This window comes from Populus trichocarpa, chromosome 12 (assembly GCF_000002775.5).
Source record: "Populus trichocarpa isolate Nisqually-1 chromosome 12, P.trichocarpa_v4.1, whole genome shotgun sequence".
Lineage (NCBI taxonomy): Eukaryota > Viridiplantae > Streptophyta > Magnoliopsida > Malpighiales > Salicaceae > Populus > Populus trichocarpa.
This window is the reverse complement of record NC_037296.2, coordinates 10,075,732-10,186,179: the sequence shown is the minus strand read 5'-3', so window position 1 is coordinate 10,186,179 and position 110,448 is coordinate 10,075,732. Positions and strand designations below refer to the sequence as shown.

Genomic DNA, 110,448 nt, shown 5'->3' with positions numbered 1-110,448 from the left:
TAAAATGAATGTTTTAACAAAACTTTCAACTTGCCCCCTATATTAAGTGAGATTCTCACTTCAGTTCATTAGCTTTTAATTCAACCATTTATCCTAAAATAATATGTAATTAGGGGTTAACTTGGGCTCAAAAGGGCCAAATCACCCAAAATAAAAGTGCGAGAACCAAAGTGAAAATTACCAAAAAATATACTGCTCTAATCCACAGTGTATCGTGAGAGAATGCACAGTAATTCCAGCATAGTAAAAGGTTGATGCCTTTTAGCTATAGTTAATGTTAGATTTGATCTTTATTATTTTAATTATTATTATTTTTGCCCTGATTCCATTTTTGAATTTCTCTTTTTGAATTTCATCTTTCAATATTTAATTTGTTTATAATTTAGCTTCCTTAATTTTTCTAGTGTAGTAATCTCGATCTTATGACCCAAGCCACGTGTATGGAATTTTAACCCATATTAATATCGGTCTTTTTTATGTTTTTTTTTTCACCGATTCTATTTTTCAATTTCATCATTAAACATTAGGTTTATTGAAGATTAAAGTTCTTTATTTTTTTTTCTCAGTTTACTTTCTATGACGATAACCCGATCTCACGGTCCGGGTCATACATTTTCCATGCTAACTTGGATTGACTTGTGGATTTTATATTATTTTTTTTATTTTTATGTCAAATTTATTTCTCATTCTTTTAATTGTTTTTATCCTTTTATAAAATTAATTTTCAGCCTTTAGCATTTGATTATTGAGGATTGAGCTTCGTTATTTTTTGATGTGGTTATCCCTGTCTCACGACTCGGGGCCATGAGTATGAGATGTTAGCTTGGGTTGATATCAATTTTTTTTTTAATCTTTTTTATAGTTATTTTTTTTCTCGATTGAATTTATTAAATATTTTGTATCGATCTTACAATTCAGTTCATAAATTTATCATGTTAACTCAGGTTAAGTAAAGATTTTTTTTTATTTTTAAAATTCTTATATTTTCATCTTTTAATATTAAAGTTAATAACTCAAGTCACATAATTTTTTTTTATTTAAAATATACCAACAATACTTTAATATTATTTTTCTAGATTACATAAAAAAAAAAAAACAATAAAATCGACTCTGACTCGCGTCAAAGTGTAGCGCAGGGGGTTTGATAAGATTTTTTTAAAACCGTGCTTCACTAGTCAAGAGGTCCAACAGACCTTTTTAGAGGTCATGCCTGTAGATCATCCCAGGCTACCTTGGAAGCTGAGCATCTTGGTTTGGGCTTGAGGTGAGAGGGTCTTTATTTATTGATGGAGACGATGGTTTCTGTTTTGAGCCAACTAATGGGATTTACTCCAGGCTTATCTTCCATAATTTCCAGCTTCAAAAAGGCATTGCAGGTCCTGGCTCGTCAAGAATGATATATACTCATGGGCATGTGTTTTGAGGTCTGCAAGTGATGCCTTCTGGCAACAATGTGGCCAAATTTAATGCAAATGCAACACCTTTGAGACAAAAAAGAAATAGCAAAAGGGAAAGATCATTCTTAGAAGCCAAGCATATGCAGCAGGCTATGATTTGCTTTTCGAAACAGTGCTTAAATTTCCCCTTATGAGTAATCATATCTTTCTGCACTTTGCGGGATATGTTACTTAATCTTTACTTATTCCTGTGCCCTCTTGGATTCTGCAGTATTTTTCTGTTTGTCTTGCTTTTACTGCCTTTTGGTATCAACTTTCTAGCTACTAATTGAATTGCCATGTAGCCTCTCCTCCTTTTCTTCCCCTTTCGTTGCATCTCTCTCTCACTCTCTCTCCTTTCCCCTTCCTAATGTGCTTATCTCTCTAGTTTCATTCAACTACAAGCACCATATTTTGCAGGTAAAATCCGCAACAAACCATGGTGGTTTGTCTTCACTAGAAATTATTTCTCTCCTGTAATCATGATGGATCAGCCAATGGGGCAAGGATTGATCATGTCACTGATGTGTTGGACAGATTATATAAATATACCATTTGTCAAAGAAAAAGAACAGAGTAATATTAAAATATAGAAAATAAAATCCTAGAAAAGAAGAAGAAGAAGAAAGTATTAAAATAGAAGCAAGAATAAAATAAAGTAAACACCCTAAAGAAAAGAAAAAGAAAAGGCAAAGAGAAAGGATTTTAACAGTGATGGCAAGTGAATGAGTGAGAATCATGTGATCCACCTCCACTACCTCTTAACTTTGAATCAAAAGAAGCCATGACAAAAATGCTCATAAATTATTCCACCTACAGCAAACCACCCTCTTCTACTCTTTCGTCCTTTTCTGTCTTTCATTTTCACTTTCACTACTCTCTACTTCAACTGCTAATATTTCTTCTCTCTTTGTTTGTATACATCAATGGCTTCTAGCGCTTCAAGGTTTATCAAGTGTGTTACTGTGGGAGATGGGGCTGTGGGCAAGACCTGTATGCTTATTTGTTACACAAGTAACAAGTTCCCTACTGTATGTTAAATGACCCATCTAACTACATCACCTCTGCTTCATAATTTGTGGGTTTTTTGGGTGTTTTTCCATCTGGGTTTTGCTGCTTTTATTTATTTTTGTTTCTTACCTCAATCTTTAATTTTGTCTCAGTATCTCACAAATCCTTTAGCTTACGGGTTTTGCTACTTGGATAAAGTGTGTTTTTTTTTAGTTTCTATTTTCAGATAATGATCTTGTGCTTGGCTTTATTTTTACTTTTCTAGGCATAATTTATTTTATCTCCATTCGAAAGTTTCTTGCTTTCTGCTGTTGTTTTTAATCCTTCATGCAAATGAACAAAAAATAAATAAATGTTATTTTTGTTTTGGGTTGGCTAGGATTATATACCAACGGTGTTTGATAACTTCAGTGCAAATGTGGTAGTTGAAGGAACCACTGTAAACTTAGGCCTCTGGGACACAGCTGGTATGATTATTTGGACCACTGCATATTTTCTTTTTAATCTTTATTTACATATTCGTGCCTTATTTTTTTCCCTGAAAACATGTTTGCATGACTGGGAATCTTTTATGATTCATTTGTTTCATTGACTTCCATAGGGCAAGAGGATTACAATAGATTAAGGCCCTTGAGCTACAGAGGGGCAGATGTCTTCGTCTTAGCTTACTCACTTGTTAGTCGAGCGAGCTACGAAAATGTACTTAAAAAGGTGCAGCTTTTTTCCAATTTGTTATCTTCTTACCTTTCTGATTCTTTTTTCTGTTATATTTCTTGTTTATCAGTTTCAAATATGAGATTGTTTGTTCAGTGGATTCCAGAGCTTCAGCATTATGCCCCTGGCATTCCAATAGTACTGGTTGGTGCCAAATTGGGTAAGTCTACTAGCAACCATCATATTTTTCCTGTCTGATTCAATGCTGTTTATGATTTTATTTTTCTTGGTATTTGGCTATGTGATCCTGTCGGTGCTGTTTTGTCTAGGTTATACTGGTTAGTATTTGCTTCACTGTTGTTGTTACATATTGTTTAATAGGAGAATGATATATCTAATCCAGAACTTGGTGAACTTACTGAAGGCAATTCTGACATGTAAATATTATATAATTTTGTCAGGCTCATTTGCATCCACTTGATGATATAAGTACAGGGGTGAGACCAGGGTAGGCTAAAATAAGGACATGTTCATAATTCAAAACTTATATCTATCCCAAAGTCAAAATTTCTTGGAATTGATGCCATTGGTACGTTTTCATTGATTAAGAAGTTTAAAGTAAATGATGACTTTCCTTGTTACTTTTTAGTTTTAATTGATGTAGTTTATGCACTCTAGAGAAAATTAATGTGGCTTTGCTGCGGCCTATGATTTCTAAAACTTTTTCACCATTCAACCTTGAGCTTCAATGGATGAATCATGTAACAGTCACAAATTTTGAGCAGACTTTCTATACACGTATATATATCAACAACACCCTTCCAATGGAAGGTAATGTACTACTTTTCAGATTTTGATTTTCAAATTCTTGAGTATTAGCAAGTAGGAGATAAAGTTTTAGGAAAGAAATTATATGTAGATCAATGGTGTGTAGCTTAAAGATGCTTGTTCAAAGCTAGAGGTCTCAAGTTTTTTATTGGTAATCTTTAAAAAAAATTAAGAAAGAAAGAAGGAAAGGAAGGAAGAGGAAAAGGAGAAGTTTAGGAAACTACTGAAATCAATGGTCTAGGCATATAAAGGTTATTTTTGCTATTAATATTTGGATTTTGTATGAGGACATCCTTGAAAAACCTGAATCCCAACTGATATTTCTGCCATGTTCAACCATTTGCCTTCTTAAAATCAGTCCTTGTTCTTCAGCTTTGATAATTCTTCCCAAGAAACTAAGTGAATTTTTCCTTCCCTCGGTTGCTCCCCAAATGAATGCCTGTGTTTTTTCAATTCTTCACAAACTGACACTGACACACACATTGTTTGCATTGAGTATGATGGAATAGCCGAAAGAAATGATGTTTATAATTACAGGTGGACAGAACAATACTGAGATGGTTCTTTCTAATATTGTATATTAATGGAGTAGCAACCCAAATAAAATGATTTTCAAGCTGGTGATGAAGCTAATGGTGTTACTGGAAAAATTACTAGCTACCTGGCAAAAACTTTTACCAATTGAATGTTGGTAAAAGAATGCGGAGTTGATTGTTGCATGCAACTGCATGAAAGGTGGTGTTTGAAAAGGTCAGGTCAGTTTGAGGAAATATTGTCTAGTTATGGTTCAACATATACCGTATGGAGGGGTACACTTTAAGAGGAATGTTCAAAGCACTGGCCTGGTTATGAGAATTGAAGAGGTTTTGTTTTGTCAACCTGGTTAGTAGCATTAGATGTTTGATTGAGATGGATTTTGAGGACTGAGGATTTGTTGTGTGATCATAAAATTGTTAAGCCAGTTCTCAAGGTTCGAATACTTTAGCAAATTAAAAAACTTAGGAAATCAATCCATTATTTGTTAATTATTGTTCTATCAACTTCCCTGCAGATAGGCTGCAATGTGCATTCTCTAGTCTATTCATTCTTTATGCTATTCCATAACATTTTATCATCTGAGAGGGACTTGTTCAACCATCATATTAGATTGCAGAAGGCACGAGTGTTGGTAAATCCTTTTTTTTTTTTGGAATCTTATCTGGAAAAAATGAATAAGAAAAAGAAAGAAATACCAATCACTCTTGCAAATAAGGACTTCTTTCTTTTTTTGGCGGGCCAAACTAATGGTGGTCATTGCATTTCTGAAAAAAAAAATGAATAAGAAAAGGAAAAAAAATATTGATCATTCATGCCAATAACGACATTTTCTTGTGCCAAATTAATGGTGATCATTGTTTTTCTGGAAAAAAAGGTATGTGAAAAGGAAAAAAAAATCAATCATTCTTTCAAATAAGGATTATGTTTATGCCTTGAGGGTGCTTAAAAAATGAGTTTGGTTGTTACCAATTTAATGTTTCCTTCGGGATAAATGAAGGATTTATAGATTATTTCTCTCTCATTTTATTCTGTACAAAATTGAGAAATGTTCTCTCCTTTTGACATTTCATGTGATAGACCTAGCTGGAATTGAATTTTGTGGGACAAGATTACTGCTCATATCAAGTCAAGGGAATGTCAATTACTTTTTGTTCTTACTTCTCCTTCCCTCTCCTTGTTCTTACTGTTTTCTCACTGACTTTCATGTGAAAGATTGTCGCATGAATAACGTGATCTATTTTTTTTTTACGAAAAGTTGCTTATGATTCCATACTATGTGGCTTCTATTTACAACTCAATTGTATAATTATATCATGGTCCTTTGCACCAGCACCAACTATTTTATTAATTTCACTTATGAAAAACATAATTCTTTCATACTGTCATGAAGCCTATCAGTCCAAGTTTCTTGACCAAATGAGAACTCCTGCCTCTTTGATGTCAAGTGAAATAGCATTGCCTCTCATGTCCTTGAAAGTACTAGATTATGAGCAAACTGATTGACATGAGCTGAGCCATTCATACTGCTTGTCCCAATCCATGATATTTCATGGATTGACATTTAACCTTTATATTGTGGTGGTTAGCTATGTGAATCACTGTAGATGTGAATCTAATGCATCATTTAAAATGGACATGTAGATCTTCGTGAGGATAAGCATTATTTGGCTGATCACCCTGGATTGGTGCCTGTGACCACTGCACAGGTGCAGTTTCTAGTCAATGGTTGTTTATAAATTTTTTTGTTGGTTGTCATGCGACCAGCGTTTTTAATGATATGGGTTATTATGATCAGGGAGAGGAACTCCGAAAACAGATTGGTGCAGCATATTACGTCGAGTGTAGTTCAAAAACTCAACAGGTATGCCATGATTTGGCAATATGTTGAACTTTATGAGAAGTACCACGTATACTATCCATGATAACTGACTTGCCCTGCTAATAATTTTCTGGGTGAATTGCTCATATAAAGTTAAGTCTCCTAGAGGAAAGCAGATAGAAAAAACTACCAAAAATTTTACATCTGCAAGTGCATGCAGTATCTGTGGTGTCATTCTCCTGATTTAATGTTATTGTGCTTTTCTGGTTTACCTCTCGCCACAAATGCTTGGCAAAATTGATATTCTAGTTATGAAAATTTTGTACAGGGGCACTGTGTTATTTATTTGTCATGCATCCTGACCATGTGACAGTCCCAAAATAACAAATTGCAGGCTGACATGTACTAATAATTTTGATATCATGTTATTATTATCATACATGAATCTTGCCCTTCTACTATTGTGCCAATGATGATCTTTTCTAACTTTTCCTTCCAGGCATTAGATTACTTTATTATCATGTTGTAAATGACATTTTTCATGTTATTGCAGAATGTCAAAGCAGTTTTTGATGCTGCAATAAAGGTAGTTATCAAACCAGCACAGAAACCAAAGGAGAGGAAGAAAAAGCCACGCCGAGGATGCCTGTTGTCAGTACCATCATTTCTCTTACTTTTAATGAGTTTATAATTTTTTGATATAGATATGCAAAGTTTTCTGTTCTCGTATTCTCTCAACACATGGATCTTGTGTATCTTGATGTCAGTTATTTTGTGTTTTATAAATGTCTTCATTGGCATTTCTGAAGTTGCTTTTTTTTCTCAATCCCTTTTGCTTGAGTCACTGCCACCACTTGAGTAATCATATCAAACCAAATGGAAACTTTTAATAATTTTTAGACTAGTAGTATATAGGCTCCAGCGGTCGTTTCTAACAAATGTAATTGGCATTCCTTTTACTTGTACAAGATTAAGCGGTTGGCATCTCAGTTGTATTGGCAATGTCTTACTTTAAAACAGTGGAGAAGGAGGGCAGGGACATGATTTTTGTGGATGCATGGGAATGTCCTAGGCCCGTGTCCCTTCAGTTGCTAAAAGCGACCATCTAAATTACACATCCATGAGAAGATAGCGTTGGAAGAATGAATTCAAACTGTAAAGTCCCGTGGATGTTCACTGGTGATTGTCAATACGTGGGTTCAAATAAGTATATATTGGAATGAAAAATGAGATCGAGAGTTGGAGAGAAGTCTTGTGGAGATAAGAGTTTGAAGAATAGTTTTAAAATAATGGAGTCTCATAGATATAATATTTATTCATTATGCAACCTGAGGTTCAAATGGTTGTATTGAGATTTTTATGGATGAGACATTGATTAAGAAGTCTCATGGATATTTACTGGTTCGTTGTGCAATATAAGGGTTCTAATAGGTGTATCGAGATCGAGAACGCTGAGGGCTGTATGGGAAGAGATATTTTTCATTAATTTTGATGGAATGCATGGATATTCATTTCGTAATTGAATCATACTGCTTATGAAATTTCTAGTTAACTTACCCTTGATGCCTCTGTGTTAGAAACATCAATTGGTTTCTGAGAGCATGAGCTATAAGGTATTGACACCAGGTATATAGGCATTCAGCCCTCACCAATATGATACAAGGCAGCAGTTACTAACTGTTTCTGTGAGCAGTGCTCTTTTGTCATGTGTATACTGGCTGTCATAGAGGGAGCATTAAGAATGAGCAGATCTGGTTATGTTGCATATATTAGAGATGACCTGATGTCCTGCTTACTGCTAGCTGTATGTCTTTCGTGATTGAGTTTGCCATTGTCACAATAGCCAGCTATTTCTCCTCAGAATGCATGCACGTCGCAAGGGAATTGTTAGAATGATTTCCGTCTCAGTGTCATTAACAAGTCCTCGTGTCTATGATGATATTTGATAGGCACTTCTGTCTCAGTGTCATTGACAAGTCCTCATGTCTATGATGATATTTGATAGGCACCCGTGCAGAGATAGCTCTCGTATCACCCCTTCATGGTTGTATTTTGTGCGCACAGAATGTTATGTTGTTTCTTCCCTTTGCATTGATAAAACTCGCTTCCCATTTTTGCCAATTTGTGTATCTATTGTCTGCTTCCACTCTAATCTTCTATATTTTGCTTGCGTGTGATATTCAGAATCTGAGCTGCTACTTTTCTTTTGCATGATTTCATGTGAAATTCAGAAATGTCTTTTGCGGGAGGAGGCTTGTGTGTCTCAAATGAAGTACCCCTCGTCTCCAAAAGGTGACTACTCTTTGGCATCACTGCGGTGCTACACTGCCAAGATATTGGGTCCTGGGAGCTTGGATTTGAATGCACTATATTTTGATTGCGGCATGGCTCCTTGCTAAACGTCACTCTCTAATTTTGTCCTAATTTCAGTGGAAAAGATATTTTCATCCAGTAACTCCTTGCATATATATATATATTGTAACTCATTGTAAAAGGTGGAGTTCAGCTAGGTTTGTTGCAAGTTTTTATTCTTCATGGCATCTTTCCTGACCTTTTGGCTTTGACACTAGCGAGAAATGATGATTTGCTTCTTGCTTCTACTAAGCTGATTGTCGGTTACTTTTTTGCCGCACCATTAAGTTTTACAAACCTGATAGTTATGAAAACAAAGAAAACACTCTTTCCGGGCCTCGTTGTTGCTTCTTCTTCGATCCCTATATTCGAAGATAAGGTTGATATTTGAGTGATACGGAGGGTGATGTTGTTGTACACAGGAAAGAGAAAAGAAAGCCTCCCACCCACGGCAGACGTTATAGAAGCAACAGCCCAATACTAGTGGTTTACTATGTCGTCGCTACTTGAGCATCTGCGCCATTCTGATGGCCATCAAACCAATTCTGGTTTCCTATATTATTCAAATTCAGCGACTGTGAGGGGCATCAACAACGTTACCTGCTGGGCGTTTTAGACCCCACCCCCAAGAAATTAAAAAATAAATATTATTATAGCAAATATAGAGCAGTGAAAAAGCCAGCCTAACCCGTCACCATCAAATTAAGTACCCATACAATACAGCAACAGTAAGCAAGAGAGACTTGGCAAACGTGATTTCATAAAGTCAAGGCCCGTATAATGAATGTTTCTTCCTAGAGATGACAAACCCCTAACCTAAGATTTTCGAGACTAATAATGGTGGTTCAACAATTTTCATTCGAATCTCAAACCTAAAAGGAACCTCAGCAAAAATACAAATACAATTCCCACAATGAACCACCCTTGCGAGCTTTCAACCAAATTCTATACAATAAACATACAGGGCACCGAGAAAAATTGAACTGCAACTATAGCTATCTGCGGAAAGGATCCCTATCCTCCGAAGCCAATTCCAACACCAAACACAGTGATGGCGCGGAGGCCACCTTTAAAAGACGATAGCAGGCGTTATATCGTTGGTCAAATATAGGACAGAAATGGTAAAATATCATATACAACACTAGATTAGCTTTAGAGTTAAGATACCCTTGCGAGAAGATACGAGGAAAAGCTGGGTAGAACTGGGTGTCTACACCAGGTTAATAAATAGAATAAATTAAAAGGAATACAGCATCCAACCATAGCAACTAAACCATATGCCAGAGCAAGAAAAGCTTGAGCACCAAAATTCACTGACCACTCTGATTATATGTACGTGATTAAAAGTGAGAATGAAAAGATAAATGAAGAAAAATGGCTTAAAAACAAAGCACATACAGAAGGGCTTCTGCTTAAAGCAGTTTACTAATCCAATCACCATTCATTCTCAGAATGATTGGAAAAGAAAGGGTGATTTTGCCTCCAACAGTATAAATTGTCGATGCACTGCACAACAGTATGGACACCAATTTCAAATGTCTGGGCAACAGTCACAGAATGCACGCTTTCCATTGGTTAAAATATCTACAAAGGGTAAAGTAAACTGCAGCTACCCAGTACAAATTCAAGGAAATGACAGCTCAAACGACCCGGACAGATTCCTTTTAAGGTACAATCTGTCCTTTTAACATACAATGGGTACACTGACAGGGTGGAGGTTGGAGGCTGAAGATCAAATAACTCACTTACCACCCATCCTTGAGAACACATGTTAGATGATCTTTTGGAGTTAGCCAACATCAATCCAGGAGAACTGTAATTGAAAACGCAAAGAAAGCAGAAACACAATTACTTGACCTGTGAGCAAGAACTTAAGTGCAACCCATGCCCAAAAGAATGCAAGTTTGAGAAGGTTTCCCCCAACCTCTTATAAAATAAATAAATAAATAAAGGCAAAACATGCAACCTTACAGATAATTCATACAATGGAGGCCAAGGTGAAACACAGAGTAGAACATATATTTACAAAACATGACAAACTTACTGGTGGATCACTGGATTGTGTCATTATTCATCCCTACTGCCATGAGGATTGCTTATAACCTTCCCATTCACCCTCTGGCTCCTTCCTCTTCAGAGCACCTCCGCCAGTCACTTGATACATCCTCGATTGCTCCTCTGCAAGGGCCGGTGAACTGGCAACTGACAGTTGCCTTGATGCAAGAGCTGAAGTCTCAACTCTACCTTCAATGTCTGGGCCTAGAGGCCCTGCATTGAGGTCGAGACCCTGCCTTACCCATTTCCTACTGCTCTCTGCAGCACCATTATTGTTAATGTCTGGGAAGTTAACAGCATAAGAAGGCCTTGGATAATGAGATGAGACTGCACCTACCGGTGCTGCTAATACTTGAGAGGGTACTGTGGGAAAGCAAAGCCTCCCACCAGATGATGAATCCACATACGATGCTGAACCACCTGAAAAAGTTGCAGAGGGCAGAGGGAAGCTGTTCCCAAAAGGAAAGACAGGATACTGAAATGGAGTAGATGGAAACGGCACTGCTGGAGAAGATGACAACACTGCTCCCCTGTAGATATCAGAATTAAATGGGTTGTTGCCAGTAGAGGGAGCCAACATCCTCCGAGGCCCACCAGTTGCAACTATAGGGAAAGGCTGCTCTCTTCTATCATGCAAGATAGATTGGATTGTGGCAGCAGGATATGGATTCCCTTGAGGAAACCAGGAGGGCAAGCTTCCTGTTTCGGAACTGTTGATCCTAAGGCTAGAAATAGATGGCTGGGATGGCACAATGTTTCGGGCATGTTGGCTATGTGGTGATGGTTCGGCACTCACCTCATCAACAAGAGGGCCATCATTTAAATCAAAGTCCCTGCGACTGCTGACCTCTCCATTTAGAAGACCACCTGATGACAATTTGGCAGGAAGTAGTGGGGCATCCAGCCTCCGACCAATGCTTGTCAGGTGATTACCCATATCACTAGCCTCATCTGCTCTATTCAAATCAAGATCAAATCCCCCAAAGCTCCGACCAGATAATGAACCCATCAGTGTATCACGTGCACAATCACTATTTTTTGCAAGGTCGGAGACAGAAACAGTATCCTGAGCAGAAATTCGAAAAGCCAAATCCTCAAGGATTCTTTCATCAGGTACATTCAAGTCGATATCCAACAAGGGCCGACCAGGCTTGGAAACCATTTCATCAGGGAGTGAGATGTTAGCTGTACCTAATGAAATCTCCAAAGCTTTTCTAGGTTCAGCTGGACGAAATGCACTAGTGGCTGCTGATCCCTTCCAACCAAGCTCCCCTCTACTCTTAAGTAAATCCTCTGGTGGAACAAAGGGCCCTTTTGCAGCAGCAGCTACTGTAATGGAAGCGGGAAGCCCACTAGACACAGAAGAAACTGGCAATGGAAAAGGGCTAATTAGTTGAATAGCAGCAGAACATGCAGGTTCTCTCAAGTTATTTGGTTCCTCATATTTCCCATCATCAGCAATAAAGCCTTCATTCAGATCAAATTCAACTTTTGTTTCCAGATCCAATCCCCCTGTAGCAGATAAAGAAGAAGCATCAGCAGCGGCAGATGTACATTCCTCAGTTTCATCAGCTCCTGAGCCAGCCAACTTTGACCCTGTTGACCTCACTACTTGTTCTGATGCCTGAACAAGTGTGGGTTCTGCCTTGTGAGCAGCTGGTCTGGCACTACATTGCTTATTGCCCTGATTGCCTCCCAGGCTCTCCACCTTGCACTCACTTTCATGATCAGTTGCAGCTGGGGCTGTATTGCTTTCATGTTTGATTTTCTTTTTCTCGGTAGAATGACTTCTGCCATCTGTTTCACCAGCCTTCACATCATGCATGTTTTCAGAAATCATATCCTTACCAGAACTAGAAGGTTGGGGCATTTCATCATTGGTTCCTTTTGAAAAATCAGACTGCATCATAGCAGGTGGTTTTGGATCTGCATGAATAGAAACATTCAGCTCTTTATTCATGTTTTTATTGTTCTCGCCATCAACCTCTACATGATGGTTTGATGATGATCCTTCGATTGCTTCAGTCCCAACTTGCACTCCTGTATAATTCACCTCAGTTAAGACAGAACTATGCAGCAACTTATTTTTGTCATCAGATATGCCATCCCCCTCTTTCTCCCATGGTTCTTTGCCCCCACAATTTGATGTTCTCACAGCCATGCTAGCAGAGGACACGGGAGCTGCTAATGTTTCATCAGATTTCACATTGCTTTCCATGCATGGTTCAGCAGCATCCACATTGGAAGAATTGGAAGGTCCATTGAGCTCCCCTGCGTGTTTTTCTTGTGAAAACAGAACGGTTTTAGCCTCCGTGTTCTTGGATGGAGGAGTGCCAACAACAGTAACCCGCTTCTCATCGTCATCATCAACACCATCAGCAGACTTACCCTGGCTTTGAGCAGGATCGTCACACGGAGATGATTTTCCTCTCAAACCACTTGGCGCCCAAGAGCGCTCAATGGGCATGCTTATACAAGGAGAATTTGTTGGCGAAACCACATCAGACTTGGACATCTCCCCAGCAGCCACACTAGCAAGTAGATTCATACCAACATCATCACCAACTGTCATGGCTGCATTTCCTTCAGAATACTTCGCACAACTTTCAATCAGGGCATTCATGGAGCTGAAAGAAGCATCATATGACTTCTCCGATTTAAGTTCAAACACAGTCAAAGAGGGTGTAGTTTTTGAGACTTCACCTAACTTCCTTGCATCATCACCCGTCTGACCATGCTCTTTATCGGGAACATTGGCAGGCAACCCATCTCTCTCATCTGACCCAGTCAGCACCTCCTTGAAATCATTGCTTTGCCATGACTCAGTCTTCACATTTGATGTGATATTAGCTCGATAAGGATCATTTTTTTCCTTCAAATTGTGATCAAACTGTTCATGCCTCTCTGAAACCACAGGAGAAGAAGCTCTGCTACTCATGACTAAAGCATCTTCAAAAGTTCCTCCACTGGAACTTTGTGCGGGACTGCGACCTCTATTGGGAATTTTAACAATAATTTTATGATTATTCCCCTCAGCCATGGGAGCATCAAGTACCTTCTCACAAGCCAAACTAGACTGTTGCAATTTCTCTGAACCTGGATTTTTGTGCAAGGGAGAACTTCTACTTGACCCACTATCTCTTTGGGCCCCAGATAAAGCTGGGCCTGAAAAGCCATTAACTGGTTTACGATGCCGCAAAGAGCCACCAATGATCTTATTTGCTGCCATTGAAACAGCAGTGGAGCTCCTTGCATCGTCCTTTCCTGACAATCCCACAGTTTTGGCATGTTCGCTAGAACAAGATTGACTGTTGTTGTGGGACTGACTAGAACTGCTGCTTTTCTCGTCCCTAGCTGCTGATACAGGTAGATCCATCGCACCACTGACACCAGTATTTCTGGGCTGTCCATCTTTCAAATTATTACCAGCTGCATTAGGTGACGCTGCTGGTTTTATGGGCCCTGGAGATGATCCAGACTTGGTCACAGTCTCCCCTTGGACAAGCTTGACTGGACCACTTTTGGAAGCAGAGAGTTGCACAACTGAGCTCTTCATTGCAACCTCAGAGGATACACCAGGTCTGTTCCCACCATGTGAAACTTCAGGAAGACGTGATCTGGCAGTCCAGGAGACACCATGGTTAGAGCCAGACTTTGTATTTGCATCCATTTCAGCCTCAACACGTTTCTTCCATGTGTCAACCAAGCTCCTTGCTTTCTTTTGTATTTCCAAGTTCTTATGCGTCCGCAAATGATTCACAGATTTGCCAATATTACACATTTGCAGAGCATGAAGATTTATAGGGAGTTTATCCAAAGCACGAAGCAAAACTAGTAGAAATTCCTCAACAGATTTATCACTATCCTTGTGGCTATTACCATCACCAATCTTCCCTTTATGGACCTCCTGCAGCCATTCATCAAATACAGGCAAGCCCCTTAGCTGCACAAACCGATTTAGGCAATCAAACTTATCTGTGGCAGCTATCGCACCAGCCAGTAATGACCGGCCAACCAAATCTACTTTTCTCTCGTTCCTCTCTGGCAGCATGAGATGCACTAATTTCTCAACCCCTTCAGAATCCACAAGTCCACCCTTTTCTGTAAATTTAGCAATCTCAGATTTCCAAATGCTTTCTGGTCTATGAACAGAATCCCCATCATCCATTTTCATAAAACGTTCTCGTTTAATGGGCTCAAACCCCTGATCTCCACGATCCCTTTTCTTTCCCTTAGATTGCGAAGGGAAGGAGGGGGCATTATTCTGTACGCTATCAGAACCAGGTTTCAGCTGTGGTGTTGAAGTTGGACCATTCATTGTCTTAGGAGAACATCCACCAGGCTGAATTGTTGCATGCATTTCTAAGCGTGTCTTAGATAATAGCTGATCCACTACTTCTTGCCGTTCCTGTGTAAGAAAGAGTTAACCAAACAGAATGGACAATTCAAAGCAAATTCAAGAACTGCAGCTACAACTCACATTAATATAATCCTGATCAGTTAGCCACCATAAACACTTGTTTGTAGTGTCATAAACTCGCCGGCAAACAAATGAGCAAATCCCTGATGGAAGTTCAACACCTTTTGGAAGGAAGGCAACTTTACACGGATGGAGTAGTGATGCAGCAGGAATTTCATCCTTGTGAAATGAAAAGAATACTTCGTTTGGCGCAGCTTCCAAAAGGATGCATTTGCCAAGCTTTATGTCAGCAGGCCGATAAAGCCAATTCACACCTAACTTTAACTTGTTCTCTTTACCAGTAGTCAGTCTTTGAATTATTCCTATGAAAGGAGGGGAATCCTGAGGCGGTTTGAACAAAGCACAGTCTCCAACACTGATCTTGCGTCCATCCTGTTAAAGGGGGAATAAGTGACAGGGCACTTTAGGTAACTTACTAAAAGTCAATCTTCATACCAATAACTTCAGTAAATGTTCTGCTAACATAGAAAAAAATTTAGCATGCATTTTGACAGAATAAATAATTGCTGAATGGAATATCATTAATTGGCCACTCCTATCATAATAAGGATATCATTATGAACTTCATGGATTAAAGATCGCCGCTTGCTAGTCCTTTTTTCTCATTCCATTCATTGAGTACTTGATTAAGCATTAATATATCAACAATGGTAAACCGAGCCATCAATCAGAAAAGGAAGCAACATACAGAATCATTAAAGCATGTGATCATCAGGAGAGATAAATCATTCGGATTTACACTTTGCACAGCGAAAAAGTAACAAAGCTCATTGTTCGGTCAACAATCACAAGAAAGCAAGTGAAATTCAAATTCCATAACCTCATGCAACCTTCAACTACAGCAGAAAGCTAAATGACAAATATCTATACACAAACCAAACCCAAACTTGCTACTGAAAAAATTCATAAATACGGGAAAAAAACATAAAACAAAAACTGCCCCGAGAACCCAATTTAAGCACCAATATCATGTGGCAACACAAAATCAGTCTCCAAAAGCCAACTTAGCGAACCCAATACCAACTGAGCTGTAATATCTCCACGTTAACCGAAATCAAAGAAAATCTGGGCCAATTCCTACAATTCCTATGTCAGACAAATAATATCTTCCTCTTTTGTCAACGAAGGTAGTGATTTCCCCAATTATTCATCATTGGAAGCCGTATAACATAGACTCCATGATCGAGACAAAAACCCAAAAAATAACAGAAAAAAAAAGCCCAAGAGAAAAGGAGTACCTTGTAAAAAGAATCGGCTGGAGATGACAAAGAAGAAGGAGAAGGAGAAGAAACAAAATCGGGAGCAGCTACAACTGAATTGTTGTTAACACGTATGGGAGCAGTCAACATGTGCCGAATACGATCCTTTTTCCTCTCCTCCTCAACTTCCCGCCCATGCAGCATAGCCTTGCATTTTCCCCTTCGAGTACCATCAACCCTTAATCCTAACTCACACTTCCCCTCAATTAATTCACCAATTCAAAAACCCTAGATCCAAACAAGGCCAAAAAAAATGGAAAAGAAAAAAGAAAAGAAAAACCCTAGCTTCTGTAGACCGTTTATCAGTGCAATTCAAACCTAATTTGACCAAAATCAATTAACACCGCTGATCAATCGATCCGAATCGATATGCGATCCGTTAAATAAGAGATCCTGCTTTGATTTAGAGTGAGAAGAAGAGATATCGAGAATCTAGAGTGAGAAAATCATGGAGAAAGAAAAGAAAAGCGAGCAGGCGAGCGAGAAATCGTAGAGAGAGAGACGGCAAAAAAGGAAAGGTGTACGTGGTAGATAGACTGAACCATGGACCGAGTCTAGTCCCTGTCAAAAGTATTGATGGGCCTGAACCCATTTTTAGCCTCGCATCTTTTTGGGTCAGATGTACGACTCTTTTTATATAATCTAGAGCCTCTTTAATGGAATATTTTTTTTAAAAAAAAAATTTATATTTAAATATTAATAGCATTTTAAAAAAATATTTTTATAAAAATAATTACATCATACTATCAAACACGTGCTAATTCATTATTTACTAGTTTCTATGTTGAATATGGAGAATATTAATGAGATCTTTGAAATGTAGAAATAAATTTGAAATCTTGTTGAATAGAATAAGAGTTTAAAATGATTGTGTCCAGAATGATTAAATAATAATTTTTTATTTGATGTCGATAACTTGGTACTGAAATATAAAGGAAAACTCTGTCAAAATTATGGTAAAAAATAAAAAAAAAATTCACCCTAATCTTGAATTGAATTATGATATCCTTATTTGTAAGTTAAGTATAAAGATCAGAGATTGTTATAGTGATAAGCTCTGGTCGAGGTTCAGGAGTTAAATTGAGATTTAATAAGTATTAAATTGTTCCAAGATGTTGTGCACAAGGCAAGGTGCGATGACAGATCTCTCTTCAGTATAGAGACGGGGTCAAGATCTTGGTTTAGAGAGAGAGAAAGAGAATTTCTTGGGGGATTCAGCCTCCTATATACATACAACACCTTATCCAAGAGAAGTGCCTCCTCTGATAGCAGCGGTGCCAGCGGTAACCCCTACACCATATACCGATCTGGCATTTATAGCCTAGATTATGAGGGCAGTGATGGAGGCGATGCCTTATATGCCAATACTGGCACCCTCAGTACCACTAGCAGCGCAGGTACCACCAGTTTCTCTGCACCAGTGTACAGTGTGGTTACACTGGTTCGGGTAGTAAAGAGCATGCGAGAGTTGAGTTGCAAGTCATTTGCAAGAGAATTAGATGTTGAGATTGTAGGCAGGTGGCTACCATATAGTATAATACATTATGGAACATATTTGGGTGGTGGAGGATTTGAGAGTGAATTGTGCCACTCATTTACTAGCAGACAGAGCACGATCTTGGTGGGATACATTGCGATTTAGAAGACTTGTGAGGTCTTGAACATAGGCTGAGTTTAGGGTGCAGTTTGAAAACTAGTTTTACCCATCATATCATCAAAAGGTGAAGGGGCAAGAGTTTTTGGCCTTAACACAAAGTGATATGTCAGTACTTAACTATAAAAGGAGGTTCTATGACCTCTCAATGTTTGCCTCGCATCATATTCCTATAGAGCAATAATTAATTGAGAAACTACGTGATGAGTTGCGACAAGAGTTAAAACAAGCATTGCTACCCTTAAAGTTTGGGACAACTAGGGAACTAGTGGAAACAGCTGAGGCCTTGAAGGCTTGTATGAAAAAGGACCAGGTGAGTCTGAGCAAGCGAAAAGATGTTAAGCAGATATCCAGCTAACCTTTTTTTTCTAAAAAGGGCAAAGGTTAATTTAGAAATTCAAAAAACAAAAGAGGATCAGCATTTAGGTCCACTCAAAGTTCAGGAATGAGACTTACCAAAGGGTAGTCATACTCATATGATGGTCTTATTGGGGGGACTCTAGAGCAGAAGACATACCCCCACTGTGATCGGTCTGGGAAGAGACATCCTAAGAACTGTTCTGTCATACCTAGACAATGTTATATTTATCGAAGAGAGCATAGATGGAAGAACTACCCTTATATAGGTCAGAGTTATTATTATTGTAGAAGACAAGGTCATTTTAGAAGAAATTGCCCTAGGAGGATCGAGTTTGCACAGAGCCAGTGACAGTAGGTTAGGAGCCAATAACAATCTTTCATTGTTGATAGACCAATGAGACATGCACAATCAGGGGTTAGTGGTACAAAAATCATCCCGGAGCATCAGGTGACAGGACTCAGGGTAGGGTATTCTATATAATACAAAAGGATGTTAAGGCTACTTCGGATGTTGTGACATGTACCCTACATTTAGATTCTTAGCAATTTTTTGCTTTACTTGATCCTAATGCCACATATTCTTTTATGGCAAAGAGATTTGAAAGTAAATTAAGTGTAAAACAGTTAAGGTAAAACCAGGTTTTGTTATTAGTATGCCTCTAGGGAAAGCAGTAAGTGTTGAATATATGTATAGAGAGGTTAATGTTATGGTGAGGCTTAGTTATGGAGGTAGATTTACTACCCTTAAAACTCTATGACTTAGATTTAATTTTAGGAATAGATTGGCTGGATAGGTATAAAGCCTAAATGGATTGCTTTGCGAAAATAGTGACCCTCAAGAAGTATAAGGGTAAGATAGTGGTGTTTAAAGAGGATAGAAATTTATACCAAATAGCATTATTTCGGTTATGACGGCTAGAAAAATGATGAAAAAGGGATGTAAAACTTATATTGCTTATGTCTTAAAGACAAAAAGGGGAAAAGCTCAATTGTTAGACCTCTTGATAGTGAGAAAATTTCTGGATGTATTTTTGAAAGAATTGTCAGGATTGTCCCCAAGAAGGGAAGTGGAGGTTTTCATTGACTTATTACCCGAAACTTCTCCTATAGCTCAGTCACTTTATAGGATGGCGCTCGTTGAATTAGTTGAGTTGAAGATTCAACTATAAGAATTATTGGACAAAGGGTTCACACGTTAGAGTAACTCATTGTTGCTACCTAATTTTTGACCCATGTTTTGATAAAAATTGAAAAATCCAAAACTAGCGAAAAAACATTGAAAATCCAAAAAATACATTTTTTATACATTTGTATCGTTTTTAGCATTTTTTAGCATCGTCTCAAAAGAATTTAAATTTTCAAAGACATTTGGAACGCGTTCAACTTTTCACGCGTCATTTTTAAAATCATTGATTTTCCGCATTGAGTCGATGTTGATATTTGCTCGCTTTCAAAAATACAAAAAATAAGAAAAATCAAAATTTACAAAAAAAAAGGAAAAGAGAAGGAAAGGAAAAGTTGAGGGACTAGTTTGAAAACCTAGCAAAACTTTTCCTATAAATACCATGCTATACATTTTTTTCAAGGGGGGGTCAATTTTGGAAACATCAGAAAAATACAAAAAAGAAAACCCTAACCCTAAACCTGTTTTTTTTGGCAAGGAGCGGCGCCCCCCATTCCCATTGAGAAAAAACCAGAGGGAGCAGGGGCGGCCGCAAGCCTCCCTTTCCCTGTTTACAGAGGCTGGCCGCCCCTCCCCTTTGATTTTCTTCTTCACCTCGGCAGCCGGGAACAAGGGATAGCTCCCTCTCTTTCAAAACCAAACCGGGGGCAGCCCCCTCCCTGTCCTCTCATCTTCTTGAAGCCGCCTCCCTTCCCTTGGTAAGGAAACCAGAGCTCCCCTTCTCCCTTTGCCGACCACACCCACATCAACCTCTTTCGGCCACAGCCCCCCCAAACAGCAGCTCTCTCCACACCGTTTTCCCCATCTTCTTCTCCTTTTCCAGCCAACAACGCATCCCCCCTCCCATTGCAACAAACCGGAGCACCCACAAGAGACCACCCTCACAGCTCCCCCCACAAGGCCACTTCCTCCTCTGCTCCTCCAGCCGCTCACAGCAGACGCCCAGCCAAGACCCTCTCCTCAAACAGATCTTCACCACAGCTTCAACAGCCCCAGCTCGCCGAGATCAAGCCGGCCGCCCCCTCACCAGGCTCCTCTCCTCTCTCAGCCGACCCAACGGCCTCCCTCTCCGGGTCAACGAACAAACCCGGTACAGCTGCGCCCACAGAACCCAAATCGGTCCGCCTCCTTCCTCCAGCAGCGCCTGCACACCATCGCGGCCTAACACAGTGGCCTCCCCCCCTCACAACGGATCTGCCATCTGAAGAAAGAGAGAAGCAGATCCGAAAGAGGAAGAAACAGATCTAAGGAGAGAAACAGACTTGCTTGTTGCGTTTTGGGTGTTTTGCAGGTAACGGCGTTGTCACCACCAGCAGAGAAGGGAAGAGGAGATGAAACTGAGCCAGATCCACCCGGCTTCCAAGTTTTGTGCGGCGGCGCGTGAACCCACGCGCCGCCAGTGACGGTGGCGCGTGGGAAGACGCGCCACCACTGTTCATACGGGTCCAAAAGGCTTCCCTGCACTGTAAAGGATCTGTGGGGGTCTGTTTTGTAATTTCTATAGTGTTTGATGTAATGTTTGTTTAGTTGTTGAATTTTTATAATTTGTAATGTGGATGTAAAAGAAAAAAGAAAAGAAAAGAAAAAGGGAAAAGAAAAAAAGAAAAGAAAAGATATAGTGAAAGTGTATGTGTGTGTTTGTATTTGTTTTATGTATTATTTTTTTATATAAATAAAATTGCAAAGATTAAAGAAGAATTTAATATTTTGATTGGATCACGGTCAAGATTTATTAACTTACATGTAAGTTGTATTTCTAATATCCGATGAAAAGACAATTATTAAAACTTCTTTAACACATCAAAGTCACGAAGCAGCTTACCTCAGGTAGGGTGTGTTAGGGGTGCGAATACCTTCCTTAACCACAACCAGTCCCTTACCCGCGAATCTCTAACAAGACCAGTATATCCAGGTTTCCTAGTAACCTTTAATTAAATACTAGGTGGCGACTCCAACGAACCAATTCAAGCAAATCAAACAACAACGAGAAAATCGCCAGCCGATGCCGCGCGGCTTTTCTGACGTGCGACAGAATGGCGACTCCACTGGGGAAGGTACTGTTTCTGACAATATTGGACTAAGCTTTGTGTATTTGATGTGTTTAAGTTTTTGCATTTTTGTATTGTTTTATTTTTGTTTTATCCATGTATTTTTAGAATTGTTGCATGCATCACCTGTATTTATTTTTTAAAGCACACACAAGCTTCTAAGTTAGGTGGTGAATTAGCGATCTGCCCTATGACTATTGGTCAGGGTTCAGATGCGTGAAAAGCCGAACTCATATCTGAGTGCCTGCTTGGTAATGGTGGGTAGACGTACCTTAACTATTCCTTGCAACGCCCCCATACTGTCTTTACGAAGAACGTCACTGGGCAGATATGAGACCCTTTTGAGACCAGGTAGAGAACCTACCCATGTTCACATAGTGAATAGAACCTGTCCTTAGGTTGTATGTGCTATTTTTATTTGCATCAGGGCAAACCCTTCTTGAAGCATCTTGAACTCAAGACTTGTGGGTGACCCAATGGCCGTCACTCAGAAAATTTTCATTGTAGAGTTTGGGCAAGAATCAAGATTTTTGTTTCATCATACGAGAGTTACGACCATATTGTCACCCCTCGAAGGGCGAGTTCTTCATATAGTTTACATGTTCATACATTTATCATGCATGTACCAAGTTGAAAATAGGTTCCCCTATCCAAGGTTTACTACATTGGAATGAAAAGATGGATAATAAAGAAAGGGGTCAGAGAGGCTCGTTATCAAAGGGAAGTTAAGAGCATCAAAGGTGAAGTAGCTAGACTCAGATCTCCCTGAACAAGTGTTGAGCATCAAATGGAAAGAGAATGTTTGCACGATTTTCTGTGGGAACACTGTTTGTCCATGTCCGATGGAAGTTGCACCTCTTCTTTTTCAGTCATGAATAATCGCAGCAATGCCTTCAGTCATCAACTAATGACAACCTCTGTTCTTGTTCAGTTGCATTGTTAATTATTCATCGCCTCCACATCTTTCAATGGCACCAAATAATTGCTAGCCTTCTGTGCATGGTGTGTTAGCCTTCTTTGACGTTACCCCAACTGTTAGCTCAATTCCAGTTCAGCGGCACAAGATGTTAAAAAAAAAAAAGAGAAAAAAAACCCAAAAAAAAAAAAAAAAAACAATGCATCATTTAACACATTGACATTGATAGCGCTGCATGATTCTATGCGCTCGCAAGATTACCTAGCTGTTGGAAGGTTTCCAACAATCCACAAACGACCACAACAACATTGGAAGAATGACATGATGTTGTGAAGATCATCGAAAGAATTAAGCTAGCTGTGAAGATGTGAAGGATTGAAGGTTTTGTCATGGATTCCAGAATTGTGAAGAGAGTTGAATCAGAAGATGACTCTCGATTGAGAAACCTCAGTTATTTTGCCTAGTCAAGTCTCGCTCAAAGCACCAACTACTCCAATGTCTTTGCCAAAGATAGACATTCCTTTGCCATGTGGGTTTATTTACCAGCATCTGCCAGATTCCAGACTTTTGCCTGACTCTGACAGATCCCATGCAACCACCATTTTCTAGGTGGTATAATCCAAACAAGAGATGGGATGTCATGGTGGGGTCCTCGACCATTTCAGTTCAACAAATGCAAGAGTTTCAAGAATCGAGCTCAATCTGTGAAGGAGCTTGTCATCGATCATTTTGTCGCCAGAACATCCTCAGAATGACGAGTGATCGGAATTGCTTGGCAAAACAGAGATATTGCCAAAGAGGCTGATCCAAGAAGGGCGTTGAACTGTCAATCATGTTGTTATGGAATTTTTGCCATCTTGCATTTTGTTTGGGGTCACATCTCATCCTTGAACGAAACATGTCTTTCCTTTGTCTTCCTGTTGTTTTGAAATCAAGAGATGCTTCTTTCAAAGGGTATTTTTACAAAATATTTTGATCAAGCTCCAACATGCGATTAAGATTAATCAATCCTGAAGATTAAAAGTATTTTGATTGCAGAAATAACTCGATGCTTGAAAATGACATGAGGTGACGAAACAATTTTGAACTTATACCTCCTGAAACTGAACCACACATCATATAACTAAGTTTTAGCAGTATGCATAATGACATGTAGTGGATTCAGTTGTTATGGACTCGTGAATCATGATTCTTACAAGTCCAAATCATTACACTGGACGAGGTCAAAATTTATCGGTTCTAACCGACCATTGCTTGAAATGAGAAAAGGCCATCTTTGATATCCCTTCACTTTCTAAAGATTATATCCCTTGAGTCCCATTTTGAGCTGGATAGAATATTCCTTTCATAAAAAACCCTGACTAGGATCACACCCCACACTGGGGGCAAATGAGAGATATTTTGAAGACAGTGATAGGATTAATGGATAAAAGACAGGCTTAGAATAAAAGCCCAATGATTGAGAAAGGGCTAGAACAAAAAGTCATAGAGTGAAGGGCATCCAAGAAAACTTTGAGAAAGGCTATGTAAAAGTAAAAAAAAGTGGAAATGAAGGAGAATGCCTATCAATTCTAAGAGGGGCAAAAGAGGTTTCAATGGAAGAAAGACACAACAAATGCCAAAAGTCAACACCAAAAAAAAAAATCAAGTTTCATGTCTTTTGGTGTGTCTAGGATAAAGCCTTTAGTGTCTTCAAAATTTTTAGATTCATTATTCATCAGAGAAAAAGTTGGATTAGCATTATGACCTATGTTAAGAGAATTCTGAATTTGATATTAACAAGGTTATATGTCACTTTCTCTACAATGACAATAAGAAAAAAGTTGATGAATAGTTGATATTGATCCTAGGGCTTTGAAACCCTCAAACACCTTTTGAGCTTTTGAAATTCCTTTCTTTCATAGCCATGAACCATAGCCTGCATTACGTGCTTTTAAAAGCCCTTTTTGATCAAGTAAGCAATTTGAACCGATAAATGGCGATCTCAAAACTTGAAGAGTTTTTTCCATAAGAGTCGTGGCTTCATGGATTAAGTTACTGGTTAATATGCATGTTGATAAAATTGGTGTTAAAAAAAAAAAAAAAAACAACAATCTTTCTTGATGAATCCTCAAGTTTTGACTTGAGTCTTTTGTTTCTTGAAATTCACAGAAGGTCACCTCATCATAGACCATCAAAAGATATACCCGAAATCAGAGTCTAAAATGGATACAAAGAACCATGAAAAAAAAAAACCATTTTAGTCTTACAACGGGTCATTTCTGTTTTCAAAATACAAGATAATCAAAGGATTGCATTGAATAGTGTGTTGGGTCTTTGACCAAAGAAGCTTGAATTTAAAAAAAAATACTTTCAAAAACAGACATCTCTTTGATTTTATTTCAACAATTAGACTTGAATAGACATGACCTTTGAAATATGAGATTTGATTCCAGAACAAGAAAGATTGTCGAACAAAGAAGAACATCGATTGAATTTGCAAAATCCTTGACAAGAACGACATCAACATTTCTCGACACTCCTTGAAAAGTTGACCACCTGGAGGCAATACAGTGGATCATGGGTAGGAAAACAAACAGTATTCAGATCAGCTGGGGGCAATGAAAGATGATTAAATGATGAATCAGTGTACTGAAGACAATGGTGTTCAAAGAAAGATAATCAATGAACAAGCACATTCAGATCATATTGGGGGCAATGTTGTTCAAAGATAGTCCATGATCTAGTGAACCCCGTCAACAATCGGGAAAGCAAAGATACACTTGAAGGAAATCTTCATATCATCATCTTTTGAAACATGGCTATCGACCGATGTGGGAATACAGTTGTATTTGAATGAATATTGAAAAGATGTGCACACCACCAAGATTGATTGCGGAACAATGTTGTACTTGAAGGATAACGTCATATTATCATCTCCAACATGGCTATGACTTTTGAACGATGTTATCGCATAGTTGTATTGGAATGAATATTGGAAGGATGCACTCACCAAGACTGACTGTGGGACCATCTTGTTTTGAAGCTCGAAGGCGCACTTCATCGCATGAATATGGGTGATAAAATGAACATCATTGATGATGCCACTGCATTTCTTTCCACTATCTGATTTGACAAGCTGAGAGGAATCCATGAGAAAGAACATTGAGCATACAACGATGAGTCTTTCACTGCAAGGTATGAGATCCATGTCTGGATAACCTGACAGTTCCAAAAAGGCTGGTAATAACATATACTTGAAAAGTATTGTTTCAACTAGAGGCAAGTTCATGACTGATTAACAATCTTGATGGGTTGGCATGATGCACACAACCAATCAGAGGATAATTCTCAGAAGAATCCAGGAGAGAAAATCCTTCACGATGAATCAAGCAACACCACACTTGGGGGCAGAGTCAAGCTTGATAAACAGCGAGAGCAGTAATTGTTGTGGACAGCCCGAGATGGGCACTACACTTACATTTGAGTGGAAGGCTAACACACGAATGAGTCAGTATATGGGAAGAGCAAAGAAGGCTTTGGTTAGCAAACAAAGGCACCCTATGATGATGGATCATCGAAGGGGGGGACCTATATTTCACATCAGGTAAGGATGCATGCATGTCATCTAACGTTAAAACATTACACATATTTTTTATTTTGTTTTGTTGCAAGAAAAATCCTCAATGTAGTTCAGCAAGATTGGGGACCAAAAAAGGAGAATCATTGAGCTGATAATGACAGAGAATCATGTTGTGACCTTGAAACGGGAAGAAGATGAGATAAACCTTATTGTTAGGAAAATCTCAAAGAAATGAAAAGATCAACCTTACAATCAGGAAGCATCGAGTTTTCAAACCCTGCGATCAAGAATTATCAAGAAGCACCAAGTTTTCCGGCCCTTCTTCTACCATCCCTTCAGGACTTCGCCAGGTAAGTCCCATTTTTCACACTTGTCACATCACATCTTTCAGTTGGGTAGGTCACCCATAACAATGAGACCATTTCACATTTTTTCTATCCTCCACATGGGTAGGTCACCCATAATAATGAGACCACTTCACATTTTTCTATCTTCCATCTGGGTAGGTCACCCATTATAACGCGACCACTTCACATTTTTTCTATCTTCACATTTTTTCTATCTTCCACCTGGGTAGGTCACCCATTATAACGCGACCACTTCACATTTTTTCTATCTTCCACCTGGGTAGGTCACCCATTATAATGAGACCGCACTTCACATTCTTTCCGTTTGGGTAGGTCACCCATCATAATGAGACCGTTTTCCATCATTTTTCTTGGGTTCGTCACCCATACAATGAGACCATCATTTTTTTCTTGGGTTCGTCACCCATACAATGAGACCATCATTTTTCTTGGGTTCGTCACCCATACAATGAGACCATCATTTTTCTTGGGTTCGTCACCCATACAATGAGACCATCATTTTTCTGGGGTTCGTCACCCATACAATGAGACCATCATTTTTCCTGGGTTCGTCACCCGTACAATGAGACTATCATTTTTTCTTGGGTTCGTCACCCGTACAATGAGACCATCATTTTTCTTGGGTTCGTCACCCATTATAATGAGACCATTGGTTCCACATTCTTTGTTTTGGTTTAATGAGGTCGCCAGATGGGATCTCATGTAGCTTTGGTTAAAGGGAATCGCCAGATGGGATTTCAGGTTGACCGAGCTACCACATTTTTTAGTTCCATTTAGTGAGGTCGCCAGATGGGATCTCATGTAGCTTTGGTTAAAGGGAATCGCCAGATGGGATTTCAGGTTGACCGAGTTACACACATTTTTTTAGTTCCATTTAGTGAGGTCGCCAGATGGGATCTCATGTAGCTTTGGTTAAAGGGAATCGCCAGATGGGATTTCAGGTTGACTGAGTTACACACATTTTTTTAGTTTTGGTTTAATGAGGTCGCCAGATGGGATCTCATGTTGGTTCTGGTTAAAGGGGATCGCCGGACGGGATCTCAGGTTAGCCCAACCACACACATGATATTGGTTCTGGTTAAAGGGGATCGTCGGACGAGATCTCAGGTTAGCCCAACCACGCAGATTTTGGTTTTGGTTCAAGGAGATCGCCCGATGGGATCTCACACACAAAAAAAAGGGAACATTTAGAGTTTTTCTTTACAAAGCTTACTATGCGAAACATTGAGGAGTTTTGCTTCGTAAGCATTGTAAAGAGGGGGCATCTGTTGCTACCCAATTTTTGACCCATGTTTTGATAAAAATTGAAAAATCCAAAACTAGCGAAAAAACATTGAAAATCCAAAAAATACATTTTTTATACATTTGTATCGTTTTTAGCATTTTTTAGCATCGTCTCAAAAGAATTTAAATTTTCAAAGACATTTGGAACGCGTTCAACTTTTCACGCGTCATTTTTAAAATCATTGATTTTCCGCATTGAGTCGATGTTGATATTTGCTCGCTTTCAAAAATACAAAAAATAAGAAAAATCAAAATTTACAAAAAAAAAGGAAAAGAGAAGGAAAGGAAAAGTTGAGGGACTAGTTTGAAAACCTAGCAAAACTTTTCCTATAAATACCATGCTATACATTTTTTTCAAGGGGGGGTCAATTTTGGAAACATCAGAAAAATACAAAAAAGAAAACCCTAACCCTAAACCTGTTTTTTTTGGCAAGGAGCGGCGCCCCCCATTCCCATTGAGAAAAAACCAGAGGGAGCAGGGGCGGCCGCAAGCCTCCCTTTCCCTGTTTACAGAGGCTGGCCGCCCCTCCCCTTTGATTTTCTTCTTCACCTCGGCAGCCGGGAACAAGGGATAGCTCCCTCTCTTTCAAAACCAAACCGGGGGCAGCCCCCTCCCTGTCCTCTCATCTTCTTGAAGCCGCCTCCCTTCCCTTGGTAAGGAAACCAGAGCTCCCCTTCTCCCTTTGCCGACCACACCCACATCAACCTCTTTCGGCCACAGCCCCCCCAAACAGCAGCTCTCTCCACACCGTTTTCCCCATCTTCTTCTCCTTTTCCAGCCAACAACGCATCCCCCCTCCCATTGCAACAAACCGGAGCACCCACAAGAGACCACCCTCACAGCTCCCCCCACAAGGCCACTTCCTCCTCTGCTCCTCCAGCCGCTCACAGCAGACGCCCAGCCAAGACCCTCTCCTCAAACAGATCTTCACCACAGCTTCAACAGCCCCAGCTCGCCGAGATCAAGCCGGCCGCCCCCTCACCAGGCTCCTCTCCTCTCTCAGCCGACCCAACGGCCTCCCTCTCCGGGTCAACGAACAAACCCGGTACAGCTGCGCCCACAGAACCCAAATCGGTCCGCCTCCTTCCTCCAGCAGCGCCTGCACACCATCGCGGCCTAACACAGTGGCCTCCCCCCCTCACAACGGATCTGCCATCTGAAGAAAGAGAGAAGCAGATCCGAAAGAGGAAGAAACAGATCTAAGGAGAGAAACAGACTTGCTTGTTGCGTTTTGGGTGTTTTGCAGGTAACGGCGTTGTCACCACCAGCAGAGAAGGGAAGAGGAGATGAAACTGAGCCAGATCCACCCGGCTTCCAAGTTTTGTGCGGCGGCGCGTGAACCCACGCGCCGCCAGTGACGGTGGCGCGTGGGAAGACGCGCCACCACTGTTCATACGGGTCCAAAAGGCTTCCCTGCACTGTAAAGGATCTGTGGGGGTCTGTTTTGTAATTTCTATAGTGTTTGATGTAATGTTTGTTTAGTTGTTGAATTTTTATAATTTGTAATGTGGATGTAAAAGAAAAAAGAAAAGAAAAGAAAAAGGGAAAAGAAAAAAAGAAAAGAAAAGATATAGTGAAAGTGTATGTGTGTGTTTGTATTTGTTTTATGTATTATTTTTTTATATAAATAAAATTGCAAAGATTAAAGAAGAATTTAATATTTTGATTGGATCACGGTCAAGATTTATTAACTTACATGTAAGTTGTATTTCTAATATCCGATGAAAAGACAATTATTAAAACTTCTTTAACACATCAAAGTCACGAAGCAGCTTACCTCAGGTAGGGTGTGTTAGGGGTGCGAATACCTTCCTTAACCACAACCAGTCCCTTACCCGCGAATCTCTAACAAGACCAGTATATCCAGGTTTCCTAGTAACCTTTAATTAAATACTAGGTGGCGACTCCAACGAACCAATTCAAGCAAATCAAACAACAACGAGAAAATCGCCAGCCGATGCCGCGCGGCTTTTCTGACGTGCGACACTCATATTGGGGAGCTCCAGTGTTATTTGTGAAAAAGAATGATGGGACTCAGAGACTTTTTTATTGATTATAGACAGCTAAACAAAGTAACGATGAAAAATAAGTATCCGTTGCCACGGATAGAAGATTTATTTAACCACTTAGAAGGGGTAAGGGTTTTCTCAAAGATAGACCTTAGGTCTGGATACTATCAATTACCAATCATGGAACAAGATGTGCCAAAAATTGCATTCAAAACCCATTATTGACATTGCGAGTTCTTAGTAATGCCTTTTGAACTGACAAATGTTCTCGCGGTGTTTATGGATTTGATGAAACATGTGTTTTGACCTTATTTGGATAAATTTGTTGTAGTGTTTATAAATGATATTTTGGTTTATTCAAGATCATACTTAGAGCACAAACAACATTTAAGATAAGTATTACAGATCTTAAGGGAGCATCGATTGTATGCCAAGCTAAATAAATGTGAGTTTTAGCTAAATGAAATGATTTTTTAATCTATGTCGTATCTGCTAAAGAGGTATTGGTGGATCCCAAGAAGGTAGAGGCAGTGCTAAAGTGGGAGAGACTCACACATGTGATTGAAATTCATAGTTTTCTTGGGTTAGCGTGATATTATAGAAGATTCATTAAGAGATTCTCTATTATAGTTGTTCTAATAACCCTACTAACTTGAATTGGGACAAAATGGGAATGTACCAAAGACTATGAAAAGAGCTTCCAAAAGTTAAAAAGGAGGCTTACCAACACTCTAATGTTAACATTACCTTCAAGGACATAAAGGTTTGTAGTTTACAGTAATGCTTCAAGGAAAGGTCTGGGTTGTGTATTAAGGCAACACGGTAAAATGATTGCTTATACCTCAAAACAGTTGAAGCCTCATGAGGTTAACTACTCAGAACATGATTTAGAATTGGCTGTAGTGATATTTGCATTACGGGTTTGGAGGCACTATTTGTATGGGTCCCGTGTTCAGATTTTCACAGACCATAAAAGTTTGAGATATTTAATGTCCCAAAAAGATTTAAATATTCTACAAAGAATATGGGTGGAGCTCATTAAGGATTATGATTATGAAATTGAGTATCACCCGGGAAGGGCAAATGTAATAGTTGATGCCCTTAGTCGCAAGTACAAAACAGTATCAAATGACCGAAAGTTTGGGATAAGAAAGAGCTACTTGAATTGAGAAAGATTAACACCAAGATAGAAGTCAGGCCTGAAGATTCCTTAATCGCTCAATTAAGAGTGCAGTCCACATTCTGAGATAAAGTATTAGAAGCTCAACAAGAGGATGTTGAGGCAGTTAAAATAAGAAATACGGTGGAATTAGGAGTTGAGACTCATTTTCAGATACTAGATGATGGAATGATCATCATGGAAAGGCGAATATATTTTCCAAAAGACAAGATATTTAAGAATAAAGTGTTAAAAGAGGCACATGAGTCTAGATTTGCAGCACATCCGGGAAGTACTAAGATGTATAAGGACTTAAAAGATTACTACTGATGGCCAAGTATGAAGAAGGAAATGGCAGAGTATGTGTCCAAGTGTTGTGTATGTCAAGTAATAAAAATAAAGCATTAGAAGCCGGTAGGGCTTTTGTAACCACTTTTAATACCAAAATGGAAGTGAGAGGATATCACAATAAACTTTATATATGGTCTTCCAAAAGGAAAAAAGAAGAAAGATGCCATATAGGTTATTGTAGATCAATTAACAAAATCCATTATCTTCTTACTTATGAAAATGACAGACCTGGTTGACAACTTAGCTAGGTTATATGTAACGAAGTGATGAGATTGCATGAAGTGCCAAAGTCGATTATCTCAGATTGAGATCCCATATTTACTTCCTGTTTATAGCCAAATATCCAACGTACTCTAGGAACAAAGCTAAATCTGAGCACTGCTTTTCACCCCTAAATTGATGGAGAATTTGAAAGAACAATCCAAACCTTAGAAGACCTATTAAGAGCATGTATGCTAGAGTTTGGAGCTTTTCACTTACCACTAGTCGAATTTACTTATAATAACAATTATCAATCTATAATCAGGATGACTCCTTATAAGGCTTTATACGATAAAAAATGTCGAACCCCTGTGTGCTAGGAGGAGGTTGGAGATAGAAAATTAATTGGGTTTGAATTGGTGCAACTTACCTTAGAAAAGATGAGAATCATAAAAGATAGAATGAAAGTAGTATAAGATAGGTAGAAAAGTTATGCATATCAAATGAAACGACCTCTTGAATTTGAAATGGGGGACAAAGTGCATTTAAAGGTTGTTCCATGGAAACATATATTGCGATTTAAGATTAAAAAAAAAAAGTTGACACCAAGATATATTAGACCCTATGAAATTAATAAGAGAGTTGGACCCATAACATACAGTTGATTTTGCCCTCCCGCTTGGCCAAGATTCATGATGTGTTTCATATTTCATTACTATATAAAAAAAATGAGATAGATTCTTCTCGAGTATTATCACCAATTCCATTAGAAATCGAGGAAGATTTGACGCTGAAGTTAAAGCAAAAAATGATATTAGACCGAAGTGAAAAGGTCCTCAGAAACAAGAAGATCCTTATGATAAAAGTATTATGGAAGAACTCACAAGTCAAGGAATAGACCTGGGAAAAAGAGACAGAAATGAAAAGAAAATATCCTGAATTGTTTGCAGATTTAGGTAAGAAATTTAAATTTAAAGGACGAAATTTTCTTTAAGAATGAGAGAATATAATAACCCTGGTTAAATTTGTTTTTACATGATTTAGTAATAAAAAAAGGATGAATTTATGTAGAAACTTTACCCCGGGAATAAGAAAGGTTAAGAAAATTAATGTAGGAATTTTTAATGGATTAAAAGAATTAATAAATAAATAAATAAATGATAAGAGGATGTTAAGCATTTATAAGAGGGGTAAACTAGAAATAAAAAAGAAAGAAAAGAAAATTCATTCTTCCTCTCCATTAGTGGTCGGCTACTGCTAGGGGGAGAGGGGAGAGGGGGAGAGAATTTCAAAATTTCTTCATTTTTTTCTCTTGAAATTGATTGAGTTTCATCATAAATCAAAGGGGAAAGCTTGACAAGTTTATTAATCAAGTTGCCAAAGTCACTACACAAGAATTGGGAGGAGAAATTTGAGGTTCTAGAGAGAGAATCAACTGGTTAACATTTGAAGTTCACTTTCAAACTTGATAAGAAGTTTTAAACCTAATGATGTGAGATTTATGGAATAAACACTAGTTTTATGCATGAAATTGAATTTTTCTAGTTAGGGTTCTTGAAGAGTAATTTGGGGAAAATATTATATTGTTATAAACTATTGCAATTAGGATGAATTGTGTTACAAATAATGCCTTCTAGAAGATAATTGAAGAAAATATCATGGGTATTAGAGGGGATTAGTGTCAGACATAAAAACAAAAAAAAATTAAGAGTTTGGGGGAAATTGATTTATTGCTTGCGAGGTGTTATGAATGTGTTTGAAATGAATTAATTGATGTGTTGATTTACCGGTAAGTAATATTGGAGTAATAAATTATAAGTGTATGATTTAATAATAATATAATGTATATATTGATACATGTGAGGCCACAAGCACTTTTCAACAACAGGAAATCGCTAATTAAGTGCAAAATCCATGAAGGTTGTAGGCACCCTATTTTATTATTAGAATTCAAAACCATTTATTATTAATTCTTTTGAATTGTGAATTTTGCAATTTGATATCAAGTGTGAGGTAGTTGTCCTGGTTTAGGAACTAACACTCGGTTTTGAGCAGTGTGAGCTAGATGTGATGGTGTAGGGACTAGTGCCTGATTTTGGACAATATGAGTTAGTTGTCCTGGTGCAGGGACTAGCGCTTGGTTTGGGGCAATGTGAGCCAATTGTCCTAATGTAAAACTGGCGCCCTGTTTTTAGGCGGTGTGAATTAGTAGTCCTAGTTAAGGATCAATATTGTTTTGGGCTATGTAATTTATTACCCTAGTTGAGGGTTCGGTCCCAGTTATGGGATAAATACCTGGTTCGAGGTGGTAGACTAAATATGAAAATTAGAAATATAATTTTTGGTGTAAGGTGTAACCTTGAATTAAATAAAGTTATGTTTTGTTATAAAAAATAGGGGGACCAAAAAATTACATGAGATTATATTTTATTATGTTTTGTATTAAATAAATTTTTAGGTTCATCTCAACAGCAGGAAGGATGTTAGTTAACTTTAGGACATCTTTTGTTTATGACATAGTTTTTGTTGGTATGTGTAAACTTTTGGGAAATTACCTTTGGTTGTAATTAAAAACTTAAAAACTAAGGTATTGTGATTTAACTTAGAAACGATTATGTAGTCTATTATATGGTCTAGCCTGTTTTATTCTTTTAAATTGTAATGTACATATTTAATTAACTCATTGAATCTGATTGTATATGTGTACACACACACACACACACACACACATACACACACAAGTACTTAATTAATCGTTTGTGTGAATATAGAGAATATTGATGAGATCTTTGAAATGTAAAAATAAATTTGAAATCTTGAACTATTGAATTGAATAAGAGTTTGAAATGATTGTTTCCAGGATGATTGGGCAATGATTTTGTGTTGGATGTCGATAACTTGGTACTAAAACATAAGGGGAAACTCTACCAAAAGTTTGGTAGAAAATATAAAAAAACTCACCCTAATCTTAAATTGAATTGTGATATCTTTATTTTTAAGTTTAAGTATAAATATTGGAGATTGTTACATTTATGATTAAACCCAAACCTTTTTTTTACCGTTTCTCATGAGGTAGATCTGTCATTCGACGTTGTGCACGTCACGACATGCATGATGTTAAAACTAGTAGAAATGAATATGATGTTAATGTTGATTCAATGGTGGTAGATGATATGTAGATGACTTGGGTTCTCAATTTAATAAACATTTAGAGGAAGATGATATGGAGAGAAAAAATAAGGTTAAGATTTATTAAGGTGATGGTTGTGAGGATCCTAATGATTTTAAATTAGATATTTTGGACTGGTGAAGATGTAATGCTACAAAATACAAGATTCTTTCTAAGGTGACATAACATGTGTTAGATATTTTGGTATCCATAGTTGTTTTTGAAGTAGCCTTTAGTATTAACATTCGTATATTATATCTATTTCAAAACTTTTTATCTCCATCAATAGTATAAATGCTTGTTTGTTATCAAAATTGTTTTTGTGTTGAGCATCAATTCCAATCAATATTAAAGCCTTCATGGATCATATTGGAAATTCTAATATGATTGACTCGGGTAATTTATCTTACAAATTTAAAATTACTTATTTTATATTATTATTTTTTTACATATGTTTAATCTAACATGTTTAATATATGATTTTGTAGAATTTGGTGAAAGTTTAAAAGTCTCTACTAATTGTAAATAATATTGGTGATCGTGGTGAGATATTAGAATATAATTGTTTTGGGTAATTGTCTTCCTTTAACTTGTTAATTTCCTTTTAATTTTGTATTGTTAATTCTCTTACTTGTTGAACTCTAATAAGTTGCTAATTCGTTAATGTTTCTTTATAGCATTAATCTTGTAGGATCTTTTAGTTTTTGTTGTTGTTGATTTTTTTTTCAAACTATGTTGGATGTTTTGTTTATTTTTCTCTAATCTAGATTTGTTCGTATTAGATTTACTAACTTGTTGCTAATGCATCCACTTATTTCTAATGTGAACATCTCTTTTAATTTAAGGTATTTTTTTAATGTGTTTTTAATGTGTTGTTTTGGTATGGTCTTTTTTATTGAACCAAAAATTTATTTTTGTGTACACCTATTGAGAAAAAATAGTCATAGTAAAGCAAATTTGATAATGCATATTGCATAGTGCAGCGATTTTGTTGGGTAAGGATAAAAAAAAACAAATGTCTAAATGGGTTCCTGAAAAATTTAATTTTCAATTTAGTAATGGAGTTGAGTTGGCTTTGTTAAAAAAACCTAATAAAAAAAGTTTGCTTAAGTCTACAAGAACATAAATTCAAAAAGAAATTCTTAAATCTCAATTTAATATAGACTCATTTAAAAAACAAATAAAAAGCTCATTTAACAAGTCTTAGGTTTTCCAGTTTTTAATGCCAAAAAAGCAACCTTGATCGAACCAAACTGGTTTGGTTCGAACTGGTTTTTAGTTTGATTTGGGTTATATTCTCAAAAATAGCATCTCTCGATTCAATTTGATTTTCATGTATATGTATATAAAATTGGTTATAGGTAGTTTAAAGAAACTAAAATAGATCATGTTCATATACATCTCACAACAAAAATGATAATATTATAAATATAAAAACCAATGCATATAAATGGATGTGGAGGCTAAACAGACCTGACACCTGCCTCCATGAGTAAAAACCTTCTTCTATACTTTTTTTTTATTATTAATATAGATATTCAGGTCAGCTTACGCGCACCTTAACTAATCACACGGACCCTGAAGTTAACGACCATGTAAGCCTTCAATTACCCTGAGATTTATGGGACTCGAATTGGTGACCTCTAAAGAACAAACCCAGGACTTGACCAGTTGACCTATACCCCAAGGTTTTCTATACTTGTCTCTATTGGTGTTGTATGTATAGAACTCCATTTTTCCCCTAAAGTTAATGATCCGTCCACTTTTTAATAAATATAAATTATCCCAACATTTTTAATTTTAATGGGATTTTTCCTTGAAAGAATTGAGATATTTTTGTTAATTTAAAAGTAGACGAAATCAATATTATGTCCACTTTTAAATTAACAAAAAATAGCATCCATCGTTAATGTAACATCCACTTAAATTTAGTCGTATGAATTAATTGATACATTAAATTTTAATTGTTTAGTAAGATAAAAAGTTTCAATGATTTTTTTTATTATAAAAAGGTTCAAAAATTTATTAATATCATTCCATAATCCAACTTAGATAAGAGACTTCATAGCCATATTAGAGATAAAGGGTAAAAATTATAATAAATGAGAAGTAAGGCTAACAATTTATGGAGTGGAAATAACATCACTCATAAAAACAAAAAATAAAGAACATGATATTTATTTGCTATATATTTGATATTTCTTAATATATGGCCACTTTTCTTGTTATGTCCATCATGAAGTTTTTTAATTAATATATCAAATGAAGTGATTTTCATATGTTTTGGCAGAGGAAAAACAATTAATTTGAGATTTATAAAATTTGAAATTTTAAAACCAACCAAAACAACTTGGTTTAAAAATTAATTTGTTTATGGAGAGGCTAACCTAATCCAAAATAATATAGAAAAGTAATATGCTTCTCTAAAGCTTTTGCTCTCCTTTAAATTAAAAAGGACTAATTGGTTTTAACCTAGGGTTTGGTTTTTTTCTTTTAGCTAAAATCATGAATAAGCAACAACTAAAAGATAGGCGGTCTCTTTATAATAACACTGAACCAATTGACTTTTTTTTTTCATTTTCAAACTTTTTTTCTTTCATTCATGCCCTTCTTAACCTAATTGGAAAAAATTAGACTTAAAATTATAGTAAAAACACAAAATTTAAAGATAAAAGACTAACATGTAAAACACAAGAAAAAAAATATAGGGCCAACCACACTTTGGCGACAATTTTTATTTTGGTTCAAAAGTTTATTTTCTCTTTTCTTCAGTCGTTAAGCTAGAGAGAGAAACTCATCGTTCTTAGTGTTAATGAATTCCGTTCGACAATGAATTTGATAGTGATTGCTTTTTTCTTTAAACATCATTGAAAAAGGAGATATTTCAACAATTTAAAGATATTTTTCATTTGTTTGATTTTTATTTGTTTTGGTGATTTTGAGGTATTTTAGAGTTACTAGATGGTTTGAGAAGGGTTTATGGTGGGTGAGATTTGTTTTTAGATGAAAATAATTAATAAATCTAATGGAATTTAAGTTTTTATGAGTTAACTTGAGCTGTTTTTTTTTTAAGGTTTTTTTTTTTAACCTACCTAGTTGACAAGATCATAATCAGAGCAACTCTCGCACTATTTAATTTAAAACATAAGTTAAACAAAAAATTAGGTAAATTTTTTTTAAATTTGATATGTTGTACCAAATTTAATAACAATGTTAAAATATTACATATGGACTAGATATCATTCTTCTATGTTAAAAATAAACAAATTGGTCAAAGCCTCAGTATAATGTGAGAAATAACCTAGTATTAAAAAAAATACTAAAAGAGGAGCTTTTACTGTACCCTTCCTCACAAAGCACTATTCATTAGAATAATGCTTTTTTTTTTCTTCTTTGATTTTTCTTCTTTGATTTTTTTTAGTTTCATCATTTAGTATTAGATTTGTTTTTTTATTGGATTATCTCACTCTCATGACATGAATCAAGAGTTTGATGGGTTAAACCAATTGACTTGAGTTTTTTTAATTTTTTTTCAATTTTATCCTTTAATATTTGGTTGATTAACAAAAAAAACTAAACAATAAGATGTTTTTACCTCCTCACATGACATTATTCACTAGAATAATGTTTTTTTTTTCCTTCCTTGTTTTTTTTTTAATTTTAATTTCGTCTTTCAACATTAGGTTTACTGAGAATTGAATTTTATAATTTATTTAATTTACCTTTTATAAGGTTATTTTAGACTCATGATCCAAACTGCAAGTTTAACATGTTAACTTTATTGACTCAAGGTTTTTCTCCTTTTTCTAGTTGGATTTTTTTTCAATTTAATCCTTTAACATTGAGTTGATTGGAAACTAGGCTTCGTGATTTGTTTCGATATGCTTTCTATGAGGTTATCCATATCTCATAACATGAGTCTCGAGTTTGGCGGGTTAACCATGGTTGAGTTGAGATGTTTTTTATATCTTTTTTTATCCATTTTTTTTCATTTTATCTTTAACACTGAGTTGATTGAGAATTAAGCTTCAAAATTTGTTTCAATTTGACTTCTAATGGATTATCATGGTGTCATGATTCGAAGCACGGGTTTGACAGGTTTACCCGAGTTAAATCGGGTTTTTTTATTATTTTATTTTCAGTTTCATCATTCAACATCAGGTTTAATAGAAATTGAGCTTCTTAATTTATTTTAATTTAATTTCTATGGATTTATCATAATCTCATGACTTGGTATGCGAATTTACAAGTTAACCTAAATTGACTCGAATCGATCCAATATATTATCGTCTTAATATTTATTTAAAAAGATTTATTTGATTTAAACGATGTTTTTACTAGTTATTCAGGTTATCTTTGGACCTGTCAAGATAATTGAGTCACATTAAATCAACTCTCATACGGTTTAAATTTTTTTCTACTAGAAAAAACATGAGCAATGCTCAAATAATTTTTTTATATTAAAAAAATTAATCATCACATTGTAACATGAGTCAATAATATATATATATATATGAAACAAATTCAGGCAGCAACTCCAAATTGATTTGACTCGATCTGAACAAGAGTGGGTTGGGTTTTATTTATTTTTAGAGATCTTGATCCCACATCAAACCGCCGGAATCCATTAAGAATATTTCTAAGCCGGACTGACATGACCTTGTCACCTAAAAAACACCGACCACTTCTGTTCTGGGAAACATCCTTGCATGCGGATAATGAGGGAGACTCAGAGGAGTAGGATCTTTTTACACACACTCTATTTCTCCTTTCAGCTTCTGCCAATGCATAAGCCAATCGAGCGAGCGACATCCAGGCCCCCTCTCCTCCCCTTGTCAGTAACATTTTAAATGCTCGCAGATGAAGTTTACGAGTGAAAAGGACAAAGATGAACAGAGAGAATGAGACGTCCCATGTCAGTTTTTAACACCTCATTCTCTCTTTGGACCACCATTAAAAAGGGGCATAAGAAGCTGGTGAAGAATCAACAGACTTTATTCGCTTGTACGAGATAGGTATGGATTCACTATGACGTGCTAAACACGACGCTGAAACCTTATCCGCCCAGACCTGCCATGGGAGAATAAGCTGTTCGAATCTACAGAGTTTTAACTCAAAAATATCACTGCAACAATTACAATTAGTTTCTTTTCAGCCATTAAAGTACCAAAGCGCAATAACCTCTACCTTTCGTTGCCTCGGATTATCTCTTCTTTCTTTTTTTCAAAAGGTTGAATGAGTTGTTCAAGAGTACATGACAGGACAAAATAAATAAAGACAAGGACTCCAATAAGGATTGAACGCATACTAAATAGAGCAGGACTCCATGTTGGAAATGCATTCTAGAATTGTGATGCATGCAAGGATGTTTCCCAGAACAGGGGAGGGGGGGGGGGGGGGGGGGGGGAAGCAGCTCATGTTCCAAATGCTTATCTCAAGTCACCAGTCATTACTATAACTAGGTTACATATTTTCTTTCATCCTATATGCCAATCACAAGAAGAGCACGATATTGGATCTTCTAATGGGAATGAGGTTTTCAAGTACTAAAAAATAAGGAAAAAGAAGAATGAAAAAGGAATTCCGATATGACCAGGAACAACCTGCAAAACCAAAACCAAGAATAAACCATATTCTCCTCAACATGACACCGAATACAGCATAAATGTGAAATAAAGAAACATTACAAGCCAATAGGAACTGAAACGTGCTGTGAATCTAACAAAATTGACAGGAAAACCACCAAAATGAGATGCCTCAAATTGGTCAAAGATTAAAGGCCATACTGGATCTCTTGGGATCTTGAGAATGATTCTGACAGGCAGTGAGGACTACAATATCGACCAAACAAACAACACCAAGCCAATTCCCTTCACTCAAATCAAAAACGACTTCAAGACCACCATAAACAAAAACCTGCAATCCTCGGCATATTTCTCAGTGAAATATGAGATAAAAGATTATGAAACACCAATATCCATAATATAGAAACACGGTTCGCCATTCTAAGTCTTTAAAAACTTGAAGTACGATGCAAACATCTACCTCAGTCATCATGTGAATAGTGCCACATGATGTGCAGCACAAATCTCAAAACCCAAAAACCAAAAAGGAAAAATATCATGATAATTTCCATAACAGATCCACAAGCTAAACACCATATGAAAGCATACAAAATCAATATCCAAATGCCATTCATTACCGTACAGAATATTGACAAATTTGAAATGAATGAATAGCAATTATCAAAAGGAGCCAATTCTCATAATCAAAACACAATGTACATGGCATAAGGAAATGCTGATATTGAAAGATGATAGATAATACAAATGGTAAGCATAGGACCCCAAGTGGGGAAGTGTCAGAAATACAAACCTAGATAATAATATACCCTTGCGCAAAAATCTCCATCAGGTTATTAAAATGAAATAAATTGACAATGAAATACAACATTCAATCAGAGCAACTAAAACCATGTACCAAAACTTGAGAAGCTTGAGTACCAAAATTTACTAACCATTCTGCTTCTTTATATACGAGTGAAAGAAATTAAGACATGATAACAGCAAAACAAATAGAAAAGGCCTCTGATTGAAGCAGTTCATTAATCCAACCTCCATTCATTCTCAGAATGGTTGGAAAAGGTTGATTTTGTGTCCAACAGTATAAATTGTTGATGCACCAAACAACATTAGGGGCACCATTTTTGATTGTATGGGCAACAAGACAGTCACAAAGTGTCTGCTTTCCATCAGTTAAAATATCTACATGGGGAAAAGTGAACTGCAGCCACCCAGTACAAATTCAAGAAATGACTGCTTGAAGACCCCGGATGGATTCCTAAGTTGCAATTGGTACAGCGAAAGGGTGGGGGTCGGAGACTGAACAACATCAAATAAATCACTTACCACCCATTCTTGAGAGCACAAGTTGATGTCTCTTGGAATTAGCTAGCACCCCATCCAAAAGATCTGAAATCAAAAAACATTTTAGAATGTATTTAAAGACCTCTGCTTAAGCAAAGCATTTAGTATATCTCTTGCTGTAAAGAATGTAATTGTAGTTTTTTTCCCAAAAAAAAAGGTAAACAGCAAAAGGACATGTAGACTCGTAAGCCTCAAGGTGGACAAAATGAGAGAAGCATACAGATATTGAAAACATGATAGAAACTTACAGGTGGATCAGGATTATTCATCATTACTGCCATGAGGATTACTTATAACCTTCCCAACCACCCTCCGGCTCTTTTCTCTTCAAGAGACTTCCAGTAGCCAAATGATACATCCTTGATTGCTCCTCAGTAAGGGCCTGTGAACTGGCAACAGAAAGTTGCCTTGATACAAGAGAAGATGTCTCATCTCTCCCTTCTGCATCTGGGCCTAGAGGCCCTGCATTGAGGTCTAGACCCTGCCTTCCCCATTTCCTACTGCTCTCAGCTCCACCATTACTGTTACCATCTGGGAAGTTAACAACATAGGAAGGTCTTGGATAATGCGAATGGATCGCGGTTGCAGGTCCTATTACTTGAGAGGGTGTTGCAGGAAAGCAAAGCCTCCCTCCAGAAGATGAATCCATGTATGCTGTTGAACCACCTGAAAATGTGGCTGGGGATAAAGGAAAATTTGTTCCAAAAGGAAAGACAGGATACTGAAAAGGCATAGATGGAAGCGACATTGCTGGGGAAGATGACAACACTGGCCCTCTATAGATATCAGAACTAAATGAGCTGCTGCCAGTAGGCGGAGCCAACATCCTCTGAGGCCCACCAGGTGCAACTATTGAAAAGGGCGGCTCTCCTCTATCAGGTAAGATTGACTGAATTGTGACAGCTGGATAAGGATTCCCTTGAGGAAACCAAGAGGGGAAGTTTCCCGTTTCTGTACTGTTTATCCGAATACCAGAAACAGATGGTTGGGATGGCACACTGCTCCTGGTGAGCTGGCTAAATGGTGATGGTTCAGCACTCATCTCTTCAGCTAGAGGCCCATCATTTAAATCAAAGTCTCTGCAAGCATTCACATCTCCATTAAGAACACCAGATGATGGTTTGACATGATGAAGTTGAGCTTCCAGCCTACAGTCCATGCTTGTTAAGTGATTACCCATATCATTAGGCTCATCCACTCTATTCAAATCAAGGTCAAGTCCCCCAGAGCTACGAACTGATGCTGAAGCCATCGGTGCATCCTGCACTCGATCATGATTATTCACAAGATCAGCTACAGAAACAGCACCCCGAGAAGAACTTCGAGAAGCCAAATCCTCAAGAACTCTTTCATCAGCCACATTTAAGTCAATATCCAAAGGCGGGCGACTGGGCTTGGAAGTAGTTGCATCAGTGAGAAAAATACTAGCTGTACCTAATGAAATCTCCAAAGCTTTTCTAGGTTCAGCTGGCCGAAATGCACTTGTGGCTGCTGATCCCTTCCAACCAAGCTCCCCTCTATTCTTTAGTAAATCCTCTGGTGGAACAAAGGGCCCCTTTGCGGCAGAAGCCACAGTAATTGAAGCAGGAAGACCATTGGACACAGAAGAAACTGCCAAAGGCAAGGGGTTAATTAGTTGAACAGGAGCAGAGCATCCAGGTGCCCTCAAGTTATTCAGCTCCTCATATTTCCCATCATCAGCATTGAAGCCTTCATTCAGATCAAATACAACTTTTGTTTCCTGATCCAACCCCCCAGTAGCAGTTAAAGAAGAAGCATCAGCAGATGTACATTCCTCTGTTTCATCACCTTCAGTGCCAGTCAACTTGGATCCCCTTGATCTCGCTTCTTGTTCTGGTTTTTGACCGATTGCAGGCGAGGACTCGTGAAGCGCTGAACCATCACCATGTTTCTCATTAACCTGCTTATCTTCTTGTCTGTCATCCACGCACTCACCTTTGTTATTGGTAGCATCTGGGCCTGTATTACTTTCATGTTCACTATTTCTTTTTTCAGTAGCTTCACCAGCTCTTTCAGCCTTAACCTCATCCATGTTTTCAGAGACCATATCCTTGCTGGATCCATAAGGCTGGAGCACTTCCCCATCAGATCCTTCTGTCAACTCAGGATGCATTTTGGTAGGTGGTTTCTCCTCATCGTTTTCATTCATATTTTTATTGTTCTCACCATTAAGCTTGATGGATGGGTATGATGAAGATATGTTATTGACTTCAGTCCCAACTTCCATTCTGGTAATATTGACCTTATCTTCTGTTGTGATAGAGCGGTGCAACTTTTCTTTAGCTGCAGATACACCATCTGCATTCGATCTGCCAACCCCCTTATCCTCCTGTGGTTCTTTCCCTCCATCAAATGATGCTTTCTCTACAGTGCTTGGAGAGGGCACAGCCACTGAAACGGATACTAACACTTCCTCTGATTTCAAATTGCTTTCTGGACATTCAGAAGTTTGCTGCACATCCATATTAGAAGAATTGAATTGTCCATTGAGCTGCCCTTTGAGTTTTTCTTGTGAAATCAAAATGGTTTTACCATCGAAGTTCTTAGCAGCTAGTGAAGTACCAAGAACAATTGCCCGCTTCTCATGTTCATCATTAACAACATCAACAAACTGCCCTCTGTCTTGAGCAGGGTCCTCACCTGGTGACGACTTTGGTCTCGCATCACTGCCAGCACAAGAGCTCTCAACAACAGGGGTATTTCTCCGTGGAGAATCAGTTGGCGAAACCGTATCAGACTTGGACATCTCCCCAGCAGCTACACTAGCAAGCAGGTTCATGCCAATATCATCGCCAACAGACATCGATGCATTAGCTTCAGAGTATTTTGCACAGCTTTCAATCAAAGCATTCATGGAGCTGAAAGATGCATCATGCAATTTCACCATTTTTTCTTCATTTGCAGATGATGAGGAAGTAGCTTTTGAGGCTTCAGCTAATTTTCTAGAATCATCACCAGTCCGACAGTGCTCTTCATCAGGAACAGTAGTAGGGGACCCATCTCCCTCATCAGAACCAGTCAACACCTCTTTGAAATCATTGCTTTGCCACGATTCAGTATTAACATCAGAAGTAATATTAGCTCGATAAGCATCATTCTTCTCCTTCAGGTTACGATCAAAATGGTCATGCTTCTCTGAAAGCACGGGAGAAGAAGCTCTGCTATTCATGACAGAAGGGTCTTCCAGTGACCCTCCACTGGCACTCTGTGCAGGACTGCGACCTCTGTTGGGGATCTTAACAATAAATTTATGACCATTCCCCTCAGCAACGGGAACATCCAGTGCCTTCTCACATGTCAAACTGGACTGTGACAATTTCTCTGAACCTAAATTTTTGTGCAAAGAAGAATTCCTGCTTGACCCAGTTTCCTTTTGGACACCGGACATAGCCTGTCCTGGAAAGCCATTGCCTGATTTACGATGCCGCAGAGAAACACCAACCATCTTACTCACCATCATTGAACCTGCAGTTGAGCTCCTTGCATCCTCCTTTCCAGAAACCCCCCCGTTTTTGGCATGGTCACTAGAACAGGATTGACTATTGTTGTGGGACTGGCTAGAACTGCTGCTTTTCTCATCCCTTGCTACCACTACAGATGGATCGGAGGCACCACTGGCACCAGTGTTTCGGGGATGTGCTTCTTTTGAATTATTACCCGCTGATCCAGGTGATGCTGTCGATCTTATAGGTCCTGGGGATGTTGATGCAGACCTGGCAACAGTTTCCCCCTGTACAACCTTGACTGAACCAGTTTTCGAAGCAGAGAGTTGCACAACTGTGCTCTTCATTGCAACCTCAGAGGATACACCAAATTGCCTGTTCCCACCATGTGAAATTTCAGGAAGACGTGATCTGGCAGTCCAGGAGACACCTTGGTTAGAGCCAGACTTTGTGTTGGCATCCATTTCAGCCTCAACACGTTTCTTCCATGTGTCAACCAAGCTCCTTGCTTTCTTCTGTATTTCCAAGTTCTTATGTGTGCGCAGATTATTCACAGATTTGCCAATATTACACATTTGCAGAGCATGGAGATTTACAGGGAGCTTATCAAGTGCCCAAAGCAAAACTAACAGAAATTCCTCAGCAGATTTATCGCCATCCTTGGGGCTACTGCCATCACCATTCTTCCCTTTATGGACCTCCTGCAGCCATTCGTCAAACACAGGCAAGCCCCTAAGCTGCACAAACCGGTTTAGGCAATCAAACTTATCTGTGGCTGCAACCACACCAGCAAGAATTGACCGGCCAACCAAGTCTATTTTTTTATCATTTCTCTCAGGCATCATTAGATGCACCAATTTCTCAACACCTTCAGAATCCACTAGTCCCCCTCTGTCTGTAAATTTAGAAATCTCAGATTTCCACATGCTTTCTGGTCTACTGTGACCAGAATCACCATCATCCATTTTTGTAAAACGCTCTCGTTTCACAGGCTCAGAGCCCTGATCTATTCTCTCTCTTTTCTTTCCTTTGCCTTGAGAAGGAAAGGATGAAACACTATTCTGCACACTATCTGAACCAGGTTTTAACTGGGATGTCGATGTTGGGCCATTCACTGGCTTTGGAGAGCGTCCACCAGGCTGCACTGTTGCATGCATTTCTAAACGTGTTTTATTCAATAGGTGATCTACTTCTTCTTGACGTTCCTGTGAAAAAAAAAGGAATTAACAATCAAACAGCATTAACAATTCAAAGCAAAGTTCAAGAAGTGCATCTATAACTCACATTAATATAATCCTGATCAGTTAGCCACCATAAACACTTGTTTGTGATGTCATAAACTCGCCGGCACACAAATGAGCAAATTCCTGATGGAAGTTCAACACCTTTGGGAAGGAAGGCAACTTTACACGGATGGAGTAGTGATGCAGCAGGAATTTCATCCTTATGAAAGGAATAGAATATTTCGTTTGGCGCAGCTTCCAATAGGATGGCTTTGCCAAGTTTTACTTCAGAACGTCGATAGAGCCAATTCACACCTAACTTTAACTTGTTCTCTTTACTGGTAGTCAGCCAACGAATTATTCCAATGAACGGTGGAGAGTCCTGGGGTGGTTTGAACAAAGCACAGTCTCCAACACTGATCTTGCGTCCATCCTGATACGAGGACATACAAAGAGGGAGTTTTGTGAACAATTAGACAGTCTATATTGTAAAAAAGAAGTAATCAAAATTGCATCAACATTTCAATAAGAAAAAAAAAACATCCCACAAATACAGAGATGCCAAACAAGTTTTGAAACAGACCTTCTGCAAAACAATAGAAAAGAATATCATGACTTCGGTAATGCTTAGCATGCCTATCTTATTATTCTACCATCATGATCATCAATATTTAGAATTTTGTGGATTCAAGCCTAAATTAACAAACCATTCTCTCTCATTTTCAATAATTAAGCATAAGAAAATGAATCAATAAGGCTAACTAAATCATCGTTCAGAGAAAATTCTTATACAAAAGCCTGAAAGAAACTATCAAGGTTGATAAACATTTAATTGAACACTAGTTTCAGCTTGTATCGATTTATGAATGAATGAAGAAAAATGAGGAAAAACTGAAATTTTGTTCCAAGTAATGGTGGGCAGTTAAAATGAGCAAAAGTGTTTGTCTATCAACTTCAAGTAAAGATATATGGAAATTATTGCATGACATCACAATTTTGGGAAAAACTAATTATTTGTCCAGATATATTCCAAACAACCTTACACATCTCTAGCCCAACCAGATTTCATATACTATGATATTTGCTTCCAAGAAAGATGCTTCTACAAGAGCCACACAACCCATTCCTAAACTATTTAGTTAATAAACTGGCCCCAAGGAAGCAATAGCATGATAGCATCCTGTGATTAAAAACTTAACTATTAATAGACACACAAGTAAAGACCCCATATCAAGAACTCCAAGCCAAATCTTTCGTGATCAAACTTTTCTTTCAAGTACACACATAAACTTAATGCCAAACCAAACCTTTAGCTAACCCATAATAAAAATTGCATAGCACCTGCATACACTATGAACTCATGTGACTAACTACATATCCATATTTAATTAAGCTATCATACATGAATTGAGGTAAAACTCGTTTCAGACATTGGTACATCTTTTCACAGTACATAAGAGCAGTGAGACCGAAATTAGAGCACAAAACGAGGGCATGCTCTCCTCTAATGGACATATTGGGGTATGCTTAAGCAATTTAATCAGTGAAAACATGAAATGTAAAAAATATTTGACCCTTCAACCCCCAAAAAATCTACAAATGCTGTCTATAAATTGATCTATCTTGGCCATATCATGAACTCATTAAAGAAATGTAACACCAATCCATGCTTATAGGAGCTATTCACTCTTTACACTCAGTACCAATACCATTTTGAAGATTAAGCTAAATAGCTCAACAAATGCCAGCACACGCATCACCTTTTTCACTATAAACCAAATAAAAACTTGACCCTTTTTATAATTCATAAATCCAGGTAAAAAATTTGCCACCAACCCAATTTTGCCCAGAGTTGAAGAGAAGTCCTAAAAACACATAACAACAGAAAAATCCAAATCCTTCAATTTTGACAAGACCAATTTGTGCCCATACTTTCCAAAAACCCAACAATAACTCATCACCTCCCAAAATGCCACACAATCAGTGCCTAAGAATTGTAGCATCAGCACCAACAAACCCAATAAAAACCAGATGCATATCTCGCCAGAGCACAGTCATAAAAATCCCAATTCCAACACCAATAAAAAAACATCATCGAAGGAATCGAAATCAAGCCCCTCTCTCAAAAGCTCCTATATCAAACACACAACTTTCCTAATCCAGTCGCTTATCCTAAATATCTATCAATTCAATCTAGATAACACATAATTACAACAAAATTTGATAAAACACCCCTCTCAATAACATAAATATACAAAAAGCCAATAAACCCTCTTATCCTGACCCACTAAACAAATCAAAACCCAAAATATTTACAAAAAAAAACAAGACCCCGAAAATTAAAACATAAAAAAGAAAGAATTACCTTGAAAAAAGAATCAGAAACAACATCGTCACCAGCTACAACCGAATTACCACGCGAGGGACCTGTCCACATGTGCCGATGATCCGTTTTCCTCTCCTCACCTTCCCTTCCATGCAGCATAGCCTTGCATTTTCCCCTTCGAGTACCATCAATCTACCACTCTCCTTTCAAAAACACCCCAAAACTCAGACTTATTTCTTCACTCAATCATCCGATTCTGTATAGATCCGATAAGCCAAACCCTAGCTTCTTCGATTCACCATTTGCCAATCGAAACCCTAATTCTTTTCCACGATCGAAAATAACAGCGATTACTTCTATTAATCGATCCAATTATATCTCCGGATCCGTTAAATTAAGAGAGAAACTCGAGATTCCGTTTCGATGTAGAGAGAGAGAAAAATCGAGGATGTAGAGAGAGAAAATCGAGGAGAAAAATACCCAAAAATAAAAATAAAGAGAGAAAGACGGCCAAAGGACTAGGTACTTGGTAGAGCAGGGACGGGCAGATTGGGCAGGGTTACGGGCAGATTAATAATGTGATAATGTTACCTAACCGTGAGAGAACTTGAAGTTTAGATGGAGTGCCAGCGGTCTTATTTATTATTATTATTGTTAATTAAAATAAAATAAAAACTGACTGTTATTGTTGACTGGATTTAAAGGATGTGATGGTGTTTGTTTGTAACTTTATTTTTTTAATTTTTTTAATCACTAAATCTGCTTGTACGGTCAGAGATTTGTATGGCATGGCAGGCTAATTACTAATTTAATATTTAATATTTGGGGTTTAGGTGGGGCATGATAGGGTTACACGGAGGGTATGTAGGTGGTATGGACAACTGGATGAAGGGTAAAAGTGGAAGTTTGAATGGTAGGGAGGTGAGAGTCACATGTGGGCGTACGATGGAGCAGTTAAGGTTGTCTTGAGCTGTTCCAACACAAAATGGTAAGGAGGAAAAGGATGACGTAAATGTTCTGTTTCTGTCAAGAAAATGATTTTTCAGGTTTCCTTGCTTGCTTTTATAGTAAAGGCTGAACCGTTTTCCTTCCTCTTTTTCTTTTGTCAGTGAGTACAAGTCCAGACTGTTGGATTTTATAGTTTTTTGGAGTGCATTGGACTGTTCCCAATCTTTTTCTCCTTTTATTTTATTGGGTAATTATATAAAAAAAAAAAACTTTAAAAAACTAATAGCGTTTTCAATTATTCTGTTTCAAGAAGTTAAATTTTAAATACTGAACTTTTTATATATACCCAGTCACTTATTCTAAAAAAATAAAAAAAAAATCTGACTATTTACAGAATTGTTATTGTTTTTTATTTAATGAGCATTTATAATATTAATACTAGATACATAGCTCGTTCGCAACGGCCATCTTTAAAAACCTTTGACAAAGTTTCGCTAAGACTAAGAAAATCGATGGATGCAAATGAACAAAATAACAAATGATGTGTCTAGTAAAACGTACACACAACTGTGTATGCCTGGTTTCAAATTGGTAAATAAAATATACAGAATATCGCAAGTCACTTCGTCACCACTTAAAACTCTTGCAGATCCTCCACCCTTCTTCATCTATGGACCATGAAAACCAAAGAGCTCACATGCATTTCTAACTTTACCTATCTAATTAGGTAGAATTAATATTTAAAGGGCTATGACAAAATAAGAGTATTTGATGTAATCTAGATTCACAAAAACTTAATATGGATAGGTAAATAACTATCCAATGCTAAACAAGGCATTTATCCAATGCCCGAGTCCATTACATTTTAAAATCGGATTCAATGCTTCTATTTCATGATTATTAACTAACATTCAACTCCAAAATCAATTAAATAGAAAGCATAAACCAACTATTATCACACAAAATAGAAAATGGGACATTACCAAAATCATCTTGGTAGATATTCATCAAACAGAATAATTGTCATGGATTTGCAAAGCAATTCATGAAGCAGAAGTCACGTTAGAAAAAGGCCTATCAAAACAAACATGAAAGACACACAAATCCTAAAAACACAAAAAGCAATAAAAAAACCATGTAATGAGAGGGATCCAATATTAGATGAGAAAGGAACCTTTCTAGAGTTCAGGCTGCTTCTCTCTTAGAATCTAGAACATGTCACGTTTGTGTTTTTCAACATTAGTATAAAATTCATTGACTATTGTGGACTCGTATTTAGGCAACCTAGAATATAGCATGTTGTTAATGCAACCTTGATAGCTCAATAATGGCTACAATCAACATTTTCTTTATAGCATTTTTTTCCAGTGCATGAACGTTAAGAATACTATATGCACTATAACTTTTTGCTAACACCAATGACCTTTCATAGCATATTGGAAATGAAATAAACCACAAAATTAAGTAAATAAAGATAATTTAGTTTACTCGAAAACCATCATCCAATAAAGTAACATTTTTAAAACTGAAGCTTACATGGCCCCTTCCAAAAGGAAACAAAATACCGAGCAAGGTAAACACCATCAACAGGAAAACCAAGGTGCATAAAATGACCTTAATAAATACTCAACGTCGAGATAAATACACGAGCTGAATGAAACCACAATGGAATCATAGTGCAGATGTAAATGACAATCCTTGTTCAATGTAGCTGGTGCATAACCACTCCTAATCCTGAAACTGAAACATAACCATAACCGGAAGAACTCAACAATCAAGAACAAAATACAACACAACCCAATCATAAGCCATACATAAGCATTCATTAACTTAAAGCAAGAAAACTCCATGCCGAAAACATAAGCAATATTGAATACTAGATCGAGACTAAAAGAGCTTGACCAATCTCAATGAGGGAAGTAGTATAGAGAACAGAAACAAAAAAGAAATTGAAGGGGGTTACTAAGTGCTAAACCAACCTGACAAACTCCAAATGACATTGAAAAAATATAACAAAGGTATTCAAAATCAAATTACAGACAAAAGAACCCTCACTTCTAGCAACAAGCCAACCAGCCTTTAAAAGTTGTCAAACAAATAGAAAAACATGTTAATAAAGATGAACTTGTTATTGAAAAACAAAACAACTTGTAAATAGATGGATTACAATAAAAATGCTTATTTGATGTTAGTATTTTTTTTTTATTCCATTGCAATGCTAAGCCAGACCTAATATAGCATGGCTAAATTAATCTCTTTAACACTATCAAAATTAAAGCATCCATATTGGCATTGAAAAGTCCAAGCAAGTCTTATATCCCATCCCTTACCTTAACCCATATTTTTCAAATCTAAAAAAAATCTCACATCTTTCTTGGATTTAGATGTTTTCTACTAAAAAAACATGGCGCATATAACTTTTAAAGAGTCGTAGTCTAGAAGAAAAAAAAATGAAAAACTCGATTAGCTAAGCAATCTTGCAATAAGATATTCGAGTTCATAAAACTAAGCAAAGAGAATTGATGAGTAATGAAAGCATATTTTCTACGTGTAATTTGATTTTATTTTTATATGAATGAGTGCTTTGAACACTATCACAAAGTCGTCCCAATGAACACAAAAGGTGATTGATGGATTATTAAAAAAAAAAAACAATTGACAAAAAGGAAAAAATATGTAAAAAAAAAATAGAGAAGGCAAAAGTAAAGAACTAACAAACCAAAATAAAGAGCAAACCGAGCTGGAAAAGCAGGCCCTTTGAAATGGAAATTCCCAAAGATGTAAAAACGAATGCACTTAAAAGACTGGACAAACCTGCAGTAATGGCAACTAAAAGACAAAAAATAGAACACCAGCAAAGTAGGGGAAAAAAGCTGAACCCCTACCTAAAAAACAAAAAAAGAAAACACCAAAAACATGCAAGTAATTCAAAGGCCCAAGCAAACAACCCAAAACATCAATTTAAATGAGCATGCTCATGTTGATGCAGCATATATGTGCAACCAACAAATAAAAAGAAAAGAAATTAGGTCCCCACGTAGTAGAGATGCCAAAATGTAGCATCCAATTCCAAGACCAAAACCATCAGATCTAACAATCCAGCCAAGAAATCTGGAACCAAGAACAACATAAAAAAACAAAAGAGGATCACATAACTGTTTGCATAAATATGAAAAAAAAAAAGGTTAGATTACTTGTAGAGAAGAGACTGACAGGTAACCAATATAACGAAGCTCCCTCTCCAAATACAAAAATACAGAGTCCTGAGAGAACCAAAACTCGTAAGCACAAACACAAAGAGCTAAGGATAAACATATTGTCAAATAAACAGAAGCACAAATGGGGAAAAAATAAGCAGCAAAAGGAAGGCAAAAACTGAGAATCACATTCTAAGGAACCAATTACCACAATAAACGGCAAGAGAATATGAAACCACCTGGTTGAAAAAACAATAACAAAATAGAGAAGTTTGAAAATGTCAAATAAGAGCAAAACCCAGGAAAAAAAGCCTATATACCCTTTCACAAAAAGATATCGATCAAATTCCAAGATAAAAAAATAATAATAAAGCAACCTAATTTCTCAATGCACAAACATCCTATTCATGACAGGCAAATAATTGATGTGAAAAGCAATAAACTGGGAATTGAAAAGGGAATTGGATAAGAAACCAAACCATAAATGAAACATAACCTTACCTTGTAACATTCCAACACCAATAAGAAGAGGTAGCAAAGGTACAAAAATAAAAATCATCCCAAAGCAACCAAATGTCTAATCTCAACAAACCAGCACCCACTTCCCTGCAAGTGGGGACCAACAACTGGGCAAGAGAGAAGAGATAACAGAGGTCCCAAAGCAACCAAATGTCTAATCTCAACAAACCAAGCCTCACTCCCCTGCAAATGGAGACCAACAGTTAGGCATGAGAGAAGAGGCAGTAGAGGTACAAAAAATAAAAATTATACCAAAGTAACCAAATGTCTAATCTCAATAAACCAGCCCCTGCTCCCTTGGTGAATAGAGACGGCCTAGCCACATCGCAAATAGGGTGTGCATTTAATGCACAATGATGGCACACCCCACTAACCAAAAAAAGGAAATGGCTCACCACACACCCCTAATGGCCTACCACACACTCCTAAAATGTAGCCATGATCAACCAAGCTCAAGCTGGCTGATCCCAGCCCAGCCCCTCTAAAAAGCAATCAGTCACACCAGCCACATCTACTTACGGACAAAACCCCTCAATGCTCAGTGGCTGGCGCGTCCCAACGCGAATAACAAACAAAACCGAGTTGAAGCTTTGATCAGGCTGTAAGTGCAGAGAAGAAAGCCAGTGAGGGCACCAAATCAGGCGAGAAGAAAGGCGAGAATAAGGAGATCATCATGAAAAATACTGCTTGAATCCACAGTGGATTCACTCACATGTTACATTGTTTTCCTGAGCCCTTTTAGTTTTTTTTTTAATTATAACTTTGCCTAAAAATAATTTTAAAAAAACTAAAACTTAGTAGTTAGTATTTCATCCCATTTAGACTTCTTATCAAACACTTTATTTGTATAATCCAAAACGTTTTCTATTGATGAGTGCAAGGGGCAAACCACCACATTCTCTAGCTATGATTCTCGCAAGTTAAGGAATATTGGATGAACGAAAAGAGTTTGATCTCCTACTTATTAAGCAATTCATTTTCATAATTTTATCACTTTTTTTAGATCATAAATTTCTTCAGAATGAGTTGTGAAAACTACCTTGGAACCATTATTAAGTCAATGTATCATATTTTGAATTATAATTAGGAAACATTTTCCTAATCATCACCATAGTTTAGTTATTTTTATTTATTTTGCCCTTATTATTTTGAAAACCACTGTTTACATATCATAATTTACTAATAACATTTTATATCTTTACTCATATATGACAAAAAAAAAAGAGTAAACAAAGATTATTGATTTATTTACAACATTGCCATTGTATTTTAAATTTCCGACTAAAGCTCTTACAGTGTTAAAATTACAAATTTCTATACAATTAAGAATTACCCTTTTGTTATTTCTCGTGTTCAAGTTACAAAATCATCATAATTATAAGATTGCATTTTTATTTTGGGTTTTTATCAAACATGTGATAGATATATTTAACAGTCAACCTATGTTATCGAGCACCACTATCCAGACCACCACTATCCACCATATTCTTAAATCAAGTTAATAATGGCACAACAAAAACAAAGGAGATCAAGAGTACAAAAGAAAAAGGAAAGAGTGATAAACAAGATAATTGTGTCTCGTTTTCTTTTCTTGGACTTAGAGAGTGTTTGTTTATGAGGCGCACCACGCGACACAAACAAACACACCTTTAATTGCTTATCAAAAGAATTTGAAGTGCACCAGTACTTGAAGGATTATTGTTGTTCATCGAAGATGCTAATGTAGTGTTCAAAGAAATATAGCAAATGGTATTGTCATCCATTATATAACTTGGTAACCTGTTTATTTTCTTCCATTGCTTTTGTTTCAAATAGAACAAACACAATAATTTCTTTTTTGGCTGACAAATCATAATAAGCTTTGCATCTGCAAAGAAAATGGGATGAATCGCTACTAATAACCCTTTAATTTTATTCTTAACAAACCCTCACTTATTGATTTCATAACTCACATCAACATTTATCTCTTGAAAACATATACCACATAAATAATACCATTTACAGAACCATGAATAATGTTAATAGTTAAGCCATGCAAGTCACAATTCTGGTGGCATACCGATGAGTGTAACTTCTTCTTGTTTAAAAGGCAAATGGCATGCACATTGAGGAGACAGGGTGATAATACTATATAAAATATGATTTGTCTCACTAACTTGAAATAAAGATCCATCTCCAACTACACTTCATTCTTGTGTGTCTCTCTCCTCACCTTCCAACACCAAACAACTCCCACTTCCACTCCATTTTTTCCATTTAAAACATCCCCCTTTCCATAATTCTTTCCCGATTAAAACTGTCATTTTTTCATCGGTTTTTTTCAGCCAAATCAGCCTTAAACCACCATTCCTTTCACCCTTTTTTATAATATAATTAACATTAACTAGATCTAAACATGTATTCTATTCTAATCCATAATCAAGAAACAATACATGAAAAAAAAACAACAAAATTTGGTATTGGTAGTCGATCATTAAGTGCAAGATGATAATGGGTAGGACTGGTGTTTCAGTTTTTTCTAGATTTGTAGTGGAGACAAAATTACTTTTCAACACCATATAATGGATTGATGTTTGTAAGTATATGCTATGGGTTTTCAAACTTAGGTGTGTATTCTAACATATTTGTAGATAGAGAATGGAAGGATAATATTAGATTAGGTTTTGATTTGGGTTAAAAAAAATTATTTGTCAAGAAAAGAGAGAAATTATGTATAGAAAGAGAAATTATGTCAAAACAGAGAAATTCTATTTTTATGATATATTATATATGAGAGTAGTTTAGTCATTTCATGTAATTAAAATTTTATGTTGATCCAAGATGTAAATTGTAATTTTTAAAAGAATTGAGGCAAAGTAAAAAAAAATGAGTATACTATAAGATGGTCAGAGTAGTTTTTTTTCCTTATAATTACATACAATTACAAAAAAAAAATACTAAAGCATAATCCATTTTTACCATGGGTTTTGTATAATAACCCTGTTTTTTCAACGCTAAAATTGATGGTGATTTTTTTATATCCTTACATCCCCGATGCTTTTCACAATAGCATCTCGAGGTTAACAATAGGTTCCATTCATTATCATATTACAGACATATTTATAAGATTGTGTTTCTATTCTAGCCTTGTTATCATCACGAGTTTATACAAAATTGTTGAATGACAATACACAACTAGTACATTTAATGTTTTTTATAATAACATTTCGGGAATTGATAGATGGATTCCATTCATTAGTTTTGCACAATACGCATATAATAGTGAGAATCATCATCTTTATAAACTTGGTAGTTGCTATTGTAAGTAAACTCTATAAGAGGTTGGTGGTCTTTCTAATTTCTCTTAAACTCCAATATACATGCCTTTAACAAATCTTTTGGAGTCTAGATTGTTCTTTTAGATTGTCCATTAGTTTGAGGGTGGAAAATAGTGCTCAAATTCAATCTCGTTCCTAGAGCATGTTGAATACTTGACCATAAACGATAAGTGAACCTAAAGTCTCAATCCAAAACAATCAACATCGGTATCCCATGTAATCTCATTATCTCATCCATATACAACTTTGCTAATTTATCAACTAAATCTATCATCTTTATAGGCAAGAAAAGCACAAACTTAATTAAGCGGTCGACAATGACCTAAATGACATCATTGCCTCCTTTTACTTTAGGTAAGCCCAATACAAAGTCCATACTGATATCTTTCAACTTTCATTCAGGTATCAAAAGTGGTTGTAAAGGCCTCATCGGCTTCTGATGCTCCACTTTCACTTGTTGACACACACAACATTTGGCCACATATTCAACCATTTTTTTTCTTAATATTTGGCCACCAATAAAATTCTTTTAAGTCTCTGTACATCTTAGTACTTTTTAGAAGTATAGCAAACCTAGATTCATGAACCTCTTTCAATGCTTCATCTTTAAGGGTCTTATCATCAGGCAAATACATTTGTCTACCCATTACTACCATTTTATCCTCCAAGATATAGAAAGAAGTCGTAACCACTAATTGCATCTTACTTCTCACTTTATCCACCTTAATATCCTTTTTTAAGCTTCTAACACTTTATCTTGAAATATAGATCGTACCCTTAATTGAGCTAACAAGAATCCTTCAGGTGCCACCTTCAATTAAGCATATATCTTTTTCAACTCTACCAGCTCCCTCTTATCCCAGTCAACCAATTCATCTAGTATTGTTTTGTTTTAAGACTAAAAACATCATCAACAACAACATTTGCTTTTCTCATGTAATAATATATTATGCAATCATAATATTTAAAAAAACTCCACTTATCTTTTCTATCACGTATTTAGTTCTTTCTATGATATCAAATATCTCAAACTCTTATGATCTGTGAAAATCCACACCTAAGACCCGTACAAAATGTCTTCATACCCATAAGGCAAACACTACGACATTCAACTTTAAATCATGGATCAGGTAATTAATCTCATAAGGCTTCATCTGTCTTGATACGTAAGCAATTACCTTTCTATATTGCATCAAAACACAACCAAGTCCCTTTTTAGATGCATCACTAAACTACAAACCTTTTAGAGCCTGGAGGAAGTGTCAACACTAGGGAAGTGGTATGTCTTATTTTTAACTCCTAAAAATTCTTTTCGCACTCCCTTGACTTTTTTCATTTCACTTCATTCTAGGTTGATCAAGTCAAAGGAGTAGCTATCATAGAAAACCCCTTAATAAACCTCATATAATACCTTGTCAATCCAAAGAAACTATAAATTTTTTTTTCATATTTGTAAGTCTTTCCCACTTTAACATTACTTCTACTTTTCTTTAATCAACAAATACCCCCTTTCTTGATATGACATGCCTTAAAAAGACCATATTTTTTAGCCAATATTCATATTTATTTAACTTGGCATACAATTGATAGTCCTTCAACATATACAATACACACCTTAAATGTTGATCGATCTCCAAACATGAACTTGAATAAATTAAGATGTCATTAATAAACATCACTACAAGTTTACCCAAGTAAAGTTGGAAAACATGATTCATCAAATCCATGAGCACTACTAGAGCATTTATCAACCTAAATGGCATCATTAGGAACTCATAATATTCCTTAATGAAGTCTTTGAAATATATTAGTCCCTAATTCTTAATTAATAGTACCTTGATCTTAAGTCTATCTTCGAAAACATCATGACTCATTTTAATTGATTAAAGAGATCGTATATCCATGGAAATTGATATCTATTTTTCATTGTCACCCTATTCAATTATCTATAATCAATGCAGAGTCTAATAGTGTCATCATTCTTTCTCACAAATAATATTCGCTAACTCTACTAGTGTCATTGTGTAGGGTGACTAGACTACAGGAGATATGCCAAGTAGTTTATCAATAGAAATCTACACCTTTCTCTTTGAAGGCAGTCCCGGTAACACATTTAGAAATACATCTGAAAACTCTCTTATTATAGAAAAATTAGACAATTCAACATTATTCTTCTTCGAATATATTATATAAGCAAGGTATGTGGCACACCTTTTTCTTATCATCTTTCTAATTGTCATAGCCAACATTATACAATCTGGTATAACATTTATTTATCCTCTAAATATATAGCTCTCCTACCATATGGTCCTTAGAGATTCGGGGTTTTTGCAAAATAATTTATTTGAGCTCTATTCATACCCAACTAGTCTATACCTAATATCACATCAAAGTCATGTAACTCTAAGGGTATTAAATATACTTTCATCTCATACCCACCAATACTAATCTTTAACCCTTTGTATTTATGGTCAATATCTACAGTTTCTCCTAATCTATTTTTTTCCTTACTAGATTGTTTTCTTAGTTTTCATGTAATCTTTCTTGCTACAAATGGATATGTTGTATTGGATCAATCAAAGTATATATAGGGAAGGAATTTAATTGTAGCATACCTACCACCAAATTAGGAGCAATTATAACCTTCTTCTAGGTCATGTAGAACACTCTCACTTGTGTCTTGTCTTCATGAGCTCTCAAGCATCCCCTATTATCTTTGGCCCCTAATTGTGCCAGTCTGATATCTCTATCCATTATGATAAACTGCTACTGACTTTATGTTTGTTGTCCATGTCTCTATGTATAATTAGTAGCCCTTTTAGGGGACTTTATCTTAATATATCTTTTCTCTACATAATAACGACATCTCCGGTTTAGGTATAAATAATCTTTCTGGTTATGCTTTTTTATTTACAAACATGGCATTGATGTAATGATGTCGAGCAATACCCGGAATGTATCTACTTACATTAGGCATACTGAGGATAAGTGATGGTTTTTTATTCTGCAATCCCTCCAGCTGAACTATCCTCGAGTTGAACCTCTACCAGTACCCTAGAAGGACCCAACTTTCACTCTTCCCAATTAATTTCCCTTTTTTTTTCTTAAATTGACTGGATTGTCTTGTCTTTTTTTAAAAAAAAGAGTTATTCACTAGAAAAGTTAACATCCTTTCTCTTTCTAATTTTAGATTGACCTTGTTGGCCTTAAGTAATACATGCCTCTAAGGTTTGAGATGCATGTATTAACTCACTCGCGGTCTTAAACTATAATGTAATCAACCCCTATTCGAAGTCCTACATGAACCCATCAGTTGTTTAATAAGAATATGGTATGAGGAAAACAATGAGAGATCATGAAATCTCCTCTTATACTCAATCATTATCATATCATCTCATTTCAGGGACAAAAACTCTTAATCTGCAGCCTTACAGTGATAGCTGAAGTAAAACTTATTTTCAAACTCCGTCTTAAATTCATCTCAAGATAACTCTTTCGTAGCTCTCTTGAGTTATACAGTTTCCCACCAAATTGATGTCTTGTCTGAAAGTTGTTGGGTGGCACAATCCACTTGTAGCTCCTCTTGCACCATTATCTGAATCATAGTCTTCTCTCATGTCCTGATCCACCTTCCTACAATCTTTAGGTCATGTTCCTCCAATAAAGGCTCATAACTCATCTCCCTTATATTGTTCACTAGATGAACTAAAATAAATACATTATCTGTAAGTGTTAGGGCTATTAGGCTATTAGAAATGCTAGAGTTGTTACACTAGACATACCAATAACCACTACCCTCACTATCTGCTCTAAGAAAGTAGAATCAACATGAGGTGTGAGGGTTCCTACAGGTGCTATAGTTGGGTATCTCAATCCTTGTCCTTTTCTATTTGATGTTACTGGTTATGAAATCCTAACTTGCAAAGAGGCCGGATCATCCTTGATTCATCCTAACCCACCTTGTCCTGACTATATCGATACTATCGACATATACAATGTGGTATCAGTGGGGTCTTTCTCTTGCCTATCTACTATATCAACATTCTAATTCCTTCTCCATGCTGAAGATTGGTCGATCTTGGCTCCTTATCAGGTACATACCATCCTGAAATAGTTTAACATGAGTCATTATTCATTTCAAGTCTACTAAACCAAAGCTAAGGCCCTGATACTAATTGTAACGATCCCAACTTTTAAAACATAATTTAACTCATTCAGAGTCATGGATAAGTGTAAAACCAAGAAAAATTTTATGTGTGTGTGTGTGTGTCTAACACATCTAAAGAAATTATTGTTATTTAGCACTAAGAGCTTTAAGCAAAATAAATGATGGAAGAGTAAAACACCTAGCAATTTAAACAAATCAATTCATTTATTTCAAAAATCTCCTAGGCCGAACCTTCTATAAAGGAAAAATAGATTTTTCTTTCACCTTTTCATGTGATTTGACTCTTATCCATACTTTATTTATTTTAATTAAAACAATTGGATACAATTTCTATATTAATTAAATCAATCATTTCAATCCCTTTTTTAAATGGTAATGGGGGAATTATGCTTTTAAAGAGGAAGCATGAATTTTCCTTAAATTTTTAAAATGAATACATTACCCACTTATTTTCCATGTAAGTGAACACAATTACAAAAAATTTCATGAAAAGTTCATCAAACAAGTTTAAAGCTCTTGCCCATACCCTAGGCCAAAACTTTCTAATAACAAAGAGGTATTTCTTTTTCTTAGATTTTGGAATTAGTTCATTACTCATTCATTAAATCCTTTATTTAACATAATTTATCGTGAATCGTATGTCAATTGATCAAATAAATTTAAGTCCACCCTTATCTAGTGTAGCTGAATTCCTACCTATATAAGAACACTTTTTTTTTTCTTCCAATTTCTATATAAGTCATTCTTTATTCACGACTAAGAGCATCATTTAAACATAAAAACAATAATTCATATACATATCATATAAAATTCAAAACTTCCATAATGAAACTGAATGACTCACTTCTCAATTCATAACAAAATATTAATCAATCAAAGTAAAAGTATTTCTTACCTCCAAATAACACTAAAACAAGGGTGATTTAACAAAGATTCCTGTTTTTCTTGCTCACCTTCACTACTTTTTTCAAGCTCCAAAATCTTAGTTTTTGAAGTTTTTAATCCTTCCTAAAAGCTTGAAACCCCTCCTTAAATCCTTAAAAGTTTCTCTAGATACTTCATTCTTCCTCTTTTAATTGTTTTAGTGCAAGAAGAATAAAAAAGAATCAAAGAGTTGTTGCCTTCCTTTCTTCTCTATGTTTTGGCAGCTCTTGGCTTCCATGAAAGCTAAGAAAGCTATTTATAAGTCCCATATAATTTATATTTATAACATTGCCATTGTAATTTAATTCAAGAAATTTTTCATTTACTCGGGTAACCATTTTTAAAACTTACTTTACCTTAAAGTTTTAATCCATAAAACTTCATTTCTAATTATTTAATATGTGTGTGTGTGTGTGTGTTATTTTTATATTTTTTGTCTCATTTTATCATTGGATTAAATTTTCAATACTTTACTAACACCGTACTATTTTAACCGAGGGTTTACAAGTCATGTTCTTGGTAAAACAAATATAGTGAAATCACCGTTCCTATTCTTTCTTTAGATCCTACTGCTAAGAAGAATGCTTACTTTTTAAAATATCTCATACGTATAGACAGGAGCAAAGAAAGGGGTCAAATTTATTTCACAGGAGCAAGAGTAAGGTATATAATGTTATAACAACAGGTACAGTAAGCAAAATCATACAAAAAGAAAAGGGGAGGGTAAGAAATAACCATAACAAATGTGCTAGAGGGGCATCAAGTGATTGATAATGTACTATAGAACCATAACTTATTGTTTTAAAAGGCAAATCCATCAAACTCGATCAACTATTAACAAGTAATCCTAATATGGGTGGATTTGGTCAGGGAGACCCAAAAATAATTCTTCAAGACCTAACATGTCCAATATGCCTTCTGTTTTTATTGGCTCTATTATTGTAGCACAAATCTTTTTAGTTCTTAGAAAGAAATAGTTTGGAAAAGTTATTGTTTTCAACTTTGAGTTTGTTTTGTTTGTAACCTATTTAAGTTTAAAGATGATTGATGATAATGATTGTACAAGGAATGAGATAATTTTATTAAAAAAGAATGGAAAAGAATGATAAATAAATGAAAATAACTCTATTTACAAATGTCGCACTATAAAGTATAAACAAAAGGCTTATTTTCATCCAAGTACATATCTATATCAAATAAATTGAAGGACTTTTTAAGCGGGTTATGTAAAGTCTAATGTGGCGGCAATAATAACGAGGAGTGTTCTTCAAATACATAATTTGTCATAAACATGAATGAAGAACTAAATTTATGAATATATGATATAAAGCAACTATTTCAAGGCTAGCCAAAAAACTGTTAAATTATGCTTAAAAAAAAAGGAAAAGGAAACTTTATTTTTTTAACCAAACCTTAAAATGCCTTCAACATATAATTTTATCCTTAAACAAGTTTTTATATTAGTTTTATCCCTCAAGTTTTAAAGATTATCAATTAAGTTTTTCTTTCCATATTTAATTTGAATTTCATCAAAATTATACATTTTTTTAAGAAATGACATTGTTAAATAAGGAACTTTTTTTTTTGTTAGGGAATTCTAACATAAGAATCCAATTGAAAAACCAAAACTATTTAGATATAAAATTGATACAAAAAATTATATGAGGAAAAAAAATGATATTGCTCTAATAGTTCGAGAGTATATTGAAATTTGCCTCTAAACCAAATGATTGTCTAATCCATAACTATATATAGAATTACCAACTCTTTAATACCATATTCATGTGCAATAATAATGTTACATAGTATTCCCATGCTAATATGTAAATTCAAATCTATCTATAGTTAATAATTTTTTAAAAAATATGAACTCCTAGAAAAATAGATTAACTCCTTTTCTTCATTATTTTTATATTTATATACTAAATATATTGAATGAGATGGATTGCATGAATGAAGGTAATTGGTGTAATAAATCTTATTGGAATTCCTATGTTTGATGAATGGATTAACAAAACTTTAGAAAGACACTAAGTTTTTAAGTCAATAAAGAGCATAAAAGAGGAATGAAGAAAATATTTAGTTGCAAATAATGAGTTATCTTGGATTTAAGGACCATTACTTGTGAGTTAATGGATTCAAGGATTTTCATGATTATTTAGTATATTAATACCTTCTTAACTTGTATGATTACTTGCATGATAACTTTCAGTTAATGTTTTTTAGTTGGTTAATGAATGATTTCGAGATATTTTTGGAACTTATTAAACCTAAGCCACCTATCTAAGTGGACATAATTAACTCTTTAATAAATCTTGTTTCATTAAATATTAAATAAGCTTTCTAAATCATTACTAGCTTATATAATCCCTTATTGAAACTTTATTTTTACTATGAAAAATATAAAAAAAAAAACTTAAAACAAACAAAAATTAAAAAAATAATATATTCGCACCATAACTCATCAAGTTATTAAGTTGAATCTTATTTTTTTTTTATTGTAGGGGTTTTTGTTCTCATTTTCTTACTCTACTTTTCACTCTCTCCTTTTCTTTTTTTTTTTTTTTTTAACAAGACAAATTTTTTTAATGAAAGATTAAAACATCCTAAAATGATGAAAGCAAAAGGAATAGTGAGCAAGTCCACCATTAAAAAAAATATTAAAATCATTTTGATAAAGAATACATAATATTTATGTCACTATTTTTCATTTGCAAATATTAAAAAAAAAGTTAGCAAAAAAAATCAATGAAACATAAATAGCTTTTATTTGAATAAAAAAACTCTCAGATAAAAGAATTCTACTATAGTAATGATAATAATTATGGTTAAAAATATTTGATTTTTTGTATAATTAAAGTGCAAATAATAGTGTTGATGGTAATGAATTAATTTCTGTAGTGTATTCATCATATAACCAAACTAACTTAAATTTCAAAATTAAAATGCCCAAATAATTTTTTATAATAAAACACAAGATTCTTTTTCTCTTTTTATTTATTTTATTTTTAAAAGAGAAAGATATAACTTTCTTAAAACCACAAATATGATTTTACTTTCTAATTATATTTATAAATAACCGGTGCGGATATTTTAGTAATTATTATATTGAAAACATATTGTAGCTTATATATCCCAACTTCTAACTATATAATATTAAACGATAATTTAACTCTATGTCACTGACTTTTATTTCAATTAAGCGATAATTAATTTTGGGCGTTTTAAAAACCAAAAAAATTACAATATAAAATTGTTTAGATTGTAATAAGTATTCAAATTCATTCATGTATAAATAGTTTTGGAAAATTTGTTAGAGCTTAGAAAAATATAATAAAAAATAGTTGAATAACTAGATCATTAGCATGCGCTACGCTATAAGACATATTATTTTTTATATAAAAAAATATCTAGGTATTGCTAATATATTTTTTTAATAGAAAAAAAAATTAAAACCATATGTGAATTGATTTAACGTGACTTAGTTATCTTGGCAGATCCAATGGCAACCCAAATGACCAATAAGATCACGGTTTAACTCAATATAGATTAGATCTTTTTAATAAATATTAAAACAACAACATATTAGATCTATTCAGGTCAATCCGAGTTAACCTGTCAACATGCATACCAAGTCATGAAATCATGATAACCCTATAGAAAGAAAATAAAAATAAATTATGAAATTCAATTTCCAATAAACCTAATATTGAAGGATGAAAATGAAAAAAATCAATTGAAAAATCCAAAAAAACAACCTAAGTTAATTCGGGTTAATTTATCAAACTCGCAAATTAGATCATAAGATTGAGATAACGTAATAAAAAGTAAATTGAAATAAATTATGAAATTCGATTTTCAATCAACCCAATGTTAATTGAAAAAAAAATCGAACAAATAAAAGACATGAATATACGACTCGAGTCAATCAGAGTTAACTCGCTAAACTTGTGACCTGAGTAATGAGATGAAAGATAACCTCATAAAAAGCAGACTGCAACAAATTACGAAGTCTAATTTTAATCAATTTTATGTTGAAGGATGAAATTGAATAAAAATAAAGTCAATTAGAAAAGAAAAAAACTCGAGTTAACTCGTTAAACTCATAATCCGAATCATGAGTTTGGGATAACCTTATAAAAAGTAAATTAAAAAATTCAATTATCAATCAAACTAATAAAGGATTAAATTGAAATTAAAAAAAAAACTATTATAGTAAGAAGTGACCGAAAGACTGTGAGGAGGAGGTACATTAAAACCCCTCTTCTCCTTTTGTTTTTTTTTGTTTTTGTTAATTAATAAAAATATAGATGGAATCACATGTAAAAAAAACAATTAAAAAAAAACGAAAGAAATTATCAAAGTTGAGAAGAAACATCCAGGGAAAGGAAGCTCCGGGGGCAGTCAAAGCAAGACCAAAGGTGTTCGGCTGGTTCGCTATTTGGGCCTATGATCTCGTGTCCAAATTGAACCTTAGAGATTGGGCTAATCCGACAACTTTCTCCTGAGCCTTATTGGGCTCATGAGCTGGGCCACAGATGATGGACTTTTCTGAGCTCGTGTTCGTAATTATTGGGCCCACTTCAGGCACAATAATCATGAAGTGTTCCTTTTAGAAGAGAAAAGGTGAAATCTGGGAATCCTTGGTCTATCAGCCAGAACTTAAAAACTCTTCCAAGCTCCAGGTTTTCCACTCAGCAGAATCGGAGACTCTTGTCAAAGTTCATGTACAATTCAATTCTAAAGCCCTACTAGCTAAATCGGCTGTGAATATTAATGGATTTGTTGAGTAATGATTTATAATGAGAGGTTCAAATTTAGTAATATCGCAACAGGAATATGTGCCCATGATGCATGCGTTAATAAAAACCCGTAAAATCCATCCCATATAGATAGGCCACCGATCGGGCGGGGGGTCATTCCATCCAATAACTAACAACTAGTCTTTGTTTTTTAAAGTGTTTTTATTTAAAAATATATTAAAATAATATTTTTTTTATTTTTTAAATTTATTAAAATACTAAAACATATTAAAATGATTTAAAAATATAAAAAATAATAATTCCAAACACAAAAACAAAGAACACAAAAGGGACAGAATTTTGTGGAGCGGTGGTCGGTCCCTGCAGGAGGAAGTTGGGTGCTAGGAGTCTCCCCTCGTAGAGGGCTGAAAGCAACGCTCACGTTCTTTCTTTTGTTTTCTTCTTCGTGCACTTTTTTTCTTCACTCTCTGATCTTCAGACCCTTCTCACAACTCTCGAGAATATTGCATGGCAGTACCCATTTCTCTCTCTAACGTTGGCATCACATATTCTATTGACCGCTACATGGTCTTGGCAACATCACCTCGCCACCTTTCCTTGCTCCTAATCCCCGTAATTTAAGACGAGGTTTGATTTTGAAATTGGTTTTTAAGGCTCCTACCAATATGATGTTGACATGCCTCCAAGGAGACAAGTGACGGTATATTTATTTTTATGTTTTAATTTTTTAAAAAATTATTTTTTTGATAATTTTTTAAGTGAAAAATAGTTTTAATAAATAACCGCTACCATATCTCTTTTAAATATTTTATATTTTTAAATCGTTTTGATGTGCTGATATTAAAAATAATTTTTTTTAAAAAAATATTATTTTGATGTAGCGTGGTGGCAAAGGGCTGGAGACCTGCACAGCAGGTCTCAAGTTTGAGTCAGGGCGTGCACCTCTTGTAAGAGTTTGGGACAGCCGAGGTTTTACTCACTCATCTGAACCCACAAAATGTGGTTTTTGAGAGATGGGGTTTCCTCAAATCTAAAAAACAAAATATTTTTAAATAAAAAAAACTTTAAAAAATGACGGGTACAAAAGTGACAAACATGTGCAAGCTCCAAGGTGATCCCTTCCTTAACTCTATCGCGAAGAATCATTTCCCTTTACTTTCACCTTTCCAAGACTTTAACAAAAGGCCAATCAATTGGTGTCTAACCACCGCAAAATGGCATTATTGAAATTATATAAAGCAATCAAACGCCTTATGGACCACCCAGCTGCCGCTCACTTGCGGTTGCATCAGTCGAGATTGGTGTCCATGTGGTTGCAGGAAATCTTGACAAAGGACTAGCAGGGGATCGAGTTGGATAATTAAGGAATGTGCCAGCAAAATCATGCCTTTCTTCATCATTATTAAGCTCTAATTAACATACTAATCTTATAATTGGCCAATAAAATGCATCATAGACCCACTACTGACGTGTTTCTGAAAGAATTATGTCTTCTTAGCGCCTCTCTCTTTCTATTTACATGGTAAAACCAAATCTACATGGGTGTATTTGATATTGAATTTCAAAAATATTTTTGAAAAAATATTTTTTTTTATTTTTTTTATTTCAAATTAATATATTTTTTGATATTTTTAAATCTTTTTGATGTGATGATATCAAAAATAATTTTAAAAATTAAAAAAAAAATATTATTTTAATATGTTTTGAAATGAAAAGCAACTAGTATCACACTCCTATCCACATTCTATATCTTGCGGGTATGTTTTCTTTAGTTGCTTGTTTCGCTTTTTTAAAAAAGAATTATATTTTTTAGTATTTTTTATTTTTTTAATGTGATTCATGCAGATAAGTAGTATTAATTAAATTAGGATTCAAATAGTAAAAACCTTAGGATTAAAATTTATAGTTTATTTGAAATTTAATCTATGTGACTTTATAAATAGATAATAAAATAATGGTCAGACCTATATACATACACAATTTATTTATGCAGTTTATTCACAATATTTATCGTTTTCTTTTACATGTTAGAATTTATAGTTTTTCTTTATTACTTTATTTACAGCTGTCCTTTATCTTTATTTTTCTTTTGTTTTTTTCTTTGGCGTCATTCTAAATAGATTCCTATTTTATTTAATTTACAAGGCTACTATTTGTCTTTAACCATGATTAATTTTATTTTTTTTGCAAAAAATTAATATTTTTTTTTTGCATGTTTTTGATCGTTTTGACGTACTAATCTCAAAAATAATTTTTAAAAAATAAAAAAACATATTTAAACACGAAAAATTATTTAAAAAATAACAACAACCATGCTTCCAAACACCCTTCAACATATTAATAAAAAAAATAAAAATAAAAGATTAATAAAAAAATCAATAACCAATTAAAAAGATTCCCGATGATTGATCATCAACACTTTTTATCTAATCATAAAAGAAGAATGAGTAGATGAGACAACCATCGAACATCTATTCAAGAATCTTATACTGACAATCAAAATCCTAAATGATATAGCTCAGTCAATTAAGTAATCAATTTGTTTTTTAAAAATTACAGGTTTGAATATTGAAATTAAACTTATTTAATTATTAGTTTCAGAATCCTAAAAAATTAGTTGAAATATATGTGAAATTATATTTATTAATATATATATATATATATTTATTTTTAATATTAACACATTAGAATCATAAAAAAACATTTAAAAACTTATTAACTTGATATTTTTCAAGAAAAAAACAATGCAAACAGCATTATCACATGGAGCCAAAGAAAAATGGATATTAAAGTGCTTTAATTTGAGCGTTATTAAAGTAAGCAAGAAGGTGTCGTTATCAATAAACGAACGACAACGGTTCAGCATGTAAAATGTAGCTTAACTCGCAACAGAGATAAAACGTGGAAACGGAGGTTAGTATGGTCATAAAAATAATCAAGTCGGTGGAGAGCGCCCATGAATTCAAACACGTATCTTTACATATTTTGCGCAACAAAAGTCAAGACTTTCAGGATTTTGGTGGTGATCGGGAGTGTAATAATTATTTTCTAAAATAATTTTTTATAAATATATTAAAATTATATTTTTTAAATATTATACATTAAAAATAATTTAAAAAAATTAAAAAAATTAATTTTTAAAACTAATAAAACCCAATTACAAAGGTTTTTAGGCAATCTTAATTATGTTCTAGACTACTATTCAAATATTAGTCGTCTAGCTAAATCTTTACATGACAAGTTAAAAACCAATTTCATTTCTTGGTTTGACCTCCATACCGACCTAATCAAACAGATTAAGAAACATGTCCAAACCATTCATCTCCTCCATTTAGCTAACTCGTTAGCTTCCAAGATAGTCGAGACCGATGTATTTTTTTAAAATTATTTTTAAAACACAAAAATAAACTATTGCCGCTCCTGTCAGCTCACTTGGGATCATGCCTTTAGGCTTCAGCACCGTTTTGGAACGCGGTGTAAACCGGCGTTCCCAAAAAATACAATTTTTTTGCTAAAAATTACTTTTCAAGGCTATATATATATATATATATATATATATATATATATATATATATATATATATATAAAAGCTGTTATACTCTCTACTTCTTTAACCTTCATTCGAGATTGACTGGAATCAAACCCTTAACATTTATTTATTTAAATGAAGATGGTCATAAGTTTATTAGATTGAATCATTAAAGAAACTTGACTTTTTTTTTAATTACTTAGAAAACAATCCAACAACAACGCAATAACCAACCTTTCTTGGGCATGTGCACTACTACGTAAGCTATCTTCATTTATTTAGTTTTCGCTAATCACTAGCTAGGGTTTTGCTTTGCCCGAAAAAAGAAAACCTCTCTCCCTCCCTCTCTAGAACAAGCCAAAGGGCTGCCAGTTGTCAGTGAAAAATATCGAGTCCTACAGACAGCAGGGACTGGGGCGGGGGTTACTGCTGATAAGGGAGAGAGAATGTGTCGGCTGTTACCTTTTGACCCTCCTCCCTCTTTTGGGTCCCCCCCGCCTCTCCGGGGCACCCCCAATATTCTTCAGCTACACAACTCCACAAGTTATCATCACCACATTGTCCAATCTACCCCCAGGTTGCCAGCCTTTCATAATTAAGTATTATTTTCGGTTCGTTTAGTTTTTTTTTGTTAAATAATTAAATTAGGATTTTTAGAATCAAAACCAGTTCAAAACGATCAGTTTCAGTTCAATTTTTTTAAAATAAAAACCAGTTCAAACCGACCAGTTTTGGTTTGGTTCGGTTTTTTTCTAGTTCGGCTCGGTTTTTTAGGCTTGGATTCAGTTCGGTTTTTTTGGTTTCAGGCTTATAAAACCAAAATCAAACCAAACCGATTGGTTTTTAAAAAATTATAATAAATTAATCAATTTTTTTTACAGTTTAATTCTTTTAATTATATTTTTCTAATTTTCTTAATCTAATACGTCTTTTAAATTTTTTTTAACCCCTATCGATAATTCCACGATAGGTGTCGAACGCCTGGACAAAAACCACATGGGCTCCAACTTTTAAAGGCCATTCTCGTCTTTTCATGCAAAGAACGTATGCTTTGAACATCAAAAACAAGGGGTAGGTCGAGGTGTTTGGCTTCGAGAAATTTAATTATTTTTGTTTTAAATTAATTAATTATTTTTTGGTAGTTCTAGATTGTTTAAAAGAATTAAAAATAAACCAATATCTATTATTATCCCAAACATCCATGCATCCTTATCGGGAAGTTAATTACGGAGAGTTTGATTCCGCCTCAAGTGAAGGCAAATGCCCAAAACGCTGCCGTTCTGATTAAAATAAATTAAACGACGTCCTTGATCCCTTCCCATGATTTTGATGACCGTAATTGCTTGTATAACAGAATAACATCAATGGCAAGTGATTACCGGTTGGCATAATAATATATCATTAAGAGGTGTTTGGGAGTAGGTTAAAATTTAAGTCTTTTTCTTCTAAAATTAATTTTTTAAATTATTTTAATATATTAATATTAAAAATAAATTAAAAAAAATAATTTAAAAAGAAACCACTATTATATATCCACATCCCATTAAATAATATTCGGTGGAGTGTTCAGCTTAGCTTCACTTTATTAATAAAAATGCTGAGAGAGAGATTTCACCTCACACCTTCCACACTGTTTTTTTTTTTATAGACATCTCTTGCTTGTTTTTTTTTTTATAAAACATCTGGTATTTTCCTTCTCTCTTTCAACCTTCAGAGAAGAACTGCATTTTTTTTTTCTATCTTTGGAAGAGGGGTGTGGGGTGCATGATTTGCATTTGACCTTAAATTCTTGCTTTCAAAAGATAGATAAAGGAGTAGCCGCTGTTCAAAAGGTACTTTTCTTTGCCTCTTATAATTTTTTCAACTATTTTACTTTCTCTTTTCCTCTGCTTTCCCCTCCTTATTATATGCTTAATGGGTAGCTGTAGCTGTAGTCGTAGGAGTAGTGAGAGAGAGGGAGGGAGTGAGTTGATTCACTCATTTCTGGGTCCTGCTCACATTGTTGAGTTGAGTTCAGTACTGTTTCTGCTTCCCTGTTTTTTTCTGTGAGATTTGGGATCTGGGTTCTGCTTCCTCTTACTACATCTTCGCTCACCTTTTGAATCTCTCTTTTGTTGCTGTTCTTTTTTTAAAAAAAAAAAGAAGGAAAGAAAGAAAAAAGACAGTTTCGTAAAGAAAGAAGGGGTTGATGGCTGGAGGAGGAGGAAAGGCTGAGGAGCCACAACCACATCCACCAAAGGAGCAGCTTCCCAACATTTATTATTGCATTACGAGTCCACCTCCATGGCGTGAGTATTTGTTATCTCGTTCTTTTTTCTTCTTTTTTTTCAAGTATAATTTTGTTATCTCTGAACTGAATCTTGTTTTTACTTCAAAGTAGCTTTTTGTGCTTTCTTTATGGTATATACTCTTTCAAAATCTCCAAATAAACCTACTCTTTTCTTCTTTCAAGATTCCGCATACACTAACCCACCTTTCAAAAAAAAAAAAGGAAGAAAAAAACCCAACTACTTTTTTGATTATATATATATATATATATATATATATATATATATATTATCTGTTCATTTTATTTTTTGCAATTTCTATTTTAAGGAAATCTGTCTTTTTTTTTTCCAAAAAAATTAGATTTGGTATTTTTTTTTCTGTTTTTTGTCAGTGATCTTTTTTTTTGTAACAGTGTTTGAAAATGGACCAAGTATTTTTGTGTTTGCTTATTTTTATACATCGCTGAAATGGGTTTGCCTCCATTTGATTATTTCAAGATTGTGTGTTGCAGCGGAAGCTATCCTACTTGGTTTCCAACATTACCTTGTGATGCTTGGAACTACTGTTCTCATCCCTTCTGCTCTCGTTCCCCAGATGGGAGGAGGAAATGTAAGGCCAGGGGGGAAAATCATTATGCAGATATTTCGTGTTTATCTTTAACTGAGTATGGTGGTCGTATTGTTGTTTTTGTAGAAAGAGAAGGCGGAGGTGATCCAGACACTTCTCTTTGTTGCTGGTCTGAACACGTTGCTCCAGAGTTTGTTTGGCACTCGTTTGCCTGCTGTTATTGGAGGCTCTTACACCTTTGTCCCAACCACAATTTCAATTATCCTTGCTGGTCGATTTAGTGATGAACCAGATCCTGTTGAGGTTTTATTTCTTGCCATTTTCTGCTGTATAAAGTTGTCGTGGTTTGGAATGTCAAGTGGCACCTTTCTATTAATGATATAGAAGAGCTAGTATTAATTCCCAGTTAAATTTTTTGCTGCACTATTTCAATGGTTCACGTCCGAAATAGACTGGGCAGGGGTGTATTATATACTTTAACCTGACCCTCCCACCGCTTTACTGTTACTGATGAATGTCCTGTTAGTCACTTCATGACGACTTTTAATGCCTACACAGAAATTTAAGAGGATTATGCGTGCAACACAAGGTGCTCTCATTGTTGCTTCAACTCTCCAGATTGTTCTAGGCTTCAGTGGCCTTTGGCGTAATGTCACCAGGTTAGTTCAGAACCAGAATTGATGCTTAAATTTTAGCAGTGCTTGCACCCTGTGTGCATTTAATGCTAAGAAGATATAATGATTGGTTAACATATAGAATCAACATCTATGTATTGCGAATCAACAGAACTTCTGATCAATGGAAAGCTCTGGCTTATCCTGTAGCTCATTTGCATCTCTATGCCATATGTAATGTTCACTTTGGCAGGGTCTTCTGCATCATAGTGGACAAAGTTACAAGGTTGCTCTTTTTTTTTACCTGCAGGTTTTTAAGTCCACTGTCAGCTGTTCCTTTGGTAGCCCTTGTTGGTTTTGGGCTGTATGAGCTTGGGTTTCCTGGGGTAAGCTTCCGTCTGCTACATATTCATGCACATGCATATGATGTATAAACTAGTTACCAGTGGGTATTAAGTTTTACTTTGAAATGTTTAGGTCGCCAAATGCGTGGAGATTGGCCTTCCAGAGCTTATCATTTTAGTATTTATTTCACAGGTATTTGTGCTGTGTTATGGATCCAGTTGTAGCTATTTTGATCACGCTGTGTTTTGTCATCTCTTGCTTTTGACTAATTATGACTTTATTACTAATATTTGTTGTTAGGATGAATAGTTAATTGTCACTGTTTGTTTTGCAGTACATGCCCCATTTGATAAAGTCAGGAAGACATGTCTTTGATCGTTTTGCTGTCATATTCGCGGTGGTGATTGTATGGATTTATGCTCATCTGCTCACAGTGGGTGGTGCTTATAATGATGCACCACCAAGGACACAAGTAACTTGCCGTACTGACCGTGCTGGACTTATAGATGGTTCTCCATGGTTAGTCACTGCATCTTAAAACAGATGCATGATTTAGCATTTACATCTTGGCTTATCCTTTATATGGGGGATCTTTTTTTTTTTCCTGGTTTACAGGGGAATGATTCGAACTTGAGCCACCTAGGAAATCAACCATGTCTTGCACTGCTGGACCATATCCAGTGGTGCTATAGGTGGATCTTTACTTGTCATTATTTTTTCTTTCTACCTATAGGCATGGCTCATGATTACCTGGTAATCCCTTTACAATGGTCCTTTCTATTGATTGTAAATCCCTGTCGGTTTGTTAATTGAGGTACTCTGCTGCATAAAGAGTAAAACCAGTATAGGAAGAGGTTGAACACAGTGGACTTTACCTATTCATTTTATCCAAGGAGAAAATCAAAGTGTGAATTAAATGCTCTTTTTACTCATTTCCTCTGTTGATGAGCTTGGTTGCTATGTCTGAACATGGACAAGCTGATTTTGAAAGGCAAGAGTTAGATGGTCCATAGTTGGAGACTGCTTAGATGAACTAGTAGTCATAGTCCAATTAGGAAGTGCTTGTGATGCAATTATCTGATTCGGATTTAAATAAATATGACAAATTTCGTCTTAACCGTATTCATTCCTTGCACATTTCATTGAATCAGCTGGGTAATTTGGGTTCTAATTGGTATTAGTGGATGAAGAGTTTGATTAAAGCTTAATTTTGCTTTAATGTAGTTTAATGTACTTTTTCATGACTTGGCATTATGGGATGGCATCAAGTGTTCCTTAATGGAATTATGGGTTTGCAGGATAAGAGTTCCATATCCCTTTCAATGGGGAGCACCTTCATTTGATGCTGGTGAAGCTTTTGCCATGATGATGGCTTCCTTTGTTGCTCTTGTAGAGGTTTGCATTCTTCCATTCATATATTCACTTCTCCCTCATGCACGTCCTATGCTATTGCCCTAAACTAAGAATCAAAGTGCATCACACAATAACATCACAACTGTTGTTAGTTTGCTGATATTATTTTTCCATTCATTGATATTCTATTTTAATGATAAGTCATTGTAAATGCCTATCCCATATACTAGTGGTACCAATACAATAATAAATCATTTGATTGTTGTAATGTGGATGAGCTGACAAATAATAGTTTCCAGAGATTGATAGAAGTTCTTTTTGGAAACTACAATTTTCATAATTTCAACGTTGTTTTTAATTGATTTTGTTCTTTTCTGGTTTTTCTTTTTTGCACATGTGATGCAGTTCAAACATTCATTCTGTGGATTATACATGTTGACTATGTTATTTAATCTTGTAAGTTCACTGAATTACTTTTCATGAATAAACAGTCCACTGGCGCATTTATTGCTGTATCAAGGTATGCAAGTGCAACTCCTATGCCACCTTCTGTTCTTAGCCGTGGTGTTGGCTGGCAGGTAATAAAAAGAATTGGTTTCTTTGTAATTGAAACTGCATATTTTAAGTTTTTTAGTTTTGAATGATTTTTTTTGTCTATGATATTGTGTGAATGTCTTTTTCATGCTTTGCTGCAGCATGCATCAAATATGCACTCCAGTGTATAGACTTACTGTTGTGTAGCTGAACATTTTATTTGATCCGTAAAGTAGATAACTTTTCATTTTCAAGCTGTTGAATGATCAAAAGCCCCCCATGTCCCTCCCAACCTATGATTCCTTTAGTGACAGCAAGACAGACCTTTTCATTTCAAAGATTTGTTTGAAAAGTGTTATACCTAGCCACTGTTATGTGCAGTCGTGGGCACATGCACTAAAATTGTGTTGTGTGCAGGATGGAAAGAATGGAGGTGAAATATTAACACATCAAGTTTTAAGGGTGTAAAGAGTGTTAGGTTGTGTTGTTTTATGAGTGCTTGATAAGAGTCTTGTAAAATTATGAGTGTCAGCTGGCCCAATAAGAGTTAAATCAAAATTTGAAATATAAATAATTTCAAAGAAATATATATCGGGGGGGTCTGTAATGCAAAGTGTATGGAAAAGACAGGTAATGGGTGCTAGCTTCAAGAAGGATAAAATATAAGAGACGTCTTCCCCCCTTGAAAAGCTTTTAAGCTTTTACCTCTCCCTCTTGAAGATTAACAATTAAATCCCCAAAATGTGTTAATTGGTAACCCCTTTAACAATTCTCTCTACTCTTCCAAACCCAAGAAAGTAAAAGCCCCTAGGGTAATTTTCACCCCCTTTACCCTCCCTAGCAAATCTATCCTAAATAAGAACAAGAAAAGGATATTTATATATGGAACTTTTAGCTGTATATTCTGGTGATTACTATATTTTTGTAGCATAAAGAACAACGATAGTTGTTCTGTCTGTGAAACCAGAATTTCATTGTCCTTCCTGGGAGTTGGACAAGCAAATTCCTGTAACTTTGATTTGCACACGAGCCAATTGTCATTCAAAAGCATAATGTCTTTTCTGCACACAATTGATCTTCACATTGGCAAGTTATAATTCTGATGGATATTGAGTTTATCACATTTGTTATTAACATTTTATTTCTACATCAGGGAGTCGCCATTTTGCTTTCTGGGCTGTTTGGAACTGGAAATGGATCTTCTGTATCCGTGTAAGATTCACTAGGAAAGCCTTTCGAGTGCCTGAGCTTTTATCAATTTAGATAAAGTTACTTCAAAATTGACTTGAGCTTTACCTGTGCAGAGAGAATGCTGGTCTCTTGGCCTTAACACGAGTTGGCAGCCGAAGGGTTGTCCAGATATCTGCAGGATTCATGATTTTCTTCTCTGTTCTTGGTAAGTCAATATATGAGTTTGTTGAATGCCTTTTGTATTGATGTATGATTCATTTTGGTTGGTATACCACTCGTAACTTACATCGTTCGACTTCGCATTAATGTGTAGGAAAATTTGGGGCAGTCTTTGCTTCAATTCCATCACCCATTATTGCCGGTTTATATTGCCTTTTCTTTGCCTACGTGGGTATGTATATCTTGATATTTTGATTCACAAGCAGATGTGAATCTCTGATATATAGTCATTGGTTTTGTAAAATGATTTGTCCTTTTTACAATGGATTTCCAGGTGCTGGTGGTCTTAGCTTTCTTCAGTTCTGTAATCTCAACAGCTTCCGAACAAAGTTCATACTAGGCTTCTCTATTTTCATGGGGTTATCAGTGCCACAGTACTTTAATGAGTACACTGCAATTAAGGGCTTTGGTCCAGTCAACACAAGTGGAAGATGGGTATGAATGAAAATTTTCAACCCCTGATCTGTCTAGCTTTTGTGAAAACCTTGCCAGTGGCTGATAAGCATTTTGTGTTTTTCTTCTTCTTAATTGGCAGTTCAACGATATTATAAACGTTCCTTTCTCATCAGAAGCATTTGTGGCGGGCTGCGTGGCCTATTTCCTGGACAACACGATACATAAAAAAGATAGTTCAATAAGGAAAGACAGGGGTAAGCACTGGTGGGCCAAATTCAAATCATTCAAGGGTGATACAAGGAGCGAGGAATTCTATTCCCTGCCCTTTAATCTAAACAAATATTTTCCGTCCGTGTAATTCAATCAGCATTAATAATGAGCTGGTCCTGCTCAAATGTGTTCTCGATAGGTCTTTGTGGGATAAGAAATTTCATGCTGTCATTGTTCCTTTGTTGTGAATCTTATCACACGCTATATAGCAGTATAAGATAGTCTCATCTTTCATAGAATGACTTGAAATCATTCAATTGAATTTGTTTTCTTTGTAAAAATCCTACGGATGAAGTGGGACTTGGAAGTAGCAATGAATCAATTTTTATTACCTCTAGTTTCTTCTTCTCTGTTCTGTAATTGCTTTTTATAGACACTGGAGCACTGATTGCATGTACCTGGCTCATGGCCATTGAAATAAGCTGTTTCCTAGATTTTTCACATATTTCATCTGAGGATTGATTGCCGATTTCATGTGATCAAGTTAAACTGGAATGAGTCGCTGGCGATCAACTGCAATGGTTCTTAAGGGTCTGAATAGAGGCTGTGTATCGTCGCCCATCTCTGAATGCCGTGCATCCAAATCTGGGTTAGGTCATGCATTTGGGTTCGGGTCTGGAACCAAATTAAAGACAATAAGACGGAGCTAGAATTACCATGACACGCGTAAAAAAGCTTTTCAGCTAGCTAAAACACTATTTATTCACTCTCTGCAAGTGCAAATGTGCAATATATGCAAAATCCACGGTATTCAAAGTCTATCCTGTGCCATTCCCATTTGCTCCATGCCTGTGTTTTTTGACTGCTGACTCTTTCATATCCTATCATTTATCAAATGAAAGAAGGTCGGTCAAGGACGGTGATTTGAATCACACAAGTTTGAGTACGGTGACAGGGCAGCTACTCTGCTTTCTCTTTAAAGTCTATCGGACCCCATGATAACGACAGAGCCACTGCATGCAGGGCGTACGAAAGGCTTATAGTATGAAAGAAGGAAGTATAGGGTAGGCGAATCCAATGAAAATAGACTTGGACAGAAGAGGATATTGCAGCAAAAACAGTAAGAAGAATGCTTTCTCTTATCGATATCGGGGGGCGCACTGCATATATTACTACTTGTTAACTTCCAAGACGATGCAAAAAGCGAGGAGAGAAAAGGCCAAGGTGAAGAAGCAAAGTTGCATTGAAGCTGGTGCTGATTCTTCAAAAAGCAGATGCTTTATTCGGTAGTAAAGGCCACACCAAGTAGATGATGATTACAAGATCATCTTGCTATCACTTTACAGGTCAACAGAGAATTCTTGGAAAAATCAATCTCCATCACCTTCATCCTAGTGGTCTAACTCTTGGATTTATCTTAGATCTGTGATCAACCCCCACTTGGTTATGGGACCTTAAATGCAAACACCCTTGTTTAACAAGATCTTGGCAACAAGATTATTGTCGTCCAAGGCATATGTGAATACTGTAGCTCAAGCTGGACGGTTCATTTAACTGAGAGAACTCTCTCCTGGTTTTTACTTCCTTTTCATTTTCTTATTTACCTTACCCTCTTGGTTTTGTGTCATAGGTTCACTTGAAAGAAACAAAAACCATCCACTAACAAGAACCCTAAAAACAGCCTGTATGTTGCTTGGTGGGAGGGAGGGAGTCAAATGAGGCCTAGTTTGAATATATCTCATAAATGCCATGGTATTGACAATAGGGCCCTACAGAACTTATATCCCTTATTTCCTACCCTTTTCATTTCTTGAAAAGGAGGAGTTCGATGCCACCCACACAATCAAAGCATAAAAATATAGGAAGATACAAAAGCATGACTTTTCCATATTATATATATGAGGCTGTTCAGATTCTGTAAAAACCAAGTTAAGATATTTGATACCTACGGTGTGTTTGAAAGTACGGTCAAATTATATTTTTAAAATTTTTTAATTTTTTTAAATTAATTTTTATAGTGTATTTGAATCGTTCTGATGCGCTGATGTAAAAGATTAATTTTAAAAGATAAAAAAATATTATTTTGATGCATTTCCGAGCAAAAATTACTTTGAAAAACAATCTTTACGACACTACTGAACTAATTTCCAAGTGGCATGAGCACCAGACTTTTATATTGATCTAAGCATCTAAGATTGTAAACGACATTTTCTATAGCCACAGAAAATGTTATCTGGCTTCTTGATATTGCAATTATTATTATTTTGTTTTTAAATGGAAGAACACCTGGGTACATTCATGGACAGGCGAAAAAACAAAAAGGAATATAGCAGATGAGAAGAGGTTGTCTGCCAATTAATGTATTAGTAATGAATAATTAGTTGAAAACCCGCATGGCATCTTACAAGCAATTAGTTTCGAACTTCTTTAACTCACCAACCCCAATAATTAACACTTGAAGAAACGAAAAGGAACACAGCAAGAACTGTGAAAGGGTGAAAAAGTGAGAAATAGTAAGGAAAAAACCAGATTTATTTGATTAGTCTTTGTGATACATAATTATGTATTCAACTTGGTTTAATCATTAAGTTCTTGGTGAAATGAGATTGAGAATGAGTGACCAGACTACTTTTTCAGTTTTCAGATTTTTTTCAGGACACAAAATCTCACAGGCTAGCGAGATCAGTATGATCCATTGTTTTGTTCCCAATTTCAGGAACCAAGCGTAGATCCTCATCATGCACCCTTGAGAAAATTATGATGTTGTTGGAGTAACTAGAAGAGATGGGGAACCATTTGTCATTGTGGTTTGCACAAAAACTCTACAATATTATAGCTTCTTGATACTGAATTATTTGTTTTCAAGATAACAATATCTTTGTATTTAATGTTTCGTGTCAAGGTATTATTGTTGTAGAAATTATTTGATGTCAAATTAAAACTTTGAACTTCTTGGATGCAAACCGGACTTGAAGATGTTTAAGATCTTTACTATGTAATCAAGTATTTATGAAATATAATTTGGCATCACAAAATAATTTTTATCATCCTAAAATATTTTATTGTTGTGTTTCCATTAAAAAGTGTTTTTGGTGCACAAAATATTACACGGTGAAAAATATACCATAAAAAATTATTTCATTATATATTTTGATGTTTTTACTTAAATGAAGAGCATGGTACTCATTAGTGCTCTCGCGCTACAAAAATATTTTATTGTCTACTTGGAAGTAAAAATCTTATCACATTGGTTTTTTCCATCACTTATTTATTATTAGCTAAGATAACGAACTTGTAATTAAAAAAAAATTGTGCTCATTTTTCTTCTTGTTCTTGCAACAACTTTTTTCTCTCTCAAAATCATCAATATAATTGTTTCTAACACCTTGAAAAACACTTTAGGAGAGCAAAATTTCTTCACTTATTTTTTGTTTGGGTATAACAACTAGTTTTGATATTTTTCAATAAATATCCTATTGATTTTCATGTAAGATCTCTCCTAACTCTATAACTCTCACTTCTCTTCTTTTACAATCTTACATACTATACTTGATTCTTTGATATTTATCATTTTAAAAGCTTCGATTATTCTCTTGATAAAGCTTTAAACCTTTATTGCATCAAATCAATCTTTCACCTTTGTGAGTTAGATTACATTCCCATAAAGACTTGGGTTTAATCGTGGTAATCTTCTCTTGGTTAAAGTGTGATTATTCTTTTGTGAGAGATGAACCAATATGAAAGTGTAAGTGACATTTGAAACCACTCGGGTAACTTTGGTTGAAAGCCATTGAGTGATAGGTTTAATCTTTTCTTTGAAAACAATTGTGATATGTTTGATCCTTAACTCATAAAAGAAAAGGTTTCAATCTTGATTCTATAAAAACATTGTGATAGGTTTCATCCTTAGCCCGCAAAAGGACTAAGTTTAATCTTTAGTCTGAAAAAAGATTGTGCAATCGGTTTGGTCTCACCCGTTAAAAAAATTATGTGTGATAGTGAATACTTGAACAAAGATTCAAAGAGAGGAGTAGGCGATTATCCAAACCACTATGAAAAACTAGAGTGTCTTCCTCTCTCTTTATCTTTTTAATTTGCGTATCTTGTTATTAATTGTTGATTTTAGCATTGTTAAAGAGCTTAAGATTAATTTTGGCTATCTTGGCTTAATTGGAGATTAATCTTTAAAGTGCTAGAATTTTTTATAAAGCCCTAATTCACCTCACGTAGGCTTTTTAAGTCTTTTAATTGGTATTAGAGCTTGGACTCCTTGTTTAAGGTTTAATCATCTATGAAAAAAGATCATGACACAAGAGGATCAATGCTTAACTGGAGCACCATTTTTTGAAAGAAAGAATGGTGCCTATTGAAAAGTTAGGATGCAAACTTTTCTTGAGTTTATTGATATTGAATTGTGGGTTATTGTTGATAATGGATATACTCAAATGACAATGATAAATTTGGATGGATAAGTGGTTTCTAAATCTGTAAGTGAATGAGATGACAAACAAAAGAAAATGCATAGTTATAACGCTAAGGCAATGAATGCATTTTTGTGTGCTCTTGATCATGTATAGTTTACTAGAGTGAAAAATTGTAAAATGATTTCTGAAATTTAGAGACTCTTGGAAGTTACCCCACCATGTTAGAGACTTTTGGAAGTTACCCCACCCATCATGGTACAAGTCAAAGACTCTAGATTGATAAGTCTTACTAGAGAGTATAAACTCTTTAAAACGAAGCTTAATGAGAGCATTCGAGAAATGCACACCAGATTCATTATATTTATTAGTGAACTAGTTAGACTAGAGAAAAATCACCAATGAGGAAATGGTTGGTAAAGTTTTGAGATTTTTAATTTGAGTTTGGAAACCCAAGGTTATGGCCATTGAGTAGGCTATAATCCAAAGACTCTTGATTTTGATAAGTTCATTAAATTCTTAATTGCTCATGAAGAAAACATTAAGGAGCTTGAGGTTGATAATAATAATATCAAGAAGAAATCTTGGCTTTAATATCAATACTTGGCGCTAATATCGGTAAATGACAATAAGGATAAAAATGGATATAATGGTTAAGAAAATGATAATGAGATAGCCATGATGACTATACAATTCATCAAATTTTTTAGGTATAGGAAATATGATGCAAATTGGAGTAATTTTAGAAGAGAAAAAGGTGATAAGCAAGTGTCAAACAATATAGATGCTATCATTTGCTATGAATGAAAAAAGTCAGGTCATGTGAAGTATGATTGCCTAAATGTCAAAAACAAATCAAAATTTAAAAAAAATAAAAAGGCATTAACTTGGAACAATAAAGATGATAGTACAATCTCTTAGTATGATGATGATGATGGCTCAGAATTGAAGGAAATAGCCAACTTATGCTTGATGGCTAATATCGACATCACCAAAAAAGAGATATGCTTGACGGCCAATAACACCTTCAACATTGATGAGATAGATGAACTTGAACCTCAAAGTACTTTCGATGAATTACAAAATGCATTTGAAGAATTATTTCATGATTATTTAAAATCATGTAAGAAAAAATCTTATTAAAAAATAAACTTGATGTTATTTCAAAAGTTCTTGATGTTGTGAAAAAAACAAAAGGATACCTTGGTAACAATGAATATTGTTTTAAAAGGCAATTGGATTCTTTGAAAAATACATCTAGTTCATTCATTTCCAGTGAATAATTAGTTATTGATTTAAATTCTACTTTGACTAGATTTACAAAAGAAAAGGAGAATCTAGATAGACTTCTGGGTAATCAAAGATGTGTTTTTTTAGAAAAATTGTATGGGTTATAAACAAAATAAAAATGAAAAAATTTACTCAAAACTTTTTTGTTAAAGCATAAACTTTTTCAAGCATATGTATTTCAGGTGGAAAAAATGGTTTTCATGAAATACATTGCATGCACAAGAATATTTCAACTAAAACTAAAAATGTTTAGGTGCTAAAAGACACATTTACTAACTAAAGTGGACTTATGAGATTATGGATACCATAACCACCATGTTGAGATTTTTCCTTGTAGAAAAATAAAGACAAGTAATGTTTGAATAACAGAAGGTCAAGACATATGATGAGTGATAAATTCAAATTCACTTTCTTTAAAGAAAAAAATGTTAGACATGTGACATTTAGAGACAATACAAAGAGAAAGGTAAAAGGTATCGGTAATATTGAAAATTACCCTATTATCGAGCATGTTTTACTTATTGATGGTTTAAGTATGACTTGTTAAGCATTAGTCAATTATATGATAAGGACAATGAAGTTATTTTTAAATCTTTACATTTCTTGGTTACTCATATTATTGAAAATAAAATCATCTTTATAGGAAAAAGACTTGAAAACACTTATATAATTGATTCAAGAGAAATTGATAATGATGTTAAATGTTTAGTGCTTTGGTGGATTCATCTTGTATTTGGCATAGAAGACTTGGACACGCTAACATATAATTAATTCAAAAGTTATCTAAGAAAGAGCTTATAAGAGGACTTCTACAACTTGAGTACAAAAAGAAAGTGATTTGTGATGCTTGCCAATATGGAAATGAAGTCAAAAGCTCATTCAAAGTCAATAATAAAGTCTTTATAGATCAAGCACTACAACTACTTCATATAGATCTTTTTGGTCCTATACGTGTTTCAAATCTTGATGGTAAGAGATACGTATTTGTCATTATAGATGACTATACTAGGTCTACATGAGTTTTATTTATTGCACATAAAAATGAAACACTTGAAGCTTTTTTAAAATCTTATAAAAGAACTCAAAATAAAAAAAAAGGTTACTTGATTTCTAAAATTAGAAGTGATCATGGTTGAGAATTTGATAAATTTTATTTTAAGAATCTTTATGATGAAAATGATTTTAAGTATGTATTATCAACTCTTAAAACACCATAACAAAACGGTATTGTTGAAAGAAAAAACTACCATTTTCAAGAAATAGGAAGAACCGTGCTTAATGAGTATAGTTTGCCTCAATATTTTTGGGTGGAAACTATAAATACTTTTTGTTGGGTGGAAACTATAAATATCTTTTGTTATATTTCAAACCGGGTTTTTCTTAGATCAATTCTACATAAAAATCTAGATGAACTTTAATTTGAAAGAAAACCCAACATTTCATATTTTTAGGTGTTTGGATTAAAATATTTTATTTTAAATATCAAAGATAATTTGAGAAAATTTAATTCCAAATCCGATGACGATATCTTTCTGGGTTACTCTTCTACTAGTAAAACATATAAATTATATAATCATAAAACTATAGCAGTTGAAGAATCCATGTATGTTGTATTTGATGAGTTTAACCCTTTTGATCCTAAAAAGACAAAAAAAAAATTGGTGTAGATGTTGTTTTTGATATAATAAACCTCGATGAAAATCAATAAGACACCACGGTTAAGGATAATCAAATAAACGATCCTACAATGACAACTCAACAAAATGATCAACACGAGCAAGGGGAACCTTCATAGAGTTTTCCAAAGAAATTCAACGACCAAGAGGACTTTCACAAGATGCTATAATTGATGATCCAACAAGTGGAGTAAGAACAAGATCCTTTTTGATAAATCAAATTAGTAATATTGCTTTTATATCTAAACTTAAACCTAAGAATATTGATGAAACCTTGCCCTGATCTAGTTTTTTTTGTTTTACAAGTTAAAGGGGGAAAAAGACCTAAATAGAAATCTCTCTGTCAAATAAAACTTGTTAACACAAAAAATGACTAGTCTCATTACCAAAAATTTGGCATTCATCAACTTTCTTTTTTCTTTGTTGTTTTTTGATGACTCTCCTTTTCTTATCTCCCCAACCTTTTTCTTATCTCCCCAACCTTAAGCAAAATAAAGTTTTAAACTAATCTATTTAATTGCCAAACTAAAAGGGTCAAAAAGAAAAAAGGAAAGTTTAAAATATCTTAAGGCAAAACTAACAAAAAAGTGGTAACAATGTAGTGACTTATATAAAAAAAGGTTCTTGTTCTTTTCTTTTTTTTTAAACTCTGATCCCCTCATTTTCAATATTTTTCAAACATTAAAATTAAATCCTCTTTCATGAAATCGAGCACCAACCTAATTTTGAATTTTTTTATATCACGATAAAAACATAGATAAAAATATAAACAAATTATTAACTCTAAATATCAATAAACACAATATCAAATTATAAAATTACAAATTAAAAAAATTAGATGAGTAAAGCCAAAACATATACAACTGGAGTTCAGACCAAATTGTTTTTTAAAAATAAAAGGGCTGCCATTTTTTACTTATTTTAATTTTGGTCTACTCATTTTCAATCTCCCGCGAACAATAAGATCAAATAACTTTTTCATGAAATTGAGTACTAATATAATTTCAGGATTTTTTTGAGACTGTAATAAGCACATCAAAAGCAAATCAGAACAAATCATTAACCTTAAATCCCAATCAACATAACTTTAAAGGATTTAATTGTAAAAAAAATGATGAAAAAAATCAAAACGAAAAAAAGAAGAAACTTTGTTCCAATCACATTGTTTTGCCTCAATTCAAGACACTTTTTTTATTTATTCAATTATATAATGTACATGAATTATTATTTTAGAATTTCATTTAATAATTGGTGTCTGTGTCTGTAAATTTAGATTATAAACTATAAAACTATTTCACTTATTGTATATACATGTATATGACTGTACAAAAATATTTACTGACAAATATGACTTGGCCATCTTAGACTAAACACCTGTGATTTATAATATTAAAAAGTTATAAATCATTAAATATAAATAAAATATATTTTTTATAATATGTTATTATCATTATTGGTCATTCTATATAATCAAATACTATTTAGTTGTTTTAAATATTAATACTATTATTTTTGGCTTATAAGAAAATTGAATATGTTATGCCAAACTCTTGCCTTTTTTCCATCTTACATGTAATCTCATACAACAATGATATTAGATATATAATATGATCGTTCCATGTGGTTTGATGTCTTTAAAAAAAAGCTATTGCTTTATTTATTTATTTTTAGAATCACATTATTTTTTTTTTCTTGAAGACCAAGCTCAAAGAATTTCTCTATTAAGCTTTGACTTTAAGTCAATATTAATATCAATATGTTTGTTATTTATACACTTGTGCGTAGATGTTGATTTATAATAACAATTGAATTCTTTTTTAGAAAATAGATTCTCATGTACATACATGGGTTGACTCAAACTTAATAAGTTATTATTAGGTATTGTGTTTGATATTATAATAATTTTTATTTTTTATTTGATTACATAAAAAAATAATTTAGTTAACTAAATAGCTTTTACTTTTTATGTTAGACTCCACACTAATTTTGTTTAAACTTTAATTTTATCAAAGCTGAAATAATATATTTTTTTAATTTATAAAGACCTGTTTTTCATTTATTTCGAAGCTGAAATAATATCGAAACCGAAAAAACTGGAAAAAAATTTCAATTTGGTTGCTTTTTTTTATAAAAACCGAACCGAATTGAAAATGATCACCCCTATAGTTCATCTCATTTTTTCTTTGATCTATGATGGTGTTAAAATCAAATGTGCATAAAAATTACTATTCTGACTAATAATTTTCAATAAACTTTTGATAATGTTCATGTTAATGCAGATTATGAAAACTTATAACTCATAAAACCAAAAGAGATATAAAATAATTAAAGCTTTTGAATAAATAAATCCCTTGATAGGAAACTTCACTTCAAAACTAACACATTGCTACCACATAACTCCTTCAAAGCTTCAAATAGCGGACTCCCTTGATTTTTTTATATTTTTATATATATAGTGGTTGTCTCGAGGTATACCTCATGCGTTACTTTTATGATCACTCGTGGAAGTCAAATAAAGGAATTGATACATTTTTTATTCTACCAAGTTTTCCTTGTAAAGCCATGACATCAAACAAGAAACTGTGTGTTTGGGAGTGTGGTAGCGGTTGCTTTTCAAAATGTTTTTCATTTCAAAACACATCAAAATAATATTTTTTTATTTTTTAAAAATTATTTTTTACATCAGCACACCCGAATGATCTAAAAACATAAAAAATATTAATTTGAAACAAAGAAAAAATTAAAAAAATATAATTTTTTTAAAAAACATTTCCAAAGCATAATGCCAAACACACCTAAAATGTTTGTTTAATTGAGAGTTTTAAGCATTTTATTTCCCTTTTGATTTCACAAACTATAAATCATCATGCCAAATTAATAATTTGATATATCTTTGGATATTGTTATGGTATTTTATTCAATCTTTGTATTGCTTTTTAGATTTATTAAGCTTATATAAAATATGGATTATTTGTTTGTTGATGTGGCTTAATTTGGATTGATGGTGCATGGAGTCATAATGGACCTCCAATTAATTAAAAAATCGCACTCTAAGCGGCTGCCAACCTTACCCTCATTCCATTTATAATTGCTTACAAGTAGGACTTCATATATTTCTTATTTTGGAAAGTTTTTCTCTTAAAGCTAAGGACATCTAACAAGAAATTATTTTGTGAAGCAAGTTCCATTAAAACTCCATTCACCACTAGTCCAAATGAAGCCATATCATCGAATAATATAACTAAAAAAATCCAACAATTCATGAAGAAATTATAAATAAAACTAAATAATTTGGATCGGTTTAAATATTTATATAAACAATAAACCAGGTTAGTATATAGAACAAGCCTAAAGTTGTGGATTTAATTTGGAGTGGGAGCAAAATTGTTTTCTTTTCATAGTCGACAAATGACTTGTCATCTATATATATTTTTTTAAAAGCAAATAACATGTCGTCTGTCTTTTATAAAATAAAAAAAAGGAAAAATTGGCCCAGATATGTGGGCCTCCCTAGGCTTTTTTTAACAAGCTCATGGATTTTTTTATTGGTCATTAGTTGTTTTTCTCAAATCTGTCATTTAATGTTGAGTTTTTATTGAATTTTATCATTCAATATTGAGTTTTTTATGAATTGATTTTTTATGTTTTTTTTATCATATAATAAGATAAAGAAATTAATTTCACCTAGTAGCGTCTATAACTTGAGTTGTGGGTTTATTGGGTTGACAAGGATGAACGTGACTTGTTTTTTTTCTTTTTTCAATTGATTTTTTTCCTTGAAACCTACCCAGTTGACAATATTACGTTACATCAATTCTCACATCAATTCTAAAGAGTCAATTTAATATTTTAAGTTTGAATTGTTATTCTAAATTTTATAACAATGCTAAAAAAAACTTTGATATTATAAATATTATTTTTTTATATTTCAATTTTTTTTTATATAATCCGCAACGAGAGTGCGGTAAATAAAATAATTATTGCTACTTAAAAACTATCGTTCACTATTATTGTAATGGGTTTTGTCAAATTCTTTAATATACATATTGCAAATAAGTCATAGTTCTTGGCATCATTATTCTAGGTATGACAATGCAATGGGGCTATACCTCTCCTATCTACACTCCATGGTGACTGGGTTCGAGGCAGGGGAGGAATTGTTTTCCTTCGGGTTTGGGAATTCCCGATAATAATTTTTTTATATATATATATATTTACAATTAATACTTGAATATTCAATAAAAAAATCACTATTAAGTACAATAAATATTATATTTTATTATGACCCTCATGTAGTCCAATATAAATCCAATAATAAATTTATTTTAAAAGCTTAATTATTCAAAAAATATACAAGATGAACTATATATATATATATATATATATATATATATATATATATATATATATATATATATATATATATAATCAAGTTCAGGTATACATGTGGGTGTGATGTAACTCTCTCCCATCCCTATTTTCTTACAAGAGAGAAAATATCTTTCAAATTCGTCTCTATCCTATCATGTTTTGTCGGTATCCTTTGAGGCATGTAATTTTATTTTATTTTAAAAAAATATCTCATAAAAACGATGATATATTTGTTTGATTTATCTCATTAATAAGATAACTATATAAACATAATTTTTTTGGGGGATTATAAGATCGATCATGCAAAATTCCTTTTTTCTCCTTGGCTTTCATTCTTAGTGTACTAAACTTTTTGAGGACATTATCCTACACATCTTAAGGATTGGGTTTCTTTATGGATTCATTGTTTATATGACCGGTGAAGATTTATAAACTTTTTTTTTTCAATACAATCCTTTTTCCTCCCTTCTTATTCCCACTTTTTTTTTTCTTTTAATTTCATTTTTAACTAACAGTTATCCGAGTTATCTGGAAACCAGTCAAGTCAACTGGATCATATCGATATAATTTCTATACGATTTAATTTTAAACCCAAGTTAGATAAAAAGTTGGATTGAAATGGTTCTTTTTTAAGTGTCATCCTTGGTTTTTTTTTTCAATTTCATTCTTAAATTTTTTTACTGGTAGGCCTTTAGACTAGTCAAGTCAACTGGGTAACGCTAGATAACTTTCATACAATTTAATTTTAAACTTGAATTAGACAAATAATTAGATTAGAGGTTTTTTTTCTGTTAATTTTATTTTGTTCTTTAACTTTATTTTTAGATTTTTTTATTAATCAATTAAATTATTTTAGGTTGATTAAATTAATTAAATCATGTTAGAACTCACTATCTAAATAAAAAGTTACATTAAAATATTTAAGGTTAACCAATTTTTTTTTTGTTATGTTAAAAAAATTCTCATCTGATCCATATAAAAAAAAAAAAAAAACTATGAATGTGGCCGAAGCTAGGCACAGGCGACACGCAGTCATTACGTGTGGGATGCTCGGGGGTGATTGGAAGATAAATGGACTCTCTACGTGGCACGTCGGACCCACAGAGTGCACACGAGTGAAGCAGCTTCACGTTTCTTTCGCTCACAAACTTTCACGCCGCTTGCCCTTGGGTTCGGTGGCCAACGCACATCTTTTCTCTGCTCAGCTCATCTAAAGGTTAAAGCTGACTGGGCCCTTTCTTCCTTTACCACGCTCTCACAAAGCGCGTGTTTAAAATGAGATGAAATTACTCTTTCCCTCCCTTCCAAATCGCGTCGACCATCGCTGTATCAAATTAACTAAATTAAGCTCGTCATTTAGAGATTTTCGCTTAAAATATCCGAATAAAAATAAATAAAAATAAATAAGAGCATGATCATCTCTCTTTTTAATTATTAAATTCAAATTAGATCATGTACGATCAATTATTATAAGAAGTAAATTATAAAAAATAAATTAACCGTTTTCTAAATAAAGAACTTTTTCTAAAGTTAAAGTGTAGATATAAATAACAAAAATTAAAGTTAAATTGAAAAAAATTAAGAGATAAGTGTAAATTTAAATATGTGATCTCACAATATAGATTATTTGTCCAGTTATGTTTCATAATTTTATTTTTTAAAATTATTTTTATTAAATTAAATAACAATAAAAACAGACACATATAAAATTAATTAAATAAAATAAATAAAAAATATTATGCAAAGTTGTACGTATTAAAAATATTATCTAAAAATAAATTTTATCTATATAAAACATAAAAAAATTATAGATAAATCAAAATAATCTCTTCAAGAATTAAATATGTATAAAATAATTAAAAAAATAACCACTATTTAAAATTTTTTAAATAAGCAAAAAAACAATTATAAAGAAGGTGTATTAATTGAAATATAAATCAAGAAGTTATTATAAAAAGAGACATAAAAAATGTATCAATTTTAAAAAATAAAAAAATAAAAGAAAAAAATGAAGAAGAAGAAGGAAAAAGCCAGACGTCGCTGGGGCTGACAAGCCAGACTAGCGGGAAGGCCTATAAGGATAGGCCGACGTCCGCGACCATAATTTTTTTAAAAAGTTGTTTGGGTAGAAAACATGTCATTCATTCCAAATTCTTTTGAAAAAAAAAAGTCAAACAAAACATCGTCTGTATTTGTTTAGATTTCGGCTATTGTGGTAGTAAAAAAATTAGAGCTTATGGTTTTTTTTACCTAGAAAATTTATTTTTCAACTCATTTACGACTCAAAAACACTTAAAAAATACCCTAGACATATTGCTAAACTCATTGATGGCTTTAAAGAACATAAAAAACCTGCACAAAAACTTGAAATCAATTCGAAACAATTTTTTTTTTCCTAGCTCACATGTTTTTCCCCCCATCAATTTTAAGGTGAAAAAAAAATTTAAGTGGAACTATTATCACTGAATGGAAACCATTGACACAAAAATTAACTATTTTAAAAGCCATAATCAGTGTAAATGATGATTTTTTCTCCCCACCATCAAAATCCAATTACTCTCTCTTTCTCTCTCTCTCCTCTCAAACCATAGAATTATAAATAATAAAAATAAAGTTTTGAATTAAAATTTATAAACTTAATTTTAAAAGAATTAAGGGACTTGATATTTATAATTCATAAATTGTGGATCATAATGAACATTCTCCTAAACTTTGATACGACCACTCATTTCCTATGTTTTTTTTCCACTTTAGTTCCATGTCTTTTAATCTTATATTTTCCTAACAAATTAACCTAAATTGTCTTCCAATTTGGTCCTATAATTAAGGGCGAAATAAAAAAGAAAGTTACTGGAAAAAATCCACAAGAAATTGTGAGAGATGTTATTGGGCAAGGGGAATAGTATTGTCTCCGTATATTTTAGTGTTTTGTATAATATTAATAATATTGATAATATACATAAAGGAACAATTGCCACACAATAGCTAAGAACAACAAAATAAACCTTTCTTCCAATCCATTTGATCTTTTTTCTCATGGAAGGTTAGGAAATAACTCGTTTTTGAGGTTTCCCGAAAGCTGTGTGTATTTCACACGGCAATGAAAGGTGTGGTGTGTAGGGTTGGATTTTTTTTTCTTTTTGTTGACAAAACACAATAGCATTTATACATTGTAACGGTCAAACAACAGCAGCTGAGGCGATCTTGAATTTCTGGGCTGAAACGTCTTCGATAATCAAGTGAGGTTGGTATGACAGTGCCCACATACATATCACAGTGACACGCGGTTTGTTGAAGAGGATGACAAGACTAACCTTCCTGGCATGGCATGGCAGATCTGCAAGCTTCCTCTCCTTTTTCAAACCAGCCATAACTCCACCCTCAACCACACCACAACAGTTGATCTCCCCATCGTGGTGAGTGAGTGACCTTTTTCTTACGAGTACTTATTTGGTTTTTGCCCTTTTGTTTTCTTTGTTTCAGGAATCTATGATCTGTGAGTCACTGAACAGTAGTGGTGGTTTGGAAGGGGGACCAAAGTATGTGATGTATTTGTCTTTAGGGATTGAAAATCACCCCCGGGCCAACTTTCCTTTGTCTTCTCGATGGTGTGGTAGCGATTGTTTTTTAAAATATTTTTTACTGGAAAATAAATTAAAATAATATTTTTTAAAAATATTTTTTGATATCAACACATCAAAATGATATGAAAACACAAAAAAAAAAATATTTCAAAAGAATTTTTTTTAAATATTTTTAAAACACAAAAACAAACCCCATCACGATACGTCATTTCATGGGAGAATGATCTCACCATGTCTGGTTTAACTACAAAACACCCCTTCAAATTTAGGGGCTTTGTCAACTTATCCCTTGACTATCTTTTCATAATTTTCGAGAGCTTTCAATTTTGTTTTTCGAATTATCTCTTTCTATTTATCTCCATAAACTTTACTGCATGCTTTCAATGTTCTTCTCCATATTATGTAATGAACTAAACTTTTTGTGGGTTTTAGGAGAACCTTTTATATAACTTTTGCAATATCCCCTTAAATATTTTTGTATTTTGTGTTTGATATTGTGATATAGGATGTTTTTAAAAGTGTTTTTTGTTTAAAATTATATTAAAATAATTTTTTTATATTTTTTATTTTTGACATCAGCATATGAAAACTATAAAAAAAATCAAAAAATATATCAATTTAATATTTTTTTTTTATAAAACATCGAAAGCAAAACCGAAACCTCAAGGGGTTAGTTAGAAAATAATTTTTAGTTTAGGGGTTAATTGACAGAACCTTCAAATTGCTAGGGGAGGTTTGTAGTTTAGCTCCGACTACTAAAAACTTAAAACTATTGACTGTGCAATTCATTAGCAGCGATTAGGTGCAATCCCCCGAACCATTTTGGATCATAGAATAGGAAAAAGCCAAGGCCGAGTAGATAAAACACAACTTCAAAATTGGTGGGTGGGTGTTATAAAAGCAACCTCTTGAAACCACAGCACTCCTCGTTGCCTCATCAATTTATCCCCTCCTTTTCTTCTTCAGGACTCGCGCTTTTAGAGAGAGAGAGAGAGAGATGGGGAATTGTCAAGCCATAGATGCAGCAACACTAGTGATTCAATACCCAAGTGGAAAAGCAGAGAACTTTTATTGGCCTGTGAGTGCTAGTGAGGTTATGAAGATGAACCCTGGTCACTATGTTGCTCTTCTCCTCTCCACCAACTTGTATCCAACCAATAACAATGGAGAATGCCCCGCCAACACCACCGCTAACAATACTCCTTTGAGGGTCACACGAATTAAGCTTCTTAGACCTACTGATACTCTTGTTCTTGGCCATGTTTATAGACTCATTACCAGTCAAGGTTTGTCATATTTACTAGTCTATACTAGTTAATTTCCTTCCATAGTTTTTGAATTTAGTCTTATTTTCTTACTGGGGTCTTGTTTTTTCAGAGGTTATGAAAGTTTTATGTGCAAAAAAACAAGCTAAGCTGAAGAAAAATGAGCCGGGATCCGAAGAGAAACCTGAGAGGGTGAAAGAAAAGCAGGGATCAGGACTGGATACAAAAGCTAGACGATCTGAACAACAGAAGGAAAATCAGGTGACTCTCATTACATATTTCTTCAGATTAACATGAATAATTGAAAGCTGAACCAATTTTAATTTGTTGAGAATACTTCACACAAGTCCTCGCTACCTTCTAGTTCTGCTTAGTATTGTAAAGCCACATGTCTTAATTAATTACTTTCCAAAACATTTCAGGTGACCAAAAATGAAAGAAGCAGACCGAAGACAACAACATCAACCAACTCTGCTGCCATAGCCAGATCAAGAGCATGGCAACCCTCACTACGAAGCATTTCAGAGGCTGGCAGTGGCAGCTAATCAAATGTTCCTTCCATGCTACACAAGATACATGAGGATCAAACACATGGGCTTGCCAGCAAAATCCAGGCTTGCTTCAACCTGCAACATCTAAGACAGATAATCCATGGAGGCAGGTAGCTACAGGGACAGATTAAAGTATATCTTCCTTCAAGTACAGATTTGGCTAATGCGGGCATACTTTGTATAGCAAAAGGTGGTATCTTAATCATGGTTGTAATTTAAAGAACTGCTCTTTTGAAATGAAATCAAACTTTGTCTCAAGTTTTTTTAGTACAATAATTTTGGTGGGATTATTGCTATGTAGTGCTCCTGCTAATCAATCAATCAACCACTCAAATATACAACACCAAAAGACAGGAGATTATGTTAAAGTAGAGAATCAAAGAAGACTAAAGAAATCATAAGATTTCATGGTTCGGAATTCAGATTCTAATGGTGGGCATATGCTCTCCCTCCCTCCCTCCGAGGGATCCTTTTAAGCCAACGCAGGGACACCGTACATGCGAATTTTTTTTATATTTGAAGGTTAAAACATGTGGAAACCATGTTTGTGTTTAAAATTTCAGTCAACTTGAGTTGAGCATGGTCCTTAACCATCAAGGATTTAAAGTCATCCTGCAAGATTCAGGCATATTTATTACGCCATTAACACTAATTTTCATTAATATTAACCACTCATGGATTTGAAGGGGGGTTAATACACAAGTGCAATTAATAATCCAAGTAATTAATTATGGGAAAAAGGAGGACAAATTAAGGAATTGAAATAACAGAGTAAGCCAGATGTGAAGTTGAAACAGGATTCAGGACCCAAGTATTTTTGTAATCAAATATGAAATAATTCCAGCATCTGGCCGCCAGCTATTAACGAGTAAAAAACAGCAGGGAAAGAAGCTTAAAAAAGACAATGTTTAATGCCCCAGATGCTGCATTAAAGCCAATGACAAATGGACTCTTATAGAATCTGTAAATGGACTTCAGAAATTTTAATCATCCATAGTCCAAACTCATTTTTTTAAGGTTGATGATGGACCGACAGCAATAACCAACTGATTAGCATGGACATTATTTCAGAGATATGAGATGACAATGTCCCTCAGCGGCTTCACCTACTATCTTAATTGCTTAGAAATAAATCTTCACTTTATTGGTTATGGAAATTTCATCGTGGTCCAAACAAAAACTAGCTCATCTTACAGGACAAGGCATTGACAAGTGCACATCAGTCTTCAAGATTCTGAAGGCACGCAAGAAAGACAAATTTGAAAAGGTGGGATGGATACATGTGTAGAATAATGATTCCATAGCTTACTTGGTCTTTCAGGTTAGTATGGCATCTAAGCTTGTCCTCCAGCATGGTCCAGAAAAGCAAATGTAGATGCGTTGCTGCTGTTCTTGACGTGTAAAAACTGGTGCAAAAATAAAAAGAAAATGTTCTTGTACAAAATAATATCGATAGGAAGTAGAGATGGCATCAATTTGTTTGGAGGACTTGTTGATATGTTGCTAAAAACCTCTGGTTTCACTACCGTTTGTAAGAGGCATGGCTAGTTTCACCATCTTTTTTACTTGGAGAAAACAACGCAGAAAGTTCTTGGTAAACTATCACAGATACGTGATTATATGCAGGAAACAGTGTGATTTTCCCAGAAAAAGAGCAGAGCAGAGCAGAGATAAATATTCTGTGCTGAGACATGCCTAAGCGTCATTAAACTATCGGTGATCATTAGGCCCGTATATTTGACTTTGAAAAAAAACATCATTCGGTAAGTTGCAAGTGCATCAAAAGAAGTGGAATGATTCTCTCTGCATCATTCTTCCCAATCTCCTTTTCATGGTCAAGAAGCAAGACAGACCAGTGCTAGCAAAGCAAAAGATGGCCTTTTTCTTTCCTTTAATAAGCTGAAATCATGGAGCACAACTGCAACCAACTCACCCTTAGAACATTCACTCACTCCTAAGCATGGAAAGGCAGGGCATTATAGGTGGTCCAAATTCATGCAAGTGCCTAACGCGTGGGCCATCATAGACTGTTTGCCACTATTTACCAAATTTATAGCAATCTCCCTCCCCCTCTCTCTCTATATATATATAGATTTTGTCTCTAGTTTGAACAATCATTGAAATATACAATCGAATTAATGAGTTGTGGAGCAGTGTATGTGGAATGTAGGCCATTCCCTATGCCTGGCTGAAGTTGCTATGTCATGATATCTTTTCACTACTTGGCCTCTCAATTAATTCATTGGAATAACTCCTTTTCATTTCGTTTCAATGAGCATGGAGGGCTTTCACGCATTTTACAGTGAAAAAGAATTACAACTAAGGTTTTGTAAAGTTATATTTTTTATTTCTAAAGAAAACTTGTTCTCAAGAATCTATAATTCATAAAATTGAAACGACAAAAATTAATAAATTGTGGTAAAAACCAACATAAAGAAATCTACAAAAAAATTGAAATGAGGATGTTTCAGATCTTTTACCTAAACGGATTCCCTGAATAATTGAATACATGCAGTGGGTAAATTTGCACTCGGAAGTGATGGAATGAACTTGAAATATGCACCTAATCCTTGCAATTTGATCAAACCGTTAATCATCAGCAAATTTGTTTTCTTCTCCGAGAACATTACAGGTTTCACAGCATTCCAAGAGATGGAGATTGGTGTGAAGAGACGCCACACTCACATTGCTTTCATGAAAGTATGAGAGGATTGATAATAGATTCCTCCCTTTAAAAGCAAAGAAAGAGACAATCTCCAACTCTTATTTCTCAACCATATCTTGTAGTAAACGCCATTCGTTTCCGTCCATTAGCTTCCTGAGCCCAACAACCCTCCTAATCACTGATAAAGAAGCATCCAAATCTGAAAGAAACATGTAGCTTTGACTCCATTGTTTATCCATTTAGTGCCGTTTATTCATTTATTCCTCTGTAAATTCTCAACACCGCAGTGAGCTTTACAAGCAGTATCACAGCGGTTGCAAAAGGGCTGCTTCTATCCTCGTTTTGACACAAAAAATGGGAGCCTGGAAGCGTGGGCTTGTGACTTGTAGCCCAAGTCCAGAGCTTCAGGTGTTTTGATTGTTGTGGGCTTATGGGCTATTAGCCCAACTCCTAAGTTTTGCATGTTGCCTTGGCTTCCATAGAGCAATGGAGGCTCTCATCTTGTCATGCAAATTTAGTCGTACACTATAATTCATTGCCCATGTGTTGCCACGGCACGTGTGTCTTTATACTATCTATTTCACGGGTAGTAAATGTTTTTTTTATAAAAAAAAATAATGGTTATGTAGATTATTTTCTAAAAAAAGTCTAAAATTTTATTAAAAAAATTTATACAAGTATCTAATCAAATAAACTAATAATTATTTATATTAATAAAAAAATTAATAACAATAACAAAAAAAAATTTTGGTCAAGATATTTAATACATGTTATTTACCCGGTTGTGTTTAATGAATTTATTTATGAAAATCAATTTGCAAAAAAAATCAATACACACATAAAATTTATTGAATAAAATAAAAGAAAAAACTTCTACGCAAGGCTGCTCATATTAAAAATATTATAAAAAAATAAATGTTTTTATTTTTAAAAATAAATTTAATTCATATAAAATATAAATAAATATAAATAAATCATATTAATCTCATAAAAAATTAAACACATTCAATATAATTAAAAATAATTGGTATTTCAAAAAAGCTAAACAAGTAAAAAAAATCACAAAAAAAGATATTAATCAAAATATAAATGCAAGATATATATATATATATATATATATATAGCGGCAAGACACTACATTCATAGAAATAGAAATAAGCTTCAACATGAATATAAGTAGCTTGTAAATAAAAGAACTATAATACATCTCAACTTATTAAACACTTCAAAAATCTCACTCAAAACGGTACGGCGACAAGCTGGAACTCCGCAACTAAACACTGCCTTCTTTCATATCACGCTACAAGTTCATAATAGCTCTTTCACTCACTTTATAATAGCTTTTCTTGGAAATAAGACTTTTTCAGTTGTCACACACTCATAGATTTATAGAAAATTATGCAGTGTCATTCAGCAGCTGCAGTCTCCTTCACTGGTGTAACATGTTCGTGCTTGTCAAGTTGGCTGAAGTTTCCCTTCTGCTTGAAGAGCTGATTATGATGGTGCCTGCAATACAGACGATGCTCATGGGCTACGAAGTTTGATGGGCTGATGACACAGCCTCCATGAGCGCATCTGAAACAAGCCTTATGATACGATGTTCCATCAACTGCCACCTGAAAGATGTAAGTTGGAGACAAGAAACTATAAGATATTTTTCTTTATCCATGACATCATAAGTTCATCTATGAGAGTATTAGAAAACAGACAAACATGCATGGGGTGAAGATTACATGGACTTGAATTTCTTGAATTGGAGCTTTAAGTTCTAAAGAGTACTGATGGAGTATAAAAATGGAGAACTATGTGATGCAAAGATGTCGATTTGTCAAAACATTTTGATATAAAACAGAAAAAACTCTGAAGTTCTTAGACATCCTTGGTGCATTTGCTTTCTAGCTGCTGTCATTAGTTTTGAACATGCTCATAAAACAAGCAAAACCACCTGCTGCAACCATTTGAACAGATTTATTTGCTTAATTTAAAAAAAAAATGATTTATTCTGTCAAATCATGCATTATTACTATTATGAAAGCAAACCATTTACCCTTTCGATTGGGTAAACAGTTTTCTTGCAAGCAACACATTTCTCCTGAGTTCCGGCAAACATACTTGAAACTTTGCTGTTGCTCTGGACCTGTGCAATTCCATTCACAAAAAGAAGCATCTTAATAGTCATTTCAAACAATAACAAATCAAATATGAAATAGCTGCAACTTGCAATGAAGTGTTAATACAGCTGTTAAGCTTTGCACTGGGGGTACCTGATCGGCAGACCGGTCAACTCTAACAGTTTTTGAAGTCCCTGGGGAAGGGAGAAGAATATAATAGCGCGTGAATAAACTTGAACAAGCAGATATCACAGCAGGGCAATGCGCTTAAAGAAAATTAATAACCGGTATTCACCTTTGAAGCTTTTATCCAAGCTGCCTGTCATCTTTAAAAGTTGATCGAAGTGAGGCTTGCAATATAAAACGCCTTCAAAGGATGAGTAGTTGCTCAACTGCAAAGGTGAAAAGGAAAGCGTTTAGATTAATTAAAAAGGAAAACATCGTAGAAAACACAACAGTTCATGTTTTTGTGATACAAGGAAAAAGGACAGAAGTTTTCTTCGGAACCTGAACCCCGAGCTTCTTGAAATCTTTATAGTATGCACAAAAGTATTTTGCATCTCTGGTTTTTCATAGTAGGTTTCTGAACATGGCTACCATGGATTAGTTTGAACAGAAAATCCTAAGTGTAGATGTCAGTATTCCTATTCTGATATTCGTTAGTTCTTCAATATCTGACCACCTTTCTGTGATCACTAGCTCAATTACTTCCTATACGGGTTTGCTATGTCTTTTAATTGCTGGAACAAGCTCCAGGGTTCACCCTGAGAAGCATGAGCAGAGATGAAACTCTAAGTGTCATGAGATTAGAGAACGAATAGGCAACTCAATAACCGATCCATATACGCTTCCAATAGAAGAGAAGTTTCAATATATCTTGACAGATGAGTGAAATCCTTTGACAGTAAGTTTCCTTTCCAATGTGTTCACATTCAATGCAATTGCCATGAAATTTGCCAATTGCACGCTGGTTCAGTTAAAACACATTTCTAGTGGTACCTAGCGGTCAGTTTATGGCAGAGAAGAAAACGAAAAAAAACTCACTATAAGTTATCTTATCTGTACGTTCATGCTGCAGGTCGCATATCAGCTTAATATCATTCAGTTAAACCAGGAAACAAAGTTCAATAGGGATAAAATATGATTCACACGCCCCAAGGACTAACGAAACAGTCAGTTTGCATTTGATATCTGCAGGAAGACTGTTCAATCAGCTTTACGGTTTGGAAATGAATAAAATTCCATTGTTCTGTTCCCAACTACCCAATAGGCCGACAAAAACAAAAGCAACCGAGAATTGCTTTTTAACCACACACAAGTCATTGTTTGTTTGGCAACGATTTGAAAATGAGATCTCTCTCTCAGCCCCACCTCTCCTTCTCCTTGGCAGCCTGTGGGGCGGCGCAGAACTCCCTGATCACCACTCAAAAATCGAGGATCCACAAGCAAATTTCATGGCCGAAAGAAAGTGACCTATCATCAACCAACTAGGACAAACAACATCTAACATCAAAGGATCTAAACAACCCCATCTGTAGACCATCCAGTTGAAATGGTCTAAAAAAGAAGCGGATGAATACAAGTGCAAAATCATAATTTCAATCTGGACTCCAGAGCAAAAAACAAAAAAACATTTTATATTGTCTGAGAAATATATGCTGGATAATTGTGTTGGAAAAACAAATCAGCTTAAGAAATAAAAATGAGAAAAAAACCACCTTTTAGTTGACAAGTTAGCATCTAATCTGGACACACCAAGCAAGCACACAATCATCCACCTAAAACAACTCTCCTCCCAATCAAAATATCTATAACCATCTACTACAAAAGTGATAATATTGAACCAGAGGGTGGCTATAAATATGTATGATCAAGTAAAAGAGGATATATCAATGATAAAGCTCAGCTCTTGGAGTTTCTGCAGACTCCTTCATGTGCTTATGAAATAAGGGACTATGTAACTTACCTTTAGGGTACCCTTGCAGTGGTGGCATCTAAAACAAGCCTTGTGATAGACTTTGTCATCAGCAGTGAGTTGATCCACAAAGTATACAGTCTTCTCACATGACTTACACTTCTGGGTTGTCCCTGCAAATGGTGCCATAGGTAAATTCTTTACTCTGTTAAGTACGCTGATGGATAATAGTAGATAATGATTGATGATATCTATCTAGCTAGCAAGCGCTATCTCCCTGTCTCCTGTCTTTCTGATGGATCTTCTTCTCCTTCTTCAAATATCAATAAGCTTTCTGCTAGCAGAGAAATGATTGGAGGGGATGATGATGAAAAAGAGAAGGCTGCCAAAATTCGTGTGGGTGCGTTAGAGATTTACAGCTCAGCCTCAGACAGACAGAGAGAAACCTAACGATACAAAAACAATTTCCCAGTAGTCGACTTTAGATCCATTAGAAAACATGCAAGCAGTCTTTGTTGGCGGCAATTTGGTAATTTTATCAACAAAAGTAGTTTGACTATACTACATGATTGCCTTATTTTTCACAGATGTCCAGCTACTAGACTTGAATCATGGAAGGTGACGTGAACCTAGTACTGTGCTTTTATTCAGGCAGGAATAGTAAATTAATCACGAGTATTTGTTTTCGTGTTAAAAAAAACATTTCAATTTTTTTGATTTTTTTTAAATTAATTTTTTAATAATTTTATACGGTTTTGATATACTGTTATTAAAAATAAATTTTAAAAACTAAAAATTTTATTTTTATATATTTTTAAATAAAAATACTATAAAAAACAATTAATATGACAATTCAAACATGATTAAAAATGCATCATACTACTAATATATATCCTCTGATTCTAGTCCTCTTAAGTCACATCAAGTGATTATAATTGTAGTAATTTATTAGGATTTGTTTTTAATCTTATCACAGTTAAAAAAATTTAGAGAAATTAACATACTTTATAAATATTTTAAAAATTAATATTATTTAATAACTTATAATTTTTATTTGTGACTCATGAGTTGCTTTCCATGTTTACAGCTCATGAGTTCCAATTGAGAATTGTGACTCATCCAAAAAAAAAAAAAAAAATCCAGGATAGTTTTTCTAGCCTCTCTTAACTCTTTATAAAATAATAATAATAAAAAAACTAAGCCAGCATTACAATTTTCACAACCCAACTACATCCCAACACCACAATTAAGAAATATGATTTACTATTAATCTCTCTAACACAATTAAAAGATCAACACACCAATTAAAAGATCAACACACATTCATCCAAATTAACAATTAACAATTCATAATTAAACGATTCACATAAAATTTTATTAAATTTAAAATAAATTCATAATTCTTATAAAATTAAATCATATAATTTAACTACATCTAAAAATCATCTTAACTTATGGATGAGCCTGGAGTGCTTGTGGATGGGCCTACACCACCACTCTACAACTCGAGGACGAACCTATAATGCCCATGTAGGGGTCAACACCAAAATCATCTCAGCTCATACACAAGTCCGGGATGCTCGTGGATGAACCTACATCCCTAACTACATGTCCCTTTTCATGATAAATAATTTCATCTTTTGTTAATACCACTTCGAGATGTTGAGCCTCCCCAACCTCCTGAAGTCCATCACAATACAAATTTAGCGTAATGTTGGCAACGGCATGTCCCATTTCATCAATATCTTCACGGATAGTAATTGTTGCTTTTCGAGCCTCCTATAATAAGTGAAGAATCTATATACATACATTAAAAAATAATTAACATTCATCATCTATAATAACATTAATAATATTTAATATATATTCCATACTAATCAATTATTTATTGGAAATTGAGACTTATAATGCATCATATTATGGACGTCTCGGGAAACACAACCATGTAGGTGTATTAATCTGACATATAATGGAAAAAAAATATCATTTCATGTAGGTATCTAAATCAATCTTTGGAGGCCACTCCTCAAATATCTGTTTTATCCTAGCATCCTAAATATCTAGGAAAGTTGCATGAATCACCAACCAATTCTCTTCCCGCTTACCTTCATGTCTGATACTATGCAGTTCGTCACCAGTATCAACATAATCCGGGATGTGCTAAGATAGAACAAAATGATGTATTACTTGATCAGGGTAATGCATCTCAATTACATCGAAGCAATGCAGCAGGATTGATGTGGATAAGCCCATGAACACTAAGGACCCATTACACGTTCCAAGTGGACCCATCACAAGGTCCAAAGCGAAGGCCTTAAAAGAAGCATTGAATGAACTGGTTGTGCAAATTTCGGCTAGGGCTGAACTTGAAGATCCTTTAGAGCATAAAAAGGAGACCTTATTACATTTAATCCATGTGTAAGAGGGGCCCAACCATCCTTATTTGAGCCATGAAGTTTCGACAATAAAGCTATCAATTTTGTGTCAGTTTCGGCCAGCCTTGTTATGTGATGTTTCCTTGTGTTTTGTGGAGTTCTAACTAATATTGGATTTCTTATTATATGTGGGAATATTGATTATTCCTTTAAATATTAGGATTTATTATTTTATTTTATTTCCTTGTCAGGTGAGGAGAAAACACAACAAAGAAAATAAAGGAATCCAAGCTGACTTAAGAAACACGTGGCCGACACAATTTCCTTGTTATACAAGGAGAATAATTCAGCAACTTAATTGTATTTCCTAATATTAGCAGGATACCAAGAGGCGGCAAAGAGGAGCATTAAAGACAACATCTTTTTTCTATAAAATAAAATAAAAATAAATACAAGACTGAGATTATAATCCTATTCTAACATGGAAACCAAAACGGTGGCAACTTCTCCTTCAGTTTCTAGGATTATTGGGCACCTTTATAAGCTATAAATAAGTCTTGTATCAGACCTGCAATGTTCAGACCTGCAATGTTTTCTTTTCTTCTTCTCATTTCATGACAGATAAATGTCTGTTGATATTTCGTTATTACTGTTTATGGTGCTTTTGTTTTCCCCTTTTTTGATTGACATTTGTTTGATTCTTGTATAGTCCCTAATAAATTTTTCTATTTTTCCAAACAAAAAAAATTCATGCTTTTAATCTATTGTGTGAAGGATGAAATTGAAAAAAATTCAATCTAAAAAAAAGATACAATAAAATGACTGGAGTCAACTTAGGTTAACTGACAAAATTCATAACTCAGGTCATGAGAACATGATAACATTATAAAAATCAAATCGAAACAAATTATGAAGTCTAATTCTTAATCAACCTAATATTGAATGATGAACTTGAAAAAAAATATCAATTAAGAAAAGGGAAAAAAAAAACCTAAGTCAACCGGGTTAACCCACCAAGCTTGCAACACGGGTTAAGAGACTGAGATAATCAAATAGAAAGCAAACAATAACAAATCATGAAACATAATCTTCTATAAACTAAATGTTGAAGGATAAAATAAAAAAATTATTTAAAAAGAAGAAGAAAATATTATTGCAATGAATAGTATTTTCTTGAGGTTGAATGATGAAATAAAAAATATATTTTAAAAAAATAAAAAAATATTATTAAATAAATAGTGTTTTTAGAGGTAGTGCATAGTAAAAAGACCATCTCTTTTAGCTTTTTTTCCAAACCCACAACACGAGTAAAGAGACTAGGATAACCACATAAAAAGAGCCACAATAAATTATGAAATCCAATCTCAAATAAAATAAATTTTAAGGAAGAATTAAAAAAAAGCAAAAGAAAAAACTATTGTGATGAATAGTATTTTGTGAGGTAATACACGGTAAAAACACTATCTCTTTTAGTTTCTTTTTAATATGCTTCACATAATCAACGTCCCTTGCATCATTGAGAAAAAAACTAGCTTGATTCCCTATGTTATGCTGTGGGATGAAGTATTCTCAATGTATAATGGTTTTTTTAACATCAAGAAAAATTGTAACTACAAATTGAAACATTTATATGTGTGTTCAATAAAATAAAATGAGAATTATATGTGCCAATAAATAATAACAAATCTGATAATTTCAATCAAAGATTGAGTCGAGAAGTTGAGATAAGAATGTTATTTTTTAGAAAAAGATATTGAATATTTGTTTGAGTTTGAAACTAGATCTCTAAAATTTTAATTGGTTTAATCAATAAAATTAAGTTTTATTTTGCCAAGTCAAGCATTAACATCATGAGAGCTCCATATAAAACCAACCAAAACAAAATATCAAATCTAATCTCAAGTCAACCTAACATAAAATGATTAAATTGGAAATAAAAAAAAGTCAAGTAACAAAAAAAAATTAAAGAAAACATTGTGTGTAATAATTACAACCCATAATAGACTGTATCTTTCTTTTATGTTGCATTTTTATCTTTTTTTAATAGTTTTTTATTTTACATTGTCTCGCATGTCCATGATTCTAAACATCATTTCATGGTCTACATAGTATCAATTTTGCAAAATCAAATTAAAATTGTTAAATGAAAAGGCAAAATAACTCAATTAAAAAAATGATATAAATAAATAAAAGGAACTCAATAAAAAAAAAAACATGTAAATGAAAAAAAAAAGTTTGAAGTGGTTTATTATTCATCATCTAAACATTATTTTATAGTTCACTTAGAATCAATTTTATAAAATCGAAATGCAATTGTTTAATAAAAAGTAAAAAGACTCAATTAAGGGAATGGAGCAAATGAAAAAAATGAAAAGAACAAATGAAAAGAAAATTCAAGATGATTCACTATTGATGTATATAAATACTGTTTCCACCTCACATCCTTTAATGATTTTAATATTGAGGCGGGAAGTTTGCCGGCATGAAACATGTCTCTTTTTGTAATTTTACCCATAGGTTTTAGACCCGGTCCGGTTCAAGGTCCGGGTTCTGGGTTTTGACCGGGTCGTCCGGGTCATTTTTAAAAAAAAATCAAAACAACGTCATTTTAATTAAAAAAAACAAAAATCAACGGATTGCAACCAGGTTTTTGACTGGGTCAACCAGATCGCCGGGTCATATCGGGTTTTTTCTTCTCCTGTTTTTTCTTTAACTTGATCCAATTTCAGTCCCAGATCAACCTGTCATGTCAGTCTGGATTTTAAAACTATGATTTTACCATCCCAACTTGGATGCTAAAATAAACAAAGAAACCGGAATAATAGAGTTGCAAAGATATAATTGAAACGTGTCACTAAGTAACGTGATGGCAATAATTGTATTTCTTTTTTGTAATCACATTTATTAAATATTTTATTATCAATTAAAGAGTTTATCTTCTTTATTTCTTATTATTATCATTCAAATATACTAATAATGTATCAATAATAATAATTTTTTTTTATCCTTGTGCGTTAGAGTTTTTGAGATAAATAAATAAAAAAAAAACATTCTAAGGAAATAAACTTGTCTAAAGATTGAAAACAGGTTATGAGAGAGCAATTCCTTTAAATTAGGTTATATAATAATTCTCTCACGCCTAATTGATAGCATATTTCATTCTTCTGCTCTTCAAATTATTATTTTCTCATTTATTTTTGTTTTATGCTTTTCTTTGTTTATTTAATTTCACATTTATTATATTTTTCATAATTTTTAATGATTTTTTTCTCAGATAAAACTTTCTACATATATTCTCAAAAGAATAAATATCAATGTCACTATTAAAATAATTATTCATTATCATAAATATACCAAGCACGAAAGGCATTTTCTATTAGTTTTAATGATGAAAGGAGACAAAATATCTTATTGATAAAACACAAACTTTTAAGTAGAAATTGATAGATGTTTTGAATTTAACCATTTTATTTTCAAAATAATTATTGTTTTAGTTCATGTGTATGACTTGTGTAGTGTTTTTCAGAAATTATCTTGATTAAATTTGTTTGATAGATATAAAATACTTTTTTATTATCTATATACTTTTACGTAATGGAAATTGATCATGATAAAAAAAATTAATATGGATCTCTAAAGGTCGGTCGGGTATGAAAAAGTAAAATTGCCTCGCTTCAAAATAGGAGGTAGAGATGAAGAGTGATGCTCAGCTTCCATGAATCTCCATTGCCATCTATAATATCCATAGTGTCTAAAATTCTCAAAACCAAGTGCCACTTATTAACAAATATTCTCAAATGCGTGGGAAAGTATTGTAACTTTCCTACCATGTTATGTTTTTTTTTTCTTTTCATTTTTTTTGTTTTTTCATTTTTTTTTGTTTTTTTTCCCTTTTTTTGGGTTTTACGTGTTATTTTTTTATATTTTTTCCCAAAATTGTTTTCTTCCTCTTCTTTTTTTTTTAATTTTTTTATTCTTTTTTGTTTTTGTTTTTTTTCTCAAAATTATCTTTGTTTATTTTTTTTTAATATTGAACTGGTTGAAAATTTAGTTCTGTATTTTTTTCTTTAAAACATTATGGATTATTACAATGTTTCCCTACAAGGTTTTTTTTTCTTTTTTTTTTTCTAAAATGGTCTTTGTTGGTTTTATTTTTTTCATATTGAGCTGGTTGAGAATTTTATTTCGTAGTTTTTTTCTTTAAAACACTGTGGATTGTTACAATATTTCTCATATGGTTTTTGTTTCGCTACAGTTTTTTCCCGTATTTTTTTTTCAAAATTATCTTTGTTGATTTTTTTTAATATTGAGCTGGTTGAGAATTTAGCTTTAACTTTCCCCACATGTTTTTTTTTTTATTTTTTTCATTTGTTTTGCTTTTTTTCCAAAATTTTCTTCTTTTTTTTTCATTTTTTCCCTTTTTTTGTGTTTTTTTTTTTAGAATTTTTTTTGTTGATTTTATTTTTTTAATATGGAGTTGGTTGAGAATTTAACTTTGTAGTTTTTTTTCTTTAAAACACTGTAGATTGCTACACTGTTTCCCCACTTATTTTTTTTATGATGTTTTTGTTTTTTTTTCCAGAATTGTCTTTGTCGATTTTATTTTTTTTCATATTGAGCTGGTTGAGAATTTAACTTTGTAGTTTTTTTCTTTAAAACATTGTGGATTGCTACAGTGTTCCCCCACATGATTTTTTTTTTGTTATGAATTTTTTCAAAATTATCTTTATTGATTTTATTATTTTTAATATTGAGCTGGTTAAAAATTACAACTGTAGATTTCCTCATGAAACACTATAGCTTGCTACAGTGTTTCCTTGCATGGTTTTTTTTTCCTTTCATTTTTTTTTATGATTTTTCCAAAATTTTCTTTGTTCATTTTATTTTTTATATATTAAGTTGGTTAAGAATTTAGTTTTGTAGTTTTTTTTCTTGAAAACATTGTGGATTGCAACAGTTTTTCTCTGTATATTTTTTTTTTCCCACAAACCTATGACAACGCACAAGCATGCCACAAGCCCGCGGCATCGCGCGGGCATGACATCTAGTACCATATAAAGTTTGTGGGTGAAAAAATGGAATTAAAATATAGCATAAGCAATGCTATATTTTTTTGTTAAAGAAATATTCATATAATTAAATCTATAATGAGACGACAACTTCCTCTTACTAAATAAAGTGAGGATCTCAAGTCCCGTACCTTTATTATAGTCACTCCATTCTAAAAATATCACAATGTATGAAAATACAAAGAGTCTAAAAAGATAAGAAAATTATATTAATTAAAGTGCAAGAAATAAAGGAAAACAATAAAGGAAAGCATAAAAAACCCTTTAAGAAAAAAATAAGATAAATAAATTTGTTGAAATTGAATATGTGGGGTTGAACATCGTTTGTTTTGTAGTAGTATCTAACCCTATTTGTATTGTTGTAAAGTTTGAATCCTATTTACACAAGTAATTTTAATCTTACATTGATATTAGTGTAAATCCCATATCGGCAAGTGAGGAGTTAGTTGCTGGCCTTATTAGTAGTACTGATTGCTAACCTGTTGTACGCGTTTTGGGACGTCAGGCTCAGTGATGGGCTTGCGTCACCAGAAACAAAACCATGAGGGCAGAAGGCCCAAAGCGGACAATATACAACAGGTTGGGCCGAGATGTTACAATTAGTATCAAATAAAAAGGTTTATTAAATCCTAAAACAAGTTAAACTCTTTTTTTATTGATACACGAATGAATCACAACCTAATATCTTACTTTTAATTAGTTATTTTATTAAAGACTCTTACTCTGAATAAGATTGTATTTCTTTGGTTGTTCAAGTTGTTGCTATTTAATTTTTGACCTTATTTTTTTTTATTTTTTTGAAAAAAAACAACAAAAAAAGACACCCATCTTCAACCTTCCATCTCCTGGCCAACCCTCTCTGGCTACACACCATCATTTTCTTCAACCGAGATTGACCAGCCATCTTCAATGGCAACCCTCCTAACAAGCCTTTGACCCAAAACTATCGTGAGCACCTCTCTTTGCAGGCAGTTATCCTTTCCTTTCTAGCCTAATTGTGGATCAATATCTAAGTGAAAAGTATTTTGAAAAGCAATATTTACCACATTTCCAAACAGGTTATACAAAGAACATTTGGTTAAAGCAACAATGCTTTGTTTTTTTATTCAAAAATCATAATTTTTGAAATCTTTTCTGAATTTTCTAACAAATAACTGAAAATATAAGTTATTGATCATTCAACATTATAAATACAATTTATTCGGTTGTTTAAAAAAAAATAAAAATTTACTATACAAAATTAAGCAAGTGTTTAGATGTTACATTATCCAAAAGTCATGATTTTTGAAAGCGTATTTTTCTCAACCTAATAGCATCTACTTTTGTAATGAAAAATAAATAATACGTGAGGGTCTAGCTGCTGTGGTCAACCGTGTGACTTGTTCCGCCCCCGTCCCGGGTTCGACCCTCTATGTGCACGCCTGTCATCCCCGCGGTGCCTTACCTGCTCCTGGGCTT

General features: G+C 34.3%; 5 protein-coding genes and 2 long non-coding RNA genes across 14 annotated transcripts; 3 read left to right on the top strand and 4 right to left on the bottom strand.

Moving 5' to 3' along the window:
• The first annotated feature begins 2,098 nt into the window (after positions 1-2,098).
• On the top strand, positions 2,099-8,889 carry LOC18103773 (rac-like GTP-binding protein ARAC8). The gene is made up of 8 exons (XM_006376780.3): positions 2,099-2,467; positions 2,827-2,914; positions 3,049-3,158; positions 3,258-3,321; positions 6,108-6,172; positions 6,262-6,327; positions 6,839-6,936; positions 8,517-8,889. The coding sequence occupies exons 1-8, from the start codon at positions 2,363-2,365 to the stop codon at positions 8,554-8,556; spliced, it is 636 nt and encodes a 211-aa protein (XP_006376842.3). The 5' UTR covers positions 2,099-2,362; the 3' UTR covers positions 8,557-8,889.
• A 418-nt stretch (positions 8,890-9,307) lies between these two features.
• On the bottom strand, positions 9,308-49,136 carry LOC7458023 (uncharacterized). 6 transcript variants are annotated; one of them, XR_002977013.2, is made up of 5 exons: positions 16,411-16,956; positions 15,173-15,544; positions 10,682-15,100; positions 10,387-10,450; positions 9,308-9,704 (listed from the first exon to the last, which is right to left on the bottom strand). XR_002977013.2 is itself a non-coding variant. In XM_052445862.1 (4 exons), exons 1-3 carry the CDS (start codon positions 48,792-48,794, stop codon positions 10,715-10,717), a joined length of 4,878 nt encoding a protein of 1,625 aa, XP_052301822.1. In that variant the 5' UTR covers positions 48,795-49,136; the 3' UTR covers positions 9,934-10,450; positions 10,682-10,714. The 6 variants fall into 6 exon arrangements, 3 of the variants coding, with proteins under 3 accessions (XP_052301822.1, XP_002318027.2, XP_024438166.1); XR_008056940.1 differs by lacking the exon at positions 9,308-9,704 and having other exon boundaries at positions 9,934-10,450; positions 10,682-10,950; positions 11,030-15,100; positions 16,411-16,957; XR_002977012.2 differs by lacking the exon at positions 9,308-9,704 and adding an exon at positions 9,934-10,143.
• A 1,916-nt stretch (positions 49,137-51,052) lies between these two features.
• On the bottom strand, positions 51,053-53,082 carry LOC127904062 (uncharacterized). The gene is made up of 3 exons (XR_008056867.1): positions 52,797-53,082; positions 52,621-52,694; positions 51,053-51,323 (listed from the first exon to the last, which is right to left on the bottom strand). It is a non-coding gene; the product is annotated as an uncharacterized LOC127904062 (long non-coding RNA).
• An 18,491-nt stretch (positions 53,083-71,573) lies between these two features.
• On the top strand, positions 71,574-78,094 carry LOC18103772 (nucleobase-ascorbate transporter 6). Of its 3 annotated transcripts, none has more exons than XM_006376777.3 (15): positions 71,574-71,832; positions 72,143-72,288; positions 72,780-72,877; positions 72,962-73,138; positions 73,394-73,494; positions 73,760-73,835; positions 73,927-73,986; positions 74,129-74,313; positions 75,093-75,189; positions 75,639-75,725; positions 76,835-76,893; positions 76,986-77,077; positions 77,186-77,263; positions 77,366-77,526; positions 77,627-78,094. In XM_006376777.3, the coding sequence occupies exons 2-15, from the start codon at positions 72,189-72,191 to the stop codon at positions 77,843-77,845; spliced, it is 1,590 nt and encodes a 529-aa protein (XP_006376839.3). In that variant the 5' UTR covers positions 71,574-71,832; positions 72,143-72,188; the 3' UTR covers positions 77,846-78,094. The 3 variants fall into 3 exon arrangements, with proteins under 3 accessions (XP_006376839.3, XP_024438450.2, XP_052302106.1); XM_024582682.2 differs by having other exon boundaries at positions 71,663-71,832; positions 72,151-72,288; XM_052446146.1 differs by lacking the exon at positions 71,574-71,832 and having other exon boundaries at positions 71,877-72,288.
• A 15,849-nt stretch (positions 78,095-93,943) lies between these two features.
• On the top strand, positions 93,944-95,113 carry LOC7483478 (uncharacterized). Its single transcript, XM_006376776.3, has 3 exons — positions 93,944-94,325; positions 94,417-94,565; positions 94,727-95,113. Exons 1-3 carry the CDS (start codon positions 94,037-94,039, stop codon positions 94,847-94,849), a joined length of 561 nt encoding a protein of 186 aa, XP_006376838.1. The 5' UTR covers positions 93,944-94,036; the 3' UTR covers positions 94,850-95,113.
• An 856-nt stretch (positions 95,114-95,969) lies between these two features.
• Positions 95,970-98,091, bottom strand: LOC127904124 (uncharacterized). Its single transcript, XR_008057012.1, has 2 exons — positions 97,541-98,091; positions 95,970-97,418 (listed from the first exon to the last, which is right to left on the bottom strand). It is a non-coding gene; the product is annotated as an uncharacterized LOC127904124 (long non-coding RNA).
• Positions 98,092-98,641: 550 nt separating this feature from the next.
• On the bottom strand, positions 98,642-102,112 carry LOC7483477 (LIM domain-containing protein WLIM1). Its single transcript, XM_002317988.4, has 5 exons — positions 101,598-102,112; positions 99,927-100,023; positions 99,785-99,825; positions 99,568-99,657; positions 98,642-99,136 (listed from the first exon to the last, which is right to left on the bottom strand). Exons 1-5 carry the CDS (start codon positions 101,733-101,735, stop codon positions 98,927-98,929), a joined length of 576 nt encoding a protein of 191 aa, XP_002318024.1. The 5' UTR covers positions 101,736-102,112; the 3' UTR covers positions 98,642-98,926.
• Positions 102,113-110,448: the final 8,336 nt, after the last annotated feature.

Bases quoted from the DNA above. Each gene is read 5' to 3' on its own strand.
- LOC18103773 (XM_006376780.3), top strand. From the start codon at position 2,363: ATGGCTTCTAGCGCTTCAAGGTTTATCAAGTGTGTTACTGTGGGAGAT. The intron at 3,159-3,257 runs GTGCAGCTTTTT...TTGTTTGTTCAG, and splicing joins ACGAAAATGTACTTAAAAAG to TGGATTCCAGAGCTTCAGCA. The intron at 6,173-6,261 runs GTGCAGTTTCTA...TATTATGATCAG, and splicing joins TGCCTGTGACCACTGCACAG to GGAGAGGAACTCCGAAAACA.
- LOC7458023 (XM_002317991.4), bottom strand. From the start codon at position 16,575: ATGCTGCATGGGCGGGAAGTTGAGGAGGAGAGGAAAAAGGATCGTATT. The intron at 15,545-16,410 runs GTACTCCTTTTC...CCCCTTTAACAG, and splicing joins CAGCCGATTCTTTTTACAAG to GATGGACGCAAGATCAGTGT. The intron at 15,101-15,172 runs GTGAGTTGTAGC...TTTCTTACACAG, and splicing joins CTGATCAGGATTATATTAAT to GAACGGCAAGAAGTAGTGGA.
- LOC18103772 (XM_006376777.3), top strand. From the start codon at position 72,189: ATGGCTGGAGGAGGAGGAAAGGCTGAGGAGCCACAACCACATCCACCA. The intron at 73,836-73,926 runs GTAAGCTTCCGT...TGAAATGTTTAG, and splicing joins ATGAGCTTGGGTTTCCTGGG to GTCGCCAAATGCGTGGAGAT. The intron at 77,078-77,185 runs GTAAGTCAATAT...ATTAATGTGTAG, and splicing joins GATTTTCTTCTCTGTTCTTG to GAAAATTTGGGGCAGTCTTT.
- LOC7483478 (XM_006376776.3), top strand. From the start codon at position 94,037: ATGGGGAATTGTCAAGCCATAGATGCAGCAACACTAGTGATTCAATAC. The intron at 94,326-94,416 runs GTTTGTCATATT...TTGTTTTTTCAG, and splicing joins TAGACTCATTACCAGTCAAG to AGGTTATGAAAGTTTTATGT. The intron at 94,566-94,726 runs GTGACTCTCATT...AAAACATTTCAG, and splicing joins AACAACAGAAGGAAAATCAG to GTGACCAAAAATGAAAGAAG.
- LOC7483477 (XM_002317988.4), bottom strand. From the start codon at position 101,735: ATGGCACCATTTGCAGGGACAACCCAGAAGTGTAAGTCATGTGAGAAG. The intron at 100,024-101,597 runs GTAAGTTACATA...TCACCTTTGCAG, and splicing joins ACTGCAAGGGTACCCTAAAG to TTGAGCAACTACTCATCCTT. The intron at 99,826-99,926 runs GTGAATACCGGT...TCCCTTCCCCAG, and splicing joins CTTGGATAAAAGCTTCAAAG to GGACTTCAAAAACTGTTAGA.